This window comes from Anopheles nili, chromosome 2 (assembly GCF_943737925.1).
Source record: "Anopheles nili chromosome 2, idAnoNiliSN_F5_01, whole genome shotgun sequence".
Lineage (NCBI taxonomy): Eukaryota > Metazoa > Arthropoda > Insecta > Diptera > Culicidae > Anopheles > Anopheles nili.
In genome coordinates, this window is record NC_071291.1 from 23,240,823 (window position 1) to 23,360,969 (window position 120,147).

A 120,147-nucleotide genomic window follows, 5' to 3' on the forward strand; every position below is an offset into this window, starting at 1 on the left:
GGGCTCGTGGGCAGCAACTGCAGGAGAGAGCGTAAAGAAGAGAGCGCAACAACACCAGCAACAACAGGCAAAAGCAGCAAAAGCAGCAAAAGCAGGGTAAAAAAAAGGCCAGCCCCAACACGGCCACAGCGGGGATTGTTGATGGGGATTTTTGTGCGAACGTTGGCACCGGTGGGTGGGTTGCTGATGGGTGGTGGAGACGCACGAGATGGATCCAACTTGCGTTCGGGCCCGAGTTCGTGCTCGGTTCGTGTTCCGTTGCGCGTTGATGGCGGCCAAGCGATGGCGGCCGTGCGATGCCCGCGGTCTGACAGATACGGCTAGTAACATTTTGTTCGCCGCACGATACAGTCCTGGGGAGCGTGTGGCGCGTATGTTTCGCATCGCAACACGCAACGCTTTTGGGCACGTAAAAGACGCACCACGGTATGGCACGTTTTGTGGCCAACGAGTGATACGAGGCTGACGGTTTCGAAGTGGTTTCGAAGTGGGCGAGCCTTTTTTTCTACTGGGAGCCCGACGTGCTTTGCAGGAGTCAGGCAATCGAGACAGGAGTCCTGTCCTTTTCCGACCAGACAGTTGTAGTTTGTTGACGGTTTCGTTGTTTACTCGATGTACTCGGTGCACGGCGTGCAGGACCTCGGACGCGTCCTGCCATGACCGGTCCGATGCGAGTTGTTATCGTGTGCTAGGGAGCGGAAGTTGCCGCCAAAACAAAAAAAATTACCCCGAAACGGAGCAAAATAAACCAAGCGTGATTGTGATAGTGTGCCAGGTGTGTTGTCGATTCGGCAGTGAAACGAATAAGCCGGTACAAGCCTCGAGTCTGGTAATCACCGGTAGAACAGGTGAACACGGGTATCCTAAGAGCACAAGAACAGAGCAACAGAGCAAGTATTAGAAAGCATCGTTCTTTAGCGCGAAATCGAACTATTTCGTATCCCCCCCAAAATTGCCCAAAAAACGCATAGCTACAATGGACGTGGTGATAACTGACGTGCTCTGTCAACGTTCGACGTAGGATTGCACCTGTAGCGATTCTTCCCTTCAACAACGCGCGACCTGCGCTTACACTCGTACTCCAGCTGTCCTTTTAAGGCACACAACCGCACGAATCAGCTGACCTGACCGCGGGGATCCCTTCGGTCGTCCTGGACGTGCATGAACAGGTAAGTGGCTCTCGCTTGTCCTCCTTACACATTTCCCAATATCCCTGCGCTCCTGCAAAGCGCACACACGTCAAAAGCACAGGATCTCGCAGACGGCCAAGAACCGCCACGCGTTTTATCGTGCGCGAATTGGCCGTTTGTAAACAAATCACTGACCGGTCGGTGCACCGTGGGACCGTGGGAGCTTGGGAGGATGGAGGACTGCTTGTAGTACGTTACACGCATACATACCTGCATGGTTGCAAGTAAATCGTGCCTCATCGAACGGGTTGAATTACACACGGTCGAAATTGTACGCTTAGCCTGAAGGGATGATTCGGGTCAGATGGAAAGCGTGGATTTACGCACATGTGCACGCGGTTTTGGAGGGGAAAAGTTTACGTTTGTTGTTGCCTTTTTCCCGTGCTGTGTGCTCAGGTTTTTGTGCGTTTGCTGTTGGCCAAAAGGTGCCTTAATAATTTGACAGCATGCTTATGCGATACGCACGTGAATCGAAGAACTTTAACCATGTGCACCTGCTTTTCAGTGATCCTGGATGTGGTGCGGGTGTTTTAACAATTAATTTCCAGTCTTCCGCAGAGCAGAGAATGATCAACAAGAGATCGTAGAGCAAACATTACTGGTTGAAAAATTACTGAGGATGGTTAAAAATAAGAACTGTTAAACATGACATTTACAACATTAGAATGAACTAGATATAGGATCTTTTTGTTAGTTAATATTTTGAATTTGTACATGGTTTTTTTTTGTTGGTATAATTATTATAGTCACCAAATTCAACCAACATCAAGCACAGAAAGCTTGCAATTAGAAGAGCACGTCACCTAACAGATTCTGGCTCATCAGAGAGCATCCAATCAGTCGCGAAATGCACGCTCGTTTCTGCATTCCAAAAAAGCTCTAAATTTTCTGACGGGCAGGGATTCGAAACGAGATAAGCTGCGATTGTTGCGGCTCATTATTAAATTACACGGCACGTTCGTTAAATTTTGTGATTTTTTGTGCTCTCAGGAAGATAAAAAAAGACGTAAAATCTCGCTATCGGCTCGTCGCCGGAGAGGGAAAACTCAATAAAAACAACGTTATGAATTTTCCCAGGTGTTAAAGGGATTGCAAGCTCGTAAAAGCGCCGAGTTACTGCGCCCACGTTAGGCAGCCTCCCGCGCTAGTTGTCAATATCGGCCACATTCCGGTGAGCTTCCTGCCGATATTTTGCATGTGTTCGATTATCGTATCGGCACGGTGAATTCCTTTAGCGAGCACGGAAGAGCGCGCGCTTTTAGTGCAACATGAATAAAATGCAACCCAATCGCACACGCTGCCGCTCTCACCAACACGCCAGCAGAACGCATCTGGCAAGAAAGGAAAGCATGTGCTCGCGCAACGGAGCAACGGACGCAGCGCGATTGTGCATATCTCTCTATTCAAAAAAGCACGTGCCACTCACGAGACGATGACCGCAAACGCGAGACGCCGGCAGACGGTGGCAGCAGCAGCAGCAGCAGCAGCAACATCAACAACATCAACAACAACAGCAACAGCACCAGCAGCATACCAATTTACGACGAGACACGACGACGAAAGCGCCGCGCAATAAATCACTCGCCAATTTTCCTTCCCGTCAACATAATGCATGCGCGAGCGAGAACGAGCACGTGCGCGCGACAGAGAGGGGGCCAGGCTCGCGAGAGAGAGCGAGAGAGAGAGAGCGAATTTAGCGGTGTGTTTGTGTGTGACCAATCCATATCCTTTGGCGAAGGTGGTCGGGGGGGAACGATGGTACCGCAGCGGAAAAGGGCCGTGAGCATTTTCTCAATTTCGATTCCTTTTTCCAGCGTGGTAGTGGTGGAGTGCTGTTGTTGTTGTTGTTGTTGCTGTCTTTTTTCTGTTGTTGTGGTTGATGCTCTCACCCCTTTCCGGAGGTATGCCTGGCGGTCGGCATTGAAGGAAATGAGCATAAAAAGACATGCGAGACGTAAAAGATAAATAAAACACACACACACGCACGCGCGCGCGCGAGGGAGGTACGGGCAGCATCTGTTGACGCGGGCAATAATAATAATGATGCTGCAGTTCTAACCAGCTGATCGTAGCAACCCGTGAAGTTGAGTGTACCGGCGTGACTCTGGCAGCGCTGTTATGCTTGCGGTTATGCTTTACCTTTTTTATTTGACATGTCAACAAACAAGCAGCGTTTCGTTGTGACGTTTAATCGTGCACCAAAACAAACCCAATGTCCTTTTGCTGCACGCACTTCAAACGCACTCTCGCGATCATCGATCGATGGCGAGAATGGCTGACAATGGCTAGAGCTAGAGGCGCTCTAAACCACGCGGTTCCATGCTTCAACAACGGCCATGCAATAATGTACACTTGTCGCGCTAGTTGCCGGTTTTGTTTTGCTTGCCAATTTCGTGCCCGAAACGAGCCGGCAGTACGTCTAATTGCGTGTAGAGTGATCGCGTGATCGCTCTCGCACGCTGGCTCGCTAGTTTTCTCGCTCGTTCTGCTTCGCTTCCTGGCGATCTCCTGCGATCCGGCGATCCTCTCGCTTTGCTCGTTGCGCCCGGCTTGCTATCAAGATACGGTCACGTTTTGCTGCTCGTTAATGACATAAGCTTCTGGAGCAGATGTGAGTGACTGATGAACGCGTCGTGGCGGCTCGATCGCGCGTGTTGCCGGCATGAGAGAGCTTTCCGCGAGCGCTCGATGTAAACAAACCCAAACCCGCCAAGGCAGGGTCAAGTTGGGAGCAATTAATTGCAAGTTGATGGGCTGCTGCGCCGAGATCGGCACCGCACGGGCGTATTGGTGAGATGACCGCTTTTGTATCCGCCTTTTGTTGGCGTCGCGATCGTGCGGTGCTCTCTTGATCGGTGATCGGGAGATGTGGAAAAAGGTAAATTGCAACGTTCTCTCACGGCCTAAAAGCCGCACTGGTGCCGAGTGGGGAAATAGAGAATGTCTAGCACCAGTTCTGTGCAATAGTTCAAGTTCTTCGTCATATGAAACCCAACAGGGCTAGGAACAGGTGTTTTCTTCGCGCTTAAAGGGAACGTTCGTTATTTTCCACGTGGAAAAGCGTTTACAAAACATTGTTATCGGTTATTCGTACATATGCAAAAAAGCACAGCGAGAAGTAACATTTGATCGAAGCCTTAAAGCACCGTTTGAATGACGTACTCCTGCGACAGGCGAAGAAAAGTCCTACCGATACAACGTTCTACACAAAAATGTACAGCACGTGTAGGAAAACCGCTCGATCCTTAGATTGCCTGCTACTCGCCGTCTTTCACTCGACTCGTCTTTGAGACTCGACATACCAAATTTCCATGCGGTTTGCATTTGCTCTCCAGACGAACGCTGTTCTTCTCCGAAACCGAAACCCAATACTCTCCTCGGCACGGAGAAAAGCGAATCACAAATTGCATCCTTCCGTGTGCACTCGCGGTGTGAGGAAAATCTTGTTTCTTTTCCGTCCCCATTCGCCGCATTCATCCTTGCCGAATTCGTGAGCCACCAGGCGGCCGCTTGCGCTTCGTGGTTCGTTTGAAATCCCGCCACTGTCATGGCGGCGCACCTGTCAACGTGCGGTGTCCGTTGCACTGCACCGTGAGGACATTACCAAAAGAAAGCATAAAAGAAGGAAAACCCGAAGCGGCCAATACGCTCTCATGCTCAAGGAACGACCAACCGACGGTTTGACCGACCAGTACGAGGGAGAGACCGCCGGCCAGTCAATCTCAGCGCGCGTGCAGCGCTCTCCAAACCACGGGCCAAGTCCCAAGCCGTGCAGCCACCGCTGTAAACCTGCCCCGAGAGCAAAAGCATGTGTCAAAAATGTATGCGTCGCCGGGCGATAAGAAAACTATTTCCGAGCAAATAAACAAAACGACGGCACCGCGTGAGTGTGCGCCGCGTGCGACAAACCGGGAGCGCCATTTGCGAGAGCGGTGTTTTTACAACCCGAGAGGGGGGGGGGAGAGGACGGTTACAACCACCCACCCAACCATGTCCGTCTTCCCACCCCCTTCCGTACAAGCACATGCTAACTACCGTCGCTAGGGCGCCGATTCTGCTGCCTGCTTGTCGCTCCAATGTGGGCCCGCGAGTCCTTGGACGTGCGCTCTTTCCACACGCGAGTGTGTGTGTGTGTGCGGGGGGTTTTCTGTGGGGTGGCGGCAATTAGCGTCTCTTCTCCGAGCAGAGCCTAAGCAGCTTCTCGGGGCGCGCTCTCGCCATTTTCTCGCTCCTGTTCTCTTCGTGCACTCGCGCGCGCGGCTCGCATGCGATAGTGCGTCTTGGGCGCAATTCGTTGATTTGTTCATTACGCGTGGAAATGCGCTCGAAGAAGGAACGCTAATTTGGTGCCCTGCTGCGCTCCGTCCGACCACATCAGAGTATCGTGATGGGGAACGTAATTTGCACTTTGCCCTCCACGAGCTTTCGATGTGCGCGATCAAAATTGATGATTTTTTTTTGTATTTCGCGATCATCTTGCGGCTGGGTTTGCTGATGCTGCTTGCGCTAACGATTCTTCTTGCGCGCTGTACGCTTCCACGAGTTGTACGGTGGCTTGTCATCGCCCGCGGCTCGAATGCTTCTCAAGCGCATGCAAGCGCTTCGATGTGGCCCTGGACAACTCGGAAACTCGATGGGGACCGAAACCGGTCTTAAGCTTGCTTCCCACTCGCCCCGTAACACCAAGGGATCGATGGGAACAACCAGTTCATGGGGCCGAGTCTGCCGATGGTTTGGAATTTCCTGCCTTTAGAATGGCAGCCGAGCTTTAGCGTAGCGTTTCGGCGTTGTGCTGCTTCGCTTCAGACTTGGGGACTTAAGGGGTTTGCTCGTTCGGGGGTTTGTGGTGATTTTTTTTTCATTTACTTTTGACCGACACTGTTACAGGCCAACGAGCGTTTGGACCGAAGCCACCAGACCTGGGTTAGCTCACGGAATGCACTTTGGTTGGAGATTTTATGCAAAAATATTTTCTCACGCAATCCGCACACACACACACAATCCGCGAATCTAGCAAGAACCGGAACAGGGGGGTGCGAGCTGTAACAGTGACGGATGCATCTTCTTTTTGCGCCCTGTGCAGCTGCATGCTCCACTGATTTGACCCTAACGTGGGTTGGAATGTGTGATTTGTTGGGTCTTATGGAGGTTTGAAACAAAATTCGTACGATCCTTTAAAACGGACTTAATTTTTATTTCATTATGCGTTGGTTCTTTTTTTTGTGTTCGAAGAGCTAGAAAATTCCATGCACAATCGTCCTCAGGATTGGCCAATATGGAATTATTTCGTGGTTGAGCTCCTACCTAGTAGTGCAGCATAACCGGAGCAACCATAAGCATTCCACATACCGTTGGCCCGGTATTATTTATGTACGAGCAAAAAGCTTCAAGTTAAGCGGTCGCTATGGAAACCGAAACGCAACCAGAACATCCCACAGCAACTCTCCATGGCATGTGTTTGGGCTTGAGCACTCGGTGTGGGTGAATTTCTCGTAGAAGCACGCCGAGGATCGCTCCCAGGGGTTCGCCTATTTGGTTTATGTGCCCCTCTGGCTTGTTGAGCCCCCTAATTGACAGGGGCCAAAATCAGATGCAGGCGTAAAGCAAGACCGGGTGGTAATAATTTTTGGAAAAAGCTCACCGAAAACAAAGCAGAAATAAAGAACGCAGTGCCAGCTTCATCGCCCTGGTGCTGGAATCGCATTATTAATCCACCGGCCCACCGGTGACCAGGATTCGGGTGAGTCCTAGCTTTCGTCCTTTCCCTTTACGTGGATATGACACAGTGTCCGGGTGATGCGAAACAGGATGCAAAACTGGCGCATAAATACATAAGCCCACACAGGACACCCGGGACCCGGTGTAGGTGTGCTGAGTCGCACAGCAAAACGTCATGGACATGACCGCGTTTGGGGGCGGCGAGGTGGACATCCTTTTTTGCGGTCAAAAATGTTGCATTCTCGTCCCCGGTTTAGCGGATCCGGTAGGCAAATGGTAGGCGAAGGGCAGCGGCATTTGTTTTGTGTACATAACGCGATGCAACAAAAATACAATATACACGGTTGTTCGTTGCGCTGGTGTGTGCCGTGTGCTGCGAACGCTTGCAACTACATAATCTATCAAAAAGGCTCTCCCCGGCGGCTACGTCATCATTTCCAAGCGTTACATAAATTAAGCCGAGAGCTTTAAGGTTACCCCTTGACGGTCCGGTGATCGAGGGAGAGTGAAAAGAGGGATAATACAGAAGGTAACTTTTCCGATCCTGAGGGCTTAAGTTGACTGTAACGCAACCGAAGAGTCAACCGTTTGCCTCTTTTAGCTGCTCATGCGCCAAACCGCTGTCAAGAGCTTTTGAAGTTCGCTTGTTCTAAATTTCCACTAATGCGTTGGCGCATGCAGCCATTTTCCTGCTTAAAAGGGGATGTTTTTACGAATTCTCCCGGCGATGTTGCTATCAACGACAAACCTCTTTTGTCGGGCGAAGTGAAAACGACTTCCATTCTGCGTGTTTGCTCATTCTAGAGCAGCTACTCATACCTCACCACACACTCTCGATCGATCGAGTTTGCGTCCACATGAACCAGCGATCGGTTCAATGTTGCGAAGAAAAACGTTCCATATTCCAGGGAACGTAATCAATTTGCACCGTAAACTTTTCTCCTCCATCGCAACCGGCTGGGAAATGCCAATTCCGCCCCCAACGGTGGCGAAGAGTTTCCACAGAAACGAATACCGTGGAGCGTGGATTGCGAGAAAAACAAACTCATTCCCCGTGCAAAGGCGCGCCATCCCTCGAGAACGAATGCCGCCACACAAAGCCAAAGCCCTATCCCAAAGCCCGTGCAGCATCGGGCTGGAAAATCGAACGTGAACCGGCGCACCAACTTTGCCTTCCACCTCCAAAAAGAGGACGACGCCAAAAGGATGCGAATGGTTAGAGGAAGCGTAGCACGGGGTCGAAAATTAGTCTGAGCCCGCTTTTGTCTTTCTCGACCCCGCGGTTTGCTGCGTGGTCTTGCGATAGACTGTCCATCCCAGCCGCCGTACTTGGACGACTTTGGCCAAAGCTTTGGTGGGCCTCGAGCTTCCCATTCGCGTCACCCTTCCGCGACAAAACCCTGCGTGTGTGTGTGAATCATTTATTCAAGCCCAAACCGATGGTGGGCTCGGTTGTCGGGCGTTTTTTTTTCTCTCTCTCCTTCGCCCATTCGCTCACCTCCACTGTGCACGTCCTTCTGCATCCTTCTGTGTAAACGACGGTTATGTCATTTATTAGCGATGAATCCAACGGAAGGCGGGAGAACAGGGCAGGATGGAGGGGGGTGGGGGGGACCCGTAACGGGGATAAATCGCCCATAGCCGAAAGGATACGGCCCGAGGTTCGGTTGGAGGGCGGGCGGGAGCAATGTCCTGCGGCGGAAACCCTCGGAGCACAGGGCAAAGTGATGGAAAATTGGCGATAGAACGAGTGGAAGAGCTTTTTTCACCTTTCGGATGACTCTGTGTGGGTGTCGGTGTGTGTATGTGCCTCGGGAGGTCGGAAAATGCCCATGTACCCGCTGTATCCATGTGCGAGTGACACGACGGATGCGGAGCTACATTTCCACCCACCCTTGGGTGCGGAGTTTATATACACCGGGAGAGAGAGAGAGAGAGAGAGAGAAAGAGCGCAAACGAGAGAGTGAGAAAGCGAGAATCTAGCACATAGCCGCTCGAACAAGGGCCCTATATATGTACAACCCCTCTCCCCCACCCCCCACCACCCATCGTCCCGCCCTTTCCTCCGTGGCCCCGTTGCCACCATTTGCCGTTCATTTCGTCCTTGTTTGCGTCACGTCCTGTTTTCGGTCAGGACGGACGGATTCTCGTCCTGTGGGTTGTTGTTTTTTTTTCTTTTGCTTCTCCCGAACCTCATCACTGAATGGTCGCCCCTGCTTTATGTCCTGCTCGTCCAGACCAAACCGACCGTACCGGCCGCCCAGTGAAACCAAACTGCCCTTGTGCTCCTTTGTGCACGTCGAGTGAGTGAGTTTCCAGTGCGCCTGCGCGTCATCCTGCCATAATTCACCCCCCCCCCCCTGTCGGAGTGTCATGTGAGGTGGAAAAGGAGCAACATGGCGGACGCGAGGACGAATGTTTTATGTAGCATCCGTTGGAGGTAGCTTTCGATGCGAGCGAGTGAAAGGAAGTGTTGTGTGAGTGAACCCCCCCTCCCAAACAGAGCCCGTACATAACCAACACAAGGGGGTGTGGGATGCGGGAGGTTCAATGGTTTTTAGGTGAGTTCTCGTGCCTCACCAGCGATGGCAGCGACACAGAGCGGGGATCAGTTGTGTCGCGTTATCCTTGTTTTTGCTATTCGTCTCCTCTATCCGCCCAACCACCCACTCACCCAGAGCCAGTGGTGCAGATTTTGCCCTCGGTTACACTCGGTTTTGGGATCGAAATTCCGTTCTGCCAGCGCTCGAACCGAAGGATCTCCGTTGGGCGATTATATTGTTCTGATTCCGAAAATAGAACATGAACAACGGGACGGCATTACCACCCGTGGGAGGGGCAGACGAGAGGAAGGAGTGAGGTGTAAATTGGAAAGGGCTTCCGACGTCATCGGGCCGTTCCCGGACCACGCTTTGCTCATTGGCGATCCCGACCAGGCGCCTCCATCGGTGATCCCTTTTGGTCGCTCGAAGCGCATGTTGGGGCCTCGTGATGATTAAAATTTCACAAAGATCTCACCGCCTGCCCGTGCTGCAGTGGTGAGGATGGGAGGGGGGGGGAGGGGAGAGGGGGAGGGAATCGTCCTTTTTGAGGATGCGACTGATGCGAGCGAGAAGCGATCCTTTTTCTGCAGGACCCTTCGACTGGGGCTCATAACTCGAACGCGTCACGGGGATGGCGAAGTGTGGGAGGGTCACACGGACACACGGACAACATGATCGGCACACATACAGGTCCACACGCACACGTACGCCTTCGAATGTTCGCCCGTTCGCGGGAGGATATGAAACCGCGTCAAGCGGGTGGGATAAAGCGAACAGGCTGAAAAGCCCATTCGGAATCGGATTCTCAGGAGAGCAGACTTATTTCTTTCCAAAAACCCACCCCCACGTGTCACGTTGTGCTCCCAACTGGGGATGGAGGATTCGGCTGTTGCAATCTTCATAAAAAAAGGATCTCGTCGATAATTTCAATAACGGCTTTCCGGGTACTGTCGATGCTGACGTACCGTTTGACACGGGCAAGCTCGATTTATCCCAAGGGCAGGAAGCAAATCACGTCAAATTGAAGCAAGAAAAAAACTTAGAAAACATACATCCCAACCACAGTCCAATATATTGCATCCTTCAGGTGTTTTATTGGACACTCATTTAAAAAAAAACGAGCACCCTGGTATCCTTCCGTATGCCAGCGAGCAGTGACGTCATCAAAAGCGCCCTAGAGACAAAGATCACCAGATCCTGCCATCTCATGTGCTCCCAATCCCAGGAAGAAGCGCATATCAGCGTGATCGGATGCACCAGATACCGTCGTTTTATTGCGCGAACGAAGGACCTTCGCTGGGGGAGGACACGCTTCGTCGTCGGTTCGCACTTTCACTGCCACCCGGAGGAATGACGGTGTGTTTATCTTCACGCGTGATGCGCTTCCCTGTGATGCGATGAAATTCCACGGAATATACCACACGCTGGTAGCCGCCAACGCACGGTTCCATCCGTGGCTAACACGCTTTCGCCATCGGGCGTGCGTCTCGAACCTGTTGCACATGAAAAACAAATAAACACCGGCCACGGAATCCGGCCCAAGTTATCTGCTGTCCGCGTGTGTGTGCTACAGGTAAAACGGCATCTCATGTAGCCAGGTGGTGCTATAACCCCATTTCGAAAGGACCTGCTGAAGAAGACTAACATGCGTGTGTCTCGTTTTGGCTGTCTGATTCTTGCGCTACATCGCTCCACCATTGAGTTTCCTTCGAAGCAGACGTGAAGCGATTAGTTGTGTTGAATTTTTTGACAAAAATCGCTTAAACCGATGCAGTAAGCTGTTTGACAGGGTACGTAACACCAGAACTGGCGGTCCTGATCGAGATGCCGTTCGCGGTTTCCATGGCGACGATGCTTCGATCCGTGAGCTTTTGTTGATACACCTATACGGCCATCCGGACGGAAGTTCGATGAACGCACTCCTGCATTCGCATTACCCTCAGAACGTTCAAATGAAGCTAAATATATGTAGGTCAGCATCGCGTATCGCGTACACCAGCCTCGGGGTGAGTTTGTTTCGCCTCTTTTTTTATTGTCTCCATTTTCTCCACCGGTCAACGATCATCCCTCGGCTCTGTGCACCACAGAGACGCTAGGCTAGTGAGGCGCATTCAGAAGCACCATCTAATTGGCATCTTCCCGCCAGTCGGTGTACAGGTGCTGAACGTAATTCCATCACCACACCAGCCACCGATCGATGCGCAAGTTCCGGATGGTGGAAGCTTTCAATGGCACGCCACCAGCACAAACCGTTCGAATGTCCTTTCCAAGAGAGGCCCGGAATCCCTACGCCCCATCCGGTACGGGGAACTGGTGCCGCAAACTGCCGATGCCGGTGATGATCACTGAGCAACGGCTTTTGTTTGTTTTTCCTCGGAAAACTCCTTCCCATGTGGATGGCGCGTTTGGCGCTTTTTTGCCACCCTTTCTAGTTCTTCTAGGCATTTGGTGCTTCTTTTTGCGTCGCCGAGTGAACGAACCATAACCGCACGGATGGGGACGTTGGAAGGTACACGTGGTGACGTGGCAGGCGTACATTTCGTTGATGATCACCGCAAACGGCTCTGCGTTCTATCTTTCCTCCGGTGTCCTTTTGCTCACGCTTTTCAGCAATACCATTCGGGCACACTCTCTCTCTCTCTCTCTCTCTCTCGCTCGCCCACACGCAGCTATTCGTTTTGCTCACGGCCGAGTTTGCTCCTTACATATCCTGCCTGCCGTAAATCTCCACAGGCCACGAGAACAAAGCCCACTCCCGTGCGGAGGTTGTAGCCTCTATGTATCCCGAGATCCTGGCGTCCTTTTCGGGGCTTTCGATGTAAATAGCACCACGATGGGAGTCGGGGTCGAGGGCCAACGGTGCTATGTAAAAGCCCCATCTACGTGGGTCGCATATAGAGCGAGCTCGTTGCTGGTGTTAGTGCGCTCGGTTTCATTGTTACGCTCGTACATTGATCCTTTCCGGCGTTGCTTACTGAGGACGAGTGCCAACCGCATCGTGAGTGAGAAAGAGACGCACAACGTAATGGGGGATAAACTTTCCCCGAGGGTGGCAGAGAGCTTGCCGAGTACATAAGCTTGTGAAAAACTTTTCCCCCGCTATGTACATCTCGCCGCAGGATGAGCTTCGGAAACCGGAGCGTAGAAGGGCGACCTTTTTGTGGAGCAGGCGAGCTTTTCCCAACCGTTGCTACTACTCCTGCCAACGCTCGCCTCCCTTGATCCAACTTTCAACCTCCAGAAACGACATATTTGAGCGAAGTTGCCATGACAACGGCCGCGATATTGTGCCACTAGCGCTGATGCTGAAGGAGTCGACGTGTTAAGCTTTTTACGCTGGTTAAAATATATGCGTCCTTTCCATCGGACGAATGGGGCCGGCGAAAGGCGGGGAATGAAAACTCCTCACAGGACACGCGAGTTCGTGTGCATGAGCCAGCACCCTGTTTGGGGTGGCTCAAAGTCCACTTCTAGCGAGGACACAAACCATCCCCGGAAGCACCGTTGACATCAGGCATCGAGCCCGTTCCCCGTCGTTTGTGGCCAACTGAAGGGTTGCGATTTCCATTGAAGGCTGGTCCCTGTGTGTCCGGTGGCCTTGCTCCGTGACCTCTTTGGCTGTGATGCCGTCTTAGATTGCTTCAGCGAGTGTCCCTCGAATGACTCGAGTTGCAGCAGCGTGTTGCAGGAGGTTAAGTGCATAAATAATGTACCCACAACTGCCCACCAACGCCTCTCGGTGGTTCGAATATAAACAAAACAACAACAAGAGAGGGAGGAAAAAAACAAATAAAAAAGCCACACTATACGCTGCTGGTGCTGCGTGGAGGAGAAGGAGTGTGTCATCGTTGCCAGCATCCGCTTGGAACGTCCTCGTGTGGCATTGTTTCGTTCATTCGTTTGTGTTTTTCCGCCCGGCAACAGGTTGAGCCCGCTACTTCTGCTTCCTTCCGATCTGCGCCCCTTCTTTCTTCGCACGAACGTCAGCACACCGATACTAACGCGTTTCCTTCTTTCGGTTCTTTTTCCCTTACAGATGCAGGTGAGTGCGCGAGATGTACCCGGTCCGTGGTGCATTGGTGGGAAGCTGTTGGAAGTAAGTTCGGTGCAGCTTCTTGGGAAGCGGCCGCAGGAAAACTGTTGCAGGAAAAACAAACTCTGCCACGTCATCTCGCCACGGTACACTTTAAGGTTCGGTGAGCGTGCTTTAAGGATTGCGGGAATGATGGATTGCGCTGGTCACCCTGCGGGCATTATCCTTAAAGCTCACCAACTACCCCCGGGGGGTGGTGCAGCTTTAATCGAGCGCCCGAAATGGGGTGGACGTTCGTGAGCCCAGCCGTGTGTCATAATCTGGTGGGTGTGAGGACAGTTGTTTAAAACACCAAACATCCCGGCGTAGATCCGGAACCATCCAGGCACCAGATCAGGGACCGGGAATCAAAGGGCAGTGCGGGTATACAGGACAGAGAAAAAAAAAACCGACCACATTTGCAGGTTATTAACACAAGAAAGGGCTTCTCTTGGAACAAAAGCTTAGCCCTGAAAGAGACTGAAGTAGAGAAAATACTCCACCGTTGGCAGCATAATCGCTTCGTTCGTTAAATTTGCAGCTTCCCGCTTTAATAGCGCCAACGAAGGTTTGCGATGCATTTAAGTTCCAAAAGTGCTTGAACCTTCATCTGGCAGCTTTACCTTCAGAAAGTGCACCGGCCTGGATTAAATTTCCCCAATCGGCGGGACTCATTCACCCTTCAGGACAAAAACACCCCAAACTCAAACGACTCCAATCGATGCACCGCGTGCGTCTCGTGAACTTTTCGTACATAAATTTCGATTCCGGTTCGAAATGAATACGCTCCACCATTCCCAAAAGGGTGGTGGGCCTCAGAATGAACGTGCTTCCGGTTCATTCCGGGCCGCCTACGACCGCTACGGCTGCCGGTATCACTTAATTAGTGGGTTAACTTTAGACATCATCCCCCCCAGGGAGGACGGCCGCGCGGACAGGACCGCGGAAGGGCAGTCTCGGCCAGACACAAGGTCGCCACAAGTGGTGAGCGCACGTACGATGGTGAGGCCTGAATGGGGGCCGAAGTGGAACACGGCTCCTCACACCCTTGCGCGTCCTTAGCGCAGGAATTCTCCGGCGGCAACATAACAACAATGCAAAGGCAAGCGGCCGTTTGAAGTGTGTCAGTAAAAGTACGCGCCCCCGCGAGAGCGAGAGAGAGAGAGAGAGAGAGGACTGTGCTGAGTTTTCAGCATAGCTTCCGCCTCTAATGCAGACGATGATAACCTAATCTGGCAGTTAAGGGCGCGTTTCTCACATGCGTGCCACGCGTGTGGGTGTGTGGGTTTGCGTGCGCTATTCGCGTATGTTAAACGCTGTCCTGCCACGAGAGAACGATTAGTGAAGAGGCCAGCGATGGGGCAACATATGAGAGAGAGAGAAAGAGAGAAAGAGTGAGTAGTAAATAACAGAGGCCACCCCATAGCAGCACCAGGCAATGGGCATGGGGTCAGCATTTTACTCGAAACATACCCACCGCCATCAGATCGTGCGAGAAAGTGCAAGCATGTGCTTGTGCTAGAGCGAGACGGACGCCAGGACCGTGCGTGGCGGAAGTGGCCCAACCGGTGGTATATTCTAATAAATACGCACCGATACGGTATCGGGTGTTTTATTTGGGTTTTTCACCTCGCTGGCTGTGTGTCAAAGCGAGGGCTTCGTGGTTTGAGCGGTTAAGGATATGGAAATGCAACGTGCTCCCAATTTGAACCCTCTGGATGAAACTGAACTGATCGTGGATGGCAGCTTAAGATGGAGCGTGGTGTTTGGCAGGTGTTTGCTGGTGGAACAGAATATTGCTATGGCTTTTGAAAAGGAAAGCGCTCACATGTCCTGCAGCAAAGCATCAGCATATTTTTGCTCGAATTATAAACGCATCAGTTTTCGTCGAGATCGAGAAACAAAAAACAGATTGTCCTGATGATGATCCTTGCGAAGACCGACACTCCACATGTCCTTAACCACGTGCGTGCTTGCGTGAGTAAGTATCAAACCCTCTCACAAGCGCCCCATCAGGCACAGGCTGCACACACACGTTTGCTGTGGCTGTGGATATGCTTTTGCAAGTCAGTCCCATTGCCTCCCACCCTCCCTCCCCCCTCCCCACCTAACACGGCGAGTCAGGATTTGTATTTCTATTTGCGTACGTTTCGGGGCTACGACTTCGCGCCGTACTCGCGCCGCCAGACACACATTCATTCAATCTTACTCACCAATAATGTGCGTCTGCGAAGGATCGGTGATGCAGAAGGGCCATTACGGTTGAGGGGGCGAGGCACTCGCCCGTATCTGTTGCGCACCCCCTTCCCCCCCCCCCCTCCCAGGCTGGCCATCGCGAACGGAGGGCCCTCTTGGTGTCTTTGTTTGTTTCGCCGCCGCGCTAATAATAAGTGAGCATGGAATAAATTTATGAAGGTCGTCGGCGGTTGCCGTCGACGTACTGTTTTGTTGGTTCGACCCGTCAGCATGATGTCGGTCGTACGGGCGAAACAGAGTCCCCAAATGAGCGAGAAAGAGAGAGAGAGAGAGAGAGAGAGAGAGAGAGAGAGTACAGAAAAGAACGGGACTGCGAGCACGCGAGAGTGGCGCTTTTCAACCCTTCTATGGGGGGGTAGGTTGATGTTTAGAGCCGCCATCGTCATCGCCATTTTCTAGCCATCTCATTCTCTCCCCCACGGTGGCTTTCTCGTCTGTGGGGGGAGTTGGGAGGTAATGCATTCATCTGTGCGTGTGTGTGTGTGTGTACGTGCATGTGGATATTTGCCCGTGGAGGGTGGTTGGGTGAAATAAAAATTCAAACCAACTAGGATTTAATTGCACATTGTTTATTGGGCCGTTGTGTTTTTTCACTATCTCACTCTCTCTCTCTCTCTCTCTCTTTTTCTCGGCCGCGCGTGTTTGCTTTTTCTTGTTCACCCCACCGCCTACTTTTCTTTGCTCTATACGCTTTTCGCACACACACACACACACACACACACACACACACACACACGGTGAATTGGTTCGTCGCGTTTTATGAATGAAAACGCTTATCTTCAGAAGCGTTTGCTCTATTTCGAATCACAACACGGTGCCAGCGGTTCATTGAGGAAACGCTTCAAAAAGGATTCCAATTCTTGCGAGCCACCCAGTTTTCCCGGCATTATTTCCCCGTACGGCAAGCGCTTGGTGTGCGTTTTTCCGCGAGTTCATCGAGCAAAAAGCAGACAAATCCTTCTCAAATGCGCGCATCCCGGGAAAATGGGCGCCATCAAACAATCAATCGGTCTTATGACGCTTCGTTCGCGACACCACCACACCGACCGGTGGTATCGCATTTCCTTGCGCGTTTCCCTACACCCAAGGGGATTTTCTCTTACGTCATCCGATGGTCGTTGGCCCTCGACATGGTATGGCATGGAATTTATGCACGGCCACCGTCACCGTCAGCAGCTTCGTCATCGTCATCGTTTGACGGCGGTTCGCTTTGTGTCTGTGTGCGATTAGTCATTTTGCCGGTCAGCGAGTGCCGGCGGTTGGAGTTTCCGTTCTTTTCTTCTCATGTGGGGAGGGAAAGAAGGCCTGCTTTTTGTCCTCTTCTCGTCCTGCTTCTCTCGTGGCTCAGTTTTAGAGGTCAGCCAGCATGATACCGCCTATCGCAACGTGCTGCCAATCAGCTGTTTCTGTGCGATGGAAAAAGGGTAGCGTTGTTGCTGCGTGGTGTTGGCGGCACATGCTAATTAAAACAGCGCCATGCGCCAAGGCAGACGGCGGTTCCTTTCGGGTGTGTGTCTCGTGCGGTATCCGAGACGATGGCAGCTGCCGTTTCTACTGTTGCCCATGCATCGTTGCACTTGGCGCTTGGCGCACGATGAGTTTGCTCAATTTTATTCCGTGCTCTCGTTTCGTTCATTCTGCAGCTCATGCAGCAACGCCACATGCCGCGCAGGTGTGCCTGGCTTAGATAAGGATGCACATTCGCAGCAAGGACATGCAGGCTCGGTAGCTCTGGTGATCGGTGTGCAAGCTGCATTGACGGGCGCATTGATTGGGCAGCTGAAACGGCTACCAACACGGTGGTATGTGTTAACCGGTTTTGCTCGCTATCAGCTCAGCTGGAGCTAACCTTTTTCGGGGAATATATGGAGAATATCCTTTTCTTCCGGTTGCATTTAGCTTCCATCACCCGCTCAGCTCAAAGGTGCTCGTGAACGAAAGCGCCTGAAGTTTTGCAAACTCGCGGTGAAAAGCTTGATCAGTAAATTCGTTACGCTCATATCTGCGCCCGCTCGAAAGTCCTCGAAACGCGTCGCTCGACTCGAGCGTGAGCTCATAAAAGAAAGGCAGGACAAGGAAAATGAGAAGAAAAAAAAAGCCCCCAGTGAACAACGAACACCATCCGCAAAAGGACATTTACCGGCGCGCCGGAACGCAGTGGGCAGAAAGTGGGAAAAAAGTGGCATTTCCAGAGCGAAGTTGTTTGCTCCATCCTTCTCAAGCGGCTCGTTTCGTGGGTGGTGGGTCGCGAAAGGACGAAGGGCGAGCGAATTGTTCGTTTGCCATCGACCTGAGCGAAGCCAGCGGCAATGAAGCTTAGGGCGACGGTTCCGAGCATCCGAGCGTAATCTTCTCCGTGCCATTACCCACCCTCGGTGATTCACCACCCCCTTTTTCGTACCGGGTCGCAACCTGATGACGAAGGGAAAACTCATCTCGCACTATCGCTTTTCCTCGAGGCGTGCTCGTTCTTTTTCGTCGTTTTTTTTTTTCGTTGCTCTCCTGCTTCTTTCGCACCACCCAAACGAACGCCCAGGAACACAACTGCCGGCCAAACGACCCGCATCCCAGCCTGTTCCTCCCCCCCCCCTCCCCTTGAGCCCTTCCACCCACGCTCACCCATGATGGCATTCCATTTCGCTCGCTGGTGCGGGTTTTTTTCGAGGCAAACGAACGGCATGGGGTGGCGAACGACGGTCAGATGAGACGTCACATGATTCTCGCCCCAGCAGCAGCAGCAGCAGCGTGTCCTTTCCGTGTGGACCTTCGTCTTACCGAGCGACCGATGACGACGACGACGACGACGGAGAAGGCAGGATATAAATAAATTTCTCCCATCCAACCTCCTTTCTGGCCATCACCGGTGAGGGCCGATCGCACCGATGTAAGTCGTCTTCGTACGAGAAGGCAGCGGGCAGTAGAGCACTCCCTAGCCCATCAAGGGATGCTGCAGGCACACAAGGGCCGAACCACTCGAAAAGGGCCAACCTTTGCCGGCTCTCTGGTGCCCTTTTGCAGGCGATAAGCGAACGCGGTAGAAGCACCCCTTTCATGCGAAGGGTTTTGTTGATGGGTGAAGGTGGAGGGGGAGGTGGGGGGGGGGAGCAGGATGGGGAGATTGAACCCCGCTCACGGGGTCCCCCTTCGTCCTGCTGCTTCGAATCGCTCTTCATCTCGCTGTGCCGCTGGAGCCGTTTGTGGCCACTTTCTGTGTCATGGCTCCCAGCGGTCGTGTTCTCTTTCTCCCTCTTTCTCGTTTACTCACTCGTTCACTCTCTCTCTCTCTCTCTCGCTCTCTCTCGCTCGCTAGCCTCTCTGTCGCACTGGCATGCCGTGTGCTGGCCAGGGGTTGAATTTTGTTCAACCGAAAGGGGGTGGGTTATTATTTTTCCCTTCACCCTTAGCGCACCGACGATGGCACGAAATGGAAACAAAACTCCCTAGAGCGCACGTTCACAAACGGTTTAGGTACGGTTGGGAAAATCGTTCATACCGAATGCGACCTAAAATCGGACGTCTTTTCGGCGCCTGTTCGACGATGTTTGCGTGCAGGTTTTTTTGTTTTTTTGCCACCCGCGGGTGCATTTGTAAGGATCGATGCGCGGACTGGCCACAAAGCGCCATCTGCCGGTGGTGCACCAGAGACGGCAACCGGGAGATGAGTCAGACCACAAAAAGGTACCCTTGAGCCAAAGTTCGTCCCCATTTACGGACCACACTGTCGGACTTCCAACAGCTCCGTGGCTCAGAGTGCGTTTCCCAAGCTATACATGCCGCCTACTACTGCTCTGCTCTTTTTCCGTTTCTTTTCCCTGCTTTTTGTTGCTGTTGTGTCGAGTTCACCATCGTCACACACAAACACACACGCACATCATCCCCATTTCCCTGGCCGTGCAGACCAAGCAGGCCGTTTTTTCATCCCCCTTCGATGCGGTGCGCTTCCGTTCGCTGGCTATTTTCTTTCATTTGGTTTTTTTCACGCTCTCTCTCTCGCTCTCTCGCTCTCTCACTCGCACTGAGCTTGGCCATCCAAGGAGGCCTTTATCTTGCGATGCCGTCTTCGCCCGGCCGCCTTTTGGCTTTCTTTTGCTGCGCACCATCGCACCATCGTCATCATATGCTCCGTCGCGTATCGCGTTGCCGTGGCGTTTTTGGTGCCTTTTTTGTTGCCGTTTGGCCTTCTCGCTTGCGCCCCTAGCCGTCTCGCCTTTGCGGTACCTCTCTTTCACACCCCGCCCCAAACTCACCCCTAACCGGTGGGCCACCACCCCCTTCTTAGGCGGCGCAGGGTCCGCGAAGATTAATGAACGTTCGTGCTCTTCGCTTCATTCGCGCTCGCTGTCTTTGTCGTACACGCGCGTGTGTGCGAGTGGTGGGCAAGGACGGGGGAGCATTGCGGGGATTTTCCCCACCATTCACCCCCACTCCCCTTGGCCACCAACAGTACGCCTCTGCACGAAACTTGGGAAGGGAACCTCGCGCGTTTCGCCGCGACGGAAACAACGGCCACACCAGCGCAACAGTGTGCGGTGGTGGAGAAGCAATAGCCCCCCTTACCCCACGGCCGTACGGTGGTGGTCGCATGTGGGGCTTGGGGTGGCATAAAAATAAAAGAAAACTCGTCGGTTGCGGCGGCGACGGTGGCAGCAGCAGCGGAAGACGAAATAACGCAACAACGCGAGATGGAATTGGAATTGGTTTGGGTTGATTTTTCCTTCTCTCTTTCCCGCTGTCCTTCTGCCCTACCGCACCCCACCACCCTGCCACCCTGCCTTCCTCCCTCTCCCACACCACCCACCAACCAACCAAAACCCAGTCAGTCGCGCTTCCTCGGCGTTTTTCCTTGAGCGGCCAGAGAGCGTCGTGTGCGTTTCGTCTTTTTCTTCTTCTTAGGCTGATGAGGTATCCGCCTCCTGCTCCAGCGCACGGTGGGGCCGGTCTCGCTCTTCCACCCAGTGCCCTACGGGCGGAAGGCCCTCCAACCTTCGCGCGTCTACGCACGTAAGAAAACGAAAAATGGAATGGCTTGAGAGAGGCACCTTTCGTGCGATGAGGGGCACCAGAGGGCAGGAGGAGGGCGATCAGGCGCGCGTTGATGGCGTTTGTTGGGAGGTTCCTTGAAGGGGGGTGCCAGAGGGACGAGTGTTGGAACCGACATCACGTGGAGTTTTGGATCACCGGGGGGAAAGTAGGCTATTGGAAGAGAGTCTCTCGCCCTGGGTTCACCCTGTGTGGATCCCTTTTTGGGGGAGTAGGGGAACGGGTGCCGGGGTGGATTTTGGAATGTTCCACCCGTTAGGGCGAGAGGGTGACCCGCAGGGAGGGCAACATTAAGGCAGCGCCAAGAAAGAAAACGCAACCAGGTCCCATTCGCGCGCACCCCGGCGTACGGAAAGGAAATGGGAAAATGATCACACTTGTGGGTTGGGAGGGAAGGCAGGCTGGCAGGCGCTATTGTGCGTAGGTCCACTCGGGTGGCTGAGAGGGGGGAGGCTCGAGGCCGACGCGATTGGGGAATTTCAAGTGACCAGCGAGACTTGGGAAGGATGTCGTCTTGCGTAGGGGAGTTTGGAGGATCACGCGAAGGGATCATTGGCTGCTGACGCGGTCTGACGTCCTCGGGGGCGCCCGGAAGGACACGTGGAAATTTGGGTGGACGGGAAGCGAAACACTTCAATGATAACGACCACAGCGATGCCGGCGATTAGGCGCAGTAGTCGCGGCCTTCGGTTCAGGGTTTTGGTGGTCAGGAAATTTTCCCGTAGTCAGGAGCCCTTTTTTGTGGAGTTCCAATTGCGGGTTCCGCTGGTGGACGGCTCGAAAGGGCTAAGGTTTTTGTTCACGCAAGTTTACGCGTTACGCGTTTGTTACGCGTTCAAATACATGTTGGTATAAAAATGGAAAAGAAAAAAATATGAAAAAGTATATGTTAAACCGTAATAAACGTCTATAAACAAAAGAATACCTATATAGTAGTTGAGCAAATTTAGGATTTTCTAAACAAGTTAAAGACAAGATATAAAAAAACAGAAAAATGAAATACTTGTCGGAAAGTTCAATCACACATTAATAAAGTGGAAATAATACCAGTTATCAATGAAAACAATACAATACAACTCTACACAAAGGCGCTTCAACCAAACGAATAAAAAATATTTTACAGTACGCACATCAGCAGTAAAATATTAAAGTAAGCCTATCTAAACAGAAATTAAAAATTCATTATTTTAATGTTAATGTAACAATCATCGATTATTATTATACCAATGTTAGTTTGATAAATTGTATTAATAACAATCATATAATACTACAATCCATACAACATTATTGCATTATTATTACATTTACTTTCATAACATTTGGGTGTTTTTCGAGTGTTTCTTGTTTTTTTTTCTCTTGTGCATCAATTTGCTTTTTTTTTAACTAAATCATACACACTAAAAAAATTGGCCCTTTCGGTTTGCCACAACCGAATATTTTAATGCGTTGCACAATTACTTTACGCTGCGGATGATTTCTGCTTCCACAGTTTTGCCGTGCAGTTGCAAGCACCTTTTGCCACCCAGTAACAACCCAACAGGGCAACCGGAGCGAAATGCAGAAGGGCAGAAGAAAATAAACTTCCGACTATCCCCACGACGACCAGAGCCAAGCAGCAGCGTGCTGAAAAGCGAGGAAAGAAACGCACGGTGCATTGTTCCGGGAAGCGACTTCCCCCGGACGTCACACTCGTAAAAGAGATGACGTCCGATCGCGGAAGGCAGAAGGGCACACTCGAAAGGGTCGGAGAGCTGAGCAACAGGCACTTTGCGATAATCACGGTGGCCTTCTCGCGTGAATAATGCCGAAGTCCGCGGCGATAATCCCTTATCTGTCGGAAAACGCTGCGGTTTCGAGTTACGACGTTCCCGATTCGAGCGGATCGAGCAAAGTTTGAATTTTTTTTTCTGTAACGGCTTCGGTTGCGGTTGAAATTCTGCCCCAGACAGGTAGAAACCACTGAGCTTTGGCTTATTCGCGACCGTAATTGTTTGCCTAACCTAAGAAGGGCATCGGAAATATGGCACTTTTTATTCGTATTATGGGGAGTCCTTGCAAGGGAGCTATTTTTAGGAATCCTTCCAACGGTGGCTCATTTCAAATGTGCCGTTACGTAAATCCCTGAATTGGATGCTTTGAATACTATTAGTAGATTAGAGCAACTGCTCCCAGCGTGGCTGGTAATTAGGGATGAGAGTAATCAACCCTTCCTCGATTTTTGGTTCACTTTGCACTCAAAAGGAGTGATGCTTTCCGAACAGTCGTTCCACTGGCGTCCTCTACGGCAGATGTTTAGTTCCGGAAAAGCCGCCCTCCGCCGGCCGCCGGAAGAAATGAAGTTTTTTTTGTCATTTTTTTTCCTAGCTCGCTACGATGACGATCCCGGGAAGATTGTCTTTTTTCCCTCGCCTTTCGAAACGGAATCCACCCCACGATCCCTCCGCATTCGGCAAAACTGTGTTCCCGTGACGGGGGTGTTGCCAGATGAAAATGGAAAACCAGCACGGGTGTTACGCTGACGTCCTCGCTGCAAAGGGGGTTTTTCCTTTTCTTTTCTTTCTTTTCGCCCTTCCGATGTTGGATTGAGAAAAAGTTACCCAAATAGAACGGAGGGAATTTTAGGGCCATTCGCTGGGGATCGTCACTCGGTCTCGGGCGCCCTCAATGTTGGCGGCAGCATTTCGGTCCCTTATCGACGACGAACCACGCCGCTGCTGAGTCCCTTCAGCTGTATTTCACTGCGTGCGTGTGTGGGTGGTGCAGGAAAACTCGCTGATCCGGCTGCCCTGTGGCGCGCGGAAATCACTCGCAAAGGGTGCGTGGGCAGCCGAGGTTGCCTTGATCCGCAATATCTCTCTCTTTCTCTCTCTCTCTGTCTCTTTTTTTCGCTCTCTCGCTCTCGAACGGTCCGCCAACGGGAATAATTTAATGGAGGCGCGCGCGCGCACACACGCTTCCACGTGCTCGAAATTCGAATCTATCTTCGTTCGATCGGACCGTTTCACGCATTTCACTGCATTCTCGGACTCGGCATCATCTTCGCGCGGTTTGCGCCACACGTGAAAGCGCGTGCAGTTGATTTGAAAATTCAAATCGACTGTTTAGTGGCACTGTCTCCTTGATGTTGGGCTTGTTTGGAGCGCGCTCAAATCGAATGTTTTTGTCGCAATGTTACTCTTAGCGAGCGAGCGATATCATTGCAAATCACACGATTCGATTAGATCTTTTTGGTGATCGACCAAGCAGGCCCATTTCAAACCGGCTTCAACTCAATCCAAGTGAGCGCCGGCCTCCACCGACAACTGACAGTAATGACAGCGTGGAAAACCACCCCTAGCACTGGAACAGGTTGCTAGATAGGGCTGGTGCTTGGTCCCTTACCTGCAACGTGGCTTCCGCTGATCGTCTTCAGGTCGAGATTGCACATTCCAGATCCACGATATTCGCACGGTCCACATGGAGCATGTTCTCGGTTCCAGCAGGACATCCGTGAGGGCCATTTCTTGGTGACCAGTTTTGAAAAAAGAAAAAATATATATAACGCCCGTCGTTATTTTTATTCTTCGGTCACCTCATCTCCCCGTATCCTCCTCACTGTTCTCCACGCCCCACAACCCCCTCCCACCAGTGTCGATCTCGCTTTCGGGAGCCTGGCGTTTATTTGCGCGCTTGCTGCTGCTGCTGCTGCGTGTTCGGCCAATTCCAGGACGCTTGTTCCGGTGAATCAGAAGGCGAGCTGTCCTCCTTCTCGCGTTCCCACCCGGCCTCGCACCCTCTTGATATCTCCTTCCCCACTTTCACCCCATCCCTCGGGGCGTCGTCATTTTCCGTTCCAATCTCTTAAGAGGCTGCGTGCTGCTGCTGCTGCTCCGAAGAGCCTCCATTCAGTCCCCTCGCGGAAAGTTGCAAAGTTGTGGGACCGTAAAGTTGTGTGTGCTTTTTTTTTCCACCCTCTCTCTCTCTCTCTCGCTCTGCCATTCAAGGTGAAGACACCGCGGCGGCGCTGGGGTGGCTTCGATTGAGACAGGCGAGTTCTTCCCCTCTCAGCCGGAGCTATCGTAATGCCCCCGCACTTTGAAATATGCCGTTGTATTTTAGTGCGAATGAGGGGGTGACTCACAGAGGGGGTGAGAAGTGGTCTCGTTTCCTTGCACCGTCGTCGTCGTCGTCGACGGCAGCGTCGTCGTCATCGCGCGTTGATGTCGCCGTCGGTGGCCATACCGCGAAGAGGGCGAAATTCCCCTTTAATATTATATTTCTTTTCCCTTCCATCGTCGAAAATGAAGCAACGCCGCGGCGTCGACGGTGCCGTCGGACGGTTCGTTCGCTTCGGTCGGTCGAGGTCTCACTCTCCATGCCGGCCCACGCCAGCAGGCCAACTCCATTCTCTCCCTACAGTTTCGACTCCTACGTGGCGGCGCTGGTGATGAGGCCACGGCTGCTGTTTCTTTTTCCGCTTTTGCTCGCACACTGCCATGCCCGGGCGCGGGGAGTCGGGGGGGGGTGGGGGTGGACTGGGGTTGGATGGCAGCAGGAAAACAGCGCGCTCGAAGCTCTGATGGCAACATTGGCAGCCATTGGTAAAATAGCATCAGCCGAGGGTACCACCACCAGCAACAGCAGCAACAGCAGCAGCAATGGCGGCAGCGTCAGCAGAGTTGTTGGTGGGTGGTTGTGGGAGGGTGGAAGAGAGCGGGGACGCTCACTCCGTATCCGCCATCGATCGCGTTGCCGTTCATTCGCTTTGTTCATGTTGTATGTGCCCCGGTCTCGCTCTGTGGTCGGTTGGTGTGCTGTGCTTCGGTGCTATGCATCGCAGCACACCCTGGTACACCGAGGGCTCTGGCACAGTTGGGCGATGGGTGCACTTTTTGGTGGACAAAATATGTCCACCGAACGAGGCCCATCACAGCGTAGCCATGTTGCGATGCGTGCTTACAAACAAAATGGCCACCCACAGCATGGCCTATTTTGATCGAGCTTGCGATGACACAACTTCTTCTATCAAGTGTGCCCTACTTGCATGTTGTTCATGCAATTGGTGTCCTTTCTTACGGGAAGGTTGCGTTGATAGACCATAAATTGTGAGTCAAATGAGCACGAGCCCTTACGCTGCGTGTTGATTGAACTAATCGCATGATCGGACGATTTTCACCCAAAACCTTTCAAAACACAAAACCCATCAACCTTCCTTTCGAAGGAACGCATCATTTTTGACCAAAAAACCCACGAACAACCCAATGTGCCGCATACCAAAGGCGGACACACCAGCACACTTGGTTCGGCTCCGGTGCGATTATACCGCCGCCACCACCCTCCTTCCCTTTCCACCCCCGCCACCACCCCCTCGTATCCTCATCAACCATCCCAACCGCCAGCCACACGGCACACCAGCACACACACTCCCGCTCCCAAGATCCGTGGAACTTCGATTCCCGCAGCCGTTCGCTTGGTCGAATCGTGTCGCTCGTTGCTTCATTCCGCGTGCGGCCGTTCCTCTACACCCTTCCACCACCCTTCATCACCTTCACCTGCCACCTCACCATTCCCCGCAAGCCTTCCACCTCCTTCGACGTGCCGGACGTACAACACACAGCTGACACTCGCGTTTTCCCTTCATTTGCCGCACGTCAGCCCCTTGGTGCGCATCGGCCGCGTTTTCCTCTTGGGTCTGCCTTTTTTTTGCTGCTACTTCTGCTGCTGCTGCTGCTGGTGCTCTTGGCTCTCTAGCGTGCGCTGGTTCGAATCGGGCAGGGGAAATATAGCCCAGCGGTTCAGCGCTTCGAAAGCGCAGCATTTGCTGCCTGCCCTAATCGAGCCCCAGCAAAGCAGGCCGCTTGTGTTGCGTGAGCGAGACAGCGCGATGGTAGCGTTTTTTTTTGTGTGTCTTTCTCTTGTGCTGTTCGCTCTCTCTCGCTCTAGCGCTTACGTCAAAAGGGAATGTTTTGTTTCACTCGCTCAACTCGACATTTGCGTGCTTGGCGTGTTTCGCTTGCGTGCGGCTGTCAAACGCGATCTTGCTTTCTCTCTCTCTCTCTCTCTCTCTCTCTCTGGCTCACTCACTCACGCGGTATTGCGTGTTGCGTGTGTCCCTGCCCAAGGGTGGTGGCCTGGGTACTGGGTGAAAGGATGGCGGCTCAAATGGGTGAGAGGGCTGTTTTTTTTTACTTTTTCTCCTCTTCACACAACGCCTTTCAGTTGCTTCGCACTATTTTCGGGGCTACATCCTCCGTCCCTGGCTGGGGTAGCGGTGAGATAAACAGGACACGTACCGAAGGGTAGCGTTTTACCTCTCGCTCATCGGGTGGGTTTTTTGGGGTGCTTTCATATATATATATATATATATACACGCCACCGTCTCTATGCCTCATCCTGCGCACACCCGTATTAGGTCGCTCTCTCGCTCTCTCTCTCTCTCGCTTACAAGCGCACCCTTACCGGGGGTCCTTCCGCTGGGGATTGGAATGTTTTTCCTCGGTGTCGGGTGTTCGAGTCCTCCCTGGCAGGCAGGCAGATCAGGAGAGTTGTACGCACGTACCGACAATGCACACAACACACTGGCCGCTTTGCTTCGCCGCCCACACATACAGCGGCATGCACACACGTACAGCGCGTGGGGGAGGGCACACAAAAACCTAGGGGTGGAAAATGGGCGCCCAGGGTTCGCTCGTCGGCATAAGCGCACACACACACACACACTGGGTCGATCGAGTGAGGGGGGAGGGGGAGAGGATGCACAGGGGAGGGCAACCTGTCAAGGAGGGTGGAATTGCCAGAAACGAAGCGTTCGAAGCACCAAACCGGAATATAAAACATCCACGCAAAACCCCTCGCCGCCTCTTTCCGTTCTCACTTCCTCCCCTTGGGTGGGTTCGCGCACCCCAACCGGTTCCTCAAGCCACCTCTCCCCCTCCCCGCAACCCCACCCAGGGGTGGCCTTCGTGTCCGTCTTTCATCCCCTGACCAGAGTGTGGTTCGGGTTTTTTTTTCTGCTCGCATTTCGTTGTTTATCCGTTGCGTCTTTTCGCTTGCGTTTTCCCCTTTTCTTCCTCTTCTTTATGTACCAATACACATACCCAGTCGCGCTTCTTGAGCGATGCCTCCTTGCGTGGAATCTGCGCGGAATCGCCTCCTGCGATTCGCTCGCCGCGTATTATTATCCTTGTTTTTTCTTTTTGTTTCTTCTGTTGTTGTTGCTGCTGCTGCTGCTGCTTTCTTCCTTCGGTTCTGTTCGGTTGTTGCGAAAAGCAGAAAATACGCAACCCTTACCCCCCCCCCCCTCCCCCCACGCAGATGGTGGGTGCTGCGAAAGAGGGTTGTTTTTTCCGCTTCCTTGCCCATCCCAAAGGGGTCGTCCGGAGCCGTGAGGGCGTGCGTGTGAGCGTTTTATCGGAGAGAAGAAAAAAAAAGGGGTGACCCGGTCGCCCGCTAGGGGATGGGGCGAATAAAGCTGAATCCTTGCCCCTTTTTGTGCGTGTGTGTGTGTGTGTGGGATGACGTCGATTTTCCGAACCACCTTCGACCGGGGTTTGATGGTGCCGGGAAAGCTCGCATCCTCGTGGCTCTTTTTGGCGGGCAAAATGGCAAAAAAACATCCTGCGAGATAGTTCATCGAGATGCTGTTTTTGTGGCCATCCGGAAGAACTCGCCAGGATGCAGGATCGTCTATTTACCGACCAATAAAGAGGTGATGTCCACGTGCCGTCGAGTGGGTTGCAAAAGAACAAAAAGGACTCGCTCTGGGGTCGATCGATCGTGCACGATCGAGGAGCATCAAAGGGACACTTGTCCTTGCGTGCGCGTGTGTGTCCTGAGAGCGAAAAAGCTTTCGTTCACGCAATCGCTTCCATTCGCCACAATCGCTCTTAGGACGTCGATCGCACGTTGACTTGCAAGGACTTCGATCCACTTGTCAACATGTGCTCAACGTCCAAAAAGCGTCCTTTTTCGCCATGATCGAGCGAGAGTTTTGTGCGGCACGAAATTTTCCAGGACACGATCGACAGAGGGCAAAACACCATCGCGCACACATCGAGCGTACCTGCACAGCTAACGGCGAGCAGGATTCCGGGCACAAGCAGGACCTCCGGGATCTCCGTTAGTCCTCCTTACGCGAGCGCTTACCTGCGCGGGGGCTTCGACAACCTTATCCGCCTGCCGTGGGTGGGAAATGGGCCGTAGCTGACCCATTACCGGCATCCTTGTGGGCTCGTCCCTGGCGAGGTAAATGGCTGTTTATTTTCGTCCCTTTTTTTTGTCTGTCCCTTTCGATCCGTTCCCGGGTCCCAAATAAGGATTAGGGACCTTCGGGACGCTCGTCGGGATCCTGCGTCCGCTTTTGCGCTTTCCCTCTGTTTTTCTCACTCTCACTCTCTCTCTCTCTCTTCTCGTCCTTCCAATTGCCGGAATGCCTGCGCCCTCGGTTGTCCTCGCAACGTGGCCCTTTGGCGGTCTCTCGAGCGAACATGCGGTCCTGCCATCCCTTGGCGTCCTTTTTACCCTTATCTTGCTCGAAAAATGACAGCTCCCTTTCGAGTCGTTCCCTTTTCACCCGACCCAAGCCGCTTTCGCCCTTCGCTTTTATTTTTGCCCTCTCCCTTACCACAGCGAAGCACACCTTTGAGAGCGCGTTCACGTTTCGGCTCTCTGCGGTTGTTTTGTCCATGCGTGTCTTGTGCTCTCTCAAACGCGCGTGAACTCTCTCTCTCGCTCTCTTTTGTCGGACGGACGGAAAACCATCGCTTGCTGGAGGTTGGCCACCGATGGTGATGAATTTTCCCTCGCCGGCGCTCCAGCGATACGCACGTACGATACGCGACCGTGGTCACGTTTCGCTTGCGTTTCGAGTTTTTCGTGCGCGCGCGCGCTTTCGTACGCGCGATCTTTTCCGCAAGGCTCGACGGACGTGTGCGTGGATTTGTGACATTTGTGATCGAGCGTTGTGGTTTTTTTTTCTTCCGTTTGCTGTGCGTTTGTTGTCCTTGCCGTGTGTTCCGTGTGTTTCCTGTTCGTTCGTTCGTTCCGACAACGTCGGGCGAGTGTGTGATAGCGTGTCTTCTGGATGTGCGATTCAGACGCGCCTGTTGTTGTTGTGCTGGTGCCTTGGCCGTGTACGCCAACGTGCGTGATCCTGTTTCCTTGCGACGGCCAGCCCGACACCGGCGGACACCGTGTTCCGGCTCAATGTGTATCATAGAACATCCTCTCGGCGGCGGTTATGCTGTAAGTGTGGGTTTTGCATTTGAGGTGTCGAATTTGTCCAAAAAAAACCCAAAACCAAAAATGAGCTTTTCGAGAGCAAATGGTGTGATACAAGCAAGCGTGTTTGGGACGGATGCTTCCGGCGTATGGTGGCTCTCGAAAAGGACCTCGAAAGTGCATTGGCGTCACATTTTATTTTGTCACAAAACTACGTGCACATTTGTCTCCATTTTCCGTTGGCCTGCTAGTGTGTGCAGGATTGAGTGGGCAGCAAAATGTTGTGCATTTGTGGGAGCGTTCGTTTTTGATGTTGTTCTGATCCTGATTCGCCGTAGGGATGCCAAAAGCACCGAAATTGCAATTTGTTTATCCGACCATCCGAAGGATCGCAAGGAAGAGAAGGTGCACAAGTAAAAAAAAATCCCCCCGCACTTGGCGCGGCTCATTTTGTTTTTGTTTTGTGTAAGCTGCCGTGGGAGAAAGAGCGAGAAGATGTTACGCGGCATCACTCTCGATGCATTATTATCAAACATCGCCCAGCGAGCCAACGCGCGCAAGCCACTTGCGCGAGTTGCACCGCGAAAGCACACACATGCACGCACGCACACCACCCTAAACTAAGCTCTCGAGTCGATCGAGCGATCGTCCACCCCTCTTGGGAGCTTTTTTTTGTGTGTGCTTCTTATACACGGCTCCCCAGGGGATCGTACCATGGAAGGGTGGGGTTCCACGGCAAAGGGTGGGAGCTCGGGGCAGTAAGGGAGGGTGGAGGGGAAGGTGGATAAAAAAAAGCTCCATCAGAAGTTAATTTCGAGAGACCTCAAGCGAATGGCAGCGAAAAGAAACGGCCTCGTAACGTCGCATAGCGTCGTCTCCTTTCGCTTCGTTTATCGCGCTGTCTCCTTCTTGCGATCTTTCTCTCACTCTCTCTCTCTCGCGTTCACGTTACGCACGTCTTTTCGTCTGCTTCGCCGCTTGAGCTTGAGGTCCGTGCTTCCTTCCTTCGCTGGGTTTGGTTCGTATTTTTACGGGCGTTGCTTTTTGCGCTATTTTCCATCGCACCGTTTCTCCATCATCCGAAGGGGAGTGGAAGGGGGGGGGGGGGTGGTTTGGGAAAACCGGGAGAGAAAGGTTGCCCCCCGCACTAGCCTCCCTCCATCTCCCCCTCCCGGCCACGACGACGGAGGCCGGGAAAGAAAAACCGTTAACTATTTTTCCCCCCAAAGAAGAGAGTTTAATAATCTCTTCGCCCTGCTGCGCCCAACCACGGTTACCATGGCAACACGTACGGAAAGCGGCCCCCCCCCAGAAAGGGGGGGGGGGGTTGGAAGAGGAAGGGGCTCGAAGTGGAGCTTTAGTTCCGTCGTGCCCTTCTTCGCGTGCTCGCGATCGCGATCTCGCCCGGACCTTCTTTCACCATTGTGTGTGACGCAAAGCAGCCGCGAGTGGGCTTGAGCGAATGGCAACGGGTGGAGATGGGATATTTCCACCCCTTCGCCCCACTCCCATCCCCTCTTGCTTTCTCACCCTCTTCGTGGATCGTGAATGGCTTCACCCATTTGAGCGGGCGGGCGGCCTTTTTCGTCGTCATCAACGGCCGTTCTCTCTTCCAGGCGTTTGCTGCTTTGGTGGTGAGGGGGTTACGATCGGGCGGGGGCGTGGGCGGGAGGGGGGGGGTTATTTTTCCCATTTTTTGTTGCCGTTGTTGTTGTTGTTGCCGTTGTTGTGGAGCTCACCCTCATCAACCCCGTGGAAGCCAACATCTCGAGCCAACATTTCTCCGACTGCGCAAGACGCGCCACTGCGTCGTTGGCTTTTTGTATGTGTGTGCATGTGCGTGTGTGTGTGCGAGAGCTCGATCGATGCGCCACACGGATCCCCCGCACTACCCTCGATCGCACCCTGGCGAAAGATAAATTTATCCCATCGGTGGCCTGGGAGGGAACGAATTGAAGGAAGGACGCACCGTCCCAAGGTAAACACACACACACACACCCGAACCGCCCAAAGTTCTCCCGCCCTCGATGGGGGTCTCTTTTTTTTTCTCCTCGAAGCAAGCGCCAAAAGACGATCGGCCACTTGCGCACAAGAGGTGGGGGTGGGTTTGGAAAATAACTGACGATTCCCTCCTTTCACACGGCATCACGAGAGGGGGCAGACTTGTGAGTTGTGCTTTGGTGCCGTGTGACGTCCGAGCGAGACTTGGAGAGCAGAAAAAAAAACGCTGACACTCTTTGAGGGTGGGAAAAACAGGAAGAAGAAGAAGAATTTCGGCGACGCCAATCTCAACCCCCGTCCTCGATGGGGGGGGGGGGGGGGCAGCAGAGCGACGATGACCTCGTCGTCGTCGTCGTCGTCGTCGTCGTCCTCCTTCTCGGTTGGTTGGCGTTGCTTTGGTGGAGCCGGCCTTTTTCTTTTGTTGCGGCCACGGGAAGGGCACGAACGAACGAAATCACGCAGAAACAAAGCGCCATCGGTAAGGGGGGAGGACGTGGGGGAGGGCGTGGGTGAGGAACACTCACACCAAAGCATCTAAACGGGTCACGCAACGGACCTCCGGCGCACGTCCGTCGTCAGGTCGTTCTGAAGGAGCAAAAAAAAACAAAAAAAAAAACAACCCCACGCAAAAGGCACACCTTGGAGTCCTTTTGTTTTGGCTGCTCGTCCTGCCGAGGGTGGCGTTTTTCCGAACGCGAGCGGAGGCCCTCGCTCACACGTCATCGGTGGAAAAAGCCCGAAAAGAGAGTGGGCTTTTCTCTCGCTATTTTTAACGGAATTCGATTTGCGTAGGCGAATTTTTACATTGGACGGTTTTCTACGGGGCCAGGACGCGAGCTTCTCCCCATCCAGGAAGGAAAGGTTCGTCCTTACAAACGTGGGTGTGTGTGTGGCATTAGATCGCGTGACTCTGGCGTCGCTCCGGCTGTCAGACGTTCGTGGTTCCGAAAAAGGGCTGCCTCCCACACCTACAATGAGGCTTTTCTTTCCAATTTCCTTAGCGCGACATGCGCGAGTCCTGGACGTGGGTGTGTGTGCTTCGTTTTCGGTATTTTCCAATCCCCTCACCGAAGGCTCATTGCCACCCTGTGTTGTCCTGTAATCGCTCCGCCGTCACATTCTGATTGATCAAACGCGCCTAGCAAAAGGGGTCCCAAAACCTGAGACCAAACGCTGAAGTCCTTTTTTTTGGCGCCACTTGTCCTCCTACGTGGGGCTTAATTTTGGAGAGCAACCCAAAGCGAGCAATGACCAAGTGTCGATGGTATGTCCTTTTCGCATTTCCATGGCACGCGTTCGAATTCGATAAGCCTTTACTCGAACAAAAAAAAGGAGGACTCAATCATCCACAGTTCCGACGATGGACGCGCGTCGAACGCGAAAACACCCCCAAAAGGGACCAACAACAACCTCCCCCACGGCGACAAAATCTCGCTCCATCCGTAACCATCGATTGGGGTGCAATAAAAAGGCCGCCGCCGCCACCGCCGGGGTGAAGATCCTGGTCGGCGAAGAAGCGCAATCGAGCGCTGGCAGAATGGAATGGGGATTATAAATATGTTTTATGAATGAACTGGGCCCGGCGTCTGGGCTGGGGGTGAAAGAAGCAGACAAGAGAGAGAGAGAGAGAGAGAGAGAGAGAGAGAGAGAGAGAACGACGACGGGGGCATGATAAATACGTACGTGCGTGTGCGATTTTGCCAATCGTTCAATTAGCGAGCTGTTGGTTGGTGAAAAGGCCCACCGAAATATGCCACCCGGTGTGCTTTATAATGGCGGCCAAAGATGGCGGACAGAGTCGTGGGTGGAAAGAAGGGGGAAAGAAATTAGGGCGGGTTGTGGTTGTAAACAGAAACCATATGATTTTTACGATCGTTTATCGGGTTTGGCTTTAATTTATGTGATTATGGTCCGTCCAATTTGGTTTGACCGTGAAATGGGTCGAACTGTTCGCGTTCATTCATCATCCCTGCGTACCTCCATCGACAGAAGTCATCTAATCGAGGCTGTTTTTTCTTCTTCTTCTTCTTGTTCTTTTGCGTTCCCAGCATTCGACACTAAAGATGGGTCAAGATACGGAAGCAACAACGGCTGCGGCCGTCACCAGCACGCCCAGCAACACCAGCAACGCGTCGTTGTGTGGCAACAAGCGAAAATACGACGAAATCTCGACTGACGCACCGACCAAGACAACACCGGACATCGGAGTGTCCACGGAGTGCGAGATGGTCGTCGATGTGGTGGTGTACGACGACAACCACCAGCAACACCAGCAACACCTGCAGCAACAGAGCTCGGAAGGGGCCACTCCCGAGGTGGTCGAAAGTCAGCGGCTCAAGGAAAGTGAAGCCGAATCCGAGGGTATTAAGGCGTGCAAGAGTCCTCGATATGATGGTGATGAGGTGTTGCAAGAGGACAACACCGCACAGGTAGCTCAGGAAGATGCGCCAGTGCAGAAGATGGAGGTCATCTCGGAGAGCCTCGTCAATACTAGCGTCAGTACAACCCTCGCGACGAGTAGCAGCAGTAGTAGCAGCAGCAGTAGCAGCAGTAGTAGCAGTAGTACCATAAGCAACGTTAGCGTTAGCAACAGCAGTAGTGTGACGGTCAGTAGTCCTTTCATCACCGCCTCGCCAACGATCCTTAGTCCGACGGCACCGATCCTGTTGACGGCATCGCTTGCGGCGGAACCGGAAGAGAACACGATTGCAAAGTTGGAAGCTGTCGCCGTGCCAGGTGAGACGTCCTGGAACTGTGAGCCGATCGTGGACAGCATTAGCAAGCTCCAAGCGGTGGCAGTACCCGGAGAAACGTGGGGTAGTGGGGCGGATAGTACGCGATCGACACTAGCGACCACATTGCTGGTAGCGGAAGACCTCGATGATGATGATGATGATTTTGAGGATGACTTCGATGATGATGAGACGATCCTGCCCGGGTACTCGTCTATGCGTTATCCTTGTTCACCGAATCGTGGGACTACGGTGGCTTCGGTGGGTCCACCAGGTGGTGCGGGATACATTAATCCGGCTTATCCGAAGCCCGGATACTTCCCGGAACCCTATCAGAACTGTGCGCGAACAGGAGCGTCCAATAATGGTGCCCAGCAGTACGCAAACCGTGGTTACGGATGGGCCCAACATGGCTACTATTCACCTCCTTACGAGGCTCCAAGTTCGCAACAAACCATCCGTTGTGCGGAAAATGGCAAGAGTTACTTTGAGCTGGGATCGGCCAATTATGGGAATGCGGCAGCAGCAGCTGCTGCAGCGGCAGCAGCCTCAGCAGGCCCACCAGGAGGACCAATGAACCCAGCCATTCCGATGGGAGCAGCTCAACAGCAGCAGCAGCAGCAGCAACAGCAACAGCCAGCGGGAGTTGTGGGTCCTTTCGCAACACCTGGACTCATGCCGGGTGGTAGACCGCATCATCTGAAGCGATGCTGTGATGGACGTAATATGTCCTGCAGCAACAAGCAGTGCTACAAGGAGCGTCGGCTTAAGATGATGAACCTGTCCATGTTCAAGTTGGCCAGATTCCGGCAGGCCTCGGATCAATCGCTCTACCGTTCCGTGCTCATCTGCAACACGCTTAAGTCGATCGAACGCGAGATCGACAACGAAAACAAGGAGTTTAGCCATCACCACCAACAACAACATCAGCAGCAACAGCAGCATTTCCATCACCAGCAGCAGCAGCAGCAGCAACACCATTACCACATGCAGCAACAGCAACAACAGCAGCAGCAACACGCGGGTTTACACCATCAATTATCACCTTTGGCACCTCCACCACCACCGCCACCATCGTCGGGAGCGAGTTCTACTCCACCAACGGGTGACTACTTTAGCAACCGGAATCCTGCCAACCGACAAACACCTGCAGCACCAACCACCAACTCTGGTTATGGTCTGCCAGCGGGCAGTGATCCTGCGACTATCACAATGCAGCTGTCACCGTACGATCAGCAACAACAGCAGCAGCAACAACATCAGCAACACATGCTTCATCCTCTGCATCATCATCATCACCTGCAGCATCATCATCACCATCCTCATCCGCAGTCCCAGCAACACCTGCAGCAGCAACAGCAGCAACAACAACAGCAGCAGCAACTGCAACAACAGCATCACCATCTACAGCTGCTCCATCAGCAACATCCGATGGTGCCACATCTTGCCAACGGAGGACACACACACCCGCTAAAGGATCCTCAATCGGGTCGTGCGACTCCTTTCCCAGCCACCGGTGCTAATCCGACCACCTTGGGTGACACTTGTACCACAAACAGCACGAGTAGTAGCAGCAGCAGCAGCAGCAGCAGCACGAGCAGCAGTAGTACCACCAGCAGTAGTTCTGGCGCCAGCAACACCTCCGTTACCTACCAACAGCTTGTTCACCAGCATCACCAGCAGGAACCTCTGCAGCAGCAGCAGCAGCAGCAACAGCAACAGCAACAAGACCAACCCCAACTGCAGGTTCTCCATCAACACCATCTTCATCATCACCTCGAATCGCAGCAGCAACAACACGACCCAGATCCGGTTGCAAGCAGCTTCACCGATGACGATTGCACACGCCCAATCAACTGGGGTTCGGTGTTAAGCCTATCCTCACAGTCAGCGTTGGATCCGCTCACCGGAAGTGACCTGTTCGTGACGTCCCCGACGAGTGCCGTGTCCGTCGTTGTTGATGAGGACGATGACGCCGTTTCCACTTCACCAAACACGGTCGTTGTCGTCGATAGCTGTGAGCAACCGAGCTCTGGCTCAGGTGTTCCAGCAGGATCTGCACCGGGAAACCGATCACCAACGGGTGAGGATAGTGCCATCATCTCCGGTTCGACTTCCATCAGTGACTCTGGCGGAAACAACACCGGTGGGAGTAATGTAGCTGGACCAGAGGGAACCGTAGTTGGTGGTGAGATCGATACAACCGTAAACTCCACTGGAAGTTCCACAAACAGCTCGTCAGGAGGTGGCAGCAGTAGTAGCAAAACGAACGTCAGCAACAGCAGCACCGGAGGGCACGCGAGTACAAACACGTCGACGGCAACAACGACGGGGGGCGTTGATGTTGATAACGTGGACGTGGATATGGACGGTAGTGGAGGTCTTCCCGTGACACCACGTGACACGGACGTAGTTGATGATCCCAGCGTACCTGCGGCTCCATCAGCAACAGCTGCTACCGGCACGGATGAACTCGATCGTTCGATCTTAACCAGCTCCACCACGACGCTCACCTCACTGACGACGCTTACGAGCAGCAGCAACAGCAGCAACAACAGCAGCAGCAACAACAACAACAGCAACAGCAGCAGCAACAGCAACAACAACACGAGAGCTGACATCAGCCAGCTGACGACGTTGACCAGCAGCAGTGTGGCAACTTCACCGTTACTCTCATCCTGTGCCTCAGCTCTGCAGCACTACAGCAGTCTTCAGCAGCAGCACCAGCAACAACAGCAACAACACCATCATCATCATCATCACCAGCACCAGCAGCAGCAGCAGCAGCACCATCAATTCCAACACCACCAGGGAGCGATGCACCACGCAACTACCAGTCCGAGTGGTTCGAGTTGTTGGGAGTTTGCGTACCTCGATATGGATCTTGGGACAACGCACGAGCTGTACGACATGTTCCCGAGCTGCTACAAGATCACGTCCTTCAACTCGACCGATCACGTCGACGTGCTGGGTCTGAAGGGTCCAATGCTTGAAGGTCCCAGCAAGGTCGTGTGTGGTGACAACGAGATGGACTCGTTCACGACTCACATCATGGTTGGGAGTTAGTATTGAACAACCGCCGTGTGTCGACGTGGCACTCGCTGAACATGTGTGTGGGTGGGTGTGGGTGTGCCACATATTGTTGCTGTTGTTGAGCTTGTTGTTGTTGGCTGTGCTTTAATGTGTTTGCTGGGAAAGCAGGCAAACGGTTCCTTATAGGTGGTAGAACGGGTACTACGGCGATTAAAGGGCTCTAAGTGCTGTAGAGCTCTCTAGGACTCTAGGTGGGCTGATAGCTGGTTGGTTTGGATTTGAATCAGGACACGATCAGGACGATCGATCGAGAATCGGAACAGTATTTTCTTTCTCTTTCTTTTGGCGTAATGATCGGTGCCATAGCAAACACAGACATACACACACACACTCTCTGGTCGCTTCTGGTTTTTTGTTTAAACACACAGCCACATAAACTAGGTTTAAACACGTCCTGTTCCGATGGTCTGTGGTCCTTTTGTGGACCTTTTGCAACAGATTGACTTCATTCTAGTCCACGGTAACTTTCGGTGCGCGTTTGTTTTTTTGTTTTGCTTTGTTTTTATATTGCAGTTGTCGAACCTTCGTCGGCAGCAGCAGCAGATCCTGGCAGGACACGAGAGTGCAACAGTTAAACAGAAAAAAAAACACACACACACCCTCACACAGAAACATACAGCAAACGATGGTCAATTGAGAGGAGGGAAGGTTTTCGGTTTTAAGGACAGATGTAGGAGGTTGTTGCTCGCCCGTTGTTGCTAAAACATTCGCGGTTGTGCTGCAAAGCAATCGAGCAATGTTTGATTTTTAAAACATTTAAAGCGCTTGCAATACTCGACACGAGCGGGGGAAAGCATTCGAATCGCAAAACAATCGATGTGTGGGTGTGTGTGTGATGTATTATAGATGGAACAGGAATGCAGAGCGAGATTATATACACATTCGGTAGCGTATAATGATGGTGTTGAAGCGAGGTTGATGTGTAAAAAGCAAAAGCAAAAGCAAAAGCAAAAGTTGATGTCGGTAGAAAACAAAGATCGAGCACGATCGAGACGATCACCTCTCTAGTAGGGCTCTAGAAGTAAGGAAGCAAGGAAGCTGCACAACAAAACGTGTCGCAGATTGCAAGGGATCTTTTAAAGGCTAGGACATACGCAGACAAAGCACGAATGCTTACGGAAAGTGTTTTAACAAGAGAGAGAGAGAGAGAAAAAACAGAAACAGTAACAGCTACTACGGCAACTCTTAGTGTATTATCTCCGTAGACGTAGACTACCGTTCGAGTAAGCAAGTGAACAAAAAAGAGTAATTTATTGATCTATTAAATATACATACACATAGGACGTATATACGTATATATATATACAAACTACAGTAAGATGTACATATAGAAGTTAGGAGCGCGCGGAAAGACTAGGGCAGAGAACCTGTGTGTTTAAAACAAACAAAAAATTGAAGCACGGGACGTCTAGAACAAAATGAAGGCAGTCTTTCGTTCACGTAACCGACCGCGACACGTGGTTTGGGGGGACGTGAAAACCTAGCAAAAGAACAAAACTACAAAGATGGGCAGCGGCGAGTAATAAAACAGAAAATTACTGCAAATATTTAACCATTAGCGTGAGTGTATCATTATTGTCGTATCCGAAATGCAAAAGTTCGTTAAATGGTCCGCACTTTCGAAAAGAAACATTGAGGTAATGTACGAATATTGCCGCCGTTGAATGCGCAGACTTTCGCCGTTGAATCGCAGCAGAATTCAAATTTCGATATCATCAACACGGGTTTGGGTCGAAAGAAATGCTACCTCTGCGCTGGTATGCTCTCCTGGTGTTTTCTGAAAATTTTGAAAATTGGAAATTTTACGCAAAAGTAACAGGAGAGCATGTCGGCTAAGAGCATACATTTTTCACCACCAACACGTGGCTGGTTGTACTAAATTTTGGTACTAATTGGACGGCAGGTTGAAAAACTCACCAATAGATGGCGCTGTCAGATGAAGCGTTTTGAAAAGTTTCAAGGAAATATTTAGCGCCATCTATGAGTGAATATTTGAAATATATTTTCTCTTTAGCGTATTTAGCGCCATCTATTGTAAAGTAGAATAACCAATAATAAAATTTGAAACGTTTCATTGTTTGAAACGTTTCACCATCTGAAACTTTTCGTTTCGGTTTTTTTAAAAAACGTTTCGGATTTTTTCAACCTCCTGACTGGTATGCTCTCCTGTTACTTTTGAGTTAAATTTTCGGTTTTGCTCGTTCAGTACGCAGACATTTTTTGCTTCTTTTGCCAACATTTAGACATTCCCACTTTCCACGCTGTTGTGAATTCGTTGATAATAATCGCTTTCTAGGCAAATATGTTTGTAAACATATATATTTAATAACTTTTTCGGATGAAAACGTAATAAATAGAAATGGACTAGTAGTAAAGATGCTTTCAACTATATAAAGTTTTGGTACGGTGGAAGTACTTTATTATAATATCAGCAAGTCATACTAGCAGAGACGGGACATTTTTCCCGACTCTTCGCGTGTTGACTATTTGGGATTTCATATCCGTTTCTAAACCATTCTCAGACAACTAAAAACAAGCTTAATAAGACCACCACTGGATACTCGCACTGGAAGCGGGGCAATTGTTCGGTTAAGTCCTTTATTTACACCCAATTTAGTTCCATTCGGCGATTTCCTACAATACCGTTCAATCGATCAGCGCGCGCTTCTAGTTCTGTCCGGACAGGAATTTGGACAGAAAGTCGGTCGGTTTCGGTTCCTGGCTTTCCTTCCAGTAGCGCATAATGTGTGCCTTCTGCTTCCAAATTTCGACTGATTCTTTCAGTTCCATTTGTCCCTTGATGACGAGCATATCGATCACGCGAATATCGGTGACATTTTTATGCCGTAGGAATTCTTCCCGCAACTTCTCCCGGCACTGCTCAACCGACTTCGGGATGTCGTAGTCCATCACTGTAGATATCGCGTCGAGCGGCACCAGATATCCGGGGCATCCGGGAAAAAAACAAGAGAGATGGGTTACAATCGCTATCGAACCAAACAATAACAAAGCAGCCACGGGTCGATAGCGCTGCACTGCTGAGCATCCCGATGACATAACACACATCGACACGGTTCTTACCGATGTACGGAATTTGACGATACCAGGCTTTGTAGAGGTTCAGCACACGCTTGCGGGCTTCCTCACGGTCAACCGACAGGATCGGGCGCACGGATTGCACCGTCCGCCTTACAGCTTCGCGGCTAGCCATGCTAGAACCTCGTTAAAATCTTTCACAGTCACTCGAAAAGTTGGAACAGCAGATTTGCACTCTTCGAGTTAAGATCAATGTTGTGACAGTTGTGTTTTTTTCTTCGGGCGATTGTCATAGGTACTGTCAAACGTAATGTAGTTTGCACAAGCGTCGCATATATTACAAAATATGGTCAAAAACGGAACCAAATATAGGAGGGGAGTTTTATGAAGTGAATTGGTAACGATACTAAATGCTAAATAGATAAATATATTCGTTTCAATACCTTTTCTGCTCCTAGTTTCAGGATGTTAAATAAATGAAGATCGCTGAGGTTTCTCAAGTTGGATAGTAGGCTGTTAGAGGCGAATCAATTTTTGAAATTCAAAGTTTCTACAGAAAAACCATCATAGAAGAGGCTGTTTGCTTGCTGAACGATTACCGATGTATTTTATTTCTTCTTATGCTTGATTAACATTTTGAGTTTTATACGGTCTTTCTACCGGTTTTATTTGATATTGAACGGCCGATCTAATATCTCAACGTGGCATTCTTATTCAGACAAATGGCTGGGTGTGTAGAAGCAATTATTTTTCTTTCAAATACGTTTATTCTCTTGTTACACAAATGATTGAAAACGTAGATTGTTTGGTGTAAGGAAATGAACTACAAAATAAAAATTTCCATTAGGTTTAGTTATCAGTTCATAAAATAAATTGCTACTTCATGAGAGACAGATTAGATTCAAATTTCTCTTTATGAAAGCACCCATATTGCAAAATAAAGTATCCAACCCTTGCATATTTCATTAACATTATCTACCAAACATGGTTTCAAATTGTGTAAAAGAGTTTCACAAAAGAGCAGAGGAAACGTAAAAAATCAGTCGTACTTCTGACTAGTTGATAAATTATTTGTGCTTCACATCAATTCGTTTCGTACTAAATTTTTAATAGTACGCTTTGTATCATACACGGTTCTCCTCGAACCGTGGATGAACCGTTTCCCACCTGTACGACAGACGCCACGTGGTCAATTTTAATTCAGTGTCATTCAAACTATATTATGAGATATCGTCATTCATCTTATCGTGCAACCTTAAAAAATGTAAACGTACTACACCAATGCACCTTATTCGATTCCTTCACATGCATTTTTTTGCAGTTGATTATTTTTTATAGGGAGCAATGTATCCGTTATGTCCCTATATTGTTTATTCGTCGTACTAGATAGGCGTTTTTAGGTTTATAAGAGTCTTGAAAACTTCATACTGCGTTTTTTTTTAAATAACATTTTCTCTTGCTTTCGTTATGCTAGACTTTTGCTACGATACTTTTGAATCTGTTTTGTACAATTTACCTTAGCTACTTTTACAGGTGTTAGCGGGAAAAGGATTTTATCCGAAAATGGCAATGAGTTAGAGAACATGGGGTTTAGATATAACACCAGGTAAGGTCACAACTTTTCCATATTTTTTCCATTACTCAGGAAGTGATTAAAATGAATCATTTCTACGATTGTTGATGAATAGTAAAACTATAGCAATAAATAATGTAATATAAAATATTAAATCTGTACAGATTGCCCTTAACTTATCTTGTCGTAGGATAGATTCGTCGATGAAATTGATACTCGTGCCATTTAAATATAAAAATGATAAAGATAACATAGTCCTGGGATAAACGATAAACTACGTCTTTAAAACATTGCAAACGTTAAAACGCTTTCTACAAGAACATACAAGAGTGATAAATTCAAAGGAAAGAGATTAAAAAGAAACTTTCAAAGTGTGGAAACGATCACAAAGAACACAATTGTAAATAATGGCCTGAGTCCCATGATTTTGTTGGTATGATTTCACATTCTTCCGAAAGTTCGGCGCGATTGGAAATGATACTCATCAAAATAAGTGAAGAAAATACTACATATAAGTAAGACTAAATCACAAAGCGTACGCACTCGTAACTATTCCTACCGTGCAGATCTAAACGAGTTTGTTTTAATACATAAGAAAAGCTTCAATCGAAACCACACACGCGCGGGTTGCATGTTCCGGCAACAGGTGTTGTAGAGGCAGTGGAAGAAAACATTTTAATAACTGCACTGTTGCAATTTGGTATTTGTTTCTCTTAGTTTGCTAAAAAATCCCTACAAAAATTGGCAGAGATGGTTTTGAATCCTAAACAAACAACGCGCTATAGCAATAAATTTCCTAACATTTTATCATATCCAAAAGGCTAGCTAACCCTATTGGACATCATTAACAATAAGCAACGATTCTGTTTGTATGGTTTATCATTTGGTTTGTCGTTATCATTCTACACCTAAGACAGCAGTAGAATCGTAGTGGCTCGTCTCAATGTGGTAAATCATGGACTCGTATGATAAATAAAATAAACATAATTTCACAAAGCATCTCTCGAAGAGGGAAATGGATCATCGAATTATTTTAGACTAGTTTAGCATGCTTACAACTACCAATCTATGTCCCAATTCCTTCTTTGCAAATGGTATCGAGATCATTCATATATAGAAAGATAAGACGTCCCTTGCGAATTAGGACCGGGGACCATTTGATTCCCACCATTAACGAAACTACGTTGCTTGGTGTGGATGAAGTTCCCCGTTACACGTGTCATCCTTTAGAACGTTTTGATTTCAGTGCCATTTGATTAGAGTTCCTATTGCAACATATTTGTATACTAAGTCACTTAATGCTACTGTTTGTTTGCATTAGGCAAATCATAAACGTTTGTATCTTAGTGCTTTTTACGGGAGCTTGGAGTCTAACTTGGTTGCGGCGCTACTAAAGCAGCACTAGACTGGCGTAGCAACATCGAAGGAGGACGTTGGCCTCCTTTCCGGAGGTCCGTCGCACCAACAACATTCTGTTGTTGAGCCGTAAGATGCTGATGTGGCGGCGGAAGAGGTTGATTGTGCGGTGGAACAAGTGGAGGATGTTCGGGACGTGCACCGGGAGGCTGGTTAGCGCCAGTTGACAAATTCTCCTTCTGCGTATCATCCGTGTGTGACTGTTGCCGCTGAAGTACCTCCATGTATTCTCGGATGAGATTTGCAATTTGGAAAGCCTAATTGAGAGAAACAACATCGATGAAGGAAAGTATAGAAAATTTTGCATTTGATTGTCTTACCTGTGCCGTTGTAAGGATGACTTTCGATTGTTTTTTATCGGACCCAGTGATTATCATGAGACAGTTCATGTTGGGCGAGAAAGAAAGTATCGATTGATAATCGTACGTGCATAGCGTGTTTCGTGAGCGATGCTCAAGCAAATGCAGGCCCTTTTGGTCAACTGCTAGCCATAGCATTCGCGGCCAGTTGGAGGTGAAAGATTGCATCACGTCAAATATGGTGGCCTTATGCAGGGGCCAGCTTTGGATGAGATTCAGGAAGGATTTTTTCGCTTCCGCCGGTGTGGTGCCTCGCAGGCTCTGGTGATGCATTGCTACACTGTCGCGCGGGATGTTGGGAACGAAACGTGGCGGTAAGCAGTGGGCTGCGATAGGCCGATAGTCCTGAACCACGTCGGAACTGTCTCCCAGCTCAAGTTGTCCTTGTAGAGCAGTTAACATAATCTACAATAGAAAAGAGGGATTCGTAGAGAAACTTCAAATATAAACCCAAATCCTTGATGGTTGTTACTACGTACAGCCTCCATTTCGGTGATTGGAAAACGTTCGGTACGCAAACCGTGTAGCACCTGGTGGTAGAGCAATTCCTTTTCGACGGGGTCGTCCAGGTTCATGTACTGATCGCAGAACAGATGTTTCTTGAAGAGAAACAGATGATGCTGCCGGCGGCAGGCGGGTGGTAAGTTGGAACTCTGATTTTGTTGTACTGCCTGTGCGGCCGCAGTACGGTATTTTTCCCATTTTGACATAACATCAGCAACCTTTTCGTCCGGCAATAAGCTGCGTTCCGATGCTCCCAACACTTCGTAGATAGCATAGCCTATAGCGCCAGTAACCGTATTCCCAAAAAAAGACACCAATTAGTTGCAATCAAAAAGCACACGTTAGTTCAATGTTAATATTGCATATAATCAACGGATTGTCGTCTATGTTCCAGAAAACATAGCAAACGGAGAATTTCGATTTCAAAATTGTTGATTATTCTTTAAGTTAAAGCTCAGACTTCTCAATACGGCCTGGCCGTCTCTAAATAAATAATAATAATAGCAGATCAAACTTAAAAACCACTTCATACTACGTAACTGAAGCCACCGCATGCGCAAACTGATGTAAAATTTAATGTGTACATTCACGTACTCGTAGCATCTCATTACTTTTATTAAATGATCAAAATGAAACTTACCTAGTGCATTTTCCTGAAGACCGATCTTTTTCTTCACGATTTCCATCACCTCTCGAGAGGTCGAGCTTGGGTGGAACTCGACCGAATGATACTGCCCGTCCATGAAGTGGAACCGCGCATAGATTGGCCGTCGGTTGATTGTACAAATGATCTCTTCCCGCGACGGTGGCCATTGGCGTCGCCGAGTGCCCTGCGTTTTGAAGAAACATTTCTCCGCAAAACGTGCATATTTGCCCTCCTCGGTGATGAAATCACTAGCACAACGTTTGAGATGACCGAGCAAGTACTTGCGCACTACCTTCTGTGGCGGTAGTATGACACTACACGCTAGCGACAGCAGCGCCCAGTGACGCAAGTTGACACGGGAATTAGGATCGGGATGGTCGGTCGTTTGCTTGATCAGCTGCAGATACAGTTCATTCAGAAGGGATTCCTTGCGCATGCAACGATCCATGATCGATTGTATGAGCGTAATGTGTTCATCTTCTGCACGCTGAACTGTTTCGCCTGTGATCGTAGCGATGGGAAATGTGGCATTAGAAAGAACAATAATGTATGATCAATGTGAATTCAAGTAGCTACTCGAAAAACAATAGCATAGAATAACGAAGCGGGAAATGGTTATTTTTAAACTCGAAGCTTACCGTTTTGTCCGAGACCGGCGTAGGTGAGAATCGAATTGAATACTTGCAGCATAGCCTGCTCCTCTTGATCGGGCAGCTTGCTCAGACTTTGTGGCAGTGCCTGGCGACTGAATGCCCAGTATGCGTGCGGGAAACCCTTGTACGTTTCACCATGATCATGCACCGGACTACCATGCTCGGCGCGCAGCTTTTCCAATCGATGTTTCGAAAGCCGACGCAGTGTATTGCGCAGGAACCCACCGCTTGGATCCTGTGGTTTGCGTAAAATTTCCGCATCTACCAAGTGCCGCCTGCACACGACCAAGTTGTGATGCAATCGAACACGATCCTCGTTCGTAATACCCTTGCTCTTCTTCGGTGGTACCTCGTTCTCCGTTATCCAGTTCGAGAGGGCTGGATAGTATGACACGATCAGCGATCCGATTTCATTCTTTTGTGCCGTTTCAAACACAAAGCATCGCTGCTGATCGTTGCTCGTACTTGTATGGCGGTTCAGGCTGATTGTTATGAAACTATCGCTCGGATCGAGCATGATCGATTCCACCTCAGCGTAACGGAACTCGTACAAAACGAACTTATCATCCGGTTTGATTAGGATGATTCCCTCACAGTTCACGCCGAGGATCAGACTGTTGCCATAGCTCCAATAGCCACGGTAGGACACGGCAAACATCGTCGTGCCATACAGTGGGTACTGCATGACACACGACAGGTACAACACCTTTGCCGTTAGCTCCGTACGTCCTGAACCGTACTGTCGATGAGCTTGGGCCAGTATCGGTACCCAGAACTGTTCTTCACGAGTTTTCGAGATGCGCTCCGGAAGGTAGCTTGGCACGTCTGAGTAATACTCCGGCTTCGGTTGGTTCGACGGATCCCCGAGGGCAACTTGTGCCTGCAAACCGGCAAGCTGAAGAGCAACCTTTTCTGATACCGGAAAATCGTCGCACTGAAAAAAAAAAACAAATTTGTCGATGTAATAATGAAATGAATGGATGTGTGATAGAATATGGATTGGGTTTATTACCTTCACTACGCTGTAAACGGCTTGCGCGTACAGCATATTAACTTCCACCGGGTCTTGTGAGAGCTCACGAGTGCTTTTGAATAAACGCTTCTTAAACACGAAACGATTTTCACCGGAACCCAGGGTAGTCGCGTTTTTACGCAGCGTCGCATTGGAAGCATGAATCTTTGTCTGCTTGCTGTGGAAAGCAGTTTCGGAAAAAAAGAAAACTCGTTTTCAATTTGAGTGCCCAGCCGAGTCCAAGGACCTGTTCGGATCCTTGCAAAACAACATCGACGGTGTCCGCAAGTCACACAGCAAAGGCTGTGGCTAGTCGTACGGTAAAATTGTTTGTCAATTCCCCATCGTCACGTGGTGGTTTTTGTCAGGTAGTGTAGTACTTGGGAAGTTTTGTGCTCAGCAGTTCCTCAGGCAATTTCAGATAAAGGACGATCCGGTATGCACGTCGATTGACTTTTTTCACTATATTCGTCAGACGACAGTCTCGGTTACGTCCACTGGATTAGGTTTGTGATTCGTTAAGATTTTCGTGCATACATGTGCAGTATGCATGGGATACGTTGAATTTGCCGGAAAAATTGAAAAAAGAAGCAGTCCAAGATAGATTATTCGATCGCATTGAAATAAAATTGTTACTAGGATTGGTATGTACACATTGCAATCCATTCCAAATTGTTCCCTCACATAACACCGCACAGCAAACTAACACACGGTACACAGGTGGCCTTATTTGAGCTATGATGATGCTAAAAGACGCTATCATTTTCTGAAAGAACACATCTACTTAATATCTACATAATAAATACAATATACACATTGTTGTTACTGACGTACAGCGGCAGTTACTGCTGTTAGATTTTACGGTATGTAAAGAGATGTTACATACATATGCTACTGAGCAAATACAAATTATCAAATTATTCAATAAACCGAGAAGGTTCAATGCTTTACTCCAGATAATTCAGGAAATTTGTCCACATATATACGAAAAGCATATCAAATTTATATGTTAAATGTATTAATATTGTATGAACATCATGTATCAATTAAATGTAGGTATACCATGGAGAAGAGGATGAGTTGATTACTTTGCATGGTCAACGGTAGTACTTTTGGTCTGGATTTTGGTCAGTCGATTAGAGAGTAAGAGTTGGCACATGTTCCGTCTGCCAAGCTTTCGTGATAAGATTCCAAACTCCCCAAGTCACACAAAAATCGTAAAAAAAGACAAACAACAGAAAAAATCAACTACTTACGCTTCCCAAGCAGCGATGATGTCGTATAAATAATCATGTGATTTAACATGCTCCTCTCCATCTGGACGCGATTGATAGATTGCCCAACCTTCGATGTTACAAAGTCCTAGCTTTTCCGCCAATTTAGCTACAGCGTCGCTTGCAGTATCGGTTGGATGAACGTCGATAGCTTTCGTGCGTCCATCAAGGAAAAAGAACCGGCAAACGATAGTTCCGAGTCGTCTCATAGCCTACGAAATGGGCATTAAAGGTTAGAGCGATAAGATATGTCGAACGATTTCGCACAAAAACATTATTCCTGACGACTTACCGCAACTTCCACACTTGATGGGGGATACTGGCGGCATCGAACTTTGGTATTTTTGCAATTATCCAAACACCATTGCACATACTGGCGTAGCTTGCCTTCGAGTGATTCGAGATTTTTCTTCAGAAAACTTACGAAATAACGGAAGAGCAACTTGCTTGGCTGAAAAGCGACAATCGTGAGGCAGAGCAACAACCAAACGCGGTCGGTCCAATCCACGCTTGGATTGTTTGTGGCCTGACGCATACATTGGACAAAGATCTCGTCACGAAGCTCCTCGCGTTCTATACCCTGCCCGATGATAAACTGAATGACCTGCAGCTCACGCTCGTTGTTCAACTCGCCACGAATGTACTTGCACAAGTCACGGAAAATATTGCAAGCGATTGTTACGTTCTCCGGATCGTACATATGTATATGCGATGATGGGATCGTTGTGCCGCGGTAGTACGTAATCATTTCGTATTTCGGCACCATATCGACAGACTTGCGGCCCTTCCGCGTTAATGTAGCCATTATCGTTCCCTCGGGAGATCGCTCGTGGGTATTATAAAAGCTTTCGGCAAACTCCAGAATATCGTAGTATACGTCGTCTCTAAGCAACTCCTTTTCCCTTTCGGTGATGTCTAATTGCTGCATTTCTTGAAGTTTTTTCTCGACGCGATATTTTCGACGTTGCTCACGCTCTGCGAACGGATGTCCACCACCAGTAGAGGATGCTCGCGAGCTTGGCCGACTGTGCTTGGGGGAAGAAGGACTCATCGGACCAGTGGAGCCGGTCCGTTGAATAGGACTAGCAGATCGTATAACGGCAGGACTTTTTGGACGCAGCTTGTGACCTGCGGTTCCATTCTCCAGATGAACGTAAGCGTGACTAGGCGCAGCGTGAGCATGTGGTGGTGGTTGTGGGGCTTCGGTATGCCCCTGATGTAGCGATCCAGTCTGTGTTGGAAGGTGAGATGGGGCGTGGTGCGCATGCGGTGGTGGAACCGGTTGTTGATGGGCGTGCACCGGTGGCGGAGGAGCTACCGATTGGTGCTGAGAGATCATTGATGGCGTTGGAGCCTGATGTTGTGGAATCGGTGGCACCTTTTCATGCCCTTCTAATGGCGGAGGTGGTAGCTCCTTCAGATGGATAACAGCCTCGTAAATAGGTTCCTCGTGACGTCGAGTGTGATGGAGCGTGGCAGGATGATGTGGCTGTGCTGCTGCTGGAAGGGTATGATTGTTGTTTTCAATCGGTGGAGGCGGTGGCGGCATAGTCGGTTCTGGAAGCGAAGGAGTCCTGAAAAAAACGAATCAAATACAATATTCAATACATGACAATAAAGACACTGGATACTGTGACTGGATAGTTCCTTACCCGCCCATCGGTTTAGGAGTTGTTGGCTTATTTTGGCTATTATTATTGTTAATGTTATTGTTGTTGCTAATGGCATTATTGGTACCTGTACAGGTACCATTTACCATTGCACCCTTCGCAGTGGGTGCTGCGGATACGTTGTTGTTCCGTTCGCTTGTCAACCCTTCAATTTCCTGCTGGATCACCGATTCCAGTTCGACGTCCAAATCTTCAACCAGGTTGTCCATTTTCTCTCCAATCTCATCAATTATCGCGTTCGCATTTGCATTCGGCTGCACCTCGCTGAGAAAAGCAAACAAATTGTCCAGATCAACCGAATCGTTGCTCTGCAGACTGGCGGATCCAGCCCCTCTGGCACCACCGGGTTGCAGCGGGCCGGCACCCTTGTCACTACCGGGTCCGTTCTGCAACAGCGAAGCTTGCACAAGGCGACTGTTATTGTTAGCAACATGCTGTTGTGAGTGCAGCTTCGAGTTTATCTGCTCTGCCATTTGCGATAAAGCGAGAATTTCTTCTTTCGCAACCCTGCAGGGAAAAGTGTTGGCATTAGTTGGGTGATGAGATTACTGGTGCTATTTTACAGAAAATAATCTACAGCTATATTGATGAGCATTCTATAGACTTCAATCACTAAACGGCAAGCAATTATTGGCGGACATACAGACATACATAAAAGACACTACAAGTTAAGGGCCGCGGACAGCCCACTCACCCGATTCTGTGCCCACATCCGGTTCTACATATTAGCATGCTTATACAATGTACGAAAATCAAAATAGGGATTTGTTGTTTTTTTGTTGAGTTTGTTAATTCAGCACGAAATGAGTTAAATGACGTAGTTTTACGATACAAAAATGGTAAATAGAACGGCAGGACATAATTAAGATATCGTTAACCCATTACAGCGGTGCTTACAATGGATAATGAAATCAAAAGTATCACCAAAGTAAGGTTGGCAAAGCTGGAAAACACATGTTACCATTCGAAAAGAGCATATGGAACATAGAGTTAGATAGAAAAAGAAAGATAGGAAAAAGTATTGACGATCTGAAAAAATGCAACACATCGTGCTATACTAAGCTTCAGCTCATGTCCAATACAAGATCAAAAAACAAATCATACAGATTACGCGTACTAATGAATATGCAACAGGTCAATAAGGATCAAAACCCAAAACAAATATCGATACGAACTACAATTTTACAGCAAAATTGTTCAACTACTACTTTTGGATCATGGAGAAGAATATTCCACCAACTAAGCCCAATAACAGACCTTTCGCTCTCCTCCAGTGCCTTTTTGTCGGCTTCTGCTTGTGCCGCTTCTCGTTCCCGACGCTCGGCTTCGAGTCGTTCGCGTTTACGCATTTCTTCATCGACGCGACGCATTTCACGTAACGCAGTGGCGACTTCTCTTGCAAACACACCCCGCAAATGACTTTGGATGACGATGGCAGCACGTCGTTTTTTGAGAAACTCGATTCGCAGCTTCCAGCCCTTATACGCGTGTTGTATCTTGAGCCCGGCCGAACGAAGTTTTCTGTATTGTCGTTGCTGACTAAATCGCTTCCAGTTTCGCTGAATGATTAGTGCCTTGGAATTAATCACTTGCTTCCGAGCATCCTCGAGCGGCTCGTGTACCACGCTGCGCAGGAAGACTTTCGTGCGTCCCATCTGCCATTCGGTGGTAGGAACGTTCAGCTCACGTATCACAGCCAGTGCCTGATCCTGGCTGGACATGTTTCGGAACCGCTTCGTCAGGCATTGATACTTTTGCACGAAATCATCAAATGTCAAATGCACAGGGAATCCTTCGCGTCGGATTCGAATTATGTCAAGCATGCCTAAGTAACGCAGTTGATCCAACACCAGTTGGTCGTCGTAGTCGTTCGGCAATTTTTCGGAGTTCGGTTTGATGCAACGCACGTACCATGGATTGGTACTCTGTAGCACATCAACAAGCGCTTGCAATTGTTGGCGGAAAGTGTCACTGACGGTTAGCTTGCCTTTCGATGTACCCCGGGATACAGTGCTGGTAGCGGATGACACAGATTGGACATGCTGAATAGACAGCAGATCCTGGAAGGACGAAATCTCCTGCACGAACGTGTTCGCACTCCGGCTCATATGATCGAAGAGAACGTCCTGCTGCACGTCACGGTTTTTATCGACAAAGCCCTTTACAGTATAACTTACGCACCCCGCATAGTGCTTGATGCCAAATTCAGATTCCCAATGGCGGCGATCCTGACCTTTCACGTAGCTACCATGCAATTCAAATTCACTGTGAAGGTTCGTGAGGTACGCTGTATCTGACCCTTTCGGCATATGGCACTGTTCAGTTAGCAACTTGAGGATACATCGCGGGGGTTTTTCGATGAGTTCCAAACATTGCGTGTTATCTGTAAACTGAATGTGGGAGAATTTGATTTCCTCTTGGCGGTACTAGTATAGGAAAAAGAAAGAGAAGCATACATGTTAGATACGGGTTTTGATTTTGCCGTATGAAATAGATACGTACAATTTCTTGCTCCAACGCAAACACGTAATGGTTGAAGAATTTGTGAAGTTTTTCATTTGTGTAGTTAATGCAAAGCTGCTCGAACGAGTTGGAGTTAAAGTTCTCGAAGCCAAATATATCCAGCACACCCAGAAACCGGAAAGCATCCTGGCCCGGGTTGATGCACGTGTTAATATGGCTGATTAACCAGGCGAATGTGCGTGAATACAGTGCTTTAGCCATCGCGTGACGATTTTCTCCCGCTTCTTGCAGTTTTAAAGGGATCTCGGTTATGTTTCCGCGTACGTTGATCTGTCGTTTCAGCAGCACCTGCACCAAGTCTGCCTCTTGCAATCCGAGCAACTGTGCTACGATTTTCACTATCTCATCATCCTCTGGCGCAAGCTCGCACCGTTCTCCATCGACGTCGGCGAAGTTTAGATTACCCAGCCACATTATGGCACTTAGAACGCGAAAAATACCGTCTATCAGTGGCTGAGAGATTTGTAGCACATTAAACGCCAGGCGCAATGCCTCGAAACGCTTTGACTCGGTGGCAATTTCTAGCGCCGGTTGGTCAGCACCCGATTCCGTATTACCGGTGCCGCTGGATGAATTCAAATACCGATAAAACGACGCATCTCGGAGATGAAGCGCGGTCGCTAGTTCCTTGTTGGTATGTCCTTCCGCGACCAGCTGATAGAGCACGTGATAGTTCCGTTCGCCCGGACTTTGAAAGGTTATTCGCGATTGCTCGAGTAAGTAGTCTTGAATGATGCAGCCCTTGATGCACCATTTCGAATCGAAACAGACTTGCATGAACTTTCCGAAGCGGGAACTGTTATCGTTGCGAATGGTTTTCGCGTTCCCGAATGCTTCCAGGATGGTGTTAGCCTCCAGAATCTGCTGTTGCACCCAGGTGGACACGTCACAGGTAACCGAGCACAGGTACTGCAGAATAAACTTGGTTGTTTCCGTTTTACCGGCACCTGATTCACCAGATATGACACAAGATTGGTTTGTGTTGTTGTCGCGGATATTGCGATAAGCTGCCTCTGCCATGGCAAAGACGTGTGGTTCCAGCAGGCCCAGCTTCTGGCCATGATATTTGGCGACAAAATCCTGGTGCACCAGAAGCCATAGTTACCGGAAATTTCAAAAAAAGCAAAATAAAAGGAGTTTTGTCAGAAAAAAGTAAACTACATTCATATACATTGCTACAAGTATATGACCGGAATGCGTCCCCATGGCATTCATATGTGCAGCTTTTACTGTTAGCATTGCAACATTATGTCCTCCAAGGATATGATGAGCTTGTTGACGATGCTATCACTTGACTTATAACACGTAAGGGCTGTGCAAAAAATCGACAGTAGGTCAACGAGGAAAGGGTGTAAAGTATTAATGCAGTGACCTATATTCGCCGTCCGACCTGCCACTTCGTTGCGCAATGGTAGAAAAGAAATGTGAAATTTTCATTTCATAACAGGAAGCAACACCACTGACGAGTAAACTACCAAAGGATATGAAAAACTCAAGGAAACTTGCTTGAAGAGAGCAGCATTAGTGCACATCGAGTTGACCTCAATTTTGTGCCACACGAATTATTGTAAAATGGTATATTTGGCTATAACTGTTTGATAGAGTAATTCATCATACGGTTTAATAAAAATCAAGCATAGACCAAACAGTTAAATCTAGAGATATGTTCAATACTTTAGTTTAGCATTAGCATCCATTAAATTACATGTATTTAATGCCCATGACTATACATTGTTACACTATTTTTGTATTTAAACCGATGTTCGACCATATTTTCTACACTGTTTTACTCACATCATTAAGCCCTGTCTAATAAAACTATGTAAAATATATAATTTAAAATTTAAATTCGTTTGTCCAGCTGGTTCAACCAAACAGACCTTCATTCAAATAAAACAAATGTTGGTAGGTAAAACCCATGGAGCTTACTGGCATCCTTGCATGGTCAGTAATTTCCACATATTTTTTCCCATTTTGGTCTGCTAATACACACAGATCGACGAGATAGGCATCATAAAAATCTTTCAACTGCGAAGGCGCGTCTTCTATCGGATACGTCGGAAAACAAAAGTGTAAGCCTGGTGCCAAAGGGGGTATTAGGTTATGCTCAAGATGTGTGACATGCATCGTTGGGTCCGACAAACCTGAAATTCCCACAATTAGCATGTGGAAGAAACTTCATACCGGGGTATGCTTATTGGAGAAGACCGAACTGAGCAAACGGTCTGCTTAAAAACTGTTTTCGGAGCCAAAAACTGTGTTGATGGACTTGGTTTATGACAGGGGTTTTCCCTCACGCAGTATTCTGCTTGTAATTTTTACAATATTTCTTTACAAACCATGGGAACGTGAGTTTGGCTTAGAAGAAAAATTCTCACCGTTATCCGAACGAGAACAAAGACAAATGATACATCCGTGACGATTCGTTCACATTAATTTAGGGAGGAAAAAAACATTGGAAATGCGGATTGGTGAACTTCAGACGGTCGAAACAAGGGTCTGTTGCTATGGATCCTCGAGTCCCGCCCAGTTCATTGGATATGCGTAAGCTAACATGTGATTTCACTCCATTCGCATCAACGCGTAACAAGCGGATGGTAAGGAAGATGTTATCATAACAAACGAATATGTTCAGTGGATCATTGTGTTTTATTTGGCACGGAGCTTCCACAGACACTCAAATGCAATGGCACTGTGGAACGAAAGAAAAAGTTTTACGGTACCATTTTTGTCTAAAGACGCTCTTCATGCCGAGGGTACGGACTATGTCTGGAGCAAAAATAGGAGCGAAGTGTGTGCGAAATTTCAAACTTGCTGCCTCGTGGAAGGGTCCACATGCTGGCACACTGTTGTAGATTGATTGGAGCGATGTGTGGAGCCATTTTCCCATCGCTTCGAAGAAAAACCTTAATTTGGTGCTCCTTTTAGGTGATCGTCAGTTGCGCGAAGATAACAGAAGAGCACACGTTTTCTATTTCAGTCGCGTGGGGAGTGAGCGATGGTTGCTTTAAATTTGCACCTCACGTTTCGATAATTTGTGAACTCAATCCACCAATAAAAAGCCCACTTTAATAACCTGACCGATTGTAATCAATTAACTTTTTCTTTGAGTAGGTAACAAAAAACTGAATTAAGACAGTAACGCCAATCGGAAGCATCGATAAGACGGCTCTCAGCTGATTTTATTCGCCAATTTTGCGTCTGGATTAGGAGCGCATCTGTAGCTAACTTTCTGTGGCCCTGAAAGCAGCTCGTCAATGCCTGCGCAAAAGAGAGTAGAGCCGCAGTTTTATGCTCTTGGAAAATTGCACTTTTTACCGAAGCAATCAATCAATCAAACAATTGGGTTGCTTCGCTTGCATTCTCCTATCAAATTGCATCGACCATGCAGTGGGTTTTTTGAGCATTTTTTTCAATAAGCTTCCGGTAGAGGTGTTGAAAATATTTACGATCATAAATTGCGAAACGGATTACGGAAATGGAAACGTAATGCATTGCAATAGTGCATCTTTAATACGCAGTAACCGTCATTAACGTGGTAACAACTAGTCTAAGCTTACGAAACAGCCAAGCCGCTGATGAAAATCATAGAAAAAGAAAATGCTTGGCAGCTAATTAAACTGCTTCCTGCGGATTTCTTCTAGGAGCTGCCATAGTAAGTGTAAATTTATGCATCGTTTACTCAAATAGATGCTTCAACACGAACATCAAAGATAGTAACCACAGAGAACAATGGATCCAACGAACCTGCAGTGTTCGAATATGAATAAAATATTTCAACCCGATTCGCGATAATTCATTTCGAATGCAGAATGCGTCTCTTACTTTACCAGCGAGATTCCGGATGGATCTAGCTTCCTTTCGTAGCTCCCGTTAAGTGCGAATCAATACATTGCGATATGTGATGGATGTGCATGTTACAGTAGGACATGAAATCAACTTATGACCACACCATACGTCGGCCAGTGGGCCGGAGCTACGTTGAACGGAAGCGCCAATAACGCCCCCTCCAAAAGCTTATGCGTAAGCGTTTAGGGCCATCGGATGGGACGGTGGGTGATTCCACCGGGGATCATTTCTTAACAACTCTCGAACTCGGCGGACGTCTGGCCCCCGCTTATCTACACTGCTATAAAGGTTTATTGAGCATGTGATTTTACCAATTAAGTCTTCACCTACGACCGTTGGCACAATTAACGTCGGCATTACGACCGTGCCGCATTGGTGCTAGTCGATTGTGCCAAGTGATTGTTACCAAACTAACGTAACGTGGTTGTCCACAAATCTTATGGCCCATTATAAGTATGAATTACCGGACCAATCGTTGCTATTGCGACGTGTTATATCCGCTTTTGACGATTGTGCTAACACTCATATTGTTCTGAACGTATAACGAACCAATAAGCAAATCTTGATTAAAGAGACGACGAGCTTCTCTAGTGAAGTAAGTTGGTTATCTCCTCTAACGCTTAACGATAGCCTTTCGAACAGAAGTAGAATCTATGCAAAGTGGTTCATGCTGCCGCGCGTTCGAATCATGTGTCAATCAGGCATAATTGCATCCCTGCCAGTCTTGTTGACGGTTGCACTAGAGCAAACTCACTCAACCTTCGATGGCGTGGGAAATTCGCTCACAACTCAACACGCGGGTGATATTTACTTTTCGCGAGCGTTGTTGCGCGGTTGTTCAGGTAATTAAGGCCTTTTGCAAAACGATTATCGGTGAGCAGAACTTGTGGTGCTCTTGAACGCATGTTGAAGATTAGAATCACTGCTCGTGGGAAACAAGGTGGTTTAGAATCGTGTAATTAGGGTTTAGTAGCTACGACGAACATGTTCACCTGTTGAGGCTAAACTCCGAGTGGTGTGTGAAAGTGTATTCACAACCCATCAGAGGGTGTTGAAGCTTTCAATTGCAATAAGTAACACTTGAATGCAGTAGCGGTTATACTTCTGTGAAAACACAAGTCATTTTCCATCAGGATCATGATGTTAATGTAGGCTCATCGGACAACCGTTGACTTACAAGCGATGTCAAAGATGCAACAAATAAACTCTTTCTCACAGACCTAACATAAAATTCAATACCTATGCACACAAATTTGCATAACGCGTTGGTGGTCACTACAAAAATGTAGCACTCATGAGGGATGTACAAGAACATGCTCTTTAAGCCGTTCCATCTGGTTTTGTGGATTAGCATGTAGCAGTTTGGTGCTATTCAAAAGAAAGTAAAACCTTACGAAAAGGAAAGTTTCATCCCCATTTCTTCCCACTTGAGCTGAATCGAACAAGGCGCGAAGAACTGTGAATGGATGAACCCGTTTGCACCCCGGAGAGCTTACGCGGCCTTTTATTGTTCCTTGTCGTTTCTTTTCCAGCAAATAGAGCGACAGAGAGAAGGAGCGAAAGAGGGCGATCGCAAAAATTTCACCTCTAATCAGCGCGCGGCATCGGAATTCGGGTATTCATGTGCCGAAAACAGGCATCCCGCATTTTCCACCGCTCCCTTGGGCAAGGAAAGCCGAATGAAGGATTTATAAGCACCGATAACTACGGTAATGAGCAGAGGAAGCTTCCGATAACGGTGTTCGGATGTGCCCGAGGGGCTCGAAAGCATGCGCCTGTGTTTGCTCAATTACGCCGATAGCGCTCGGTGGAAAACGCGTTAGCTGCGCGAAAAGCGCCAAAAGAAACTCACCGCTCAAAGGTATTCGGAGCGGATTGCTTCCTCCCCGGGTACAAGGCAAACCAGGTGCTTTCCCGTCGGTCGATCGATCGGTTTCGAGTGGCAAGTTCGGCACCTGGCGCTGGAATTCCGGCACGGGACACGGCCCGCGGGCGTTCAAGTCACTTCCCAACTGGCTCGGGACTCTTCCTGACCGGCGAGAGATTTGGGGTGCCCGATTGAAAGCAAATTTATTTATGTAATTACGAGTTTCCTCAACCGTAGTTTAATGTGCCCCGTTCCTGAACCCGAGTGTGCACTTTTTCGGACGTGCGTTGTACATGCACTTTCGGTATGTTGGTGTGTTTTTTTTTGTTTTTGCCCTTCATGCACCAGATAGTTCGGGGCTCGGCTACCTTTGGCCCCGGCACGGTTAGAGCGAAACAGAGGAAACCGTGCTGATGATGATCCGCACGACGACCTGGGTCGAGGCGTTTGTTTCCACTTTCTGGTCTCGCTGCTCGGACCAGCGTTTGGCAGCGGTTCACCAATATCAAATCGCGCCGAATCTGGGTCACACCGAAGCAGATGCTCGGCAGACACGAAAAACTTGGCGGCTTGGCATCGGGTTCGCGCCCAACTCAGCTCTGGGGGGGTTTAAGACTCTCCAAACAGAGGGAGGAAAACAAAAACGCTCCTCTAGCCACACGCGGAATATAGCCGTGGATAGCCTCGGGAGGATGAATAAAAAAACACACACAGACAGTTCATCGAGAGGAAAAAAGAGAGAACGCACTGGAACGCGGAAACGCCGGACAGCATGAGCAGCATACAGATTAATCTCTTCATCCCACCACAACCACTCGGCACTCCGTGGAAGTGGGTTGTGTGGGGTTCGGTCTCGGGAAGTGGGTAAAAGTGAAAATCTAGGCTCTAAAAATGAACTCATCCACGATCGGAACATCGGCGCGTTTCGGTCCGAGCCGACAGATACGCGTGCTCTGCGGCGTTATGTTTATGTAGGCGGGTATATTAATGGAGTTTTTCCAGCATCCCCCCACGCGTGCACACACACACACACACACGCACGCCCGGTTCGATTGCATAAACCGGGTGCTCCCAATGCACCCGCCAAACGGGAGGGTGGTGTTTAACCTATCTTATGAAATTTCTTTTCAGAACATCAAAGCAAACGCACCAATGCACTGCTGCATCGGGAAGGCACCGTCTGGCGATCTCGAGCAGCCGCCGTTCGGTCCGAAAGACTTAATCGTTTACGGTTTACGGTCTGGCCGCTTTCATGCCACTGGCACGATGCGGGAAGATAATAAAAGCTGAACGGTGGACTTAATACCACCGAAACCGCTTAAGCATTACTTAGACACGGGAAGCAGCGTAACAGCCGATTACGATGTTCCGCTGGATCGCGTCCCATTGCGCGGTTGGTTACTTTATTTTCCCTTGCTACCAAACGAACTTTGTCAAAGCAATGGCCGCATTTGTTGCGCGAAGAAATTAATCGCTCTCGAGGCAACCGATCGGATTACACGCGTTCCCCAAACAATTGCTCATTGTGCTGTGAAATCCCGATTCCCGAGGGCCAGAGAGATCACACGGCTACGACTCCTCGGTGGATGTATTTCGATGAAGTAACTACTCCGTCGTACGCGGTTTGATTACTCTAAACATAACTTTGGGGAAATGGCGCACACAGGACCACATACACATGATGTTCGTGTCCATCTTGTTCACCCTGGACGCCTTGGATTTGCGCGGATGTTTTCGAGCATGTTCCCGTTGTACTCGCGGACACGTTAAACGAGATCATCGGTCAGGTCAGGCGGTTCAAAGACCTCCGGACGGAAGAGTCGCGATAATTTATCTGCCGCCGGACAAAACCCCTGTGAGACAAAATCACTCACGCCAGTATCCCAGCCCAGTATTTTCCGCTGGCTTCAACTCACACACACACACACGCATCTCTTGGAGATGGCGTTGGAGCATACGCGGTGGAATGTGCGACTTCTAAATTTGTCCTCCTTCGGACATGTTCCTTATTTTCGTGCCCTTCTCGCGCTCCTCGAATCCCTAGCGATAGCGAGCGAGTGAATAAACGAGAAGCACATAAAGCCTGTGCAATAAAGCCGGCAGCTTGTCTCTGACGCGCACATAACAATCATCGTTTATGATCGTTGATCGTTGCACTCGATGAAATGGCTCCGGTGACGCCGTTTTTCTTCTTCACGCGAGGATCACCGCGTGGACCATCCCGTGCCGGGTTCGTCTTCTTTACCCACAAAAAACACACGCGAGCAGGAAACTGTTGCATAATACAGAACAGTTCGTCGTCTCCTTCGGCCAGTCTCGCACGTGGAGCAAGCGCTTTTCTTTCACTGCCTTTCGTATCGCCCAAAACAGAATGCAACCAAGAACGAAACGATGCGTGTTATTCTTCAGCTGACGAGAGTTCACTCGCCCCCTGTGCATTAGGACCCATCCCTGGGAAGCCTTTGGGCACTTTTCAAGCGTGGCGCATAGCAAGAAGCAAATTTATTGCCACTGAAATATAAATCACTTTGGTTTAATGGTCCACCACCTTCACCGGTTGCTTCCCTTCTGTGTTCAAGCGCTGCAACCAACCGCGACGTCCGCGGGATTTATTAGAAGGGACAGAACTATCAACTAAGGAGCTAATCCGCCGGGCAACTGCACTTACCTGAGTGTAACAGTCGATCTCTTTATATGGGTTGACTGCGATCAGGATCGATCCGGTGTAGGTCTGCGGTGAGGGTAACAATCTTTGGGTTAAGGAAAAAATGATTTTTTCCGCTAAACTGCACTGGTAAAATAAACGAAATAAACAGCATATTTTCTCGATTCTATGTCGTGGCAGATGTAGCTTCAACGCGCAGACACGCGTTTGCTCAGACGACAAGATTCCGTACAAAGATTTTCCGAAATTCTCCTGGCATGTATTGGTATGTTTTCTTGATACATCTCGAAGCACGTGTAACAAAATCCGACAGCAAATTGAAAGTGCTTTCCCGATGGAGATGGTGTAAGGAGGGAAACCAATTTGTCACTATGAAAAGTTGTTGTCGATGTGGAAATAAGATTCAGATCGCTATTGATTGATGTATTTTGAACGTTTTTGCTTTTAAAGCAACTCGTGGAATGTCTATTGGATGTAAATGAAAACCATAAGAAACATGAGAACAGTTATTTAGATTAAATTCCTCTGTTTTATATTTTTACGCCAATCCATCTTTGCTCTTAGTCTCCGAACAAAAGATCTGAAGTAATACCAAATAACACAAAAGCTCTATTTAAACTTAAGTAGCACAAAGTATAACCCCCGCTGCGCGCACATAATATCACTTTAATTGGAACATATCATTTAAATTTATTGTCAAATAATCGACCAACATTGATTATCCGTTCGAAACATATCAAGCCCCAAATAGGCATTACTTAAGTAGTCATTTGCCAGATCACACAACTGACGGCACGAATTTGTCTTAAAAGCAGTCGCGATCACGATCGACCCAATGTGGCTGCTGTATGCCCGTTGGAGTTAAAATTGTTTATGAATTTTGTAACCTTTCAATCCCACGCCGCACAACGCGTTCGAAAGCCGAAGAATGCGGGTACATTTCCACACAGCTGTCACAGCAGCCAGCGTGTATCCGCACAGCCGGACTCGGAAAATATGTAGAATATGTGGGCATACACCACTGCAGCAGTGAACCAATTAACGCCGGACGGAGCATAAGATCCGGAGCCATGTTGGGTACACATCGTTGGGGGTGTGTAAATTAGTGACGCGTGGGCACACAAAAAAAAACCCACCAACTCCCGGTTCCCGTGGTTGACGGAGCGTTGGCGGTGCTTTATTTGACATGTGAGTTCACCCCGTTTCGTTATTGTTTAGCGTGCCCTCTTTCCTTTATCAGCGAACGGGCACGTGCTTTTATTTATGCTCGCCGCGAGTGATCGCGCCGAAAGAGCCGTACTGGCGCTGGTGGTGAAATGACGCATAATGGAGCGAAACGGATTTCCACCCTCGCGTGTGGTAAGTCACGACCGGTCAGGAGAAAGATACAAAACATTTGACCAAAACCAAATCCAGCCAACTGGAATCACTCGATGAGTCAACGATTCTTAGCGTGAAACGATGAGGACAAACCAATGCACTAGGCGGGGTGGTCTTATCATTCCAATGGTGCGGAATTTCCAACAACGTCAGTAAACATCCGTGACGGTCCTTAACGGTTTCTTACCGTCTCTGCGAGCTATGCTGCTAGTGTGCAGCGTTATGGAGGTGCGGTTTATGTTATCTCCGTCACTCCGCTATAAAAGTCGCGGCGCGGATCTGCTGATTCACGCGATGATTCATCGCAGAAGGCCGCCGTTATGCTGCTGGGATCTTCGGGCGAGATCAAGGTGTTCAATAAAAATTGATTGACGACCGGCAAGCATAAAGTTGCGGTCAGACGCGTCTTAGGAGGCGTTGAGAACGATCAATTCCTGACGATGGAAACTTGGTGAAGCATCGACTTATAAGGCTTGGTGAGAATCGTAGTTCAATACTTGTGCCATTCCCACTTGAATGCAAACAAGACGTCTCACTTGGTCAGACTCGTGATCGTGCAGTAAACTATATAAATCGGAGGCAAACTCCTGTCAATAAAACTGTGCGCTCAAGTACGAGGCTGTAAATTCCGCTCCAATGACTCATCGCCGTACCGTCGAATGCATAATCTTCTCACGTAAAGTGCATGCGAGGTATTTGATGAGCCGAAGCTGAAGAGAATGAAAGAGAAAAGTACATTTGCCCAGAGTGATGTTGCCGCAGAACCGCGGTGTTTAAAACTCTTGCTTATTCCATTGGAATGTTTTACTTGGGCTCCTAATAAGCAGCGTCCAGAGTGGGCAGCACAGCATGCAATAAAGAAAACGGAAATACAAGACCATGACCCGAAACCGCTGCTAAAGATGCGTAAAATGTGTTTTATAATTATTACACCATCGCAAGACATACGGCTTCTCGCTTCGCCTTCGCTATTGTAAGGAAAAACACAAATTAGTTCGTTATGCTTCTCTTACATTCTCAAACTATGAGTCAATAGCAACCGAAAGAAAATGATGGCGGTTTAGGGGAATAAATCTGTTGCGATTACGAGATGAGCGACTATTTTCGTCTTCTCTTAAGCACCTTAAAATATGCTCATTTTTACATTTTGATGAATTACTTCTTCTTTCCTTTCAGATAAGTCTAAGCATACATTTCTCACGATACTCTCTTATGTCGTTATTCGTAGAAGAAAGTAGGAAAGGAAAGTAGCATCTTTTTTAAATTTCTCAGCCACAAAAATAAAATATAATATTTGATTAGTTCGCCACAAATTTTCCAGCCACATATACCCTATAAAAATGTTGGATTTGTTAGCTAAACACGAACAGGACTGTTTTATAAAAAGGATACGTAAATCTGGTCTCGCTCGTAGCGCACTTTCAGATTTCTGTTGATGCCGTTCTCGTCGATGTCCGATATGCATGTCATATCAGGAACGCCCTTGTCTGGGGTGGATCCGATGCGGCCTGAAATAGAACAAAAGAAATTCACAAATTATTAGCATGAACACTAAAGACACATGAATTTAATACTCTAACAACAGAATATTGAATGTCCTTGCAAGTGCTTCAGGTGACATAAAACCCAAAATGCAATCAGTCAAGCTTTTGTCAGCAAACCTGCAATAATCCGACTCTATTGCGGAACAAATAAAAACAAAAGACCATCCATACTCCTTCACATCCTGCAGCATTCGAAGCCCACTCCACAACGTGCCATCGACCCCGGCCATCCGTACCGTTTGCCAGATTGCACACCGCCAATGCACTGGACCGAGGCAACTCTCGACTGTTCGTTTTCTTTCGCACATCACGAGTTCTGCATTCTATTACAGCACCGCACGGCCCAAAGGAATCGCAACCTCGTTCCCTGTAGCTCTCTAGTAATGCCTCACCGACCGTTCATCGACCATCGGACTTCGCAACCGGTACCGCGTCCCGGCTCGTGCGGTTCTTCATCAGCCGGTTAAACCCAGAACCAGTTCTCATGGCGGCACTTTGCGGCATGGCGCTTTATTCCTGCCAGTTCGCGAGGAGCATCCCCGTATCCCACAATACCAAAGACAGACAGTGCACCATCGCCGGTCGACGACATGCGATGCTGGAGCGCAGAGTTTACCCTTGCTCGCACAGCACATTCGCATTTATTTCTATTTCTTTTTCGTGGTTGTTTTTTTTTCCTAGGGGTTTATAAATAGCACCAGTGTGCATCGGAGACTCTTCCGAAACATGAATGAAGCTGCACGAAACAAGAAACGCCAGCCTGAAGGGATGACTGGGTACTTCGCGGGTTTTACCTGCTTCCTTGCTCCTCTGGACGGCAGACTGGGACAAACCAGACACCAAGGATCACTCAGATGTGTACCACCCGAGGCAAAGCGCCGCAGCAACACTTCGTTTCCTGGCCGATCAATCGAGACAAAAGCAAACCATCATGCCGAAAGGTATTGCTACCGCCAAGCGGAAGTATTTATATGCCGGTTTGGTTGTGGCAGCCGGACGAACGAGGACTACGGGGTTCAGGGTTTGCAAATGAAAAGCCTCCTGGGTACGGGTCTAGACCACCTGTCGTCTAGACTTGATAGATTGATTCTTGTTTTCATCCGAGGACCGACTGAAGTAGCGAAAAAACAAAGTTTAGATAATATCCACTGAAAATGAGCGGCATTATTAATTCCGACGAATGCGACTTTTGTTTCAGTACTGTTCTTTTATGATTGCCATTTTTGAATGAACTTTTTTCTGTAACGTAATGTATTGTTGCAAATCAGGTTGTTCAGAATAGGGGACCAATGGACCGAGCGTCTAATTCTTTTTTTGAAGCTAATTGGGAAGTTGAGCTACAACAATAAACCAGCTAATTGTCTATCCAGCAACCCATGGATAAAGGCACGTGCGGTAAGCCCGAAAAAAGACACGTGGTAAAAGTGTGTCTAACAACCACGGTAAAGGGTAATCATTAATCCCTTCTTACGGTGTGTCCTAGAGCATACTGAACACAACAAATGGTACGGCGGTTAACAGAAAGCCTTTATCATGCAACCGTTGCTCAGGAGCCGTGCTCTCGGTCAACAGCGAGATAAAATTATCAATAATGAGCTTTGTTTTGCTCGAACCATTCTGTATCTTTTGGTGCGCAGCTGACCTCATTCGGACGGTCGAACGCGTGGTTCGATTGCGTCCACTCCTTCTTTGCCACAGCAGCCCAAACGTCCAGCAAAGTCCGGGTCCGTGACTGGCGACCTGATTTCATGCATGCGTCGATAGCAGCCGGCGAGATCGTTCGCCTGCTTCATGTCGGTTCGCTACCAAAATCAAGACGTCGAAACTGGCGGCAACATAAACCGGGACAGGCTGACCACTGCCCCTCGGCGGCTTTTGTTCTTTTACGATATAAACCACCGACAAGGCGCGCAAAGAGCAGGAAGGCGCGTGCTGGAAGACAAAAACATGACCGCCAAGCTTGTGCGTCTGATGGACAGCTGTACAACAACGGTATCGTTGATATTCTTGTTATTTCGAGGTATGTTTCTTTTTTTTTCTTTTCCCTTCTTACGCCAATCATCGGACCAGCATATTGAAATCGAAAGCCCCGAGTGATACAATGAGCCTTAAGCAATCGCAAACAACAACGTGCACCGTCGTCTTGGGCTCCACCACATTTCAACCAGTCGCTGTGTCTCGTGGCCTTTTCCTTCATTCGATTCGTCAAACGAACTTCTGAATGTAGCGAAACCCTCGAGGACAAGGGAGGTGTGTTTTCGCGTGAGTCCGTTTCGCGAGTTGCATTACAATTTTGGCACACAGACAGGACCTGGCCCGAGCACTGATCCCCCCTTCGATCAGCTTCGCCGACAACCTTGATCTTGAACAGTAGCTTCCTCAAACCGAAGCCCGGTACACGCGCGTATCCTTTTAACAGATAAAAAAGGAACGCTTTCCCAAGCATTGACCGGCATCAGTTACATTTGATCGGATTCGATTGATGTGTACGGAGTGTTGACTTTAGCGTGTTCCTTAGAGGCATGAAACATTACATTGTGGCACGGTGTTCGTGTCAGCAAGACCGATCCTAGCGCATATATCACTCCGCGAAATCGCAACACGGCTCGAGCATGACAAGCGAGCGCGCGCAATCGGCTAATAATGCATACCCTGCCCAGCGAATTGACGGACAGCCACCGCCCTGGGGCGGACCTCTACAGCCCTTCGTCGAATGATAGAGATTGCTTTCTTCACTAAGCACTGAGGCAACCGCAACGCTGTCTACGAGGTTCCCTACTGCGCGTGAAGCGAAAAATCGCGGCCAGCACCAGAGTACAAAGGCTTTTACAGCTCCAGGCTCTACTTCTTGTACTCAAGGAATTCCGGCGAGAATTTACAGCGAGAATTAGATAACGAGCCCCCTGAACCGTGCCAACGGTAGCGCAGAGACGTGTCAATCAAAATCGTTCACGGCAGCTGTTCCGAGTAGTTTATGGGCGAGCTTTCGGAACACGCACGTTACGCCCACTCCTAGCCAACCTAAGAGGGAGTTGTGTCGAGGTTAGGAACAGAGGACAAGCCCAGAAATTCATGATTTCGGTTCGACAGCTAGAACCAAGAGGGCGTGCTTCGGTTTAGGGTGGGTCACAGATAATAATCTGTTATCGGCAGCCAGGCCAGATCCAGCACTTCTCTCCGGGAGGTCCTTGGAATTTAGGAACATGGGAAACTTTCCAGCTATACACCACTGACCGATTCTGAGGTGCCAAGCCAGCTGGCGGACCGCTCAATGGACAGGCGCCGTAAGAGCTTGTGGTCTCTCCCGTTCCTATCGGGCTCGAAATTAATTGACCCAAGTGATCAACCATACGCGCGGGCGAATGTGGCCCCGGTTGCGATTAGATTCAATTATGCGACATAAATTGCTACAAACGGATCCATAAATAGTCGTTGGCGGGTTTTTGCTTCGACCATCCGCTGGTAGCAGTCCCCGATCCGCAATGGGTCACACTTTTGAATCCTTTATCCGGCCAGAGGTTGATAAACGAGGTACAACCGCAAGCGCTCCCACAGTGCGTTAGGTCTGTGGCGAAGGAAGCAAGTTTGAGGGGAAGGACATTGCGACGGAGGTATGGAGTGAAGGGTAAGACGGCGCCCAACGTCGTCAGCAAATAAGCGACGAGTGGAAAAAAGAGCCCACGCTCGAAAGGTGACCGTCCTGACGAAAAGGTGCTGACACCTGGGTCGCCATGTGGTTGACATTTTAGGAGCATAATTTAGGACGTAAAATATGGAACGATACGCTCCAAATGATACGGTCAGCTGGATTTATGAAAGGCGAGATTGAACGCCACCCTGTTGTACCACGAACGTAATGAATTGTGCTGAGGGAATTTTATTTCTTCTACACTGTCGATAGAAATGGTCAACGCGCCCATACTGAACTTTCAAAACATTATATTCGTGTACATCGAGAGATTTAAAACACATCGCTTTAATAGGGTCTTTAACGCTTTTCGAAGAGAAAACTGCTTGCCATTGAGCAATATTAGTTTCTTCAATGCTCCAAGACACCACCGCTCCTACGTCGTTTCATTATATGTTAGATGCGCTCCATCAAATCCTATACAACGTCGAGATGATGCATGGCATCAGCACCCCTGAATTGACTATTCACGGGCAGGTGTAGCAGAAAACATTTGCTTATCGAAGGAATTAGGAATTTAATCGGACCGCTTGCGTGATAGAGGTAATTATGTTGCGCTTGCCTCAATCCTCTTACGGTCGATTAGTTTTCGTCTGTCGGGTGTTGCTTCCATTAGGCGTCCTTCAGCATTTAAATTTTGAAAGTGGTTGGCCAGTGAAGAAACCCATTCTCGTTTCAGGAGGATAAATATATCCAGCAAGTTTCGTCTGTTATTTAAAGCTTGAAAATGATTTGCAACATTAAGAAACAATTGAGTTTGTTTGCCTCAATCGCATTCAATTGCATATATTTTTCATAGCATTGTAGCTAAAAACAAGTTTTCTGATATATGGAGATCTGAAGCTAATAATAATAATAAAAATAATGCTGTTTCCGAGTCACGCACAGAGTGGAATAATGATCGTGCTAGATACCCCCCAGTCGTATGTGCACGCGTGAACAGACATCCCTAGCATTTGATCAAATAGCAACGAACGATTAGAGCAGATGGTGCCTTCCCCGATTATGTCGATCCGGTCTGCGAAGGTTCTAAGCAAGCAAGGTATAAAACAAGTTTTCAAAACATATCAAATGCCGGAAAGAAACATTCCATATTGTTTCAATGATCGACGACGACCTCTAGCCGGAATTACTTAGCATTCATTATGATGAACTTGTACGCTGCTGGAGGCGCAGATTGGCCCCAAAGGTTATGTAAAGCCAACCAAACCTTGATGCTAACAGACACTTGTCAACATAGAAGGAACTCTCCATTAGACGAAACTCCTGTTTGATGACTATTGACCGTGAACTTTACATAAGGAAATCATTCTGTAGAAAGTGGCCCAGACACCAATCCGGGAGTAAACACACGATCATATGCAGCCTGACAAATGTAGAAAGACAAACCACAATGTTGCACACTTCCGGATTGTGCACGACCATTCCCACACTGAACGACTAATTCCTTTGACCTACCCTTTTGCAGCAAGTCTTTCTATAACTGCTAGGCGCAGCGAGGGAACACTATTCCCTGGCCTATGACAAGCCCTTTTTCCACTTCTAGGTGAAAGGATACTAATGAAACTATCGGTAGAGTAAGGGTTTCTTTTCGAGCGATTGGACTTTATTGAGCTTTCGGTAAACGCAAAGTGTAGCACAATAAGCAAGAGGCTTCAATCTTAAAACAAACAATCAATTTAAGTTAATAAATAAGGGAACACGCTATTTACAAAAACACAGAACATTTATGGTACATGTATACTACGAATGTGTTAGCAAATCATTGTACACATGATGTCACATTTTTTGACATCATAAATACATTTGTAAAAGCCTATTTAAGAACGCAAAGTTGCATAATTTTAAACAGGCGCGCTGTGAAGAGCGAAGAATTGTGGTTTCAACAACCCAACGAATGATGCAAGCGAATACAAAAAGCAGCTAATTTTTTGGAAGTTCTTTGTTTCGGCAGCCTGATACTTCAATCAAATCGTTCGGCAATGCGGGAACAAAAAGAAAACAACAAGGGAATCCCATCAATATGTTTACCATGTGTTGTTTCAAGCCCTACGCATTACCATTTCCACACATGTCCCCAATGCTGGAAAGAAATTCGTTCCTCACACATGGATTCTTCATAACGTTCTGCCCACCCGTGCGGGCAAAGAGGACAACAAATTGACTCCTGTTTCAAGCCAGTTTTTGTGTGGCTTTGTTGCGTGTACGAGTCACGGTGGAGAAGATGGTCACTGGCCAATATCGGGGACGGACCCATGTTCCCATGTTTGCGCGGCACGATTTCGCGATTCCGGTGGTGAGTCAGCACCAGTATGTCTATCGTCGTGTATTCCCAGGCTATTACGCGACCACAAATGAATGAGGTGTCGCGTGGAATTTACGTAAGTGGAACTTGTCGGTCACGCCGTACCCTTTCTCTCTCACCAGCAGGGTACGACGCAAGGAAGTGATTGATATTCGGGGTGCCTCGGAAAAGGCAAATATAACATCCAACCGTAGCTGGGTTTCGTAATCTGGGTAAGGTTTAAATAGGAGAAAAAACGGAACTTGAACGAAATATTTCCATGATGACATTATTACCTCGTTCCAGTTCAAAATGATTTTATTCCATTGAACGTTGGTTCGAAACAAATCCGGTTATTTCCCCTTTCGATTACGGCTATTCCTCCATTCACCAGCTTCTTCATGAATAAGTCAAAAAGAAAACATGACCTAGCTTCGGGATACGGTAGCAAAACGAAACAGGAGCGTCTCGCTAATTGATTGCAAACAACTACCGTACAAAAGTTCATTATAGGGCTGGAAAGGAAGTATTACTTAGCAACCGTACCCCAGTTAACAGCAAGAGAAACGTGAATCACGAAAGCAACAAGTAACTAACGCATCATTTAGCAAACTGCAATGAAAGCATCACAACACCATATAGATACGATGGAAAAAGTTAAAGTTTCTCGAGATTGAATTAAAACTGGTTGTGCAAGCGACATTACATTACACATATGTTACAGTGAACGGAAATAATCGTAGAACGTGGCTTTGAACCAGATCAGGCTCAATGGTGCTGGTGTCTATATCCTTTCTCCTTCAGATAAACCAACATGTCTTTCGTTGATTTGTGGCAAACCCCTGAGGAACAAAAAACACTTTTCTTAGAACACGGTTCGCCAGAGGAAAAACCAATCTGTCCTCTCGACACGTTCCGTTTCGTCAAGCCCCCACCATCAGTCCCAACGATCAGCTTCTGCATCGAGAATCGTGCCCGATCGCTCCCGCAAAACCGCCCCGAACCAATTAGGGACAAATTTTTAGCAAAACTTCATAAATCACGATTGGGCGAGCGCTTTCGCGGTTGCTGCCGCAACGCCCAAGTCGCGTTCGAGCAAAAGGCGGGCAGTTCCACAATCTAGCGCAACTCGGACTTGCACCGCGTCCGTTCTAAGCACGGTGAAGGGCAGCACAAATTTTGACCTGTTGAAGGTAATTAGAAAAAAAATATACATCGCGACCAGGGCGGGTACGATTCCATTCCCCACGCCTTTTTCTTCGAAAGCCGCAGCACACCGAGGCCAAGTGCAGCCTGTGTACTGATAAGTCCGGGCCTGCTACAACGACTGCATTCGGCGGAATGCGTTCCAGCTCAGGCCACCGCCTCCGGATCGGTTGGTATCGAAGCAGGCGAAGAAGAAAGAGATTGGCCACTCGCGTGCCCCGTTGTTTTGGGTTCAATCCTGAGACCTGAGAAATCCGACAACTTCTTATCTGGTCACACCCACACCTCCGGACGGGTGCGGGTTCAAGCATTATTACGGGAAGTCGAGCTGGTTGCGGCCAGGACGTGGAGTTGTCGTTGAGAAGGACGCGCGGCCCAGGCTAGAGGTTAGTGGAGGGAGATTAGCAAAGTGTTTGCCGGGCGCAATTAAAGCCACGGTTTGTCGTTAAATCGTGTTTAACCGGCTCTAGCACGGTAGCCACTGCCGCCACCGTCATCGAAACACCTACTATACACCACATTGCTCTGAAATATGCCAGATTTAGATAAATGAAAGCGTCTAGAAAAATGTAATATTTCAATTATTGAGCCTTTTAGATGATAACAAGCGATCGAGACCCATAATTTACGGCTTCATCAAGCAGGTATCGACACTTGACACCCTACTGATCGTCATTCAAGCCCCGCTAGGCGAATCATTGTTGGGTGGCAGTATGGTACTGTTCCTACTGAAACCGGCTTCGTTGGCAAATTTATTGCATGATTAATTGGCACCGGCAAAGCACTAAGCATGTAAGGACCCGTTGAAGGAAGTTTTCGGTTTCCAGACGCGAACTCCATATGGTTGCGCTTCCGTGTGCCGAGGAAATGCCGCGGACAAAGTGTTGCTGATTTTGATCACGACCCGATCCCTTAGCTGAGCCGGCTGGCTCTCTGTACGCTCATGATGGCATAATAAAATTGCCGCTCCTGGATGGAGCGCTCAATGCACGATCCAGCTGGGTGGGAGCCAGTAAAAGAAACTAGAAGGACTCCTATCCACCCTAAGCACAACATTGTAGTGCATCGTGCAGGTGGCCTCACACAAACCACCCAGATGTGCAGAGCATAAAAATGTGCATTTGCTTAGAGTACCATAAAAGCACCGGTTTCCTTGGAACACTTGCCAAGCGACAACAGCTAAATAAAGTATATGGAATAACAATCTCTATCTCTATAGAGGTTGTGGAAGGCTGTGGTCGCTTGTTTTCTATGTTTTTGCCATACGTCGGTGGTCCAGTTCAATAAATCACGCTGAACAATTGTCCACACATTGTGTGGAATGCCATGTGTGGATAGCTATCTATGATATGATAGAGGCCTATAACTTTTAAACGCTGGCGCACCATGTGCTACCATGTGTCTAGGTGGTCTTCTGGCGAAACGACCAATAAAGGATATCCCTGCGACTCATTCTTTAAAGAAAAACGTAAAATATATGCCAATTAACCTCGCGGACTGCTCCATAAATATAACAATTGCCATAATCATTATAGGCATGGCATACGTTCCCGATATCACCGATTAGATTGCGTGCGAAGGACGAATGAACTACGTGCTAAGCTATCTCATAAATCCTCCAAAAGGGTGTTATCAACTCCGCGGTGGCTTACTTGCCGACCACACCTGATTCTTACACAGCTTGGCTTAGGTTCAACAGCCTTATAAGAAATCGCCATTATCAGTTGCAACGAGGTTGCAGCAAATTATATCGGTCGATAACGAAAGTCGTGCTTTCCCATGTGGGAAAAACGCATTGAATGCCTAATACACAAGGGTAGCTCCTGTCATATTGCGTTACAATAGTAAGTATCGCAAAATTATGTATGGAAAGGTCAGGAACCTAAGGGATAACACATCTCCACCCAGGATATTATAACGCTATCGGGTGTTTCGTCGTTGTATATTTATGGTGCGTGAACGCCGATGAAGCAATATTCAGTTTACCAAGAGATTCCCTATTCATCAGCATATACGCATCGCTCGACAGCGTTGCAGTGCAGCAAAATTTTAGTTTTAAAAAATCATCGATTGTGATTGGATAATTCGAATTTTTGCATCGAAAATCAACCAATTAAATAAAAACATAACAAAGCCTAACGATTAGGGAAATTAATTTCATATAATTATTTGGGAAAAAAATTGCTCCACACATTTTTAGAACAATTATTTTAAAAGCATTCCTTGTGAGGCTTCAACTTGATTCCCAGGTACTGCTACATCCGTTGGCATGTTACCAGTACACTAGCTAAACTGTCGTCCTTTTTTGTGAAACTTATCGAGCTTCTATACGTTAACAATGTGCCTTAGCATATCCCTATTGCGTGCATTTTGACAATCATGATTCATCCATTACAATTTTTTTTGTTCTCTTGTACACACTTTTTCTTTTTTTATATCTTTTTTTATACTTTTGATCAGTTTAACATGGTTGACTTTTGGGCTCTCTGAATAATCCACCTTTTTGTTTAGTATATGAAAGATTTAAATGGAAGGTTTGCGTCAATATCAATGAAATTCGATTCGAACAAAGGGTTGTTTTATTGTTGGTTCCAAATGTTTACATCCCATCTTCATTCTCGAAAATTTAAATAAGCATACGGGGAGAAAAAAGGATTCAATATTCATCCGTCTGCGCTTGGTCCTTGGCCCAGAGCCATCCTGACGGTTCCCTCGCAGCTGAAGAAGGCGGTGGTGGTTGTGCAGGCGAGAAAACTGTTTATTTGTATTTAACGGGTGGTGTGGCATTCGTTTTCTTGCTGGACGATGCTATCTGTTTCCAACCATTTGACAGCTGCCCCGCAAAACCCTACGTCATAGGGATGGTAAACGCGTGCATGCGCACGTGCCCTCTTCGTTGGGACACGCGTATTGATGTGTGTGTAAAAGCTGCGGCTGTGTTGCTGGGCAGCAAGGAGTTGCCCCGAACCTGAAATTGGTCCTCTGAAAGCGAACGAGCCTAACACTATTGCACATCGCTACCTTGTAAGTTTGTGTGTGTTTGTGACGGTCGGGTTGGATGGGATTTTCCTTTTCCCAGTGAAAACCAGCTGCTGCCTTGCTGGGTACGCATGATACGTGTGAAGTGCATATGGAATAGGCTTTTTAAAATCCTTTCAGCTGCTCACACATCGAACCTTTTGATTTCCGATGCTTATTTGCTCTCGATGCACTTAATCCAGTAATGCATGTTTTGAGAAGCAGAAGAACCACCAGCGGCGTGGAACGATCTACCATCTTCACAACGTTGCACTTTGCACGCAAATTTATTGCTTCCGGCATGGTGTTTATTTATCCATCGGTCGCTGGGCCTGCACGTTGCACATCGCTCATGCTTCACGGGAAGCAAAGTGCATTATACGATATTGCAGGCAACATTCTTGGAATAAGCTAACAAGAATGAAAGAGCCAACATGAACATACACGCACCGAATGACGACCAAGATATAACCCATCGAAAGAGTTTAATGATGAATATTTAACATGTCTACGTTCTTCCGGAAACGATGAGTGCAACCGAATAATTCAAATATATTGCGCGGCATTTTTTATTATTTTCCTTCTGACCAATCCGACATGTCCGAAAAAACATTCATTGTTCCTGCTCCACAGGGGATACTTCATTGTTTGTGGGCTGAATTCAATAGAAAATTTGCCACCGAGTTAATTGGACACATTATATGGGGTCTTATATATTTAAACTACGCAGACAAAAAATTGTGCACCTTGTTGGTTCCAAACAGAAAAGAACTGATGTCAAAATATACGACAGTAAGCTTATGTATATAATCTACATAGTTTATCTACGCTGATTTGGTCAAATAAAATTCACGAACAGCTACAATAAACTTTTAAAAAAAATCATCTTTAAACAAAAGCCTTTTTTTAGAGGATGAAAAATTTCAAATTAAAATTCAATTACATATTCCACTTTATTCCCTGGTTCGTCCCGCAGTCGAAAAAAGATAAGGACCCAGGGCTGTGAATTTTGGTGGAAAGGCAAAATGTTGAACGTTAAACTATCCAACACCATAACAGAAGTCTTCCTCAATCTACTGTTGGCACGCTCCATGCCTGCTTCCACCTAATACTCCATGTTTATGGTTCCTGTTCCGGCTAGTAACGCCGATAAACCAGTTGCAAAATAGAGGAAATTAATTGATGATGAGTTTGGTTTCCTCCGGCATAAAAAGTTAGTCAATTTTGAAAATAGAAATGTGTTCTTAACCACCTTTGTTGTGACTCACTTCTGACCGGTTAGAATTTTGCTCTTCCCTTTTACAAACATCCACGAGGCAAACGATTGCGGATTGAAAAGAAGTAGGCTAGTAAAAAGCAGATCGTAAGAAGACTTTCCCAGTCAACAAGGTCAGCTTTATCAAAACGCGATAATATCCACCTGGATACGGTCGACAGCGGCCCAGAACGGCTGGCCAACCGTGACATCCCATGCGAAAGCAAAAAAAAGAAGCCCAACAACGAAAGGCAGATCGACCGCCGAGGAACGCACAACAAACACGGCCGAGCCTAGTTTGTGTACAAAAGGTGCACCTGAGACCACGTGAGGCGATAATAGGCAGGAGCTGTCGGAAAATGTGCCTGAGAAAGAGATAAAACTGACACGCGCAATACAGAGAAATAACCAAAAAAGGACGAAGTTGATTCAGCATGCCATCGAGACTGCTCAGATGTGTGAGTCGTGCATGTCTCAATGGTACTAGGGAGTGTATTTTATTTTGATTTATCTATCTTGATTTTTTTATTAGTATTTACACTTTTCACCCAGTATTGGAATTTTGATGGGCAAGCCTTAAAGCCATAACAAATTTTGCCTTTTGTGGCATCTGATGCCGATGATAGCATTATCTAATGCCGTCTGGACAGTTAGAGATCAATAATTAGAACAATATGCTGTTTAAAATCGTGACCAGAAGAGGCCAGTTCGTGAAATGGCTTTTTTGCGTAGATTTTCGTTTAAACATAAACCTTCTTCTCTTTCTCAATAACACTGTCTTGCATCATCGATGGAAAACATACCTTCGAGAAACACTGGAACGGCCATGTTTGTTGATTTTATCCTTGTACTGCAGCAGGAAAGATATCAACCGATCAGCGGCGAGTGAGGTGATTTGTTATATTATCCAATTCTGTAACAATACAATGCACCACTTTTCCCCTAGCAGGGAATACTAGATTTCCTCCGTTGGTCTTATGTTTCGAAGCCCTTTGGTGAGCTGTAGTCTCTCCAGCAAGGATCTATGCGTTTGTGTTGGTGAACGTTGGGTAGTTGGTCGACTCGGCTAGGCTGCAGGACGACTGTCTGGCGTTGATAATGGTCCTGGAGCAGTAGCGACAACCCCGCATATTGTGCGCACCAAGGTGCAGCTCACACACGATTCTACTTACTCACACAAAAGCGTACTGCTATCGTATACATATCGAAACGGCACACTTTCGCGCAAACACATGAACACACATTTTGTAGCAACACTCTCTTTGAAAAATGACAACGGCCAAGCCCTACCTTGACGCAAAAGGATATCGCACAAAATTCGTTTTCACGATGGTATGATTGGATTTGATAATTTCCTTTTACAAAACCTGCTATAAAGCCTTGTGCTTTATTCTTTTCACTATGTTAACATTGCACTTCCTGCGATAGGAACGCTATTTCCTTTTCCACAACTATCCTTTTTCATCCCTCGCTCCTTAGAGCTAGGTCTGCGAGTAGACTCCCTTCGCACACGTTGCTAGGTTACGCCCAAAGCGACACTGCTGCAAATAGCACGATTGCTTTGATTTCCTTATCAAATAGCCGACTTCCTGTTAGTTGCATGTTTTCCTCTGAGCAATTTCTGATGTTCTGAGCAATTTACTTCAAGCAGCGACATGGTGCGCCTGCCTGTGTCGTCAACGGGGAAAAACGAAACAGAAACGCCTTGTTTATGCGACTAGTGCTTAAAATGGGTGTTGGCGTTTTATGGACTGGTATAAATTTTGAAGCTAACGATTACTAGATAAGATTGAATTAGGCTTTTTTGGTCGTTATTATCCTTGCATTTCAGCACCTTGCTTTTGTAGCTTCTTTCTCGGGAAATTGCGAATTTTTACATCACATCAGCGAAGGCTCTTCTCGATGCAATTCAAATATTGTGTGCAGAGACGATCACTTTTACTATCACATCACACACGCTAGGTCGATTCATAAGTATTTCAAAATTATTTCATTTTAATTTGCTATCACTCAATCACCGGCCGACTGCCGGTTTATCCACTTCACTTTGCTCAGGTAGCGAAAAGATTCTCACACATTGTCTTTTCTGTACTGTTTCGGCAACTCGCTTTTGTTTTGCCTGTTTTTCCTAGCATTTGCTATTCGATTTTATTAGCATAAGGTTTTCTCAACGAAAAATGTACCTTAAGCAATTCCTTCGAAGAGCGAGAGCACCAGCAAAATGCGTCCGACGTCTTCGAGGGATTCAGAACTAATGATTTTATATTTTGTTTTGGCGTTTGGATTGTCATTTCTCATCTGGTCCAGTAATGACAGCGACATGGTATAGATATACATTTGCCTCATATTTTTAATTTTATCATTAAAATAGTTAAAGCCCTTATTGTGCCATAATTCATTTGTTTATTATAAAAAATGTTCGTACATTACCACGTATCTCATATGATGAAAAAAAAAAAATCAACTAAGTCTGTAATGTAAGCTAAAAAATATGATCTATATGGACTAATATGAATGCACCAGTAGATCTACATAAGGTCGAAATAATATGCTTTCTACTCCTTATACAATGTGGATGAATGATAATCACATATTAAGATCATTTATGAATATAAATTGCACGTAGTACGACTACGTATCATTCTAGAAAATTATAACATGTACTGGTTGATTTGAACACATAATAGTGACATAAGAGATCCAAACATAACCGTTCCCGATCGTCGTTAATTTCGTAGTAGAAACACCCTTAAAATTTATTCAAATTTTCATTGTTCACACATGTCATGTAGATCGAGAATATTTCTAGGAACATTTCTAAAGACCCGTGATAGCTGATGTTTCTAAGACCCATTCCAAATTTACACAGTACAGTGTTAAGAGCAGAGTATCAACTCAGTAATATTTCAGAATTGTATGTTTAATGGTTGAGTATTTAGATTTTTGGTGCAACATAAAGTATGAATCCATAAATTAATTTCTAACCGGCACAATATCCTGAAAGTATAGATAGAAAAATTACACGTGCTACGCACAGTTTTTCTTAGCTTTAAATTATTAAGCTATATTTGTTAGTGATTGTAAACTCTCTCTAATCTTAGTGATTGTAAACTTTATTAATCTTAATATAGTCATACGAACATGTTAAATTTATTTTTTGTATGTGAATATAAAAAGTAAGTAATCTGTACGTCATGCAATTTTAGGTTAGATTCGGTTCATTCTCCGAAGCGGATTTTGTTCGGTACATAGTTGGGCTGGGAAATGTCTCTTCAAATGTATTGGTATGTATTTCATTGTGGGCGAAGAATGGAAATAAATGACGCTTTCAAACCAATCGAAAATTAAATCTTCACATTTCCACTGTTTCTTTTGCAGCCCAAATCCTCGTGGTTTGTTTCCAGTTAGCAATGAGTACTTTGGTGAGGTTCCTGTAATTATGGTAGTCTCTGTCTCAAGATACTGGAGTGTTCTAGTGCACCCCGACTGTACGTTTTGGCGCATTCTCTACAATGACATCCATACGAGTATTCCGTATTTTTGTGTAGGTCACCCTGGCGAATGGGTATATCCAAGTGTTGTTCCCATCGCCTTACAACCATTGGCATGGTACACAACTACGTATTCACACCAGACAATACAACTGGCGCCATTATCTTCAGGGCAGTTTTTGGGAGTCATGGTCCAGTCTGGAACACACGTGTCGTTCCCCATGCAGTATGTTCCTTTGATGGCTCATGTGCCAATGGTAACGTACATACAAGCACCACACCATGAAATGTATGCATCGGCAATGTATTACCATCAGCATGTCTATCCAATGCCAACAGAACCCATGATGGAAAGATATCCAAGAATTAAACACTCGGGAATCTGGAATCGCAAAAACAAAAATCGATGTGTACGTTATCATCACCGTAGAAATTAAGAATAATGTGCCAAACTCTTACGGAGCCGTAGAGTACGTAGAGTTACGTAGTATCAAGACCAGAATTGGCTAAGGATTAATCTCCTGAGTAGTCAGAACTATTGAAATATGATAAAATGATCAATGAAGGGTTTTGACATCTATACACTTATATATTCACATTATATTAATTTTAAAGTTGATGAAATCATACAAAATTGTCAAAATGCGATTAAAATATTACTGAGTGTTTTTGAATTCCACATATTTGTTTGCATTATATTAATTATGAAGTTGAAGACATGAAAATGTGAAGCCTGTTTATAAAACGATATAAATAAATAAAAGCGGAATAATTTCTGTCCCAAAATTCGTACACCGCGTAAGTAATATTAAAATGCCACAACGCTATTTGCAGTCCCCTTTAGAGAACGTAAGTAATGTTTTAAAGGTGAGCATTACAAATGTAATAAAAGGTTTTTGTGATGCTAAAGCAAGTTAAAGGTAAGAATCACGAAATAGATCTGACAAACAAAGAGGAAATAATTTCTGAAAAACAATTCATAAACAACCTACCCTTCTACAGTATGAGGATCCCCTCGATGTAAACTGTATGACTCGGCAGCTGTAACTATACAAAACATTTATAGTTTCAGTACTTACATACGACATGCTATGTCCAAAGCTAACAAAATCTTTTCAACTGCAGTTTCAAGAGATAGATTTTAGAAATTTGTAAGGTCTCGTGTGCGCAAAAGGACAAAGGAGGAACCGCTACAAAGACGTGCTGTCGCATTGGCTTTCATGTGTAAGCAAAAAATTATAATTGATTCTGAAAAGCATTACCACAGCATTAGCGAGTAACATTTTCAGCTACAAAAGAATCAGTTATTTAGATGCATTGAATCAATATATTATTGATTATTTATATTTTTCATTTAACCTTACGGAGTGAAAAAAAAAATAGTTGGTTTGATGGGTTTTTCTAAAATAAACGAACAATATCCATCTTTGTTATATATAAATCCTATAATATAGATTCCTGTAACGCATTTTTATGTACATGCAACGTTTGTTTATCTACCGTTTGTATAATTATAAAGCAAATAACTTCATTCGCGTATAATCATTTCGAATTAATCACTAATGGAAAATTAATTATCTTACGCTTATAATTAAAGCATAGCACAAATAACAAGAAAAGATTAAATTCTCTGGCCAGTGTAATGCTATAAAATAATTTTCTTCTTACTATAGTTGATTATTTTGTTGGTGAATTTGTATTGTTCTTGTCAATGAGTGAAAATATTTCACATCTGGTATGTAATAATAATTAATTTAGAAAAACGTATATAAATAAACATTTAACATCAATATCCAGACTGGATGTCAAATTCAGCAGACTTTATTAAACCGCGCAATTCATTCTGGTTACCACACGAATTGGACCGTATTTACAAATAAGAAGTTGTAATGCCAACCAAACTAGAATAAGCACCAATTTCCTTTTGGGAGGGTGTTCATCCGATGGAAAGTTTTCGCTGTGCTAAGGATCCAATTTTTTCCAATCAAGCTATTATCCTTTGAGACTTTCTGGCGGTTTGCTCAAATGGCAAAAACATCTGCACTACTAAGGGGATCCGGCCGTTCGCGACCAACATTGATGCTAAGGAATTGCGTTACCTTTCCCCATTCTAGCCGGCGGCTTCTAGAGCTGACAATGTTGTTGCTGAACTTAGTCGGTATACTTCGGTGCCGGGCTGCTAATGTTGGAGTAATCTCTGACCGGAGAGTAGAACTGCGAACAGAAGGAATAGTAGGTTTGTTTACAACATAAAATGGATTTTGATCTATTTTTAAGCAGCCATTCTAGTAAATATAGCGTATCGTCACTGACTGGTGACGAAGATGAGCTTTAGAATGCACCACTTTACATAACGTGAAGGGTCACCTTATGCTGCTTGTTCCTGAATTCCTCCCACGGCTCCGGATTGTTCTTACGGCTCCAGGTGACTTCAGGGCTGCGCAATGCCAAACGAAGCGTGTAGAAAACGGCTCCGGCCGAACCCAACGCAATACATACGTAAAGCGGGATAAGCTTTGCAAACAAAATCGGAAAAGACAATCAGTTTGGTAAAGCAAAATAGTTGGTACTTTTATTCGTAAAATTGTTCCTTCAACAACACTGTGACGTAACCACACAAAACGATCAATGAGAAATATGTGGAGTACAATTTGTTGAATACATACCGCCGGGTTTTTCTTCAAGCTAGCCATGGTTAATCCCTGCATTTTGCTAGGATTTTATAATTCTTTTTACAGACGAAGGAAATATTCACAGATCACCAAAATTCTCTTCCCGACACAATGCGAAAAACCAGAGTGAAAAGCTTAAGAAAAAACGTCAGTGTCAGTCCGCAGTTTTTGACGTAGGCGTAGTTTTAAATGTTATCGAAAGAGGGATTATGAACTGAAATTATTGATTTTTTACATTTAGCGTAATAAATCATGGATTCAAATTTAATTCAATAAATCATCAAAAGATCTCTTTTGATTTGTTGAAGACTTGCATCTGTTATCTATTGTATACATTTACAAACGAAGATAAGAGAGCATCAATGCAACAAAAGATAGAACATCCGGAATTTTATTGATATGATAATTTTCTCTTTTAGAGTGGTTCTGTTAAATTAATGATCTTATTTAAGGTAAATTGTTAAAAAATCAGGTCATGTAAATCTGCATAATAAGTTTATTGTAAGACGGTTTGTTAAATAAAATATTGTCCGTTGGGATTGATACAAATTTAGTTGTCAAAGACGATTCGGAAAATTCAAAATAAAACAGAAGCATATTATTTTCGATAATAACAAGAGAGCTACGCTAATTTATTAAAATATTTAAAAACAAAGCCCAGTCTGATAGTATCTTAATATTAGATTGCGACACCCTGATGAAGTAAGTGAAAGATACAATAAACAACGGGTTATGTTGTTGCATGGAATTAAACGATCGATTAGGCCATATAATGTAAGTGTTTTGTTGTTTGTACCTATATATATTTATAATTCATTGAACTTTGTTCATACAACACAAGTCGCTCTACCATCGGTTGAACAGATATAGCCTTTACAGGATGAGATATCTCAACCAACAAGAGGCGATAAGTGTTGACGAAGAGCTGTTCAATGAGTACAAGTTCAGCGTAGATCAGTTAATGGAATTGGCTGGTTTAAGCTGTGCCCACGCTATTGCCGATGCGTACGCTCCTGATAGGTATGTGAAAAATTACAATCCTTTTGCATTTATTGCTCAAATTAACATCTTGTCGATTGCATTGCAGTCTAAAAAGTAACAAAGTGCTCATCTGTTGTGGACCTGGAAATAATGGAGGTGATGGGTTGGTTGCTGCAAGACATCTTTCTTTGATGAACTATGCGCCTTACGTGTACTACCCAAAGCGTACGGAAAAGGAGTTGTTTAAAAACTTGCAGCATCAGGCCGAAGTTATGGGGATTACTGTGTCAACGGAATGCCCAGCAGCTGCTTGGGTTGAAACTGAATTCGGTTTGATAGTTGATGCCCTGTTCGGGTTCAGTTTCAAACCACCCGTACGGGATTCTTTCATGCCAATTATGGAGGTTTTGCAACAGTCTCAAATACCCATTGCAAGTATCGACATTCCTAGCGGCTGGAACGTGGAGCTGGGCCCGCAAACAAAGAGTGATATTAAACCGGCTTGCCTTATTTCTTTGACTGCTCCTAAAATGTGCGCACAGCACTTATTAAACGCCAAACACTATCTTGGAGGACGTTTTGTTCCGAAAAAGCTGGAAGAAAAATATTCGATGGAATTGCCCGTCTACCAGGGACGTGATCTGTTTGTCAGACTTAGCTGAACACAAAGAATCGAGGTTTAAAAAACACATGGCGAGGCAATTAAAGGTAACTGTTTATTAAAATAAAAAAATATTTAACAAGAATCTATAAATTCTCTCATTGGTCCAGCAAGCAAAATCCATAGAAACATTATTTCTGCAGAGATCGCCATCCACTTTTGTACACCAGTTCGGCAGCTCGGCGCGGCCTGAAATAAGTCATTGCAACATCTTCGATCTTCGGAAAAGGGTTGCAGTTTGTGGTTTTGCTCAGAAACTCTTTTCGTTGGTGATCCTCTGAAGCTTTTGTGTTATTTTCGCGCTGGAATTCTGGCAATTTGGCAAGTATCATCGTTGAGCTGCGCTCTAAACGACCCGGTGCCGTTAAGGATGTTTGGCTTTCACGCCCGGATAGTTTTCCGGGAGAGGCCGTTTCCGGTGGTGGCGTATCGGCGGGTGGTAAACGCAATCGCAACAGCGTGTCATCGGGCAAACGCCATTTACGTAAATCGTCGTTCCATTCTGATTCCTTCTCTAGACATTCCAAATTCCAGTACCGTCCATCCTTACGCAGCACTGGCATAGCTTTATGAAAGACGCTTTCGTAGAAGAGAATTTTCTTCTCTAGAAGCCGTATCGTTGCCAGATAATCATCCCGTTCACATTGAAACTCACTCTGAATGTCGGTTACTTCTTGCTCGAGAAACTTGGTGCGTTTTCGTAGCGTACGAATGTGCTCACAACGCATTTTCAGTTCCTGCTGAATGTCAGAGTAGTGGCCCTGCAGCAAATCACGGTCAGCCGGTTGCTCGATACGGCCAAGGGCATGTGCTAACGCATTGATTCTCTTCTCTGACGCCAACTTGTTGCGATATCGCTTCTCCTTCAACTGAATGTCGTTGGCCCGTTCGCCACCGATTAGCGCATCCTTGATCTGTTTGATTCGATCGTAAATTTCTTTCCTATCTCGATTGGCTAGATCGGATACCGAGGGCTCCTGCTCATCGTCTAACGTTTTCCTGGAGGTGAGAAGTTGCATCTGTTGCTCATAGTAGGATTTGATCTTTTCGATGTCCTTTACCAATTCCTGCTTGGCGATTTTCTGCTGCTCGTACTCTTGGCGTAGATGCAGCACCTCCTGGTCGTATTGCGATTTGAGAGCTTGCTTTTCAAATTCAACCGTAGTCTCACCGTTAACATTTGTGTTTTTGTTTTCTCCTACTTTGAGCAGATCCTTTAAGCGTATTATTTCCTGTTGATATTCCCGCAGCATCGTATCCTTGGGATCTTCGTTCACCCGAGGTTTGTTGGCAATGTTCTTCGCGCGGCTGGCGTATCGCAGCGTAGACAACGTTTCGTCGTAGTTGTAATCCGCCGGGGAAATGCATGCAATCATCAGCGTTTTTGTGTTTCCCCCAAGCGAATCCTGCAACAGCCTGGTGAGTTTTGAATCTCGGTAGGGAATGTGTTTCGTTTTGCCATCGACCAGCGCCGAAATGACATTGCCAAGCGCAGACAATGAGAGATTGATTTTGGTCGCTTCCTTCAGCCTATCGCCGGTTGCACCTGTTTTGCTTTGCCGCTCGGAACCGGCCAAATCGACGAGATTAAGCTTACCCCGTTTGATACTGGTGCCATTGTCGACAACGCTGGTGGATATTTGTTCCAGGCTGATGCTAAATATTGAATGCGATCGTGAGCTCTCGATGTTCATGAGCGTGCTTCCAACCATGCGGTTTTTAGCTCCTAGCTCCAGCAACTCGATGCACTCCTTCATTCCATGTACGGTGTGTAACGAAAGATTCTGCACCGTAACACCCTCACCGGGTATCTCTTTTATCTGCAAGCCTCCTGCCGGCGTTCCAGTACCGGCCGTTGGTACATGCGGCTTGAGCAGGTCCCGTATTGTTTCGTTGTAGATCTCCAGATAGCTAACCAGCACCAGGTAGCGCACTTCACTGGCGAGTGAAATCGCCTCAAAAATGTGCTCGAACGAACGCGGTATGATGCCGATGTTGTTGGCGTTGTTGGGATCCGCAGCGGATAAGTTGTAGGTGGTACCTTGCATCGTGTGTGATTTACCGCAGCCCGTCTGTCCGTATGCAAAAATCGTCGCATTATAGCCTTCGAGAACACTCTGAAGATAAGTAGAATTATGATGTTTCCGAATTTGAGATCTGAGTAATATATTTTTATTCTTACCTCCACCAGCGAGTAACAAATATCGCTGTAAATATTTTCCGTTGTCGCCGCGTAGCCATACGCGTTATCAAATCGAAAGGATTTCTGAGTTGCATTGCGATCTTTTGGATTGTCAAGATTCACTAGTGAGTTGTCGATCTGTATAACGCTCTAATGAGAAAAAAAAACATCAAACCAGATATACTACAAAATTGACGCCTAGTACAGAAGCAGTTAGTACATGTCCTTACCGTGCAGCTTGATTGCTGTTCCCGTTTGTTCATCGGTCGACACCGCACGACCACTTTAACGTTTTCCGCCATCGCTTGTTGAATGATTGTGGTCGGAAACTGGTGTCCCGAAAACCGATACCGATTGTGCCTGGTCAATGAATTATTTAGTAGGCATCATATTTGCCACCGTTTGACCGATGGAGCGAGAGAGGTTGTAGTTCACCGATATTGGCTACTGGCAGGCTCGTGGTAGCCAATGAATCATGTGTCTGAACAATGATGACGGAATGTTGCACGCCATTTCCGCGCGCACTGCTGATCGCATGTTCGTTACACGCGTGGCGTAGGTGCTTTCACACGCTATTTGAGAAATTATTAGAGCATTCGTTAGCTTCTCGGTAGTGAAAGACAATACAGTGGAGCAGCTCTGAAGTATTGCTATAGTCGTGAGTATGACTCGAGTATCAACATGATATGCATAATCAACGGATTTTTGTGTGGATGAATGTTTCGGTAAAAAATATTTAAACTGTGTTTCAGTTGTAAGTTACAGTTATGCTGCAAACTGTTGCTTTTGTTTCGTTTTACTTGCAACAATTTTCGTGTACACGTGTGAACACGTGTCATATATCACGTGGACGTATATCGAATGACGAAGCGTAGAAGGCATAGTAAAATCGATCTTGTTTGTTGTGCAGTGAATAATTTCCTTACCGTTGGTAGGTTGTGTGATCAAATATTTGCCGCATGCAGTTCAGTCGGTAAAACAGTGCACTATGGCTAATGGACTACGATCCATTATAGATATAGGCCAAGGTTGAAGGAAACTCAACAAAAAAAATAGATAAACACACACGAGGTTTGAGGAAATCCGTAAAGTATTTCGATCGATTATCTAGTCGCCTTGTATACACACTACAAATAAGCTCTCCTTTGCCACAATCGGTCACTGTCGGAGGTTTTACTAACGCCAGTAGCACGGAATCAATCATTAAAACTCAATCCATCCGGGAGGGTCACGCGATTTGAACTACGACCGGACTTTTCGATGACTAAGTAGCCGCTCCTGCCCGCACGCTACTGACCTTGAAAGTACGAATGTTGTAAAAAAATCCTATCGTATTTGCAAACGGACCTTTGAAATGACGGCATAGGTTCACTCCTAACACGTTGTTGGGGCACTTTCGCCCGACAGCAGCTCGATTGGTCTAGAATGTTAGATACGGATGGACCGATAATATGCATAGAGGCATGTGATGGAACGGTAAATTATAAATCAAGCATAATGATTATAAGTCATTATTTCCTGTTATCCTCAGTGATCGAGCATAGCGTCGTATGGGTTTGTTTTGGCATCGTCGTCTCCAACGCGACTACTATTTCACGGTTAAACGGGGGACGTATTGCTTGATAACAAACGTGTGTTTGAATTTCGATTCAAAGAAATACCTGCACATCGAGAAACTTGTTCCTCTTCTTTGGCACCAAACATGTCAATGAACTGTACGAACCGATAGATTGCGTGATAGTTTCATGTAAAGATTTTTAGCTTTTCCAGTTAGTTGGTGGCGCGAATTCGTATAACGAGGTTTTACGCGAAACGGTAATTTAGTCAAATGTCTGTAGCAGAACGCGCACGAAACAGTATTGCATTTAACGTGTCTGGAACTACTGAATCGCAGACCAACCCTCTGCGATGAGGGACCTTTCATACGTATTAGCGATATTCAAAAGATCTGCCTGCGCATGATCCACGTTGTGGAATGTTCGGGTAATTAAGCAGCAGGAGCTGGCGGTTTTTTTTGTCACCCTCACTAACACGTGTTGCCATTGTTATTATATTTGCCGGTTCGATGTTGCTTTAGTTTTTTTTTAATAATGCTGATATGGTTTCTAACATACTCTTGGCTCATTTGCTATGACCGCGCGATGATACATAAATGGACGATCACGGTGAGCTGAGAATTGATCTGCTCCGCGCTTACAGTATTTCCACATTTGAGTTCCGTTAGTTATGTTTGGCAAAGATTAATATTACTTAAATTACTTTTTTCCTTACTTTCCTTAATGTGATTATTTAAAAAGAATTTAGTGTCTATTATTTAAAAATTAGTTTAGTGTCTTATATTTCAAAATATTATAGGTTTACCTGATCAACATAACCACCCTGTGGGGAAATAAACTTTTGGACCGGTTATCTCGCGGTTCTGCAAGGTGATTACCCGACGGGGACACATACATTGTGCTGACATCAGATTTTTTGGCTATAATACGTAGTTTCGTCCGAGGAATATTATTGTGAAACAATTTGGGAAGTGTATGAGGTGATACGTTAAACATCTTACTTATTTTGTACTAGTTCAACGAGGTATTGCGTAAATCAGGTTGAGTACATACATCATAGCGTGAGGTAAACAAAACATTGTGCTTTTGTTTGAAATGTGTGTTGCTATAGCAGGTGTTCGTAACTCGAATTCAAATGAGCCGGCTAGGACATATGGCCTATAGCTGCCGGTCCAGTATATAACTAGGATGGAGGATCAGTCATTTTAGAAACGGATAATTACAGGAGGGTACAGGAAGCTGGACTCTTGCATCTTACCGTGGGAAAAGCCTAGCAAAGAAGAAGAATGCTTCCTTGAAAATGCGCCGGCAGCATATTTGGTTTTTTCTTAAATATGTTTTAACCACTCTATTCCAGCAATGAACATGGCACGTAAACTTGATGTGATTATCTTCGGGGCTAGTGGATTCACTGGTAAATACACGGTTCTCGAGAGCATCAAACTGCTGGCAAACATGAAATGGGGTATAGCAGGTCGAAGTCAAAGCAAGCTGCAAGAAGTTCTGCAAGAAATAGGCGATAAGGCAAAGACCGATTTGTCCCACGTACCGATTGTTCTAGCCGACGTAAACAACCAGGATTCGTTGAATAACATGGCTCGAGATTGTCGAGTGCTTGTGAATTGCTGTGGTCCGTATCGACTGTACGGAGAACCGGTGCTGAAAGCCTGCATCGCGGAACGCACCCACCACGTGGATGTAAGCGGGGAACCACAGTTCCTCGAAGGCATGCAACTGAAATATCACGAGGCAGCAAAGGAAAGGGGAGTGTATTTAATATCCGCTTGCGGGTTTGATAGTATACCTGCCGATATGGGGACGGTGTTTTTGGAGCAACAGTTTGATGGTGTGGTGAATTCTGTAGAAAGTTACATAGTCTCCAAGCAGAAAGGACGCCGTGAGATGGGTGCCATTCATTACGGCACCTGGGCTTCTGCTGTTCATGCCATCGCCAACCTTGGTGAAGTGGGCCAAATTCGCCGGAAGCTCTTCGCAAAACAATTGCCTGACGTTAAACCAAAACTGCGGGAGAGACCAACGCTTCATCGTTCGACGAACGGAAATAGGTGGTCTTTGCCGTTCCAGGGTGCCGACCGCTCATGTGTTGCACGTACGCAACGATTTCTTTACGAGACTGAGAATAAGCGGCCACTTCAGATGAGGGCATACATATCGTTTGGGTAAGAATCGACATAAAAAACAATTTCCGTGGGTGTTAGTTAGCTTTTCGTTGAACTACAATTAATTTGATCTCTCTTACAGCGGATTGGCGGAGGTTTTGGCAGTATCTTTTGTTGGCGCTATTTTTTGGCTCATGGTGAAAACCAACTTTGGAAGACAGATGCTGCTCAATCATCCTAAGATATTTTCACTTGGTGTGGTGTCTCACGAAGGCCCTAGCGAAGAGTCTATGAACAATACAGAATTCGCACTCTATTTTGAAGGCAAAGGGTGGGAAGAAAAACTTGCGAGTCCGGAGGATAAATATACGACTCCTCCGAACAAAGTGATACATACCAAAGTAACCGGAAGAAATCCGGGATATGGTGCTACCTGTGTAGCACTGGTTCTTTGCGCTCGAACGATTTTACTAGAGAATGATAAGATACCCGGAAGGTAAGTGCTATGCGTTTGCTTGAGTTAATTCCTACTGAATGATTTTTTTTATTTTCTTAGTGGCGGTTTTCTAACTCCAGGAGCAGCATTTGCTAAGACAAATCTAATCAATGAACTGTGCAAGAATGGATTTTCTTTCGAGGTGCTGTCTTCATCAAAATTGTAGTTATGGTGTAGAAGCATTGGGAGTATAGCTCATAATTAAAATAGCCGTTTTTTCTGAAGTGGTGGTGGCAATGTTGGATAAATAAATATTTACTGGTGCGTACTGTTACTTCTTCTTTGCTAGGCTTTGCCCACAATAAGATGCAAGAGTCCAGCTCCCTGGGTCCTGCTGTATTAATCCGTGGCTATGAGCACTGATCCTCCATCCTAGTTATATACTGGTCCGGCAGCTATGTGCCATATGTCCCAACTGGTTCGAACTATTTCAAATTATTAGCAACAAAGAAAGAGAGCTTGTGCTGATGGTCACAGAACCGGTTCGACCGCGTACGAAACGTCAAATATGACACAATGTTTGACAAAAGAGGCAATCGCGCGTGTTGTTATCACAGTTCATGCAGAATCACATTTTAAATTAGAAAACTATCTCAGTGCATTGGATTTATACATTATTTCTAGATCGTGATATACCGCATTGTGGATCTATGTAAGTATAACATAGCTGTGTTCTATAGCATTTCGCTTAGTGCGTTATGTGCTCTGCGAACTCACGAGTATAAACTCTACTTGCAGCACGCGCACACGAGTCCTTCAACCAAGGAAACATTCGACGCTTGTTTACCGGCAACAAACAGTGGAAAACGTCGTACGCTTCTTTCCGTAAATTTAAGTAGCCATTGGTGGATTGAGTTAGCCACAAAACAGTTAGAACGACAAAATGAAGATTGAAGAAGTTAAAAGCACGGTCAAAACCCAGCGTATTGCCGCTCATAGCCACGTGAAGGGGCTGGGTCTGGACGAGAATGGTGTTCCGTTGCAGATGGGTTCCGGTTTGGTCGGACAGAAAGATTCCCGAGAAGCCGCCGGCGTTGTGGTGGATCTAATTAAGTCGAAGAAAATGTCCGGCAGGGCACTGCTGCTTGCGGGACCACCGGGTACTGGTAAAACTGCGATCGCTCTAGCGATTGCACAGGAGCTGGGCAACAAGGTACCGTTCTGTCCGATGGTCGGCTCGGAGGTGTTCAGTAACGAGATAAAGAAAACAGAGGTACTAATGGAGAACTTCCGCCGATCGATCGGGCTGCGTATTCGTGAAACGAAAGAGGTGTACGAGGGCGAAGTGACCGAACTGACGCCGGTCGAAACGGAGAATCCGATGGGAGGATACGGTAAAACTATCAGCAATGTAGTGATCGGTTTAAAAACGGCCAAAGGAACAAAACAGCTTAAGCTGGATCCCAGCATTTACGAGACGCTGCAACGCGAAAAGGTCGAAGTAGGGGACGTGATTTATATCGAAGCTAACAGCGGTGCTGTGAAACGGCAAGGCCGTAGCGACAATTTTGCTACCGAGTTTGATTTGGAAACGGAAGAGTACGTGCCATTGCCCAAGGGTGAAGTACACAAGAAGAAAGAAGTCGTCCAGGATGTGACGCTGCACGATTTGGATGCGGCGAATGCACGGCCTCAGGGTGGACAAGATGTCCTCTCGATCGTAGGACAGATGATGAAACCAAAAAAGACAGAAATCACGGATAAGCTGCGTACGGAGATCAACAAAATCGTGAACAAGTACATCGACCAGGGAATAGCTGAACTGGTACCCGGTGTCCTGTTCATCGATGAGGTGCACATGCTCGATCTTGAATGTTTCACATATTTACATAAATCTCTCGAATCTGCCATCGCGCCGATCGTCATCTTTGCCACTAATCGCGGACGGTGCGTGATTCGAGGTACAGATGACATAGTTTCGCCTCATGGTATTCCGCTGGATCTACTGGATCGCCTGTTGATCGTTCGTACGGCCCCATACAACATGGGTGAGATGGAACAGATCATACGGCTGCGGGCCCAAACGGAGGGACTGAACGTGGAGGATGCAGCTATTCAGGCGCTGAGTGAAATCGGATCCAACACGACACTCCGCTACGCAGTGCAGCTTCTTACACCGGCAAACCAGACGAGCAAAGTTAATGGACGCACGCAGATCACGAAAGACGACATTATGGATGTGCATTCGCTGTTTTTAGATGCGAAACGTTCGGCAAAGTTCTTGCAGGAAGAAAACACTAAGTATATGTTGTAAGGATCCTACGTGGGTCGAATTGATTTTAAAGGGTATTCATCTGCTGATTTTGAACGATAAATAAAACATCTCAGAATTCCATACGGGCTTAAATACATTTAATTTTGGTTTGTGTGTGTGTGAGAGAAAGTGTGAATGTATACATTAACGTGCGCATGTTTGCAAGATGCAGGACATTACTCGTAATCCGGCACCATCGGAGGGCACGTGCAAACGAGATGCTTGTCTCCATACAGGTCATCGATTCGTCCCACAGTCGGCCAAATTTTCGTCTCTGGCTTTACAAATGGCTGCAACGGTAAAGGGAATTCGATTGTTCGATCAAAAGAAACTCTACTGTCCATAGTTTCCATAGGCTTTAACTTACCGCTGGGAAAGCTCCCAACTCACGCGGGTACGGACGGTTCCACTCGGACGAGATGGTTTGCTTCTGCGTGTGTGGGGCCATCTTCAGCGGATTCACTCGAACATCTAATCGGCCTTCCTCGATGTCCTGAATTTCCTTACGGATCGAAATCATAGCCTCACAGAAGCGATCCAGTTCTTCTTTGTCCTCCGATTCCGTCGGTTCCACCATGAGCGTGCCGGACACCGGCCAGGACATGGTTGGCGCGTGGAACCCGTAGTCCATCAGCCGCTTTGCGATGTCCACCGCTTCAATGTTGGCCGTTTTCTTAAAGTCTCGCACATCGATAATAAACTCGTGCGCCACCAGTCCCGTTGTCGGGTCGGTGTACAGCGTTTTGAAGTGGTTCTCCAGTCGCTTGGACATGTAGTTGGCATTCAGGATGGCGACTTGCGACGCCCGACGCAGACCACGTCCTCCCATCAGTTTGATGTACGACCACGAGATCGGCAGAATGGCAGATGATCCGTACGGTGCCGCGCTAACCACTCCAAAGCTTTGACCATCGTTCTCCGGGTGCGGATCGATAACCGGATGCGTCGGCAAAAACGGTGCCAGGTGAGCTTTCACACCGATCGGACCCATACCAGGACCTCCACCGCCATGCGGGATACAGAACGTCTTGTGCAGGTTCAAATGTGACACGTCGCTACCGAAATCACCCGGTCTGCACAATCCCACCTGCGCGTTCATGTTCGCTCCGTCCAGGTACACCTGACCACCGTGCTTGTGCACCACGTCACACACCTCCACGACGTTATCCTCGAAGATGCCGTTCGTCGACGGGTAGGTCAACATCAAGCAGGACAATTGATCTGCGTGCAGTTCGGCCTTCTCTTTCAGATGCGCCATGTCGATCACGCCGGTCGCGCTGTTTACGCGGATCGCCTCCACCTTCATGCCGGCCATCTGAGCTGACGCCGGGTTCGTTCCGTGGGCGCTAATTGGGATCAAGCAGATCGTGCGCTGGTGTTCTCCCCGAGACATGTGATAGCTGCGGATCGCGCGCAATCCAGCATACTCACCCTGAGCGCCGCTGTTCGGTTGGAACGATATCTTATCGTACCCGGTGATCTCGCACAGGTCCTTCTCCAGTTCGCCAAACATCTGCATGTAGCCTTTGGCTTGTTCACGAGGCGCAAAAGGGTGGATCTCGGTGAAGTTCGGGAACGAGCACGGAATCATCTCGGTGGTTGAGTTGAGCTTCATCGTACACGAACCCAGTGGAATCATCGAGTGGACGAGCGAGATGTCCTTGTTCTCGAGTTGCTTCATGTACCGCACCATGCGCGATTCGCTGTGGTGTTTGTTGAAGATCGGATGCGTCAGGAAGGGTGACGTGCGCCGGAACTGCGTATTATGAATCGTACGTCCGGTCACCTGCGGGTCGGCAACGGAAGTGTCGATGTCTGGGCATCCGAATACCCACAGCAGGTCCGCAATGTCAGACGTCTTGACCGTTTCGTCCAACGATACACCGATCGAACCGTCATCGAAGTACCGCAGGTTGATCTTCTTCTGCTCAGCACGTGCTTTAATCTCCGCGGTCGTCGTGCCATTCGGAACCACGTGGAGCGTGTCAAAGAACGCCTTGTTCAACTGCTGATGGCCAGCTTTCTCGATGCCGGCGTTTAGCGCAAGTGCACAGTTGTGTACGCGGTTCGAGATGTTCTTCAGTCCTTCCGGTCCGTGGTAGATCGCGTACATAGCGGCCATGTTGGCGAGCAGGGCTTGCGCCGTACAGATGTTGCTCGTCGCCTTGTCTCGACGGATGTGCTGCTCGCGAGTCTGCAATGCCAACCGGTATGCGTCCTCACCGTCCATATCTCGTGTCACACCGATCATGCGGCCAGGAATCAATCGCGTGAGCTTTTGCCGACACGCAAAGAAGGCCGCATGTGGTCCACCATAGCCCAGTGGTACGCCAAAGCGCTGAGCAGAACCGATGGCGATGTCGGCCCCGAATTCCGCAGGTGGTCGTAGAAGCGTCAATGCGAGCAGATCCGTCGCCACGACAACGAGAGTTCCGTTCTTCTTGCAGTCCTTGGACACCTGCTCGAAGTCCTGCACGTCACCGAAAGTGTCGGGATATTGCATCAACACACCCGAGATCTCGTGGTCCCCAAAGTCGATCGCCTTGACGGATCCAAACACCACCTCGATGCCGAGAGCTTCAAGGCGCGTCTTCACAACTGCAACGGTCTGCGGATGGAGTTTGCGTGACAGGAACACCTTCCGGCGCTTGTTGTGTCGGTAGCAAAGACTCATCGCCTCGGCAGCCGCAGTTCCTTCGTCCAGCAGGGACGCATTGGCGATCTCCAACCCCGTCAGGTCGGTGACGAGCGTCTGGAAGTTGAGCAGGGACTCGAGCCGGCCCTGACTGATCTCGGGCTGGTACGGTGTGTACTGCGTCGTCCAGCCGGGGTTCTCGAAGATGTTGCGCAGTATCGGATGCGGCACCAGGCAGTTGTTGTAGCCCATACCGATGTACGAGCGCCACACTTCATTTTGGTTGCTGATCTGCTGGATCCGCTCGATCAGCTCGTGTTCGTCTGCGGATCGTAGTCGAAGGTACGGAAGGAACGAAATGAAGGGAATTAGTGAGCAGACAATGCACAGACGCCACGGGATCGATGTTTGGAGGATGCGCTGATAAGCCACGCTTATCGCTGGCCAAGATGGTCCAAGCGAGAGGCGTAGCCTTTCACGGTCCCACAATCTGCCGGCTCAGGCCGCGAGGTCAATCGGTTGGTGTGGCATTATCGCGGGACGAGCGAAACGAAAGGGTTTCGCCCGTCGCGATCACACGTCATCGTTGCTATAGTGATCAAGGATTAAGCTCTATGCTCCCTTCCAGTATTGCCACCCTCCCCTGAGTGTATCATCGCTTTCCCTTTTAAGCGAGGCAAACGGCGAGTCAGCAACTCGATTCCCCGTTGTTGATTCCGGCCACGTTGTACGTGACGTTGCGTGTTCGCGATCGACCCTTGCCTTCGCGAGGTTATCTGTTAGAATGTTTTCAACCGCCAGATTATGCTGTTCGTGAGCACATGGTGGACCTGGCGGAATGGAGCACTCAATGGGGGTCGGTTGTTTTTCGCACAGACGAGGATTGAAAAGTTTTTTTTTGCTTTTTGGCGAGGATAAGAAAATGGGCCAACGTTGTGCAATTCGCTCGTAGAAAAAGCATGCTCCCTTCGTTCGATAGCCCGCAATGACTGGTTCCTTGAGGATATTCGGGCGATATATACTTACTCAAGGGATCCTCGATGTTGAGAATTCGTTTGAATTTGATTGCATCCGGCACGGCCTTCTCGGACAGCTCATCCAGTGACTGAGAAGTGCACGCGGCACAAAAAGGTATTAATGGAAATTCGCAAACGCATCGGACAGCAGCCTCTACGGGTTGTTCCACTCTGAGCTACATTGGTTACAATGTACGCTCCGCTATCAGCTCGGGAGTGCTAAAATGTGGTCTGCTTGATAGTCACCTTGAAACCAATCAGGTTCAGCATAGTAACGACGTCGGTTTTGCGCGGCCCAATGTGTCGGGAGGCAAAGTCCGGCTTGTTGGGGAACAACTCCTCCACCGTTGCCAGCTGGCGCTGGAACTGCAGGTTGCCCTGCATGCTGGCCATCGCCAACCGTGGAACTAGGGGCTCATGACGCGATAGACCGGACCGGCAGAGTATCTGCAGCGGTTGCTTGCTCAAGAACAGCGTGCGTTGCATTGTGAGATGAGGAGTCACTTGTGGTAGTTGATGGATTGTTTAATGCACGTTTCAATCTTGAACCGACCGATCAGTGGCTCATCGCACTTTTAGCGCACCGAGGGAGAATCCCTTTTAAAACCCCCAAACGTTGAACCAATCACATACACCGTTGCACAATCGCCCGAGGAGGCTCGTCTGTTGGAATACGCAGCGGTAGCGGCTATCGACTAACATCACACCTTAGAGGCACACATACACACACACACACATAGGCTCGGATGCAGTAATGGACGCAAAGATGCACCGGATCCTGGACCACCGAGAGGACCAAACTCGCACGAACTGAGCTCGAATGCGAAGTCGGAACTTGTTTAAATACTACAGACTCCTTATCAGCGTTGTGTTTCAAGGACCAGGCATGATCGTGTGGGTCGCCGATCGCTTCCGATTAACGGGATCGGAACATTCCGGACACGACGCAAACCCGGACGAGGTGATACTACGTTTTTTTACAGGAGTTTTGTTGTGGTTCGAAAAATTCGGCTATCACCGCGTTGTCGTAGTCATAGTGGAGCTGATAAGCGCATCATCCCACGGGTGGCTGATGGGTGACGTTTCTAGGAGGCGCTGCCACGCGCGGTGGCTTCTCCGAGGAATCACGAGACTTCTCCGTTATTTGTCTGCTATGGCTTTTTGGTGATAGTAATCGGAACATGCGAACGTGTGCAGTTTATTGAGACAACGTCCAGCGCAACGATCCCTCGAAAAGGCACAGGATCGGAAGAAGACCAAACAGTAAAGGATTAAGTATTTAGTTCGGATATATGCAGAAGCCCGGCCAAGGCGATAGGGACATGTTCCAAAAAAGCGAAAAAAAAATTCAACAAACAATCCTTTAAATTAATTCGTCCTTTGTATATATTTTTCGCTAGTGAATGAATGTATTTTTCCCCCTCGTCAACAGATGCACGAGCAGTTGCCCAGCTGCGATTGCTGGAGATAGTGAAGATCGCGCATTCATGATGGCGATCACCAGCGGAATGTATTTTTTTCTCTCTATCGATCGAATTCAAATCGTTCGGTTTGGCGAATATACTCGACCTAGTTGCTTTCTTCAGTTATATTCCTCTGCTGTTTCGTCGTTTTTCTTACAATATCAAATTTAACCCGATAACTATACAATAAATCGCAATACGATACAATCAACGCTAATTTCAAATGTGACCCTACGTAACCGATAATCTCAACGAATCGCACCCGCTCGAACACGCGATCGGGCGGAGGCGCGCTTTCGATTTTTTTTTCTATAACAATTCTTGGCATAGCAGAGTGCTAGAGTCCGACGATAGGGATTCGCTTGCAGATTACAGAATACATGTGAATGGTGGAGTGAAGTGGCATGAGTACAATCAACAATCGCGTTATTTGAAGGGAAATGAAAACGTAACGAACATTGCTTATACGTGCGCGCAATGTTTGACCGTGTTTCGATATTAAACGGGCATCAGTTTGATATCCCTGTTTGCGTTTGTGTGGCCTCGTTCCTTGCTGCCTTTACAGCTTGACCAAAGCCTAAGGATGAGCAACGCCGCCACGGATATTACATGGGTCTAATTCACTAGTGGAGATCGTGGCGTTGGAAAGTCGCTACTCGTAGCTCGATTATCCTTGCGCGTCTAGTCAATGAAAGCGCTATTACGTGTACCTGTGGTTATCACTCGATCAGTATCCTCGTCTCGTTGTCTCACTAACACACCGGAACTGCAGCATGTCCTGCACGTTCCACCATGCGTATCTAATATAGATAGTCGAAAGCAGTAGAGTTACCATCGTGGAACTTGCTGTTGGTCGTAGATCGGTTGCACTTACAACTAGCGAATTCCTGGTCCTGGGAGTGCGTCTCGAAGGTGGCAGCTCAATCCTGCACTTCTGCACTCTTGCATTTCTGCTACTTTTGACCTCATTCGTGCCTGTTGCAAACGTGGATTGCGCGGTTGCGCTGGTGCATATAAGTACGGGCTAAGGTGCGGGCTACCTATCAGTTAGCTAAATACGGTGACCCCACGAGAGATTCTAGCTGCCCCTCGTATGGGTGTATTGGTATGATGCGTAATGCGGCTTGGTAAATTTGGGAGCGTGCGCGCAGAAGGCGCGTGTCCTTTGTGATTGGAGCTATAATGGATTATCACAGAAATCGTGGTACGTCGAGTGCGGGCAGGACAGCGACCACACAGGCGTTTGCAACGAGCGTAAGCAGAGAAGCTGCCGCAAAGTGCTGGATTCCATGCAGCGCCGCGATGTTAGTGCAGCGACTTCTTGTTCGGAGGTGCGCTAAGGCTCACGTTTAGTGCGGCGTCCTGCTGGAAGTCAAGGCTGCTGTACTTCGTGGGCGATGGCGAGAGCGCGCTGCTGATCGGGAAGCTGGCTGCGATGGCTGAAATTTTCTCGTAGTCAAAACGCATCAGGATGTTCTCGCAGCTCTTGATGTGCGAGTGTTCTGCGTCGTGGAAGCTGGAACCTCGCAACGTGCCCGTGTACCTTCCGATAGTGGCCGAGGTTGTGGGTGACAGGGCTGGCACCGGATGTGTTGGATGGTAGGGTGGTGAATTCTCGGCGGATCGGGTCGTGCGTCCAGATGCGATTGGAGTGGCCGGTTTCAACGATTCCAGATATGCCTTCGTGATGACGGGAGATGACGGTGACTTGTCGAACTTGACCTGTGAGCCGTTGTCTCGCTGCAGGTGTAACGTGTACCGATCGTGTGAGGTGCTCTTGAGCGAAGTGGGTCGCACGTGCGGTTCGGGCAGCTTGCGTGAAGGTGACACGTGTCTCGGCGTCATGGGAGGTGATTGGCTGTAGTACGAAGCGTACGTGTACGTTTTAGGTGACTCGCGTTCGAGCGATTGGTTGTCGGAGGAGTAGTCGCTGCTGTGATCCTTGCGTGATCGCGTGCCAGCACTCTTGTCACCGTCACGTTCCTTGTTCTTGTACCGGCGAGGTGAGTACTCCTTGCGCTTTCGTGGTCGACTCGGTCGGTTGCAGGACGTCGGTCGGCAGCGACTATCGTGGGTGGTGGAGTAGTCGTGCACCATCACAAGCGGTGGCTCGGATGCACCATTTCCCAGACCAGTCGGTGATGGTTGGGGCTCGAATTGTTTGAGCGATTTCTCCAAATTGTCGATCGTGTCGTTGATGCGATCGGACTGAATGTCGGACTCATAGTCACAGTAGCCATCGATTGCTTTGATCGAACTTTCGATCGAGGAGAGCGTTGCCAGCATGTTCGCATTCGAGCGCTTCAGGTAGTCGATCGTCTTGATCGTTGTGATGTAATCATCCCCGAGCTTGATCTTGCCATCCTCGATGCTCTTGATTATCTCATCCGTCTTAGAGCTTCGCACGTCGTCCGGTATTCGGATCGTGCGCAGGATCTCTTCCTTCACGTGACGTATGATGACGGCCTCCTCGGGATCCTTGGTGGAGAATGACTCGCTGCGAATCGACTCGCAGGAACGGCTGAGCAACTTTTCGGTACCACATTCCGGCTTGAGCAGTTCGTCGATTTCGTGTCGGCTTTTGCGCTTTTCCGCCGTACTTTCGGCTGTCGCCTTAAAGCGCGCTAGCTGTTCGTCGGTCTTCTTGATGAGCTCCTCTGTTTTAAGGCTGAGCGGTTTCAGGTCGTTGTGGTCGTCGGTGTGTTTGAAGCGCGTCGGAGATTTGCGTGCCAGCAGGCGTGAGATCTGTTCTTCCGATTTCTTCAGAATTTCTTCCGTTTTGCTCGACGCGACTGCTAACGGGGGTGGCCCTAGGGTTTCGTCGAGCTTCATGTCGATCAGCGAAAGCCGCTTCTCGAGCTTGTCGATCATTTTTTTGTCGTGTGTGTGAAACCGTGCCAGCTGTTCTTCCGTTTTCTTGATCAATTCCTCCGTTTTGGATGATACCGCCCTCGTGTCGATGGCGTTAAAGCTTAGGTTTAGGGGTTGCACTTCGGCAATTTCCGGTTCCTTGACGCTAGGGGGCTCCGGAGCCACGGAAACTGGAGGTGGAGTTTTCACCGGGCGTTCTCGGACCGGCTCAGACGTTTTCTCCTCTTCCGGTGTTATAATCTCGCGGAAGTTGTCCTTTCGTACGTAGTACGTAGGTTCCGGAGGGGCAAACCGTGCCAGTTGCTCCTCCGTACGCTTGATAAGCAGGTCCGTTTTGGATTTGATTTCATCACTCGCGTTCGGTTCTTCGCTGGAGCAAAGCGCAGGCTCACTTTCGAACTTCAGTCGGAACGGAGAAGTTGGCAGCTCTGATTTGGATTTCATTTCGTCACTTACGACCGGCTCTTCACCGGACGATAGCGCTGGGTCACTCTCGAACTTCAGTCGGTACGGGGAATCTAGCGGTTTTTCCATCTCCGTCTTGTCCACACTTAGCATTTCGTCGACACTGTGCGTGATCTGTAGATCGAGTGAGCCTTCCTCGTCCAGATGCAAGCTTGGGAGTTGCTCGATCGTTTTGATGAGCATCTCCGTTTCGTCTAGCTTAATCAGTTGATCCGTTCGTTGCTCGTCCTGATCGCGCGACTTCCGAACTATCCTGCCGAGGATGAGCGAATTTTCCTTAATGATCTCCAGCATTTTGTCACTCTTCAGTGCACTCGTGTCGACCGTTACCAACCCTTCGGAGGCTGATCGTTTTGAAATGTCCTCCGGGGCTTGATCTTCACCCTTGATTGGGTCATCCATGGAGAAGGATTTTTCCTTCAGGAACTTCACCCGCTGCGTTAGGTACCGCTCGATATCCTCGGGACTTTCGTTAGTTTCTTCCTGTGGCGTTGGTGTTCCGGGCGCTTCTGCTATCTTGTACTTAGGTTGCTTGCTCGAGTCCGGCGCAACTGACGCCAGATCCACGTTGGGTGGTAACAACGGACTGTCATGCTGCAGACTCGTCTTTATCGGTAGCTCCAGCACGAACGACGACGACATCGACGATCGGTTGGAGACGTTGGTGAAGCTGTAGTTGTCCAGCTTCGAGGTAGCGTCACTCCGATCCAGAACACTTTCGGTAGTCGTGACGAGCGAGTCACTCACCCTACGCTCCTTGATCACGTGCAGATCGAGCTTGCTGGGTCGTTCGGCAGCGTTGATGCGCTCGAAGAACTCATTCGTGACACCCTCATCGCTGACTTTGAACGAGTCCGCTTCATCAACATGCGCCACTTCGACGACAGGCGCGGAACTGGCCTCGGTGACGGTGACTGTGCTATCAGTCGGTATGTTCGCCAGATAGTCCGAATAGTCCATCAGTGACGAGGGCGTCTTGAGCGGACTGATCGTAGACATGCTGACGTACTTGCTGATGTCGGGAATAGGCGACAGTTGACTCGTGCTGGTGATGGCAACCGACAGCGAGTTGTCCTCCAGCTCAGGATGCAACTGCAGGCTAGGTATAGGTTTTTGTGGTGGCGCCGTTGTGTCGGACATGGAAGGACTTATCGGATCATTCACTGTCAGAATATCCACCTCTGCCGTTAGACTACGATCGACGTCCTCATCATCGCCGAATGATAACGGTTCCTCCTTGATGTCGGTCAGTTCGCTATCGCTCGGTACGATCACAACCAGCTTCTCCTCGGCAGGCACATCCCGGTTGAGGGACTCCGGTGTTATCCTTCGCTTCATTGGTGAGGCTTCTAGCGAGGACGCACTCAGAGGTTGATTGTCATCGTCGCACAGTGACGTGCTCGTGCTGGATTCCGCGTCCGATTCTTCGCTGTAGGACGAAGACTCACTCCGACGTTTCAGTGCTCCCGCCCTGGTTCCAGAGGATCCATCGCCTCCGCTGCTACCGGTTTCAGACACATTACTGATGGCGGACGATGCGCTGGCAGACTTCTTAAGCTTCGGCGAGTCGACCTTCGCGGGTTCGTCACGTTGTGGTTGCTGCGGCTGTGACTTCTTGACCGGCTCTTTCGGAAGGTCCTTCCACTTGAGGCTGTTCCGTCGCTGCTTCGTTTCGTCCATGTCCTTCCAGTGCAGCGTTTCCACGGGTTTGGGTGACTTCGGGGCGCCCGACTGTTTGCTCGATTGTTTCGAGGACTTCGCCGAGCGCACCGGAGGCACGGCACCTTGCGGTGGGCCAAGACGCTTTCCTTTGGCACTGAGCAACGCGTTCTTGCCGACCAGCAGTTGGTTCACCTGCAGGGCACCACTGTTGGGCGCTGGGTTCGCTGGCTGACGGGCGACGGCCGCCGTAAGGATGATATGTGCCTGTCGTTGTCGCTCGCGCAGTTTATCGTACTGCTTCTTCAACAGCGAGATGTCCAAGTTCATCTTCTCTTTGCCTTCGGCTCGCGCGAAATTTGGAGGAATACCCAACGATGCTCGCCGGCCGGATCTCAACCCCCAGGCCGTCGCTGTGACGGCGAGCCGTGAATCTTCGTCCGATTCACCCTCGTCGTCGGAGTAGAAAATCCTGTTAATGGCAACGAGAGGGAATTAAATTAGAATGAATCTTTCACTTCATCGGCACCGCTAAATTACTTCAGGTTGGAAGTGTCCTTCAGCTGGGTAATACTGTTAAGGTGCTTCTCTCGCAACTTCTGCAAGTCCGCAATTGGTCCGATGTCCACCACCCGTTGTATCAGCGCGTTCGAGTCCACCAGGCTGCCGTTGACGAGCTCCGAGGAAAGGGCTCCCATTTTACAGTAGAAGTCATCCGCCGTTTTGGTGGCTAGGATTTTACTGCAAAACACATTAACATAGATTAGATAAAGACGTTAAAATCGTCCTCCATCACCTAACATCGACCCACCTCTCAAGGATGCCCCAGATGGCGAGAGCCGTGCGAAGCAGCACATCACTGCCTTCGATCAGGATGAGATCCCACACGCGCAACACCAGCGGTATTGGCAGACAGGTGCAGAACAGCGTCAGAAACCACTGCATGGTGAACACATTCGTGAGTGGCGGCTCGAACGCTCCCTCCGGCCCTTGAAGCTTCTGCAGATGACGAGCCAACTTCGGAAGGCGTGTTCCAAGCAGATCACGAAACACCGCCATGTCGGCTTGCAACCCACCGAGCGAACCGCAAAAGTAGCCCGCTGGCAGTAGACCCTCGATCAGCAGGATCATCACCTTGATGGAGTCCGATTCGCTCTTGTCCATCACCTGCAGGATGAGCGCACCGAGCATGTTGAATCCCTGGCAGTAGCCTACCTCGGGGTTGAAGCGCGAGTACCCAAGCAGCACACACTTCAGCTTGCCCTGGTTGATGGTGCCGGATGGACCGGAACAGAGACTCGACCCGGTCCGGTGGAGATCCTTCACGATCTGTATGCCCAGCTCCTCGTCGTCCTCGTCCGACTGCTCGCCGAGGCATTTAGCCGATTCCTCCTCCCAATTGATGGATCGCGTCTTTAGGTACCGATCGGCTAGGGCCATCCACAGCTGAAATGGATAGAAGCGATTGAGCGGATCCTGAGCGACTGTATTACAGCACGATGCACGTATGCAACGATCACTTTACCTTACGCCGGAACTCGGCAGGCATGCCACCGGGCAGGCGAGCCACCATTTTCATCGCATGCAGCCACTGGTTGAAGTCGGACTGCGTGTCTGGGACGCCCATCTTCTTGCTGATGTTGTAGTCGGAGCTGGAGGCGGACGGGGGCGGAGGAGGAGGCGGGGGTGGTGACAAAGCATTGAACCGCATTTCTTCCGATTCTGCAACGAAGAGCGAAGGGCGGCAAATGTACGCCAAAAAGGGATCAGATAGGTAGCTTTGTTGAGGCTGAAGGAAATCGAACTTAATCGAACTTTAACAACAGCATGCATAACGCTACGAAACATCACACGAAATCAGGGTATCGATATCTATTCTGTATTCCGCTCGCTGGTTCCAGTCCGAATGGTCCATTTGTAATGTCCAGGACCAATGACCAGGAGCTTTGATGGTACCGAGGAGCAAACGGCCGGCGCACTGAGACAAGCATCAAACCGGGAAAACTTCGACGATCGAAATTACTTTCGTGGGAAAAATATGTTTCCCACGTGCAGGGAAGAGCGTCGGTGTGTTGGAAGGAAATGCAGGAATGGGACACGGCAACACACCGCCCACGGCTCTCGGCGGCGAACGGAGGAACCAGCGAACGATTTGCCACTCAACAAGCATTAGTGGCTCATTTTTCACCGTCCTTCTTCGGCTAGTGGGTGGCAGACGCACGAACCGCAGCAAGTTTAAGAGCGAGGAAAATTAGTTTCTGGCAGATTACGTTCCTATTTGAATTTCATGTCGAGCGAGCCAATTACATTTGTGTTTGCAGTGCGCCGTATCGCTTTGCTTCCCGGCCGTGGCACCGAAACGAGCGACTAAAACAGAACGGCCCTAATCCCTCGTGGTGATGGCGATGGATTTTTCTGAACGGCAATCAGCGTGAGATAAATCTCTATTTACGATCACCGGAGTGCAGCGGCCAATCGCACGGTGCGGGCGTGTTTGCACACTGAATAATCCTCATCCTCAGCTTCTCATCTCGTGGAAATGATTTTTAGCCAGCGGTCGGATAAGCAACCCCCACGCAAACAGATGGAAGGATAATCGGCACGCGCCAGTGGAGCTTATCGGGGCGCGACGTAATGCGGGCCGAGAGCAAACAAATACACCTGACTCCCTGTTGTCCTTGCCGAAGGTGGACACGGTCGCGTGCGGTTCATCGGCCACGGCAAAGCAGGATGATCTGTTTTGGGGCGAATTTTTCTTCTACTCTCAGTGAATTTTTCTTCTACTCTCAACAACCTGTTGCCGCGGAAAATCGTTTTAGGGTGAAATGATGAAGAAATAAAATATTCCTGCTGCGCGGTCGCGGGAAACATCGGTGACAAAGTATCGACGCAAACGCGAGGACGAAAATCGGCCCCTCCAAATGGTGGTTGAGGGGGGAAAAAGTCAAAGCACAAATTGAGATTAATGCTCGCTGGCATGCGGCGGTGCCGCCGAGGGCGAATGGAAAGCCCATGGAAAAGGTGGTGGGTGTCATTCGAAAATGGGCGATCGCGTAAAAATAGCGATATCATGGTTTGGCGTATCCTGGCCGCCTGCTAATGGTCGCTCGTTCATCAACCGGGTTGCTAAGGCGGCTTAATCCTTGAGCCGCCTCTGGGATTGCCTCCGATTGTTACCGATACTTCTCGTGCGATGGTTTTACTTTCATGCATTCTGCAGAACCATTACCACCCTGTGATGATTAGTTTGGTGATGAGATTTGCCAGATGGCTGGCAGAGCGATGAGTTGATGTAAATGTAATTTCGGTGCCTTTCGGTGCCTTTCGGTTCGCCAAGGAACGGGCTGACAGGGCATCACCGTCGCGTATGGCGGTGGTTCCGTATGGCCGTGCCAACAAGGACATTCGCACATCAAGACGCCAGACAAGGTGAATATTCGTTTCCATGCGATTAATTATTCATTTCGAGTCAACCTCCCGAGCGGATGGCAAACTACAAAAATAGACCATTTTCTTGGGAGCTGGTTTGGGGCTGATAGGCAAGGACATCGAAAAGGATGCGATGGAAAGCTGATACGTGCTCACTCGTATCAATAAACCTGAACCGATAAAGCACAACCTTGCCCTCCGGTGAAGAAGTTCGTAACGTGAAAGTGCAAAGTAGGCTGGGGCTCCAGGCAAACTTGATTCATCTGTTGCTGTTGGTTGGTTCGCCCTTTTTTGCGTGATGCCATTGTCATATTATGTGATAGAAATGGGACAAAAAACGCTTTCTGAGAAGCGAGCAGCCCGACCGCGACCGAAAGTAACACGGAGTGGCAGCTTGTGAGCTGCTTTTCTCAAGCATATGAAATGAAAAGCTACTTTTCCGAGCGCACAATGCTGACCGGTCGGTCAAGTAGCTGCACATTGTGCTCGCAATGGTTCGCAATGCCGTTTTCCACCGTCCGGGCACAGATTTTCTAATTTGGGCCCACGCTTGTTAACACCACACGGCCCCATCCGGGGGGTGAATGAAAGAAAGCCAAAAGAAATCCCAGCATTTGAAGTGGGCGCAAGAATAAAGAAACGAACCGGAGCGCGTAATATGCCCGTGTTGTACATGAAACCCGTACGTTGCCCGGGCAATTGTGTTGCGTGGGACGATGCGTATCGTTCGGAGGGTGGATTGTCCTTTTTTCTTCTTGTTTTCCTCCTCACTAACCACCTTCTCAACTTCTCCCAACGGTGGGTCCTGCCGGCTGCTGTAGTCACGGCTTTGTCGATGTTTTATAACCAACCAAGGTTTTATTGAGGCGTGATGTGAAATATTTGATGCGTGTGCGAGGTGGCTAGGTGTTTTTCAAATCAGGTTTTACATCAGGATATAAGAGCGTTGACGAGGTTTGTAAGCTGAAATTGAACAAGTAATAGTGTCAACGAAACACTACACCTCAAAGAGGTCTACGAGTAACACAACGGAACTCAATTTGGAACGGTAACTATGCTAGTAAGCTAAATGTTAAGGAAAAGCTAAAATCTATGTTAAAACCACGAAACATCTCTTCTCGCTTGACGATTGCAGATCGCTTAACCGTCCGTTGGAGGGGACATTAATTTTGTGGCGATCGCTTAACCGCAGTTCTGCCAATTTCGAAGCAATCAATCCGACGTTCGCAAACCCCGTGTCTAGGCGATCAGTGTCCGGGGAAAACTCCTGCTTTTCCCCGGGCCGCTTTCCACCTTCAGTCGGCCGTTAAATGCGCCACATCAAACACATGCTATTAAATTGCAACGTTCCAGCGTCGTTTATGAATCAATGAACGCGGCGCAAACCATTCCGGCACGCGCGATCTATTTTCATCATTCGATTATGAACCCTCGCGCGCGTCCTCGGGTGCGGCTCGCGACATTGATTCATAAAATAAAGCTCATGCAATAAAGCGGACGCGCGGAAAGCGTACAGGAGCCTTGGCATTTAAGGGCGCTTTTCGCTCCCCACTTCCTTGCGCGAGGAAAAGCGATAAAGTAAATGCGAATGCGAAGCGGGCTCCGGTCCTTCGAGCGCCATCGCGCCCTTCGAGCCCCCGATGGATTTGGTAGGACTTCCGGTCGTCGGGGATGTAGATGTACCTTGGTAGCAGCTGACGATCGGGCTGCCGGTGGTGGCCGCGGTTGGAGTGGTCGTAGGGGTGGCCCCCGTTCCGCCGACGGTGAGGTTCTTAATCGAGCTGAAGAGAAAACTCATGTCAAGAGGATGGCTGCCGGTCCGGGAGAGCTCGGAGCTGCGCGACGGTGGCTGATTGGCACCGGGCTGGGATGGCGTGGGAATGGCGGTTGGTCCTTAGCTGAGGAGCGCCATCATAAATCATGGCGCTCGTAAATTCCATGCCCTACGCGACCAGCGAGGGTGAGCCGAAACGTACCCGGCCCCGGACTGCCGGCCTACGCCACCGGGCTGGCGAGTTTGGCCCGGCCGATGGCGGCTGGAGTTCGTAAAAAGGGAATGTAATGTGAATACCGGCGGCGGGCGAGTGTGGCGTTTTGTTTTTTGTGGAAATTGATTGAGTCCGACCACTGGTCGCCGAATTTTGGTCGATTCAATGCGAATGGAAGCACATGCATTAACCGCATCGACGGAGGAAGCAAAAAAAAGCATGACCATGAATGCACACAGTGGCGTGGTTGGGCGCGAAAGGGCAGGATGATTGGGCGAAGCGTGTGCGCGTATGCGAGAAAATGGTGGTCCAATGGCGAAAAAGCATATGGTGCTGGTAATTTAATTTTCGTGATGATGATCGATGCCCCGCAGGATGACCACTCAAGATGACGAGAAACAGGATACAAAACGCTAACCGATACACTGAGCTAGGTCGGTAATGCGATTGGTGCAGAAATCATACACCTGCGAATGAACGTTTGTTCGCAGGAAACAGTGCTCGGAGGAAGTAGCTTCATATTAATAACCGATAGAATTTGCTCCGTTACTGCCTTGCGGCTGCCATATTTCAGGTTGCGGTGTCCGGACCAAAGTAACATGCCGCAATGGTAACTTGACCTTTCGGAAGCGCCAGAAACAGCCCCAGCGTCAGAAAGGGCACCGGGCATCGTTTGGTGATATTGCATTTCAGAAAACCCACTCGCTTTACTTCGCTAACTGCTGTTTTTGTGCGGCTCCCAAGGCGCCCGTCGATATACCTAAGCCCTATGAGTTGAGTTGAGGTGTGTGTGTTTGAGTTTTTGTGTGACTTTCCAACGAGCGCTGGAATGCCGCGAAAACGTTCGCTATACCGTATGGCGGGATATTTGTTTATCGGGCTTTGTAACGTTACGCTCGGAACTGGCCGGAGAAGATCGACGCAACGGTACCATTAACATTCCTGCGAAGGACATCGACCGCATACTGTGGCTTGTCGCGGCCATTGCAAAAGACATCCTTCCGGCGCAGTGCGTAGGTTGTGGTGGATTTTCTTTTCTTTTTTCTCTGTTAGCCCCAAGTCGTCTCCACTACTGTGTCTTTGCGTGGCTGCCCTACGGCATCGTTACACCGTCGTTATTGCATCCACCTACACCTACCGGTATCAGAGCTCACCATCTGAGACGGTTGATATCAGTTCGGAGTTCAGACTTTGCGTGGGAGCTTTGGAGATGGAGGAAGCTTTTGCTCTCCAAACGACCATTCGCTAACGGGCTGTTTGTGTGAGACGGTTCCATTTTATGTCATAATCGTACTTGTTGCTGTCTGGGAGTTCAATTTAAATTTACAACCCACACACACACACACAGCTCGACCCGGACGTATCGGACGGATGATGGCTTCCTTCTGTTCGTCCTGCTCGATCCAGGACAAAACACTGAAGCTTCCATTCGTGTGATCAAATTTGTTGGAAATTTCAAGCGAATTTGAGAAAATTCGCTAGAAAATCCCCACTTTTCTCATCCTATATAGCATGGCTTCCATGGAAGCCATTCCCAGTGGCAGGGTAATTTGACGAGGCTTTAGATTATGAACGAGTTGTCTGTAATATAGAACAGAGACAGTGTTCGAGCGTAGGAGTTGGTGGAAAAGCCACTGACATGGATACTCCCGTCTCAATTCACGACAGGATCCCGTCGATCAGCTGTGCAGCGAGCTGTAATGGATTTTGTCGTCCATGCGGTGACGAATTTCTGAGAATCTCTAACCTCTAACGCACTCTAATTAGCTAACATGCGCTTGGTGCCCAAAGACCCACAGACGTCACTGCGAGCACAGCGTAACGAACACTAACGATTCAACAAGTGTCCCTGCCAGCTCCGGGAACGCATCCCGAGGAGATCCTCGACAGCTGTTATCCCACGCTTCAATGGTATTGTTTTTAAAAGGGCCGGACTCGCTAAAAAAACGCCCCCTTTACGCCAACTGGCCGTGCTTTGTTCGCTGGGGGCGTTTTTCGTTTGTTAGGAAGCGGTTTGCCTCCTAGCAACGCACTGCACTAGTTTGTATTTAACGCAATGGGAAAAAAGGACGAGGAAAACGAATGAGAGAACTGAACAATGCTCGATCGGTGTCAATTTGATTGTTTGACACAGCAGGATTCGTGTCCGTTCGGTCGGCTGGTGGATGGATGATTTCCGATAAACTTTCACCTTTATGAGCTGGGTGCTAACAGCCGGCGTTTTGTTCGAGGTTTCAATTACGATTCATAAATCCTCGGCGTGTCTAGTGCACCCATTTCCGTCGGCCAACAGGGCCACCACTAACATAATTCTCCAATTATCCTGTTTGGTGTCGGAATGTGTATTTGCCTGCCCGGATCAATAATGTGCTTCCCTTTTATCGATGGTTACGAGCGGAGAGATTCCGATCGTGCGATCCATTTGCTGCAACGCGGCAGTGAAACGAGGAAAAACTATCGGCTTAATGTGTTTGTAAATTTATTGTACATGCCTATATCGGTGCCCTGACACATTAGCTCGGTTCACGGAACGCAAACTGTCGGAGTGGATCGTGAGCGTCACCGCTGGGCTTGCGGCGATGGAAATTAAACCCCATAAAATCCGTAGCCCCACGGAAGGAAGCCCGAGTGTTTCATGTTGGTGAATATTTAACAAGTCTCCAAAGGTCACGTTCCGCGAGCAGGACCACCGCTTGACTTACGGAACCGTCCCCTGGAGGAGCACCATCGATGCACGCACGCACGCACGCGGTTCTGGTGGGAAATGGTGCGATGGTGGATCGCCGGCGGAAACCCGTGTCCCGGGTAGAGAGAAGTGGCGCTCGGAAAAAACGCGGTAATTAAACATCCTCTCAGCGACAGTCGGTGACAAAGCTTATCGGGAACGCAGCGTTCGGGTTTTGCCTTCTTTTGTGAAGTGGTTCGTCCCGTTCCACTCGGAAAAAGAGGTTTCCGGCATGCCGTAGCCGGATGGAATCCATGCTAACGCCAAGTCATTCAGGCTCCCCGGTGCCGGAAATAAAACGAGCCCGAGAGCGGTACGGAACCTCTGGGAGTAGCGTTTGTACGATAATAGCAGCCATCCATCTGGATCGGTTAAGAACCAACTCCTTGCTATCATTTTCCCTTTCTCTCTCTTTCTCTTTCTTTCTAGGGCAATGCCATTGCCTGCAGAAGTGTTAAAATATATTTCTGCTTAGGAAAATTCCACTCGCTATCTGCAATCGATGCGATGAATTCAATTAAGCTTGATTCCCGTACAGATGTCACTCAGTTGTGGAGCGAATACCTGAACGGAAATTATTGTACGGTGCAGTTGGACTGTGCGAAATGGATTTATGATTGGTTTTAGGTGCAGATAATTGGGGCAAACGAAACATGCTGAACTTGCATATTAAAAAGCAAGCATGAAAGCTCACACCTGTGTTAATGATCTATTGTTTTTTTATCCCTTTTTAGGAATAAGGGAGAAAAATAGCATAACAGATTATTACAATTAATGAAAATGAACAGCAGTTCACAGCAACATCGACAGTTGTTCATGCAATTGTGCACATAACATACCATATGTGAGTTAAATTTCATTTCTTCCCTTTTAAAAGATATTATTATTGTGCAGAATTTAATGAAATGTTACTAAGGTACCAAGAGTCTACCCAGCCATACGACAACAGTTTGCTAACATTAACTTTGGCAAAGTATTGAATATTCAAATCGCGGAATTAATGGTCAAGTTCATAAGGCACTGCATTAACTTCAGTAGCATCAAATGTTGTAATGAATAATATTGCTTTGCATAATTTAGCATGAAACTAAGCAGCAGATCCACCGTCAGCATATTGTCTCGCCCGTTGTTTGAAGGAGAAAGATGAATTCAATGCGTGTAACGCTTTAACTCTCGCCTATCTCACGTTGACGAGCGCGTTAAACATCAATGACGCAGCTGATATGATCTCAATTTCCCGAGGGCAGTCACCTACCAGAAGGAGGCAAAAGCCACCCCATGCCACGCGATGCTTCGGGTCACGTCAATTGCCCGGAATCGGTGCAAGCCTACCAGAAACCACCGGACACAGACACACATCAACTGCTGCATCAGCCTGCAGTTGGGGCCGACGGGTTGTGTTTTATCGTTGTGCGCTTTGACGCTTCCGCTTCGGGTAGCCATCGCGTCGGGCAGCAGCAGGAAAACTTAGACTCGGAGAGAAGCATAATTGCACTGGGCGTGTGTGGCGCAGTGGCATTTTTCCGGCGAAGGAAAGGGAACCGGCGGGGACAATCCGGTGAATCATCTGGGTCGTCGTTCTGAGCGCCAATGGCAGACAATGAGGCAGACACATGGTATGCCATGTTGTCTAGGCCGCTGCCGGTGCTGGATGGAGGTTTGGCAATTTTGTTGGCGTATCGATTTTTCCTCCACTGTAGTGCGGCATTCTTGGCTGTCGCCCGAGAAAACCGCCTTCAAGCGGGTGCTCAAGATGTCGCAGGACCTTTTAGCTCTCGGTCGCAGCATCAGTTGCTGTGGTTTGAAAGAAACTCTCGGTCCATTCGCTGGCACGCTAATGGGAGTGCAAAAGCGATTAGCTCGAGAGCCTTGTGGACCGCAGGTAGATTAGAGTAATAAAATAGCACGGTTAGTGGGCTCGATTTCGTCCTTCTAGGAAGAGTTATAATTTATTATAGCGTTGTGTTACAGAGATTGTTTCTTTTCGGCCTCCAACTGTAATGTAACAAACGACACCTGCATAAACATAAACGCCCAGGATGCGAACAACAGAATTGTGTTTCATTTATGACAAACAGGCTCGATGGTAATACGAAGCTAAATCCGATACACAACGCGTCAACGTCGACAAGACTATCAATATCACAGAGCATTTTATGCATACAAGTCCTCTGTTACGATGGGCTGTTGTTAAACTGTTAAACACCAAATGTTTGTCAAGTTGCTCTCCAAAAGCAGCGTCACCCAAAAAAGTATACCCTTTAAATTCGGAGTTACAACCGAAAGTGAGCGAATTGGTGTAGAATTAATCCAGGCTTTCCTTTTAGGTTCTCCCCCCCAAAAAAAAAGAACCTAAGTTAATAACGTCAAGGTTCACGGCGAAACCTTGACGGTGCCGAAATGCTACACCTTTCACAGCAATTTCTCTTGCGCGCCGGAAATCGTAGTCCAAAAAGAAAGGCCCATCACGAAACATGAAACGCTCCCAGGCATGACAGTGTGCATGTAGATGAAAGTGCGTCGTAAAAAGTGTGTGCGCTAGCGAGTGATAAATACTACTACCATTCATAATCGTTGATGGGGTGACTTGGTCGGTGCGTTTCGGTTCGGTTTTCCACTTCCAGTTCCCTGTCCTGTTTTGCGTGGGCTTCCTAATCCACCGGACTCCCGGACGTGGTGAACCTAGCCCGAGTGTGGTGGCGCTTTAGCTGAATTTATAGCCAACGAGGCCGCTATTCGGTGATGAAGATGAGCGCGTTTCAGAAGACGCGAACGCCAATGAATGTAACAATCGGAAGTTGGCCCTTTGAAAGGACCTCGGAACGGCCGGTATCAGTACGGCGGGAGTCTGTCGGTTGGAGTCGGCCGTTGCACGGGCTGCAGGATGCCAGTTGGCTGCACCGGAAACACTCGCGCACTTTTGCATGTCATCCGTTTTGGGGCACCGTTTCGTATCGCGAACGTCGAGCCATCATTGCGGGCTATAAGGGGGTTTGTTCGTCCTTTGGTAACGCACTGTCACACGTACTGTTCACGGCACAGAAGGAAAGCACACGTACACACGTCCGCCGCACACACTGGCGTTGGTGATGAAGGCGATCGTACGCAGCACACCCTGTTCGCCACTGGACGGAGATCTTGATTGAGCTATTTCTATCGCATCAACCCATTTTGGGGGGTGTGATCACGTTTTTTATTACATTCCACTGCACTGATCATCGTTCACCGGGACGATTGACACCTGCATCACTAAGCTCGATGGCAATGACGATGAGTGCGACGTCGTTTACATCACAGCCAAGTGCTGGCTTTACTTTCTAGCACATGGACCAATTATAGAACCTGAGGTATTTCACGTAAAAAAAACGCATTCCAGCATCAGCCACCAAATCTTGCAGACGAACACACACGATTGCACTGGTTGTAAAAGCAGCAAAAGGAGACAGACGCCGAGCTTTCACACGTTCTGTTCTAGTACAGTTGACAACACACTCGCCACAGAATGTTGGTCCTTTGGAGCAGGACCGTCAGAAGAACGAGTGAGACCGCACGCGCTAGAAGTGGTCTGTTTATCACACACACACACAGCCGCACCAGTGAATTCTAGTACGCGTGAGGATGGGATTGCAAGCGTTTGCACGTTGCGCTACCGATGGAGACGCCCGTCGTTGGTGTGCGATGGGAATATTGCGGCATGCTCGCTCCTACGGCGCTCTACGGTGGCCCAAAACACGTAGAGCACGCAGGTAGGAAAATCTATTTCGTTGTTCAAGCGATAGAGCGCACCTTTCCTGAACGGGACGCTGCCCAGCGGATGGTAACCAGTTGCTACCGTTTGGCAGTGTCCTGAGGCGACCCAATCGAAATCGTGGCGTAATCGAAAGTCCAGATCTCACTTATCTCGGTTTCAATCTTAGCACAATCCGACTTCTAATCCTTTTTTTTTGGCATCGATGCGTCTTCGTCTAATCGTTAACTAGGCCGTAGTGGTTGTGAAGGCTGCAAAAGTATGCTACCGTCCCGTGGTCAGTACTCACGAGTTTTCCCGTTCAATTCCGTCTGGTGGAATGTAAGCCGTGTAAGGCTATTCAACGGCCATTACATGACACATCACAAGCACGAAAGCATTTTAGCATTGCTTTTTAACAGACGTCATTCACAGACGCAGGCCACACAGTACTTTTTGGGTGCTAATGATTGGCATATATTGTGTAATGCACTTTGTTGTGGCTCCAGTTTTTTGTGAACCTGCTGTTAGCTACGTTCACTTCCACTTCGTATGCTGCGCTTTTCTTTTGCACAATTCCTCTGACACGGGACACTGACGGGGGAAATTTTCACCGCTCGAACCTTCGGGATCGGCTCGCCACGGTTGTTGCTGCTGCGTGACTTTAGAAATGACACTGAGTGGGCATTTCCATCCTTCTGCCTTTGTGGCCGAGCAGAGTTCGTGTTCGAATGTGTGAGTGTGCGTCGATTTTCTCACGTGCGATTTTTCCAGTGAGCGAAGGGAGCATTTTCTTCTCACCAGTTCCTACACAACACAAACAACGTTCGGTGTCATATGGTCAGAGAGTGGTGTTGGATGTTTGGATGAGCTGTAGTACACGATTTGAGGTGCACTACCAGCACACTCTGTGGGGAAACGTGCGAGAACGCACATGCGCACATGCCAATTGTGCTAGAACGGTGTGTGCGAATTGATAACACACAGGCAGCTTTTGATAAGGTGCCTTGGCATTGTAGTGGTAGCGAAGGGAAATTTTGACAGCATGTCATATGATTGCCGTATTGTGTCCATCACATTAGCGGGGCTAAAAGGGAACCGTAAATCCTGTTTTCTGTCCTTGTTTCCCCTGAAAATAACAAAAAGTGTGTCATCGAGAATCGAAAGCATTTCCCAAACAGGGTGATACTGTTGTTTTTTGATGTGATGATTTTTCTTCAAAAAAGCTTCTTTTTTTAAAATAGCTGCCGTACACACATAACACAATAAGTTTCATTCTACCGTCTATTTGCGTGAACATTTTGAGCTGTGATGTTGCAACGTTACATATGCAATTTCATGACTACATCAATATATATGGAACGATTCATTAAGCATTTCAAATTTAACGGTGTGTATATATTTATTTATTCTTTTTCATGCTCTACTTCCATGTTTATTATGAATGTACTCAAAGATTCACGAAATTTCCAAACCGGTACAAAATAGTGCCGTTGCCTGGCGACAGTAACCGCTTGTTGTTGTTTTGTCAAATCTCAGTAAACACCGAACGGTTGTACGGATACGTGCTGCGAAGTTTTTGAAGTTTTCCCAACTGCATTAAACCCGCAACAGGGCGTTGCCAGTGTATAAAAAGGCGTGTGTCCCGTCGCGGCGACCAGTTAATTAAGTCTTTTCGATATAGGCTCTTGTCTCGCACGCATCCATTGTATGTGGTGGGAAATGGACAGTGAAAATCAAAAGATCAGCGAACAAGCGCTGGATACCGGCGACATTTACAAGGGTTTGTCATTGCCGAAGCGCATCGAAAGTCCCTGTAAGCAAACTCTCAAAACGAATCTTTTTACCAGGTAGTAAACAGGAGTTGTATTTTTGTGACACTATTTCAGACCAGTTCACCGGATACGGATCGCAGAAAGAAGGGCGTAACCCAATATATCGCACCTCGAACGCTGATTACGGTTATTATCCTCCATGCCCTCACACTGTGCCACACAAGTAAGAAATTGAGCATGTTTTGTACTTTGTTTTATAGTTCACCGTTTACGTTTGTTTCATTCCAAAGATATTTTCCCAAATCACATAAGTTTACGGGTCATCTCTACCAGTGTGGAATGTTCAGAAACTATTCGCTTAACACTGCCGTGGATCGTCCGTACTGTAAATTCAATGAATAGTATGGATTAACGATTTTTTCAATACTGAATGTCATTTATTCTGAGTTTGATAATGCTTCAGCTTCAACCGCTTTCGAATAGAATTCGCAAATAGTGAGTAAATACATGAAATGAACTATTCGCTAAGATTAATACATACTCTGGAACTATTTAGCCGAAGATTTTGATAACATTTTTTTCTGCACACAATACGAGGCGTTTCAATAAATTCATTGGATAAAATTATAAAAGTTATCTTCTATACTCAAACATTGTTTTTAACATCCGATAACAAGCAGTGGAGTAGTAAGAAAAAGTCATGAGGATTAAAAATGTTTCTTATGCTAATTAAGACGTTATTTTTGTTAGTTGCAACACGGTGCGATGCAGAAGTGCATCAGTGCAGTAGCAGCGCCCTCTGAATGTCAATTTAAAAATGTACCGCGAATGATTGCCAAACGTGAAATAATTCATTTGCTCCTGAAAATTATTATTTTCAGGAGTTATTGCAAACTGTGTTTTTCTCAAGAATCACCAAGAAATTTTTGAATCAATATTTGAATTATGAGTATACAGGTTATAATTTCATAAATGTTAATATGAGTATAAAGGTTGTAATATAATTTTAAAACAAATAAGACAGCAACCTTTTGCATGTTTTGTTTCATTTATTTTCGTAACTTCCATTTCGGTATTTGCTTGCTTGTTTTAGCTAGTATAATTTATTTATTTCCATTGTTTTACGGTTATCCTTGCTTAAAATCTATGCATCCCCGAGGGGAGCGTACTGGTTTGGATTTGTTGCAATGATCGGTGAACGGTTTTGAATGGTTGGTTTGTTTGACATACGATTTCTATCGTCTTCTCGGTAGAGTTACATTTGTTTACGAGTATCAGTTTCTCTATACGTATAACTTAATCAACATTGAGTTTGAAGCTACTGTTAATTATACGGCTAGAATATTGCACCTGCATTAGTCTCTTCTCCGGCTGTTGGGTTCGTGTGTTCAAGAATGCATTGCATTTATGCTATAGCGTAATGTGTTTTTCTCCACTATTTGCCTGTACCTCAATCGATCGTTAATGGTTGTATTCGCCCTGCTCGTTTATGTTCTGGGCTTTGTGTATGCTGGCAATAAAATAGCATTTTGCTCACACACGTACGATCAGTTGATGCGATAAAGGTTTCACGTAAATGTCATTGGTTTAAATATGCTTGCATAACGCTCAACAGTAACGTTTCAATATATTTTCATAATACAGATAGATGGAGTATTAAAGATCAAACCACTGCTTAAATTGCTCTTTTACGGTGTTTTTGGTGTCACAGATGTAACATAGTAAGGTATAATCGGGGCATGTTTTTGTTGAATGAATTCTACGTTCATGGATGAGCATTGAACTTAAAAAAATGAACCTCAATGAAGGCTGCCTTTAAGACTGTAATTATAGTTCGTCTTGGTAATAATGTTTCCAGATTTTGGGGCCCATTTATCGCGCGAAGCGGTCGTTAAAACGCACGACAAAGTATAGTTTAAACTTATTAACAAATTTCAACACCGCATTTGCTTTTAACTTCGTTGTCTATTTGCATAATACTAACACACAGTCGCTCCTCAAGCCATAATGGATAACTGGGGTGAATGTGGGTTCCTATGTGTACTTCCGGTGGTGATGCATCTGATGGGAGGATTTCCGTCATGTTGCGGACTTTGAGCGTTATTAGGAAAGGATTTTATACTGTTTAACGATTGAAACAACAACACTATTACATTGATATTTTTCATTGACATTCGCTGCATATCTACTGCTACACGATAATATCATCAACCTCTGGCTCTCTTTCTGTCTTTTTACTCATATGCACGTACAATTGATCTGTGCCTTCCAGTCCGCTCCGTCGTAATGTAGATTATGTTAATTGTTTACTATCTGAGCTAAATTCTCCTCTGAGCCGCCACATTCATGTCACGGGGAAAGTTTCGCAAATAAGAAACAGTTCTGCAGAGTTGGTAAACCGAGTGGATGATATGCAACTCAAACCGGAGCATTAGCTGCATGATTGTTTGGAGCAGTGTGGGGTAGACATCAGTGATAACGACATACGACAGTCAGAAGAACGTGTTTGTTTGATTTTTTTTTCTCGTAGTTCTTGTCTTTTATCAATTGCATGTAACAGTGAAGAACATCATTAGCAGTTCGCGTAATTTCCAATGGGATACTATAATTTTAATGTTCTGATTAATAGTGGCAGCCGTCATAGGTGACTACCCCTGGCCAGTACAGATGACACTAGCACAATATGTGGGATACGCATTACGAGTAAATAGCACTTTTTACTTTCCATTTCCTGGCCCGTTGTTGTCGCCTACTCTTGGGTCCCTTCCACCTTCATTGCTGCTCAGGATTTTCTGCCAAGAGTGCAGCTTTTCACCAGGAGGTCCCCGAATCGGTTAATCCTTTCCAGCCCTATTCCTATTGTAGAATTCTGTAAATATCAACTAGTCATATCTTAATAATATATTGTCTTCATATGATATATATATATATATAATGTACTAGTGATCTCTGACCGAAGCGTTTCCGGAAGCCAGTCCCCGTGTGATGACGTAGGCGCGGTATGACGGCTTCCGGTGCAAGCGATCGGACTCGATCACGTTGTTGGGTATTGTGTTGCGACTGACTTGGGGTGTTTAATCATACTTTCATTTATTAATCTAACAACATTCATGAACCAACGCGCGGGAGAGCGAAGGATCTTCCTGCCTGGATAGTATTTCTTCTGGTAGCATGTGTCTTTCGGGTTCGGCAATGATCATTGCTCACCAGCGTTTTGCTCTTCGTAAGTGTGTGCTTATTTTTGCTTCAAAACATGCGTATTAGTATTTTTGAGTGGAATTTTATTATAGGAAATATCCGATAGAATGTTTGGAGAGTAAAACCAACAGGAATGCAAATGTAGGGCTGCCGAAGGAAAACAAACAAAAAAACCCAGCCGGATATGAGCTTCTATCGTGCGTAAGTGCAAGCTATAATACTACCGAATGCCTGTTCGCAACGCCTAACCTAACATCGGTGTGCAACGGAGAGGATAACGGGTGCTCATTTCGCTCATTCCGGCTAAATGCCCGTGTTCTCTAATCAGTCGTAGTAGTGTGGATTGGTGTGGTGACCACAGGACGCTGGAAATGAAACCCCACGGCCTCAAACGTCCTGGAAAATAGGGAAGCGAGCGGCTTTTTCCTTGGGTACTAAAAACGACGCAGCAGAATGATATGCGATAGCGAGTCGATTGTTGTGGGCAACAATCACGATAAATAACGCAGAAATGCTTATACTTTCACGGCAGCTTATATCCTAAACCACGCATCCCATCAGCAAGCGGGGATGCGAATACTGTTTGCCGCGAAACAACTTATCTAAGCGACGGTACAATTAGGGTACGATCAACACAACAACCAAATCATAATACTGCTGCAGTATTCCAAGGTCCGTCTTTGTGCGGAGATAATCGCTACATGCCTAGCGGTGAAGGATACACATAAGCAGGTGTATGAGATGACAACAGACCACACGGTACATGCATTCCGTCGATTCGTAAGATTTGCTTAGACTTAGGTGAGTATCGCTTAGAGGTTAAGTTTGTCCTGCCTTTTCCTGCCGGCACGGCCCGCGGTCGTCCATTTTCGCTGTTCTTTTCGCTATCCTCCACCCACTCCCATACTGCTGCATTTCCGCCACCATCCTCCCCCACCCAACCGAGAGTTGACCATCTCTCGTTTCATGCTTTCTGCATCGGCTCGGTTGAAACCAGGAAACGTCAGAGGCAAATTTAGTGATTTCTCCTGCACGCACGTTCATAGCATCGTTTAGTGTGTGTGTTTGTTTCTGAGTTTATGTGTGTGTGTATGTGAAGGTGTGTGTGTGTGTTGGCATTACATTTAAAAGCTTATCAGATAACATTACCGTCTATGAAGCGAACAGAGACGACGAACGACGGAACGAGCGGCTCGAACCGTGGAGTTTCCCCCGTCACGGTTTCGGGCGAGGGAAAGCGAGGGGAGCACGGGGCCACAGGACAGGTCTTACTTGAGGTCAAACTCGTCATCATCATCCCCACGGACTCCCGTACGCGCCCAAGGTCGTGTTGAGCTCGCCGAACGATCGGACGCCACGGACATGCTCTTCGTCAGCACGGCCGGATCCTTCTTCCCGTACACGAATTCCGAATCGGAGGTGTTGCTGCTGAAGGAGGCGCTATCTCGGCTGCCATAGGACGCGTAAGGACGCGACGGTCCACCGCTGACAGTGGCTGGCGAGAAAGGACCCGTCGAG

The 120,147-nt window shown here is 47.9% G+C and overlaps 11 protein-coding genes across 14 annotated transcripts; 5 read left to right on the plus strand and 6 right to left on the minus strand.

The window, feature by feature from the left end:
* Positions 1-30,002: 30,002 nt before the first annotated feature.
* LOC128732264 (myb-like protein AA) lies at positions 30,003-37,816 on the plus strand. The gene is made up of 3 exons (XM_053825446.1): positions 30,003-30,041; positions 34,067-34,261; positions 34,292-37,816. Exons 1-3 carry the CDS (start codon positions 30,003-30,005, stop codon positions 37,814-37,816), a joined length of 3,759 nt encoding a protein of 1,252 aa, XP_053681421.1.
* A 2,424-nt stretch (positions 37,817-40,240) lies between these two features.
* Positions 40,241-41,122, minus strand: LOC128731380 (NADH dehydrogenase [ubiquinone] 1 alpha subcomplex subunit 6). Its single transcript, XM_053824495.1, has 2 exons — positions 40,925-41,122; positions 40,241-40,755 (listed from the first exon to the last, which is right to left on the minus strand). Exons 1-2 carry the CDS (start codon positions 41,052-41,054, stop codon positions 40,511-40,513), a joined length of 375 nt encoding a protein of 124 aa, XP_053680470.1. The 5' UTR covers positions 41,055-41,122; the 3' UTR covers positions 40,241-40,510.
* Positions 41,123-43,822: 2,700 nt separating this feature from the next.
* LOC128732273 (unconventional myosin heavy chain 6) lies at positions 43,823-76,093 on the minus strand. Its single transcript, XM_053825458.1, has 14 exons — positions 76,069-76,093; positions 63,663-63,778; positions 60,894-60,956; positions 52,489-53,589; positions 51,244-52,412; positions 49,969-50,493; positions 48,609-49,890; positions 48,299-48,528; positions 47,043-47,220; positions 46,016-46,964; positions 45,372-45,878; positions 44,707-45,008; positions 44,189-44,632; positions 43,823-44,125 (listed from the first exon to the last, which is right to left on the minus strand). Exons 1-14 carry the CDS (start codon positions 76,091-76,093, stop codon positions 43,823-43,825), a joined length of 7,194 nt encoding a protein of 2,397 aa, XP_053681433.1.
* Positions 76,094-80,548: 4,455 nt separating this feature from the next.
* Positions 80,549-81,568, minus strand: LOC128730891 (cytochrome c oxidase subunit NDUFA4). The gene is made up of 3 exons (XM_053823978.1): positions 81,423-81,568; positions 81,124-81,270; positions 80,549-80,970 (listed from the first exon to the last, which is right to left on the minus strand). The coding sequence occupies exons 1-3, from the start codon at positions 81,462-81,464 to the stop codon at positions 80,908-80,910; spliced, it is 252 nt and encodes an 83-aa protein (XP_053679953.1). The 5' UTR covers positions 81,465-81,568; the 3' UTR covers positions 80,549-80,907.
* A 533-nt stretch (positions 81,569-82,101) lies between these two features.
* Positions 82,102-83,072, plus strand: LOC128732007 (NAD(P)H-hydrate epimerase). Its single transcript, XM_053825166.1, has 3 exons — positions 82,102-82,202; positions 82,293-82,448; positions 82,516-83,072. Exons 1-3 carry the CDS (start codon positions 82,171-82,173, stop codon positions 83,069-83,071), a joined length of 744 nt encoding a protein of 247 aa, XP_053681141.1. The 5' UTR covers positions 82,102-82,170; the 3' UTR covers position 83,072.
* Positions 83,073-83,183: 111 nt separating this feature from the next.
* LOC128731152 (kinesin-like protein KIF17) lies at positions 83,184-85,554 on the minus strand. Its single transcript, XM_053824250.1, has 3 exons — positions 85,483-85,554; positions 85,253-85,402; positions 83,184-85,187 (listed from the first exon to the last, which is right to left on the minus strand). Exons 1-3 carry the CDS (start codon positions 85,552-85,554, stop codon positions 83,202-83,204), a joined length of 2,208 nt encoding a protein of 735 aa, XP_053680225.1. The 3' UTR covers positions 83,184-83,201.
* Positions 85,555-85,832: 278 nt separating this feature from the next.
* On the plus strand, positions 85,833-89,698 carry LOC128721747 (saccharopine dehydrogenase-like oxidoreductase). 4 transcript variants are annotated; one of them, XM_053815532.1, is made up of 4 exons: positions 85,833-85,910; positions 88,166-88,988; positions 89,071-89,424; positions 89,485-89,698. In XM_053815532.1, exons 2-4 carry the CDS (start codon positions 88,168-88,170, stop codon positions 89,588-89,590), a joined length of 1,281 nt encoding a protein of 426 aa, XP_053671507.1. In that variant the 5' UTR covers positions 85,833-85,910; positions 88,166-88,167; the 3' UTR covers positions 89,591-89,698. The 4 variants fall into 4 exon arrangements, with proteins under 4 accessions (XP_053671507.1, XP_053671505.1, XP_053671506.1 ...); XM_053815530.1 differs by having other exon boundaries at positions 85,910-85,977; XM_053815531.1 differs by lacking the exon at positions 85,833-85,910 and adding an exon at positions 86,194-86,225.
* Positions 89,699-90,228: 530 nt separating this feature from the next.
* On the plus strand, positions 90,229-91,728 carry LOC128721746 (ruvB-like helicase 1). The gene has a single exon (XM_053815528.1). The coding sequence runs from the start codon at positions 90,308-90,310 to the stop codon at positions 91,676-91,678; it is 1,371 nt and encodes a 456-aa protein (XP_053671503.1). The 5' UTR covers positions 90,229-90,307; the 3' UTR covers positions 91,679-91,728.
* Positions 91,729-91,854: 126 nt separating this feature from the next.
* Positions 91,855-95,764, minus strand: LOC128732281 (glycine dehydrogenase (decarboxylating), mitochondrial). Its single transcript, XM_053825470.1, has 4 exons — positions 95,576-95,764; positions 95,340-95,418; positions 92,046-94,636; positions 91,855-91,968 (listed from the first exon to the last, which is right to left on the minus strand). Exons 1-4 carry the CDS (start codon positions 95,720-95,722, stop codon positions 91,855-91,857), a joined length of 2,931 nt encoding a protein of 976 aa, XP_053681445.1. The 5' UTR covers positions 95,723-95,764.
* A 2,333-nt stretch (positions 95,765-98,097) lies between these two features.
* On the minus strand, positions 98,098-107,014 carry LOC128721745 (uncharacterized). The gene is made up of 6 exons (XM_053815526.1): positions 106,900-107,014; positions 103,313-103,509; positions 102,599-103,233; positions 102,328-102,528; positions 100,139-102,259; positions 98,098-100,033 (listed from the first exon to the last, which is right to left on the minus strand). The coding sequence occupies exons 1-6, from the start codon at positions 107,012-107,014 to the stop codon at positions 98,098-98,100; spliced, it is 5,205 nt and encodes a 1,734-aa protein (XP_053671501.1).
* An 8,352-nt stretch (positions 107,015-115,366) lies between these two features.
* LOC128720808 (piercer of microtubule wall 1 protein) lies at positions 115,367-115,833 on the plus strand. The gene is made up of 3 exons (XM_053814504.1): positions 115,367-115,472; positions 115,546-115,654; positions 115,722-115,833. Exons 1-3 carry the CDS (start codon positions 115,367-115,369, stop codon positions 115,831-115,833), a joined length of 327 nt encoding a protein of 108 aa, XP_053670479.1.
* Positions 115,834-120,147: the final 4,314 nt, after the last annotated feature.

Coding starts and splice junctions, on each gene's coding strand:
- LOC128732264 (XM_053825446.1), top strand. CDS start 30,003: ATGTGTATCATAGAACATCCTCTCGGCGGCGGTTATGCT. Junction 30,042..34,066: donor CTCTCGGCGGCGGTTATGCT/GTAAGTGTGGGT, acceptor TTGCGTTCCCAG/CATTCGACACTAAAGATGGG. Junction 34,262..34,291: donor AGATGGTCGTCGATGTGGTG/GTGTACGACGAC, acceptor CAGCAACACCAG/CAACACCTGCAGCAACAGAG.
- LOC128731380 (XM_053824495.1), bottom strand. CDS start 41,054: ATGGCTAGCCGCGAAGCTGTAAGGCGGACGGTGCAATCCGTGCGCCCG. Junction 40,756..40,924: donor TCGTCAAATTCCGTACATCG/GTAAGAACCGTG, acceptor CGATATCTACAG/TGATGGACTACGACATCCCG.
- LOC128732273 (XM_053825458.1), bottom strand. CDS start 76,093: ATGGCCGTTCCAGTGTTTCTCGAAG. Junction 63,779..76,068: donor CGTTCCAGTGTTTCTCGAAG/GTATGTTTTCCA, acceptor GTTCTATTTCAG/GCCGCATCGGATCCACCCCA. Junction 49,891..49,968: donor ACTCCTAAACCGATGGGCGG/GTAAGGAACTAT, acceptor CGTTTTTTTCAG/GACTCCTTCGCTTCCAGAAC.
- LOC128730891 (XM_053823978.1), bottom strand. CDS start 81,464: ATGCAGGGATTAACCATGGCTAGCTTGAAGAAAAACCCGGCG. Junction 81,271..81,422: donor GCTTGAAGAAAAACCCGGCG/GTATGTATTCAA, acceptor TTGTTTGCAAAG/CTTATCCCGCTTTACGTATG. Junction 80,971..81,123: donor TCAGGAACAAGCAGCATAAG/GTGACCCTTCAC, acceptor TTCTGTTCGCAG/TTCTACTCTCCGGTCAGAGA.
- LOC128732007 (XM_053825166.1), top strand. CDS start 82,171: ATGGAATTAAACGATCGATTAGGCCATATAAT. Junction 82,203..82,292: donor GATCGATTAGGCCATATAAT/GTAAGTGTTTTG, acceptor TCGGTTGAACAG/ATATAGCCTTTACAGGATGA. Junction 82,449..82,515: donor GATGCGTACGCTCCTGATAG/GTATGTGAAAAA, acceptor ATTGCATTGCAG/TCTAAAAAGTAACAAAGTGC.
- LOC128731152 (XM_053824250.1), bottom strand. CDS start 85,554: ATGGCGGAAAACGTTAAAGTGGTCGTGCGGTGTCGACCGATGAACAAA. Junction 85,403..85,482: donor AACAGCAATCAAGCTGCACG/GTAAGGACATGT, acceptor TTTTCTCATTAG/AGCGTTATACAGATCGACAA. Junction 85,188..85,252: donor TTTGTTACTCGCTGGTGGAG/GTAAGAATAAAA, acceptor ACTTATCTTCAG/AGTGTTCTCGAAGGCTATAA.
- LOC128721747 (XM_053815532.1), top strand. CDS start 88,168: ATGAACATGGCACGTAAACTTGATGTGATTATCTTCGGGGCTAGTGGA. Junction 88,989..89,070: donor AGGGCATACATATCGTTTGG/GTAAGAATCGAC, acceptor TCTCTCTTACAG/CGGATTGGCGGAGGTTTTGG. Junction 89,425..89,484: donor AATGATAAGATACCCGGAAG/GTAAGTGCTATG, acceptor TTATTTTCTTAG/TGGCGGTTTTCTAACTCCAG.
- LOC128721746 (XM_053815528.1), top strand. CDS start 90,308: ATGAAGATTGAAGAAGTTAAAAGCACGGTCAAAACCCAGCGTATTGCC.
- LOC128732281 (XM_053825470.1), bottom strand. CDS start 95,722: ATGGCCAGCATGCAGGGCAACCTGCAGTTCCAGCGCCAGCTGGCAACG. Junction 95,419..95,575: donor TGAACCTGATTGGTTTCAAG/GTGACTATCAAG, acceptor TGCACTTCTCAG/TCACTGGATGAGCTGTCCGA. Junction 91,969..92,045: donor AGTTGGGAGCTTTCCCAGCG/GTAAGTTAAAGC, acceptor TTACCGTTGCAG/CCATTTGTAAAGCCAGAGAC.
- LOC128721745 (XM_053815526.1), bottom strand. CDS start 107,014: ATGAGTTTTCTCTTCAGCTCGATTAAGAACCTCACCGTCGGCGGAACG. Junction 103,510..106,899: donor GATCGTCAGCTGCTACCAAG/GTACATCTACAT, acceptor TCTTCGTTGCAG/AATCGGAAGAAATGCGGTTC. Junction 102,260..102,327: donor AAGGACACTTCCAACCTGAA/GTAATTTAGCGG, acceptor TGCCATTAACAG/GATTTTCTACTCCGACGACG.
- LOC128720808 (XM_053814504.1), top strand. CDS start 115,367: ATGTGGTGGGAAATGGACAGTGAAAATCAAAAGATCAGCGAACAAGCG. Junction 115,473..115,545: donor GAAGCGCATCGAAAGTCCCT/GTAAGCAAACTC, acceptor ACACTATTTCAG/ACCAGTTCACCGGATACGGA. Junction 115,655..115,721: donor CCTCACACTGTGCCACACAA/GTAAGAAATTGA, acceptor TTCATTCCAAAG/ATATTTTCCCAAATCACATA.